We start from the raw sequence: 130,000 nt of genomic DNA, 5'->3' as shown, positions 1-130,000 counted from the left end.
GATGACTTAAGGGATAACATTATTGACTCACGGGGGACTTTAAGGTCGTCATGAGACAAAAACGATGTCCGTCTTCTCTGATGTGAAACGGCGTCTCAAAAGCAGAAATAAACTTGATTTTGTCAATCTAGAATTCATTGGATCGTAGAAAGTGTTGTCGAGCTGTCGAGTGCCAGGCTGCTGATTTACCCATCGGACAACTCATTGCCAATTTGTGCACATGATTTTTTTTTAATTATGTTCAGAAATGAATCATTTATAATAAACACTGCAACATACAAGTCAGGCGATGCATTTGCTGGTACCTGAGAGAGCCGTGAGGAACACCAGACCGCCTGTAACCTTGGCAAACCTCCTCAGAAGAAGCATCTGCCGGCTGTCAGGAATCTGCAGCGAACGAGAGCGGAGTGAGAGCAGAGTAAGATATATATGTAACATTATGCAACACCGTCAGCAGGGTTTGAAATTAACTTTTTCACTCACCAGGCAATTTGGCTCCTAAATTTTTTTCAGAACTTCTACTAGCCAAAAAAAAAGGGGGGATGGGACCACTACATCGCAGCTTTTATATATACAATAGTTATTTGGCAAGTTTACAGCCATTCAGAACTTCTACTAGCAAAAAAAAAAGAGAGAAATAAACCAGATTAACTACGTGACATATACTGTATATATGATCAAATTTAATTTGGGTTTCTTACAATTATTTCTTATTCAAACAAAATCCTCATCCAGCATCTCCTCTCTTACTCTTTCATCCTCATCACCACAAATGTGTTTTAGATGGACAGATCAATACAGGACAGAGAACATCCAAATATCTTTTCTGTTAAGCAAATGCTTTTTAATTTTCGCTATTGCTTCAATGCAATTGAACAAGCGTGCCGTTATTTGTTGTGTAGTGACGTGTAGTGTGTGTGTGTGTGTGTGTGTGTTCAAGTAAGCCAGATATGCGCAGATCTGTGCAGTACGCTGTATTTAATACATCATGAGAACTCAGTGTTTGTGCTAAATCTGCGCAGATTTCGAACTTCTGTTCAGCAAAGTGAGTAAACGACAAACTGGCTCGTGATTTGACAGCGTAACCCGCCAGCTGATCTTTATCCACATTTGGCGAGTGTTAATCTCAAACCCTGAGTGACGGCCCAACAGAAACAGCATCTGAAGGCTTTACCCTGTTGTTGGGCAGCATGAGAGTGAGGCCGGTCCAGAGACTGGCGCAGTACAGCAGCAGAGCCGAGCCCAGGTGAGCCGCCAGCCGGTACTGACTGACCCGGGGGACATCGAACGACTCCGGCTTCTCCTCCAGCCCGCTCTTCACCATATACCAGCCCAGAAGACCCTGGACATGTGACCCGGTCACTCAACAACACAATCTCAACTGGCTGACACAAGGAAGTGCTACAGCATCATACACATTTCAGTTTAAAATCATAATAAATATTTAATAACGTGCATATATGATATAATAAATAAAAAAATCTAATTTATAACACCTACCATGCAAGTTATAAATTTCAAAAGTCACAATTACCTGTCTATTTGTAATTCTGTGGTGGAATCGAGCTTGCATTGACATTTCATCGCATGACTGTTTACCTGGAAGACGACGAAGCCACAAAGACCCAGAACTCGCGGCTTCATGGAGCGGCTGAAGAATCCTCTTCTCCAGAAATACACCGCGGGGAGAAAGTATGCTAACCCCACCAGCCGGCCCCACATGCGGTGACCCCACTCCATGTAGAAGATGAACTTAAACTCCGTCAGGGTCATGTCGTGGTTCATGCTGTGGAAAACAGGCCAGCGTTGTGTAAAGGCAATCTGCATGTGATCAAACACTGTCATTTACAGGAGGAGTTCACTTCAGAATTACAATCTCCTGATGATTTACTCTCCCCCACGTCCTCCGAGATGTTCACGTCTTTCTCTCTTCAGTTGAAAAGAAATGAAGGTTTTTGAGGAACACACTCCAGGATGTTTCTCCATATAGTGTCTTCAATGGGGTCCAACGGGTCGAAGGTCCAGATGTGAGTTTCAGTGCAGCTTCAAAGTCTCGACACGATCCAGCCGAGGAATAAGAGTCTGATCTAGACAAACCAGCGGACATTTATAACAAAATAAACATTTATATACTTTTAACCACTAATGCTGGTCTTGCTCGAGCTGTGATGCGACACACATTACGTGATCACGTTGAAAGGTCAAGCGGGACGTAGGAGGAAGAACCAGGAACGTGCAAAGACTGAGTCAAACGCCATTTACAATAAAAATAAAAGGTAAAACAACGATGTCGGACAATTTTGAGTTGGAGGAGAAAATAATATGAATGAGTTTTTCGCTCTACTCTACATTTCTGAACCGGAACACGCTTGACCTTTCACCCTGATCACGTAATGTGTGTCGCATCACAGCTCGAGCAAGACCAGCATTAGTGGTTAAAAGTATATAAATGTGTATTTTGTTATAAATGTCCACTGGTTTGTCTAGATCAGACTCTTATTCCTCGGCTGGATCGTGTCGAGACTTTGAAGCTGCACTGAAACTCACATCTGGACCTTCGACCCGTTGGACCCCATTGAAGTCACTATATGGAGAAACCCTGGAGTGTGTTCCTCAAAAACCTTCATTTCTTCTCCACTGAAGAGAGAAACACATGAACATCTTGATGACGTGGAGGAGTAAATCATCAGGAGATTATCATTCTGAAGTGAACTCCTCCTGTAAGCTTCATGCCAGTGCAGTATCAGTGTAAATGTTCCTCTAGTGAGTGAGAAATACTCACATTTTGAACTCTGGGAACTGTTTGTACTTGGAGAACTCGTCTTCCCACTCGGCTGGAGTCTGTGGCGGCTTCATCTCTTTCACTAGATGCCAGTCAACCATCGACAGACCCGACTCCGTCAACCTGAGCGAGCAGAAACATGTTTCACACACACACACACACACACACACACACACACACACACACACACACACACGTTTCACACACACGTTACACACACACGTTACACACACACGTTTCACGCACGCATGTTTCACACACACACACACACACACACGTTTCACGCATGTTACCTTCAGAACTCTGTGCCATTAAACCTGTTATTACCTGTTGTCAGCCATGACAGTCATATTTAACCATGATCCTCTGCTATAGATGCTCTGTGTCGACACGTAATAATCGATCGCTTGCTCATGAAAATATGAGAGATTCCGATGTAACAAGCCCAAACACACTGCAATTATATAATATATATACAGTGAAGCCAAAAATTATTCAATATTAATAATAATATTGATAATATTAATTTTTTATATTTTTTCACTAGTGTGTGCAGGACACTATAGTTCATTTCTGTAAGTGAGGAGAGCAGAATAAAGAAAACTGTGACATATTATACCCAAATATTCTTCATACAGAGACTACCAGTGACATTTATACACATTTGGGAGCAATAATGATTCCTCCACTTTGAGCTGATCATGTTTTGCTGAAGTGTGTTTTAACTGCTAATGCTCTTTTTACACACAGACTGAACAACATGAAGCATTGCTTGGTCACTGGTTGAGCTAAACTGGTATTATCTAATTGTGTAGTTAAATTTAACAGCTGACAGATATTCAACATAATTCATGTGTGAGAGTCTAACAGAAGGACAGACAAAACCAGTCAAATATCCACTGGGTTCTGCTCATATTTCATTCCCATTTTCTAAACTATAGCGAATAACTGTGATAATGTGAGAAATGTTGAAGGTTTCTGAATAAAGAGCAGCACATGTTTACATATTCATCTAAATGTGGGCGGAGTCACGGTGTTCGCTACAGAAATGTGGGCGGAGTCACGGTGTTCGCTACAGAAATGTGGGCGGAGTCACGGTGTTCGCTAACAGTCTATCGCTGCAAAGGTGTTTCAAATACCTTTCAAAGAACGACAAAGAACTGCAGTGAGAATATCTGACCCTGTAATCTACTAAATATTAAACGACTGAATACAATCACCGATGGATTTTTATCTAGTCGTTGAGTTTATAAGGTATGGTTGGGATGAGATCAAATAAAGTAATTATTGTTTGTTCTGTTTTTTTACCTGGTAACGCCTCCCAGAACCACAGCGCCCAGAACCAGTCCACTGCATCCCAGCAGCCAGCGGCCAATCACACGATCCGACGCCGCGTTGGGGAGCGCCGCGCTTCTGACCAACACACTCTCTGTGGTCACGGTGGTCTGTCTTCTCTTCAGCAGCCATTGCCTCAAAGGGGTTCGCTATTGACAATAAACATACATTTCAATGAATGACTGACATACAGTGGTGCATAAAAGTATCCAATCGTCATGCTTAAGTAAAGTTAGATATCTTTAAAAGAGGACGTTTTATGCCCTTTTATAGCGTTTCAGGCTCTACTAGAACAGGTTTTCTGGCTCAAATGTTGATTATTCTCCTCATATTCTCCATTGTTGCGGCTCCTCTCTTCCCAGTTTGTCAGTAACGCTCTGTTTACTTCCTGTCTCAATGAAGCCCCTCCTTCTGAAAAGCCCACTGTGCTCTGATTGGTCGGCTGGAGCAGTGTGTTGTGATTGGTCGAGCGCTTCGAGTGTGTTTGGGAAATGTCCCGCCTCTTACTATAACCGCCAGTTTAACACACTACTAACTAACTCAACCAGGCCCCGCCCCTTTATTCTGCATATGAATTATTATAATGAGGAATATTGTGACGTGTTCGTTCCCGGAAGAAACTCAAGACTACAATGAAGGCGTTTCAGGAGTTCAGAAACACTGACACTGATATAGAGTAGTTTTGAGTAAATATCCACATTCAATACTTTTTTATTACATAACACTTTTTCATATATATATATACAATTTATTCATATTATTTTATTTTGAATAATTTTAGGATTAAAATTCGGGTCATTTTGTATGCTTCTATATTCTGTATAACGTTACTCATTTTCTAAATAATCGAGCAATGTGTGATATGTGCATACTGAGGGACATTTCTAAAATGTGTAACACACAGTCGTTTAAAAACCTTAAGTTAAATTGAGCTAGATCTCCATTCAGAGCATCGAGGTCATCATGATGATATGTAATTCATACATGCACCGCTGCTGTCATAATGATATCCATGTGTCTTACTTGTATCTGTTGCCAGTTCCTCCACGCAGTTTGACAGCGACACGACACGGCAAGCCTGAGCACTGGGAGCACCATGATCTCGAGCTCCGATAAACGCGTCTTCTTATGATTATTTACTATTACAAAACTAGTCACGTAACATATCGGTAACTCACTGCTCCCCCTCTTCTTCTTCTTCAGGTTTTGTCAGCCACTTCCTCCTCAAAGGAGTTAGCGCCCCCTGCTGTACAATATGGGAGAATCACGTGATCCACGCGCTTCTCCTCGTAGGAAATAAAGGGCGAGTCCAAACTGTGTGTGTGTGTGTGTGTGTGTGTGTGTGTGTGTGTGTGTGTGTGTGTGTGTGTGTGTGTGTGTGTGTGTGTGTGTGTGTGTGTGTGTGTGTGTGTGTGTGTGTGTGTGTGTGGCTGGGTGGGTTGTGGGTGTCAGTTCATGTTCATGTGTGTGTGTGTGTGTGTGTGTGTGAGAGAGAGAGAGAGAGAGAGAGAGAGAGAGAGAGAGAGAGAGAGAGAGAGAGAGAGAGAGAGAGAGAGAGAGAGAGAGAGAGAGAGAGAGAGAGAGAGTGTGTGTATGAGACTTTTTAACCCCCTTTTATTTAAAGCAATTTAGGGTTTAAGAAAAACATTTTATGCAAAATACATTAGTACAAACAACAGCCATTTTACCAATTACAAACTAAACTTCCATACTCACTCACATTCACCAATGCCTCTCTCACACCCCATCTCCATTCAAACATAGCAACATTATCAGTGTATTTGTAATATGTATACTCAATGGTCACCCGAGATTCTATTAAAGACCTAAACATAGCTTCCATATCAACTTCTTTTCCTGTATTTTTACACTGGTGGGATTTCAAAATGGCTAACTTAGCTTGGCCAATTAAAAAAATGGCAAGAACACATTGTTGTTGCCATGACTTTCTATATTGATACCCTAATATAAACAAGGTTTTATTATATAAAAACCCCAATTTTGTGATCAACTTTTCGAGTATTGCAAATAAAGGACCAAGCCTTGAACATTCAAAAAACATATGAAAAACAGTATCATGAGTATTACAGAAGGGACATGACAGAGCCATTAAACTTTGATACCAAACTATTTGAGGCTAGCACAATGGAGCACTCTCCACTGAAGATCTCCGCATCGCTTGGATATAGGAGGTTTATACAATACTCTCCATGATGGATGTACTTTGTCACAAATAGAGATCTTATCCCTCCATTTGGTATCTGTTTTTCCTTGCAAATGTCCAACATGCACAGATTTAACACAAATATTATAAAGATTTTTCTTTGCCACATTATGAAAAACAGAATCCCTATATCCCTTCAACAATGTAGTCTGGTTTAACCCTCTGGGGTCCTTCATTTCAGGGTCACACTCAGGGTCTTCGGGACCAAATGGTCCGGAAGGGTTTGATTCATATTTATTAAAAGAAAATCATATATATATATTTTTTACTTGTTTTTTATCATTTTTTTTCTTTTATTTTTTGGTGTTTTGAGAAAATTTTATGATTTATAATTAATATTTATGCAATAATTATGACCCATTTTTTCCCATTGAATATAATATAATTTTTTTATAAATATGTTTTTTTTTTTTTTTTTTTAAAGCTGTATTTCATTTTAGAGTCAAGCCTAGGCCTCATGAAAACAATTTTTGAAATGAGATGGATGCCATCTGCTGGACACACTGAGCATTTTTATCACGCAATAGCACATTTTTACCACTAGTGGATTTACAGCTCTCTGTAGAAAGGGTTCAGAATTCTTGTGAGTTTTGCACATCTTTGACAATTTTTTTCAGGTTGTTGATTTTAAAATATAATAACAGATTCTCAAAGACTATTTTTGTCTTGTTTTTTGTTTGTTTGTTTGGTTTAAATGGTAATTTGAAGTGCCAGTTTTACTTTATAATACAGATTATTATAAATATATAATACAGTGTGTGTGTGTGTGTGTGTGTGTATGTGTGTGTGTCTGTTTTGCACTCTTGATGTTTTAGAGATTCACCCCTTCACTGTTGAGTCCTTTTTTCTGCATCCTGGCTGATTTGTAGATTGTATGCAAAAAAAAAAAAACTCTGACAATTTCCCATTCATTTCCTATGGGGGTCATTTTTGACCAAAGAGCAGAAGTGTGACGACCACTTAGCATGCTTGGATCATGACCTCAATATTTTTTGTTTGTTCACATACCTAATACCATAAAAGTCACCTAGTTTCGTAACATTCCGATGAAGCTGTGATTTTTAAAAATTCAAAACATATTTATGTAATCTGAATTTATTAGTGTGTTTCTGTATAAAAGTGTGTGTGTGTGTGTGTGTGTGTGTGTGTGTGTGTGTGTGTGTGTGTGTGTGTGTGTGTGTGGATGTGTCTGTTTTGCACTTTTGATGTTTTATAGATTCACCCCTTCACTGTTGTGTGCTTTTTTTCTGGATCGTGGCTGATTTGTTGATTGTACGCACAAAACAACTCTGTATTGTCACATTTTTGTCAATTTCCCATTCATTTCCTATGGCGGGTCCATTTGGACCCGAAGACACTGAGTGTGACCATTTTTTTTACAACCACTTAGACTATTCAAATCCTGTCCCCAATTTTTTTGGGTGTTCATATACCAAGTACCAACAAAGTCACCAAATTTCGGACCATTCCGATGAAGCTATGATTTTACACATTTTTTTATTTAAATTCTTCGGGTCCATTTGGTCGGAAGAACCCCAGAGGGTTAAATTACCCCCAACTCCTCCATCTTTAGGGGTCACCTTCAGCTCAGGGAAGTTCTGCGGTGTAAAACCGTCTACCAGGGCTGAGTTTACACAGGACATTAATGTAGGAGGCAAAGCATCTCTAATACACTTAATTATCCTATCCACAGTTCTTAGAGATTTTAATTTAACCTGTGCAGTAAGTGACAAAACAGTTCGCCACTGACATTGTGTCAAATCAATTAAATCCATTACTTTACTAATTCCAGATTTAAAAAAGTGGGACAAAACAAGACACATTAGATGGTATCTTTATAAGGGGATTAAAAAACAACGGCTCTGAAATCCCATAATGCACATCTTCTGTTCTTGAAAAGTTTAAATACTTCCATGATTTAATTACTGACATGTAAAAATTAGGGAAGAAACAGTGTGCTTTTTCCTCAAAAGGCTTTTCCATTAAGAACAACTGTTTATCTAGGCCTATCCCACCTAAATCTGATAGTATAGATAGCCCAAATGTAACCCATCGTAAAGGACAGAACAATACAAATACAACTCTGTAATGTTTGTAATCTCATTGCTAGTATTTTTGACTCTATGTGTATTAGTCCTTGACCTCCCTCAGCCACAGGAAGATAAAGTATACAGGAATAAGCCAATGATAACCGTTCCAAAAAAAATCCACAAAAGCTTTTTGAATGGTAATAAGTAACTCTTTAGGAGGATTTAAAACAGTTACTCTGTGCCATAGCATTGAGGCAGCCAGATTATTGATAATCAAGCACCTCCCTCTGAAAGAGAGCTGTGGAAGAAGCCAACGCCACTTCTGCAATCTGCCGATCACCCGATTGGCTAATCCCTCCCAATTCTTTTCAGTATATTGGGCCGTCCCAAAAAAAGTACTTTAAATCCATCTTGAACCCATTTACACTGTTGTGGCAATTGAGGAGGTCCTAAATCCACCCAGTCTCCCAACAAGAAGGATGCACATTTATCCCAGTTAATACGAGCAGATGTAGCATTCTGGAACTTGTTCAAATAAGAAATAAGTTTAGTAACATCATTAGTGCTCTTGATTATTACTGTAACATCGTCCGCGTAAGCTGTGAGTTTCCCTGGGGCCTCTTCTGGGAAACCTGGGACACCAATACCACACAGCTGCTTCCTCAGCATAACCAGCAGAGGTTCAATGGAAATAGAGTACAGAAGACCAGACAGAGGACATCCTTGTCTTATTCCCCTAGTCACAGAGAAAGGTCTAGTTAAAGACCCATTAATACGCAACATACTGTAAATGTCACTGTACAGGAGCTGGACAAGAGAAATCAAATTTGCACCAAAACCAAAAGCTTCAAGGGTCTTGAACAAATAATGGTGGTCCACCCTGTCGAAAGCTTTTTCCTGATCCAAGGAGAGGAATCCAATGTCTAGTTTGTGCCTTTGTGCAACTGAAATAATATCTCTTACGAGAAAAAGATTATCAAAAATTGTACGTTTAGGGACACAAAATGACTGATCTTCATGGACTACCTCAGACATATATTTTTTAAGCCTATTAGTAAGTGTTTTAGATAAAATTTTAAAATCAACACAGATCAGTGACACTGGTCTCCAGTTTTTAAGGAACCCAAGATCTCCTGTTTTTGGGATCAATGTTATGATTGCCCTCCGACAACTTAATGGAAGTTTCCCACGGTTAAAGCTTTCCAGGAAGACTGCACACAAGTCCTCTCCAATCAAATTCCAGCAGCCACGATAGAATTCAGATGAAAGACCATCCAGACCAGGCGACTTCCCAGGGCTCAGCTCCTGGACGGCAAAAGAAAGTTCAGCAAAAGATATCGGGTTCTCAAGAATAAGTTGATCTTCCTCTGATAACTGTGGTAGATCACATAAAAGTTGTTCTGCTGCTGATCTGTCACATGGTTCAGCACAGTAGAGGTCCTCATTAAAGGAAAGTGCATGAGTGCGGATGTCCTGTTGGTCAGTTGTCACACCACCTTGTGGTAAATTCAGTTTATGGAAGTACTTATGTTCTCTTGGGTTTTTTTCCAGACCCAAGAAGAATGCAGAGGGAGTGTCCATTTCCTTTAATTGAGAATATCTGGTCCTTAAGAGGGCTGCTTTTCCTTGCTCCTCCAACAAAGTCTTTAGAAGGAACTTATTCCTCTCAATAGAATCAGCAGAGTCACCATGGTTACTTTGTCTCAGAATGTCTTCTTCAAGAGATCTAATTTTTTCTTTGAGAGTTCTAGTGTTATGAGCAGTATATTGTTGGCAAAACAACTTAATATGCACTTTGCCTATGTCCCACCACTGACTTAATAAAGGAAAACTACATCGCTCCTCTCTCCAAGATTGCCAAAAAAGGCCAAAAGAGTGATCCTGTAGTAATCTGTTGTTAAAGTGCCAGTGTGATTTGTGATTTTTAGAAGACAGGACAGAGACAGCCACGGAGATATAATGGTGGTCAGATAAAAAAGATGGTACTATTATACTATTATAAAACCTACCACTATTACTCTTGGCAACGTAAAACCGGTCAAGTCTCGCTCCAGACAAATGATTTGAGTTAACTTTTAACCAAGTATACTGCTTAACCCCAAAATGATCTCTCCATATATCAACAAGATCATGATAACCAATAACATTTTTTAAAACTTCTGCAGAACTTGAGTGAGGTTCTTCATGATTCCTATCTAAATCAGGGTTTAAAGTAGAGTTAAAATCACCTCCAACTACCACAACATTATCCTGTGGGCACTGTGACAAGGCATCTGATAACTTTTCAAAGAACAGCTTACGCTCTTGTCCAACATTTGGAGCATATACATTAAAAAAAGAAAACCCTATTTGTCCAACCATAATATCTGCTCTTAAAAGTCGACCAGGTATTATCTCAAACATAACTGGTTGATTTAAGACACATGAAGAAAAAAGTATGGCGACACCAGCACTAAGATTAGTTCCATGGCTCATTACAATATTTCCCTTCCAATCACACTTCCACTGTGTCTGATTCTGTAAATCAGAATGAGTCTCTTGAAGCATAATAATGTCTGCCTTTTTAAGTTGTAGATAATTAAACAAAGCAAGTCTCTTTGTTGTGTCCCGACATCCATTGATGTTAAAAGATCCAATATTTAGGGATGCCATGGAAAAGATAATGCTAGGGTATCCAAAAACCCCAAAAAATAAACTGACAATAATGACGCCTATAGTCTTTGAACCGAGCTTTTAATCTTTTTTTTAACAATGCTCAGGTATATTTTTTGAGCCTGTAGCGTTTAGGCTGATCAAGCTCCTCCAGTGTTGCCTTTCTCATTACCATCGTACATGAATCAACGAAGAGCTGTAAATCTGGGAAGTATTTCTCAAGTTTTGGTTTTCACTGGTTAAAGTCCCCATGAATTCAAAATTGACCATACTTACTTTGTTTGCCTAAATTGATCGTTTTGTGGTGAACAATTCATCCATGCAAGTCAATCCACAAAAAAAATTTTTTGGCTTCGTAATCTTTAATCAAAATCTGAAATTTCCCCTCCCCTCTGCATTGGAGGACCTTGCCTGATGACGTAGGTTTCACGGTTTGGGCGTCTTCTTAACATCCATAATCAGGCCCCTCCAACTGACAGTAGACAGGCTGAATGAAAACACCTACTTTTCTAGATCCAATCAGGGGCTAGTTGGGAAAAAAGCCACGCCCACCATTTTGCCTCATTAAGTATTCCGTTTCTCTCGGAAATACGTCACAACACTGGAGAAAAGTCGTTTGCAACTTCCGGTTCACGGGGACTTTAAAGGTATTGTCCAAAAAAGTATTAATTTGACTAACAGTGTAATAAGGATGCTTTAATTTAAAATTATAAGCATTCTCTGCAGGCCCTCCCTGAGAATTTGCAAAAGTAAGATGTTCTGCTATCTCAGAAGTGTCACTATCAGAATCCGTCTCACTTCCTTCTATTAACACACCAGCATCACCCTGAGACAGGCTAAATTCTGATGCCTGCGAATCGAGCAATTCTTCACCAGGCATCACGAACTCAGCCCTCTCTACTGGGCGCTCCGGTTCACCGATTTCACCGGCGGGATCTGCGTCAGCGCGCTCAACTTCAGCGGTATCACACTCACACTCTCAACGGTATCCACGGAAAAATGTATCAAATCATCAACATGATCGTTCGTTACAGGCTCATTTGCACCTTCTCTATCTACAGAGAGAGAAGGCGCTTCAACCTGATCAATTCTGTCACTGACACCTTCATTATTTACTGTAGCAGAAAGCAATTGTTCCGTAGAATGATTTCGGTCATTCACATTAGGGTTAGCCTCATCATTCATTGAACATACCAGTTTTGTATGACCGTACTTCCCACAAGTAAAACACCTCATTGATTCAGTACTGATATAAATGGTGTAATCTTTACCCAGCACCGTGGTTTTCGCTGACGTATTCAAGGATTTAAATTCCGAATTCAGGATCATGAAAGTCTGACGTCTAAATGACATCACATGTTTGAAGTCTGGATTTTTTATTCCTAAAGGAATCATTTTAATCGGCCCCACTAGTTTACCATAGCGTCCTAACAAACGCTCGAGTGAATCTTTAGAAATGAATGGGGGCACATTCGAAAGGATAACCTTTTTGGAAGGACTCGACAACGGCAAAACTGATAAAAAAGTATCTCTAACGGATAAACCAAATTCAACTAAATGCTGAACCAAAGAGACCTCTTTCAAAAAGACAACAACAGCCTTGTTCATCCTTGATGCGGACACAATATTACAAGCACCAATTTCGCTGCTGATCGCAACTAGACAATCCTCAACTGTTATGGACTCATCAGGTAGACATTTGCACCCGTGTTGAGCGGTTAAAGAAACACAACCATCTGAATTTGTCCCCATTTTCCACCCTTGGGTGAAAAACCCTGCGACAATTAAATGAACATAAACCAAAATTTCTAAACTAAATAAAGAGAAAAGGAAAAAAATAACAACTCACTCAAACACGCCGCACTCAGACGCTCACACACTCCTCAAACACGCCGCACTCAGACGCTCACACACTCCTCAAACACGCCGCACTCAGACGCTCACACACTCCTCAAACACGCCGCACTCAGACGCTCTCACACACTCCGCAAACACGCCGCACTCAGACGCTCACACACTCCTCAAACACGCCGCACTCAGACGCTCACACACTCCTCAAACACGCCGCACTCAGACGCTCACACACTCCTCAAACACGCCGCACTCAGACGCTCACACACTCCTCAAACACGCCGCACTCAGACGCTCTCACACACTCCGCAAACACGCCGCACTCAGACGCTCACACACTCCTCAAACACGCCGCACTCAGACGCTCACACACTCCTCAAACACGCCGCACTCAGACGCTCACACACTCCTCAAACACGCCGCACTCAGACGCTCACACACTCCTCAAACACGCCGCACTCAGACGCTCTCACACACTCCGCAAACACGCCGCACTCAGACGCTCACACACTCCTCAAACACGCCGCACTCAGATGCTCACACACTCCTCAAACACGCCGCACTCAGACGCTCTCACACACTCCGCAAACACGCCGCACTCAGACGCTCACACACTCCTCAAACACGCCGCACTCAGACGCTCACACACTCCTCAAACACGCCGCACTCAGACGCTTATGGCAAGCCAAAGTGTTCACAAACGCCTAGTCGGGCGTCTGATTGCACACTGACACGTCAAAAGCGTGCGTTCGACAGCCAAACGCGCGTCAGAAGCGTGCGTTTTTGCCATAAAAAGCGCGCGTTCTTGTGCACACGGAAAACGCGCGTCAGAAACGCGCGGTTTTTGCATCAAAGCGCGCGTCAGGAACGCGCGTTTGGCTGTCAAAACGCACGCTTTTGACGTGCGCTTTGGGGGTCACCGAAAACGCACGCTTTTGACGCGCGTTTATCGTAACAAAAATGGGCGTCGAAAACGTGTGTTTTGACTAGGACAAAACGCACGCTGTTGACGTGTAAACAGTTAAACCAAACAGGCAGTAAAAACGTGTGTGAAATTTCCAACCAGGCGAAAAGGACGCGTGAAATACGAGTTATAATCAGTTTGAACGGGTCAGTGTCATTGGCTGCTGAAGGCTTGGGTTTAACCATTTCTGTGGGCTTAGGGGGATTTAGCTAAGTTCATAGACTAGGGCTAGGCTACTACCACCATTTAACATGCCATAGATCAGGATATTCAGCCTATCTATTTTGTCCTTTTTTGTAGAACTTATAGAAATAATATATTTAAATTGCAGTTTTTATCAAAATTTAGATACAAATAAAATTGCTTTGTTTTTCTTCGCTTATGCCTTTTTGTAAATAAACACATTAGTGGTCATTCTAGCTCTAACATGAAATCATTAACATTTGTGTGGGAAAATCAGTTATGATGGAGGTAAGCAATCAATGCAGGTTAATCAATACAAACAAAGCACCCCAAATAAAGTAGTATTTTCGTATTTGAAGAGTAATTATCAAAAGAAATGACAGCAGTAGATAAATACCAATAGATTCTTCATTTGTGATGTGGAGGCAAACTACAGCTTTGAAAGAATCAAAGCTGTGATGCGGGCTTTGATTCTTTCAGTACATTTTATATGTGTTTTAGAGATTGAATTCAAATCAAATATTAACATTACTGCCCTAACTATTTCTGAATAGAATGTCTACTTCATACATATTTGGAATAGTATGGAAATATAAGATTCAGGGGCCTCATTTATAAACGTTGCGTACGCACAAAAGAAGGCCTACGCCGCTCTCTACGCAATAAGTGGTGGTAACGCTTTAGATTACAGCCCGGAAAGTACTGTGTAATTAAGAGGAATTTACAGAGTAACTTTCAGTAATTATAGTGTACCTATAAAGTACTTGCATGTAAGTATAAGGGAACAATATGTAAAGTTTGGGGAATAAAGGGGCAACAACCAGGAGAATTAAAAAAATATTTATACTGTAAATATTATAGAACTAAGGGGAACTTATTCTACTATTATGATACAACAATCTTACATTTGGGAGCAATTTAGCGAGAACATACACATTGCTTACCTTTTTGTAATAATTGTATACCAATACATACTGTATAGGCTTTTTTTAAAGGGTACATACATTTATACTTTTATTTATTTATTTTATGATAGTAAAAGTGCAGATGTTTAAGTTGGGCTAACATGTTTCAAGGCAAGAAAAGCTAAGACTATTGCAATTTTTTTAAATACTGGGAAATATATCTTGTTTCATGTGGTTACAGGGTAAGCGGTGCTTCTATAATAAATAAAGGTTTCTGAGTCAGTGATATAAGATTGTGTGTATGCATTTTTATTGTTACCCTGTAACTACATGGAACAAGGGGGTAAAAAGCACCACTTTAATTTACAGCCCGCAATGTCACACTTACCCTGTAACTACATCGAACAAGGGGGTAACAAGCTACATGAAACAAGAGTATCTTTCCACAATATTTAAGCAAAAGTTGCAATAGTTTTCGTTTTCAGTGCACTTTTGTTAAAAAGATTACATTTTAAAAATTACAGGGTACATCTATGCATTTATAAAGTATACAGTGTGTAGGCCTACTGGTTCACCATTATTTCAAAAAGGTACGCAGTATATGTTCTTGCTAAATTGATCCCAAATGTAAGATTGTTATATCATAATAGTAGAATAAGTTACCCTTAATACTTACAGTATAAATATTTTTTTTAATTCTCCTGGTTGTTACCCCTTTATTCCCCAAACTTAAAATATTGTTCTCTTATACTTATATTGTAAGTACAATATAGGTACACTATAATTACCGAAGGTTACGCTGTAAAATTGCTTTAATTACGCAGTACTTTCCGGGCTGTAATCTAAAGCGTTACCTAAGTGGTATTTATAAAAAGCAAACTTGACGGTAAAATGTGCGGTCCTTCACGCAAGCTCTGACCCAGGCGTACGCACAAAAACGGGTGAAATGAGAAATGGCGACCCCGTCGGCAGAAGAAACACGTGAAAGTGTGTGAAACTGTAGACCGTTGTGTAAAATAAATGGCAATACTGCCTCTCATAAATAACACGTTTGATCGATCTGCAACAGAAATGCAAATTAACACATATTTGCAAAAAGAAAAGTGAAATATGTTCTGCAATAATATTGGCATGTTGTACAATTCATCCTCATAAATAAGATGGTAAACAGAACGAAATAATGTACAAAACTGATATATTAGGACCACAATGTGTCCGTCAGGCGGAGCAGATATAGATGCAATTAGATACATAGATAATTAGGGAGATAGATAGATAGATAGATAGATAGATAGATAGATAGATAGATAGATAGATAGATAGATAGATAGATAGATAGATAGATAGATAGATAGATAGATAGATAGATAGATAGATAGATAGATAGATAGATCGATAGATAGATAGACAGACAGACAGATAGATAGATAGATAGATAGATAGATAGATAGATAGATAGATAGATAGATAGATAGATAGATAGATAGATAGATAGATAGATAGATAGATAGATAGATAGATAGATAATTTGTCCACTGGGGAAAGTTGTTTTCATAGTAAAAATGTCTTCATCAGCTACGGAATCATGGAATTCATGCATATGCCTTTAGTTTGTTTTATTTTTGATAAAATAACGTATGACGTAGACCTATGTCTCAATCATTCAGAAAGCTGCAAGAAATTACATTTGCACTGAACTATTTCCCATTTCCATGAAGATTATAACCGACATCTGTAGCTTGTCATTTCTTTTTTATTTCGGCCACAGTCCGAGGGTGTGAGGCTACAGCATTTACGGCGTCTGCAACCTTTTGCCACTCAAGTGCCTTTTTGGCATTAGTAATGCCCACACTGTGCCCTCCAAACAACATTTTTCTCCTCTTTTCCACCTCGCCAACGATAACTTCTACTTCACATTGAGTGAAGTTACGTTTCTTTGATTTCCTCTCTATGTTTGCCATGATTTCGCAATCGATGAATATGAATTTATGGGCGTTTCACGGACTATTTATGGGCAACTATGGGCGTGACATGAAGCCGCAAAAGCTGCGCTACATTTAGAATTGATTGTGTTTTATTAAGGGAAAATGCGTAGGATGTGCGTGCGCATGGTTTTATAAATCCGAATATTTCTGTGCATACGCACGTCCTATGTTTCATCCGTACGCCACTTCTGACGCAAATCCTACGCAAAGTTTTATAAATAAGGCCCCAGATAAAAGCCATACATGGAAGTCGAAGATCTCATCGGTGGTGTCTGGATGTCATCTAGTGGAAAATGTTGGTACTGCGCACAATGCAATCTTTCCTAATGCTCATTTATTGAGACATCAACCTAAAATCTGGCCCAGAACTTGTCCAGATATTTAACAGATTTTCTTGAAGTTTTAGGGTTGAAAATGTTTTGTAATATATATATATATATATATATATATATATATATATATATATATATAAACAACATTATGTATTGTATAGGCTACATTTAAAATGTTCATAAACTTAAAATACTTTAACAACTTTGTTTTACTTTACTAATCTGAGAAGTGTACCCTTTTAGTACCCTGTTAGTTCGCAGTGCATTAAGTAATGTTAACAACAACTTTTGATTTTTAATAAATATTAGTAAAGGTTGAAATTAACATGTAGAAGTGCAGTTCATTATTAATTCATGTGAACTAATGTACTTAAATAATGTATGAAACCTTTTTGTAAAATGTTACCAAAATTACAATTGGAAACTAACATTTTTAAAATTTGCCATCGATAATTCCATGCTGTTTTGCTTGGGTTTAATGATAAGACAAGAGACCTAAACCACATAGGGACAAAGGCATAAGCGAAGAAAACAAGGGAGTTTTATTTGTATCTAAATTTTGATAAAACTGCAATTTAAATATATTATTTCTATAAGTTCTACAAAAAAGCACAAAATAGATAGGCTGAATATCCTGATCTATGGCATGTTAAATGGTGGTAGTAGCCTAGCCCTAGTCTATGAATTTAGCTAAATCCCCCTAAGCCCACAGAAATGGTTAAACCCAAGCCTTCAGCAGCCAATGACACTGACCCGTTCAAACTGATTATAACTCGTATTTCACGCGTCCTTTTCGCCTGGTTGGAAATTTCACACACGTTTTTACTGCCTGTTTGGTTTAACTGTTTACACGTCAACAGCGTGCGTTTTGTCCTAGTCAAAACACACGTTTTCGACGCCCATTTTTGTTACGATAAACGCGCGTCAAAAGCGTGCGTTTTCGGTGACCCCCAAAGCGCACGTCAAAAGCGTGCGTTTTGACAGCCAAACGCGCGTTCCTGACGCGCGCTTTGATGCAAAAACCGCGCGTTTCTGACGCGCGTTTTCCGTGTGCACAAGAACGCGCGCTTTTTATGGCAAAAACGCACGCTTTTGACGCGCGATTGGCTGTCGAACGCACGCTTCTGACGCGCGTTTGGCTGTCGAACGCACGCTTTTGACGTGTCAGTGTGCAATCAGACGCCCGACCAGGCGTTTGTGAACACTTTGGCTTGCCATAGACGCTCACACACTCCGCAAACACGCCGCACTCAGACGCTCACACACTCCTCAAACACGCCGCACTCAGACGCTCACACACTCCTCAAACACGCCGCACTCAGACGCTCACACACTCCTCAAACACGCCGCATTTAGACGCTCACACACTCCTCAAACACGCCGCACTCAGACGTTCACACACTCCTCAGATGCCCGCACATGCGCACACACTCAGAGAGAGAGAGAGAGAGAGAGATAGAGGGTGTGTGTGTGTGTGTGTGTGTGTGTGTGTGTGTGAGAGAGAGAGAGAGAGAGTGTGTATGAGTGCGTGTGTGAGAGAGAGAGATAGTGTGTGTGTGAGTGTGTGTGTGTGTGTGACAGAGAGAGAGTGTGTGTGTGTGTGTGTGTGTGGGAGAGAGAGAGAGAGAGTGTGTGTATGAGTGCGTGTGTGAGAGAGATAGTGTGTGTGTGAGTGTGTGTGTGTGTGTGACAGAGAGAGAGTGTGTGTGTGTGTGTGTGTGTGTGCGTGTGTGTGTGTGTGACACAGAGAGAGTGTGTGTGTGTGTGAGAGAGAGAGAGAGAGAGTGTGTGTATGAGTGCGTGTGTGAGAGAGATAGTGTGTGTGTGAGTGTGTGTGTGTGTGTGACAGAGAGAGAGTGCGTGTGTGTGTGTGTGTGTGCGTGTGTGTGTGTGTGTGACACAGAGAGAGAGTGTGTGTGAGAGAGAGAGAGAGAGAGAGAGAGTGTGTGTGTGTGTGTGTGTGTGAGTGTGTGAGAGAGATAGAGAGTGTGTGTGTGTGTGTGTGTGTGTGTGTGTGTGTGATGGAGAAAGAAACATCCTCAATCATTCCACTGTTACTGTAAAGTTTAATTTGTAACATTCATAACATAAAAATGAATTAAAACTAAATCCATAAAATGATCCCATGATGGGAACCCTTAAAAGGATTTATATACACAGCTCCTAATCTGATACATGCACTCTCTTTTTATTTGAAAAGAGCAAAACTGACATGGGCTTTATATAAATGGTGTACACAAAATGCAAAATCTAATAAACTTTATTGCCAGAACACATCAGCAACAAAAACAACAGCATAACACCCAAACAGTATATAAATCTTTAACATTTTCAGAGGTCTGGTCCTCCTGGTCCTAGAAGAGAAATACAGACGTTGAACATCAGAACACACTTCAGATTCCAGCATCCTTCGCCATTGAATAGAAATTTCCCTGTTTGTGAAGCAAAGTACTGGGCGAATCAAACTCCACGATCTTCCCAGAATCCAGGACCATCACCCTAAACACAGACCAGAGGAGAGGTCAGGACCACCGACACAAGAACATGCGGCTTTAGTTTAGATTCCACATGCATGGAGTTCATTTTAAAATATTCAGATATAATCCATTATATACAATGAAACCAAAAAAAATTCAGACACCAGATTTAATTTTTTATATTTTTTTACTAGTGTGTGCAGGACACTATAGTTCATTTATGTAAGTGAGGAGAGCAAAATAAAGTAAACCGTGACATATTATACCCAAAATATTCTTCATATAGTGACTACCAGTGACATTTATACAAATTTGGGAGCAAAAATTGAATGCATCCGTCCCGAGACTGGTTTGCAGCGATCGACCTGAAGGACGCGTACTTTCATGTCTCGACTCTCCCTCGACACAGGCCGTTTCTGCACTTTGGGTTCGAGGGTCGAGCATATCAGTACAAGGTCCTTCCTTTCGGGCTGTCCCTGTCCCCCTGTGTCTTCACGAAAGTCGCGGAGGGGGCCCTTGTTCCCACGAGAGAACAGGGAGTTTGCATCCTCAACTATCTCGACGACTGGCTCATACTAGCACACTCTCGAGATTAGCTATGCGAACACGGGGACCTGGTGCTCAGGCACCTCAGCCAGCTGGGTCTTCAGGTCCACTGGGAAAAGAGCAAACTCTCCCCTGTGCAGAGGATCTCTATACCAATACCACTTCAAACATTACAATAATACAGTTAGGGGTACAGAATCAATTGGGTATAGTGCATGCATGGGTCTCCCAAAGAAGCTAAGAAAGCTTATAGGTGGGGGCCCATGATTTATTAAAGGGTAGTGGTACAGACAAGGTATACACAGTTACCATCTGTAACCAGATGATGAGTAAATACACGCAAAGTGCACCAAAACGTACATAAGAATACATACACATGCAATCATACACATACAACCCAGTAATCCATGAGTTAACAGTTTTATATTAGATATAGGCTAATATGAAACGTTTTTTTAGTTGTCTTTTGAAGTTGGAGATAGAGGGCAACACCTTCAGGCCATCATCAATCCCGTTCCAGATCTGCGGCCCCCTAAAGACAACAATCATACTGACGCGCACATTTTCCTAATATAAGTGGTTTGATTCTCATTTGGTATGTGTGCTGGGGGCTCACAATGCTCTTTTCTCGGTATGAAGTTTGATTCGGTCGCACAGACAGCACGCCTCACAGAGGAACGCGCTCGGTCGGTGCTGAACTGCCTGAATACGTTCAAATGCAGGACGGCGGTCCCACTGAAATTCTTTCAGAGGCTCCTGGGGAATATGGCAGCGGTAACCCCGCTCGGCCTGCTTCATATGAGACCGCTTCAGCACTGGCTTCACGGCCGAGTGCCGAGATCTCGGGACTCGGCCGTGAAGCCAGTGCTGAAGCGGTCTCATCACACAGGCGTGCCACCAGACGCTGCGGGCAGGAGTGCCCTTGGAACAAGTCTCCAGGCATGCTGTGGTGTTCACAGATGCCTCTGCCACCGGCTGGGATGCCACGTACAACGGGCATGCAGTGTCAGGGGTGTGGACGGGCCCCCAAATGCTTTGGCTGATCAACTGCCTCGAGTTGCTAGCAGTACGTCTAGCTCTGAGCCGCTTGAAAAGGCCGCTACAGGGCAGGGACGTGCTGGTCCATATGGACAACACTGCGACCGTTGCAAACACCAACCGACAAGGTGGTCTACACTCCCGTCGCATGTCGCAACTCGCCCGCCCTCTCCTCCTCTGGAGTCAGAAGCATCTGAGGTCGCTTCGAGCCATGTATGTCCCCGGCGTGCTCAACCGTGTGGCCGACGAGCTATCACGAGCTGGCTCCCGGGAGAATGGTGACTCCACCCCCAGGCGGTTCAGCTGATCTGGAGAGAGTTCGGGGAGGCTCAGGTAGACCCGTTTGCCTCCAACTGCCAGCTGATTTACTCCCTGACCGAGGGAACGCACGGACGCACTGGCACACAGCTGGCCCTGGGGCCTCCACAAATATGCGTTCCCCCCAGTGAGTCTTCTTGCACAGACCTTGTGCAAAGTCAGGGAGGACGAGGAAGTGGAACCTGTTCGTCGAGTGGTGTTCCTCTCACCGAGAAGACCCCGAAGATGTTCGATAGGGTCTGTGCTTTCCTTCTTGCAGCAAGGGTTAGAGCGAGGGCTGTCTCTCTCCACCCTCAAAGTACATGCTGACGCTATTTCAGCATATCACGACCACATAGATGGCAAAACAGTAGGAAAGCACGACCTGGTCGTCAGGTTCCTCAGGGGGGCGAGACGATTAAATCCTCCTCTACCCCCCTCCATACCCTCTTGGGACCTTTCCCTGGTGCTACGAGCACTCCAGGATGCTCCCTTTGAGCCTTTGCAATAAGCAGACTTAAAGCTTCTGTCCATGAAGACTTTGCTGCTGGTTGCACTGGCCTCCATCAATAGGGTCAGATGAATCGTGCCTAGAGTTCGGGCAGGGTGACAACCATGTTGTACTGAGACCCCGGCCTGGCTATGGGCCCAAGGTTCCTACCACTTCCTTCAGGGACTTTATCCGTTGAATCCTTGAGAACCGGGTCTAGGCTGGGTCCCATATGTGTGACCCTGAAGGGATCCCATATGTGTATTTTTCCACGGCTGATCCTAAACGGAAGCCGGTGTCTTTCCCTTGGGCTAAGTAACCCAGTATTTAATTTGCAGTACAACCTTCAGGCTAGTCTATATGTATATCTCCACATAACTCCTTCTGGGAAGAATGTGGGTTCCGCAGCGTTCTCCTTCCTAACAGAAAGGGCAAGCTTTCCCAGTTTTATCCAATAATCTCACTGTTTGGGTTATCATGGAACAACAGTGACAGACACACTCTGTGTAAGCCCTGTCCTATCGTCAGCAGCTGTGGCGCTTTGGTAGGGATTCCTATTCGTCGGTCACGATGTACGTCGAGGGTGACCGACTGATAGGGAATGTCTCGGTTACATATGGTAACCCTAGTTCCCTGAAGGAGGGAACGGATACGTACGTCCCATCGCCACAACTGCTGCGGCCCGCTGGGGGAGCCAGCTCACAGGCTCGGCTCCTCAGCAAAAAACTGAAGTGAATCTTTAAATAACTTGAATCTTCACTTGTTTCATTACTGGTTGAATCAGTGCTTTTGAACAAATCTCTTGAATGAATGATTCAATGACTCTATCTAAATAAAAAGGACTTGGCTCACCGTGAACTGTCCAGAATGGTGTTGAGCCGGTGTGCGATGGTGAGAACAGTACAGTGGGAAAACTCCCTGCGGATGGTGCTCTGGATGAGATCGTCCGTCTCCAGATCCACGGCTGCTGTGGCTTCATCCAGGATGAGTATACGGGATTTCCTGAGCAAGGCTCGGGCTAAACACAGCAGCTGTCTCTGACCAAGACTAGTGGAAACACATAAACATGTCAAGATCAGAAACTAGACTTACATGTTTTCCTGCTTGAATGTTGATTATTGTCCCTATATTCTCCATTGTTGCAGCTCCTCTCTTCCCAGTCTGTCAGTAACGCTCTGTTTACTTCCTGTCTCTATGAAGCCCCTCCTTCTGAAAAGCCCACTGTGCTCTGATTGGTCGGCTGGAGCAGTGTGTTGTGATTGGTCGAGCGCTTCGAGTGTGTTTGGGAAATGTCCCGCCCCTTTCCATAACCGCCAGTTTAACACACTACTAACTAACTCAACCAGGTCCCGCCCCTTTATTCTGCGTATGTATTATTATAATGAGGAATATTGTGACGTGTTCGTACCCGGAAGAAACTCAAGACTACAATGGAGGCGTTTCAGGAGTTCAGAAACACTGACACTGATGTAGAGAATAACTCATGCTGCAACATTACACACTAAAATGTGTCTATTATAGGATGCCCTGCTTCTAGTTCAAATGGCCTGACCAAAGAAGATACACTGAGAGGATTAGCTGTAGCTAACTTTCATTATTATTGTGCTATAACTCCTAAAATCTAAACAAACTGAAAAGTATCAGTATTACGATTAATCACCACAATTTTGAATTACCTCAAGATGCACTCATTTGAATTATGTAAACTCAAAGCACATGTGTTCAATGCATATGAACTTGTTCATGTTTATTCAGCTCACGAACCTTAAGTTCTCTCCCCCCTCCGAGACCTCGTGCTGAAGTCCTGTCGGCAAACCCCGCACATAATCTTTCAGATGAGCCAGCTCCAGAACGTTCCATATTTCCTCATCACTAAACTTCAGGAAAGGGTCCAGGTTCATCCGCAGAGTTCCAGAGAAGAGAACTGGGTCCTAGAATAAAGCGTTCGTTTATCAGCAACAATCTCAGATGCTGCTTTCCAAGAAATGTATTTGTTCATGATGCTTAGCATGTTTGTCACATATAAATGCGCACATCAATCTGATCGCTTTATTTAGCGTTCATGTCAACATTGCATTTGGATTCACCAATCGGAATGATTTCATTCTGATTGACACAAAAGGTGTGCATGTAAACGTAGCTACTAGTGCTGTGAATCTTTGAGTAGACAGCAAATCGATTCGATTCAACAATGATTTTGCAAATATAAGCCAAGATAAGATTTATGAACAACAGCAATGCTGATATTTTTGTAATGCTAATAAAGTACATTATGATAGATACTTTGATTGTTACATCTCCCTTCAATATTTCAGCTGTAAATTAATTATAAATGTTAGCTAGATTGTTTACTACCAGTTTATGCTGAAATATAAAAACAACTAGTGGTGGGCCGTTATCGGAGTTAACGTGAGACTCTTATCAGGCGATAAAAAAAATATCGCCGTTAATCTATTCTCAAAGTTGGGTTGGGAGCTGAGTCTATACTACGCAAGCTATGATGACTTTCACTGCTTTCACCTTGATATTTTAGCGCGGATGTATACCTAGCCGAATTGCACTGTAGGGGGCGAGAACGAGTCTTCGAACCTGTGTGTGTGTGTGTGTGTATGCCTACTGTGATAATACCACATCAAACGTGACGTGCTAACATGGATGCAGCTATGAAGCCGCCGGGTTTGTAAAATTTATTTTTAATAAGCTTCCCAATGGAAACCTTGACAAGACTAAGGTTGTTTGCACCTTGTGGAATGCAGAATTAGTTTACTGTAGGAGCTCTACTCATTACTAAGCTAATTACTGTTAGCATTTTTGGGAGGAGTAAAATTCACATATGTGGTTTCAACAACCAGATGCATTGTCCAGTTTTTCTTGTCCAGTTTCGTCTGGAATGCGGCCCTCCTGAAAGTGGTTTGAGCGATCGGATTCAAATCCGTCTCGAATGCGTTTCGGAGGGCATTTACACCTGGTCTTTTCACGATCGGATAGCTATCCCATCACAGAAAACCCATGGAGTGGTCAGGTGTAAACAGCCTGTAGTGGCAATTTTAATGATATTCATTGATCTTTAGTAAAATATAGATGATTCAAAGAATGTCACATGTGTGTCTCTCACTTGTAGTGAGAGAAGATTCTGTTTATGTACCTGGGGAGGCAGAAGAGGGAGACACTCCAGAGAACAGACGAACAAGGACCTCTGACCTAGATGTCAGAAGGCCATTTTGGTGCAGGGGAGCTTAGTGGGCCAACTAGTGACGTCTATGGAAAACTACTGGGAGGAAGGCTCTGGGGGGAAGAAGGCCTTGAAACTAAGATAAAAGCTAGTTCAGTCTGTCTGGGGGTGTGTCACTCTTCTGCACAGGGTAACAACTGTGTATTAGACTGCTCCTATTCTTGCAAGAATAAATACTTCTATTTTATATAATTTGACTCTGAGTGTCTCTTACGCAGTGATGTTTGTTTGAGATGAATTTTTGCCACAACAGTTTTGGTGTCAGAAGTGATATTCCTTGGACGTGCCTCCTGGACCTGAGATCGGACGGTGTTTGGCCACCTGGACTAAGTAAGTTCCAGCTCTACCTCGTAAACTTGAGAGAGAGGGGCCGACCGATATCAGGGCCGGGAGAATCGACCTCTGGAATCTAAAGAACCCGCAGGTGGCAACAGAAGCATCTCTGGTAAGAGACAGTTCAATTTATTTTCTTTTGGGTAAGTTAATTAAATTCAGTTTAATTGGGGAGAAGAGTGAAATTGAACCATATTGGCTGAAGGCTGTTTCTGTGGTACGTAATCTGAGATTAATTGAGATCTATATAGATCAAGAAATTTCAAACAGATACGAGGGAAAAATCTGAGATTAATTGAGGTCTGTAACAGAACAAGAAATTTCAAGCAGATAAATAATCTGGGATTAAGTGAGAACTGTGACAGATCAAGAGATTTCAAACAGATAGGTACCCTGAAAATTAGTTGTTCCACGACGGAGCAAATTGTTTTTAGGTACTGAGGCTAATTAGGGGGAACCAGAATTTTTTGGTAAACCATAATTAGGAGGGCACTAATAGTGCAACCCGACCGATTTGGGTTAAAAGAAAAGAGTCGGATTTGTTAGGGACGCCTAACAGATTAAAGAAAACGCGCGTTTAAGAGAAATCCACAGGGAACAGAAAACAGCCAGTATGGGAAAATCTCAGAGTAAGCATGGCAAATTTGATACACCGGTTTTCTGTAGAACTAGGAAAGTATGGGGGGAAATGTATGTTTTAGATATTGAAAAAACTGAGAAAATACCATGATTTCCCCAGGGAGGAAACACTGAGCACAAATAGACTAAGAGTGTGCGAGAATCAGTGGAACAGGGCAGCGGGACAAAAGGTTGTTGTGGCTGCGTTCAACATGTGTGTAAAAAATGTGAACAGATAATGGATTGTAAATGGATGCATGACATTAGATGTCTATAGAACTTAAATTTATATGACAAGGATTGAAGTAGCAAGAAGCAATAAGGCTGTCTGTGTGAAATAGAGGGAACTGTAAGTGAGACTTGGTGGAAGAGGGAAGTGAAAAAACAAAAAGGTTGGTGTGTGAGATATGTTTGTGTGGGGATTGTGCGAACAATCATGTACTGGTTAGATAATGAAGGAACTGGCATGTTTGGGAAAAGAAAGGAGAGGATAATGAAGGAACTGGCATGTAGGGAAAAGAAAGGAGAAATATAGTAGAAAACTATATGTGATGAAAATAGACATGGTCTGACAGAATTTATGGAAGTCAAATTAACTGTTTAAATGATATGAAAAGTTTTAGAATAAAATAAGGCATTGTATGATTGACAGGGATTAACATGATATGAAGAATGTTTTAAGCAGAATGGGGAACAATTCTAGATTTTGATAAAATAATGATTGAAATGATGGTATATCTGCTTTATTTTATTAATGTTAAGAAAATAAGGGTATTGAAGCAAGTAGCTATAATGGTTGTCTGTGTAATTTACGGACTGAGTAATATAATCTGTTTTGGAGAAACAGTAGAGATAAGACTGAGACAATAATGATAATATTAAGTTGAATCTGCAGACTAACCATGTGATGGAAGGAAAAAGGCTTCAAACCAGTTGTAATGAAAATAATGATGTACAAATTGTTACACTTTATGAAGAGTAACGGAACAGTCCGGGGAAAATAAATAAATAAATAAATAGTGAGACAGAAGAGAGCAAATGCTGTAAACAGCTCTGCTCTGAAGATCTCACTTTGAAGAGATTTGCAGATGATGTTTTGTAAAAGATAAGCTGGGATAACAGCAACAGTACTTGTAATTAGTGTTGTTGATGATAATACCAAATTAGTAGGGTAAAGACAGAAAACAAATTCGAATATTTTGAGCATTTTCTGTACTGCTCATGAAATTATGTTCTGCCAATAATAATGATGAAGAGTATGATTTGGCTATTGTGATTGAATCCGCCATTGGTGGATGGTCAAAGGAATACAGAGAACTGCTTATCAGTGGGTCTGTTTACATTCCTGAATGGGACACACACTGCTTCAAGGGTGTGCAGTTAAGTTGAAGCCCTTTGGAAGCTCACAGTGATCAAACTGCAAGGTGTCTGATGCTGTAGTTGAGGCTGACACACGAACCAACCAGATGACAGAGATTGTCTTGACTGTGGTCAGTAGGACCATTTAACACGTGACACATTTCTGATAATAATGTGGGGTTGAAAATAGATCAGTGTTTAAATGACGACAGTGACAATTTTTGGTCTGAGAAATAAGAGATAAAAAACAAGATCAAAAGATTGAAGTCTTAAAGTGAATCCTTTTGTGACTCCAACAAATGTGAGTTGCAAAATATGTAAAGGTAATATAGAGAGACAGATCTCAAAGATGATTTATAATAACTGCAAAAGAGGCAGAGTAGCCTTGTCAAAGTTAGTGTGAATCCTGATTGGAGACTGATAAACTCCTAGAAGAGAAAACTTTGAAGTCAGAGATTAAGCTATGGTAATTGAGATTGAGAAATGTGAAATGTTATTGAGAACTAGAATAATTACCATTATGTAAGAACAAATAAGCAGAAGCAGTAGGCTACTGAATTAACAGTTGCTAAATGTAAAATGTGTTGAAAGGCATCTGATTAAACAAACAGCTTGAAAAGATTGACCATGAAAGAACTAGAAGCTGATGTTTTGCTTTCAAAAGATAAGTTTGTTATGGGCTGTAATGAAACAGTTCGCTTATCTAAAATCTGATGTGTGCTGTGCCTGAAACTGCCAGTGCGACAGAGACTCAATCTGAGTGGAAATTTGTAATGTCTAAATTCCCTGAGGTGGGCAAAAGACAAATATAAATAATATGTTTATTTGAAACCGTATGTAATTTCTGGCAAAGATGCCTTAAGCTGGGATAGAGTTAAAAGATGATAGATAAAAATTTGATGTTAGAAGTATATGAGAGAGCAGTGTACCATCCAATAGAGTCTCAGAGTCTCTCTCATTCAATGAGTCAGCTAAAAGCTGGTATCTGTGATAATATGTAAAGCACAGTGTTTCAGTTGAAGGATCATAGACACAGAGATATTTTAAAAATAAAACTGAATGACTTTAAAGAAGTATTTAAAATAATAATACAGATAGAGATGGCATTTTGATTAGCTTATTTTAGGACCAGTAACTTCTTTGTCTCATTTAGTCTCCACCATTCAGGACCGATGGCTCCGGCTACAGATGAAGTACACTGAATGTACGGTTGTGATCTAAATTCACTGAGTATAATCCAAGTAGCTAGGTTGCTGCTTTTAAGATAGTTAATGGATTTAAGTGATTAAATACTGTTGTTATTGACCTGTCTCCCTGTGTGAACAATATTAGGCAATCCGAATGGCCCTGGTGACTCTTGAACGTGCCTTTCCTAAGCTCCAGAAAACAGCTGAGTTCTGTTGAAGAGAACTGATTGTGTGATTGGAAAGAGCGGTCACCAGTGGGCACGAGTGACCATCTCGATGACGGGTAAGACCTTCTTTGGCCAGACAGGGGGCAACCCAAGCCAGAGTGGATCACGTAAAGTCATTGGGCATCTCAAGATGGAGGTGTTTATGTGAGAAAGGTATGAGAGTGGAGCGGATGACTGTGAGGCCAGCAGCATCCTTTATCGTTAGGGCGGATGAGCTTTGAGGAGTTACAGGCAGTCTGACCCAGAAACGTGAGTGTTCCTCTATACCAATCACAAGAAACCGCATTAGTTGTATGGCTTGTTTTTTATTGTGACAAGCGTCTGCAAATATGCCAGGGGAAAAAAAACCCTGATGGAGATTATAGATAAAGGGCTAACAGGAGTGGGCTTTCAAGAGCCAGCTGAGGCCATGAAGTGATTCCCATTAGTTGTTGTGGAGACAGTAGCAAAACTTTTTATGTACTGGTTGCCTTATGGGCAAGGAAAATCATAGTGTTGATTTTGAACTAATAGGTCTATGACATAGTTTTAACTCTTGAAGGTCGTTAGACATGGTGGTGGCTAAAGATGAAAACAGCTTTTGATTTAAGGAAAGTCTGGATGACAAAGGTGAATGGTCAAAGGCTATTGTAATGAATACAAATTTTGTCTAAGTTACAGCCTTAGAAGGCTGTTGAAAAAGATTATTTATTTATAGTGAGAGAGACTGCTTGAGTGGAGGAAGGGATGGTGCTCTGTCTGTCTTTCCATTATTGGCCTGCTAGAGCAAGCTGAAGCAAAATAATGATAATGAAACAAAACAACCCAGCTGACCTTGTTAAATTCTAATGAATAATGAACAAGACATGCTTTGAAACTGGTTGGGAGACCATGTAAAATTAGGTAGAAGCTACCGGAAAATGGGAAGTTTAAAATCTTATTTAAAATTTAAATCTTTTAGCAATAATATAAAGAAAAGTGAACATTGAGAATGAGCAGTTAACATATGTGTGTCTAGTATGAGTGTGTGTGATGGTGACAGCACTTTATGTCTTGTATGTATTAGTTTGGGGCACTAATATTGCGCCTGTAATACTTTTGTCATACATAATGTAGATTTGAAGATCAGTTTAAGTAAATTGGAATTGTGTAGTTGTAGATCACCATCTGGCATGGGCTGAGATAAATGAAAATGTTGCAGATTTGAGGGAAACAACAAAGTGACATATTGGCTAAGTCAACATGAAATTATCAAGAGAGCCCCTCACATTTATGATTATTGTGAACAAAGGGGGAGAAACGATTGACTGACATTGACCAAGTCTGTACAGCACGACCTGACCTGATAGAAACAATTGATGACTTTGGAAATGTTTGTAGATGACTGACTTGAGAGACCAAACAGCAGGCCTGAAAAGCAGGATACGCTGTGAGACTGAGGGCCGTTGCCTTTCAAATACTTCGATAAGAAGATGAGATTGTGGCTTTAAGTGAAGAATGTAATATTTTTGTTTCAGAGGCAGAGAAAGATGTCTGAAGGACAACGTTTGGGTTAGTGTTGATGGCAAACTTTATAAAAAACACTATGTTAAATGTTATGTTAAATTGATGCTCGAGTTGTGTCGTGCATCAAGAGGGAGATGGTATAACAATTGCCAAATATGGTTTATTAAGGGGTTCACAGTTGCTGAATAAATGTGACCCGTCACGGAAACCAGGGACACAAGTCGGCAGCACAACTTGCGAGCAAAATGAGAAAGAAGCGTTTTTTTCCAAAATTGGTGATTTCCGCTTTTTTGCAGAATCTGTTAGTTGAGATCATGAAGAAGCCTCTACATGTTTGAGATAACAGTATTGGTATATTTAAAAGCGTACATTTTGAGGTTGAAATCGGCTTGTTTTTCGGAGATTCTAGCATGCAGTAGGGGCGTGTCATTGTCTGTGTGTATTTCCATACTGAATAGCCGCCGGCGCTTTTGCCCCCGCCCCCCAACAGCGTGGCTACTTAATATGCAGCGCTCTGGCCGGCTCTATCTGATATCAAAATTCAATGAAGATGGACGCCGCAAAGATTGTCGCAGACGAGCTGAAGCGTGGCAGTTACACCGAAAATGTTTTCGCCGCACTTTGTGGGCTCGGGAAACTGAACCGGAGGTATGGGCGCGGCGCGCGCGCCCTCGGTGCTTGAATACGGCGGCTCGGCTCGCTGACAGCGGTGGCTAACTGTTTCATATGTGATGTCCCGATTGCTTTGAATGGGGAACGTTTTGTGAACAGGGAACAGACTTAATGGACTGGCAACAATCTCCATAGAACATGAACTGGCACAGAGAATCGAAATAGAGGATGCAGTTAAGACCTTTGCTGCGATGAAGGCCTGCCGTGCGCGTTTCTGAAACGTAAGTTAAGCTTCATTTGCTCTCTAGTCGTTATTTAAGATGCTGAACCTGCTGATGATATAATGTGCTTGCGGACATTTCATTTGTGTGTGTATACGCACATAAGAAAGTGGTGTAAAGAGATTTGCAACAGTAATCTGAGGAGGAAATATGATTATTTGGAAAATTCCTGTCATGACTGCTTAAAGAAAAATGCCAGCAGGCATTTACCTCCTGCATAAACTTTAATATTGTTGACATTTTGGGCACACGCGCGTTGCGCACTATTTGCGTTATATGTAGGCCTATGGCTTATTGGTCTTTGTGTGTTGTTGCTGGTTTTGCGTTATATGTATATGGCATATTGGTCTTTGTGTGTTGTTGCTGGTAAACGTTGCAAATAGAGGGGCAGCACAATTGTTTTTCGCCTAGAGCGGCAGAAGTGCATTCGCCGGTCCTGGGGGTGAGTTTGCATTAAGCATTAAAGTTTGTCGTTTTGTTTTAATTCTAAGAACACGTACATGTTATCTCATGTTTAGTCTGTTTAGACCTTCCCATACCTACCTATTGTTATTAGCTAGCTCAGGAAAGAAAAAAAAGCTGTAAAGCACAGGGGGAGCTTTACAGGGGGTATGGCTTATCTAAATGAGATGTAAATGAGCCCTATTGTCACTCCCAGCAGGAGAGAGAGGTGAGAATGCACAATCTTTTGAGGCCGTTTTCACCCATTTTACCTTTTTTGAGTTCCTACCTTCAAATGGCCACAACTTCTCCAAATATTATCAGATTTCCACGTGTTACACATCGTTGGAAAGCTTGGAGACTACACTTTCAGAATCTATGAATAACTCAAAATGCCGAAGAACCGACTTGTGTCCCTAGTTTCCGTGATCGGTCACAAATGTTGGGAGAACACTAGGGGTAATTTGATAAAAATGCCCTGAAAGAAGCCATTTTTTCTGCCTAACAAAATTGATGTCTGTGAGTGTGCACACACCAATAACAAAGATTGTTTCAACAGGAAACGCCAGGGCATCGAAGGACACGGGAGAACAGTAGACAAAAGAAACTGCGTACTTTACTATCTGACAATAACCTCGAAATTTGTTTCTCTTTACAGAGAGCATGCAGGATTGGGAGACAGGGCAAAATGTGCCAATAAAATAATGGTTATGGATGAATTTGGCTAACTATCCTGGCCTGGGTTATTATTGTGGCAGAAAGGTGCTACACCTGCGCAGCGCATAACTTAAAATTTTCCTTTTACAGAATGTCAGGATGGATTGGATCAAACAGAACTAATTCTGTTCCAAATGTATAAATATTGTGTGGACATGAGCAAAGTGGGTTGAGTGTTTTTCAGGGTAAAAGGACCCCGAGTGCTATTAAGTGAGCAAGAAATTATCCGGAGATAATGTTTCAGGTTGTTGATTCCACAGGTCACACCAAAGGGGACGAGCTGCTAGACAAGCGGTCACTAACAAAATACTTAAGGTCTCCATTCACAGGTGACAGTTCACTCCAGTGGGGGTGCGGTCGTGATATAAGGGAAAACCTTATAAGGATCAGAAAATGGTTGGAGAGTGTGACACCTGGGTCCAAGCCTCTCACCTACACCAACAGGCCACAACCATCCCATAGTCCATGGGGCGAACGAGATGATCAACACGCCTGGAGGAGGATGTGAACCAACTAATGGTTTAAGAATGTGGTTTTGTGATTATTTTGAGGATTTGATTTGATTAAATCAAAATAGGGCTTAGTATTGATATACAGTAGATCAAAAGATTTGATTGGTTACTTATTCATTAGGAAATATTTAAGGAAAATGTTTTTGGGAAGAGAAGATCTATTAATTAATGTAAATTGTAGGGATAATTGTTGAAGCTTATTAAGTAGAACCACAGCATGTTTTGGATTAAAAGTTAAAGGTAAAAGAACACGGAACGTCCGTGGGGCGAACGAGATGATCAACACAACTGATGGTTTAAGTTTAACAGAAGAATCTGTTTTTGTGATGATTTTGTTTGATTGAATCAAACTAGGTATTGATTTGATTGTAAATGTAGAAAATATATTGATTGTGTCCGTAATGGAAATATTAGAGTTAATATTGAACAACTGCATTGGTTAGAAGAATGGATAAAATTATAAGACTTCTCTGGTTAGAGTTTGTTAAATATGGCATTAAATAGAGCTTACTAAATTGAATTAGAAGTGAACAAAATATGGTTAGGAAAACCGAGGTGAAATATGGAGATGGGCGTAGAATAATGGAAAAGGCTTAATGATAGGAGTTAGGATTGTTATTCTAATAATTTTGTTATTCATGGGGGAATACGATTACAGTGAGAGGTGAAACATGCTGTCTGTTCAATTGGTGAAAATGACAGTCTATCCCAAGGATGAACAAAATTATGTGACGATACAGGTAGCGGGAGCTACAGTGAGATATGTGTTAAATTTATGTTCTGTTTGTTTTTCTTCTATTTGTTTATTTTCTGAGAAAGATTAAGGGCAAAAGATTTAAAGAAGGTTACAAGCAGCGGTCATCCGTGTTACGAGATGGCGTACAAAGATAGGGTTTGAAACTGAGTGATTTTTATTATACTTTATCTGTTTGTTTCCTTACTATGTTATAACTACCTTTTTCCTTACTGGCGTGACTGAGGGTCTGTTTACAGGAGCGCAGGAACAGTGATTTCTCGCTTAGCCCGGCGTCGTAAAAATGTTTACTTGCTAGCTAAAATATTACGGGGCCTTTCCCCCACAAAAACAGCCTTATGCTTCTTCATTCTAAACTTTTCTTCACAGGTTCAAGGAGAGTGATAATTTATGCAAAAAATCAGAGATGAAGAGTATAAGTGTGATGATATGACTTAAAATTTGTTTTATTGTTTATTATTGTGATTATGGGTAATCAGAATGATAAAAAGTGAGGAGTTGTAGTGGCAATTTTAATGATATTCATTGATCTTTAGTAAAATATAGATGATTCAAAGAATGTCACATGTGTGTCTCTCACTTGTAGTGAGAGAAGATTCTGTTTATGTACCTGGGGAGGCAGAAGAGGGAGACACTCCAGAGAACAGACGAACAAGGACCTCTGACCTAGATGTCAGAAGGCCATTTTGGTGCAGGGGAGCTTAGTGGGCCAACTAGTGACGTCTATGGAAAACTACTGGGAGGAAGGCTCTGGGGGGAAGAAGGCCTTGAAACTAAGATAAAAGCTAGTTCAGTCTGTCTGGGGGTGTGTCACTCTTCTGCACAGGGTAACAACTGTGTATTAGACTGCTCCTATTCTTGCAAGAATAAATACTTCTATTTTATATAATTTGACTCTGAGTGTCTCTTACGCAGTGATGTTTGTTTGAGATGAATTTTTGCCACAACAAGCCATTGACTGAAATTTGGTGAGATAATGTAATAGTATTGGATGTCTGTTATGGCACGTTCATTTGTGGATGCAGTGAACATAGCCATAGTTACAGCACAGTAACGTTAACTACCCGCAAATTAAAACCCGCAAACGTTAGCCCAGTGCATAACAACAATCTTGATTGCTGAACAGAAATCGTGTCAGATGGAGTGTCAGTAGCCTGTAAGGTTGAGGATGGCCTTATGCATTACACTGCTCTATTCCAGTAAATAAATGTATATGTCTTGGCAATTAAATACTTTTAATACAATTAAATACTTTTCAATTAATATAGGCTATTTATCAGGCAGGAGCAGGGCCGTAGCTAGACAATCCGGGGCCCCCTGAAAAAATATTGATGTGGGCCCCCCCACCACCCTACACCAATATATTGTATGCATACTCATATATTGTTTGCGTACTGTACAATATATGAGCATGGAGGCCCACATGTAATTATAGGGTTTTCTTACAGAGTAACATAGCAGATAACAAATAAATGTAAATAAAGGTTTTTAATGACCATCAGCAAAAGCAAAATACACGAATATAACATTAAATATAAAAGCAAATAAATAGCAAACACTAAAACAAAATTTCCTTCAGTAATAAACATTGAAAGAAACTCCGAAAATTATACGATTCATTATTATATGTATATCGGTTTGCTTGATTTTTAACCTTTGATGACCTTACACGTCACTTCACCTAGGATAAACCAAAATCCCATTGTCTGACCTTTTTGTTGGCAAAGTCACTGATTATGTCCCTGAAGTCCAGCTGTCTGCTTAGCTGGCTTTCAATTGAAAGTCTGGCAAGGCTATTTAACCTCTCTTGAGTTTGGGTAGACCTGAGATAGTTTTTGACAAGTTTGAACTTGCTGAAAGCCCTTTCTGCCCCAGAAACAGAGACAGGTAGAGTGCAGAAGATGCGCACTGCAACGCACACTTCTCCAAAAATGCTCTGGAGCTGCATTCTGTAGACTGAATTCAGCAGGTCGAGAGGAGACTGACAGTCTGCAAACGTGGCATTATACACAGACTTAAGATGCCTCACTTCATTCTCAAAGCCTGCGGTAAGATCCTCTGTATATTTGCTCACTAATGAGTGGCAAGCTGGGTGAATCTGATCTTCTTCTAAGTCTTTTAACTTTAAGATTGCAGAAAACTCTTCATATATCTTTGCAGTGGTTTGGAAGCGGGTATCCAAGGCAGAGATTATATTATCCAATGCGACAAGGAACACATTGTTCCGAAACCAAATTTCTTCTGTCTCCGGTTGGTTTGCATCCTCTGAACTCTGACTCTCATCTGCAAACTTCTTTCTCCTTCTCTTGTGGCGGACTGGAAACCCCCTGGGCACATCCATAGCTTCTGCAATGAGGGAGGCTTCTGCCAAAAGATTATCCCACGAGTTTCGAAAAACTCCCATCTCTTCTTTCAGTGCCTGTATGTTGTCTATTTCAACTTCCATAGAAATTTTCCCTGATTGCAGAATTAGGTTTCGGTCTTCAATAGACTGCAGGATTTTCTTCCATACAGTGAGAAGAACCATGGCTTTGAAGGACATGAAGTACTGTTTTAGACCACTGGCCTCTGACCTAGCTTCATTTGTTAAACTGCACTTAGCACAGATGGTGTCCAGAGCTTCTATAACTGATGGCAAGTGGTTTGCAACAGGTTTAACTGCAGCTATGCGTGCACTCCACCTGGTCTCTGACAAGCGTTGAAGGGAGCAACCAGTCTGACTTTTAAGAATTGCCCACCGCTCTGGACTTGCACTGAAGAGATTGTATAAGCGGTTCAAACAGCCAAAAAATGTGGACACCTCAAGACATGACTCTGCTGCTTGTACACCAACAAGATTCAGAGAGTGTGTGGCACATGGGGAATATGTAGCAAGAGGGTTTATCTTCTTTATTTCACCCCTTTCACTTTGCCAGACATATTTGCCCCATTGTCAAATCCTTGTCCCCTGCAATCTGAAATATCAATGCAATGCTCCTCCAAAGTCTTCAATATCATTTCTGATATTTTGCGTCCAGTCTTTCCATTGAAAGCCTTGAAGTGTAAAAAACGCTCAATTATCTCCCACTGATCGTTCTCTTTCTTTGCTACATATCTTAACAGAATCACATTCTGCTCCATATGAGAAATGTCAGGAGTTGCATCACAGATCACAGAATAATAAATTGCATGCTCCCTTTCCTTCAATATTTATTTCAATACCTTTTCTCCACAGATCTCAATAAATTCATTTTGTGATTCTGGACTAAGGTAATGTGTCATTCTTGCACCTGTCTTCCTATCTGACACTTTTTGCAAATGCTCACTGAGCAGAGGATCATAACGAGCCAACAGCTCTAATGTGCCAAGGAAGTTACCATTGTGAACATCACCTAAATTGTCTGTGGTCCCTCTGAATGGCAAGTTTCTTGATGCCAAAAAAAGTGTGACATCTAATATTCTTTCAAGAATTGCTTTGTTTTTTTTCAACTTCCAGTTGCATTTGTTTTTGCAAGCTGCTATCTATTCCTTTTGCCTCTATCATAGAATATTTACAATTTTTCCATTTGAGGTAGCATGCTTTGTGTGCCTTACTTGCTTCATGGTCAGGGAATTTGTTGTACATTCTCCGCCATTTTAGATCTACTGTTTTGTACCCTTCTTTAGTGTTTAGCGCACTAGATGTTTTTCTGAGGTTATCCTGTGAAAAGAGCATGCATGGCACACAATACAATGAATCCATGCTTGGACTGTACGTCAACCAGTCTCTCTTCTGTTTTTCTCGCCCATTTGCTGACTTACTAAACTGGAGATACTCTGGAAATGTCTTGCCTTCTGAATCCTTGGGCATAATAGTTTTCAGGTCTGTCTGACTGGTAGTGGCTAGCTTTCTAACGATCACCTCACGCTCACGATCTGTTAACCTCTCTGGCCATAATCCTGGATCAGTTTTCAAAAAATCTCCTTCACTCTCTCCTTCATTTCTCTCTGCGCTTGATGTGTCCTGACTGGTGCTACTTTCAGCTTCTTCACTTTGACCTTCACTAACTGATGTTGGCCTACTGTCATGCATTTGCTGGGTTGAGGAACCTGTCTCTGTAGACAACAAATACCATAACTTAGATAGTCCAATTCAGTTCAGTTAAAATAGATGTGACTTGTAAATATATTAAATATAAATAATAAAGTGATTCCTGACAAGTTAATATACCCAATGAGTATCTTAAAATTCTATAAGATTACAACTAATAAAAATGAACAAAAAACTAAAAAAAAATTAAATAATAATAAAACAAATTAAAAAAAAGGAACAGAAAAATAATGTTTTTTTCCCAATCAGTCTGTTATAATTAATAATCAAAAAGTAAACATTTAGAAATTGACAAGAATGTAGTCAAATTTCTTATTATGTATTTTAATAAAGATAATATGGAACTGCTAATATAATATTAAAATAAAGCTCATACATTTCATTCAAGTGCAGTATGTTGTATTTCGTGTTTCTTGATGAAATACGTACATCATCAGCTGGCAGGTCATAGATATGCATAATGCAATGCTTCATGACTCGTGTACAATTTTGAACTATTTACAGTAAAAAATACAGGGATTTTGACCGCGTAATCATTCAGTCGATTGTTGTGCGCACTGCACACCGATAATGAAAAGTGACAGAACCCGGCAGGCTGTAGTGTAGACGGTAGTTTACTTATTCCCAGCGAAATAACAATACACTAACCTGTCTTAAAGAACGTCTTTATCGACTGGGATCCAACAACTCTCCTGGCCTCCCTGTCCGTCTTTTCATGGCGTTTCTGATAACCTGACTTATATTTTCGTTTTCCCGACAAATTTCAGTCAGTCAGTTCCACCAGTTTAACGTCTTCAGGCAATGCCGCCTCAACTCTGATTGGTTCTCTTCATGAGCTGGGGTGGGACTTACAATTTTATTGGGTCCATCTGATGTTTGTCACTGACTGAATAATTAATAAATAGATCGGAGTCATCGGACTAAACCATTTTAAGGGAGGTAAGAGAAGCAGATATTTGGAAAAATTAATTAACCAAATTGCATGTTTTTGTGGTTTTTATTTCAAATCTCAGGCATACAACTAATATAAATATTAAAAGTATTCATGCAACAGTGGCCTATAGTATAACTGCTGGCATTTGTGGGGCCCCCTGGGTAGCGGGGGCCCCTATAATTGTCACCACCTTTCACCCCACTAGCGACGGCCCTGGGCAGGAGCCTGTGCACTGTCAGTGTCAGAGTCTTCTGGGTTCAAATTGAATTACAGGTTGTTGTTGAATTATCTCATATTTTGTTCAAACCTTGTCTATATCAAGAATGTGTCCCAAAACCAACGCCTGTAAAATATTTCTGTTCAAATCCTGTCTTCATATTTTCAGCCCTTAAAATGTCTTCAGTTTTACAGCCTGAAAATAATATTATCTGGGAAGCAATATTTGGACATTAATATAATGAAAAGTATTATTCATAGGCATTACTTAGACAGTGATACATTTTGAAAAAGTAAAACTTGTGATTTGCCTAAATATCTGATCCTTCTGATCCTCCTTTTGCCTGTTTATAGCATTATCTCTTTTAATGTCATAAAAACACTAAATAATAAGTTTGATTATGTATTGGTATGTAATTTACAGTGGTGTAAGGTGCTGGAAAAGGCTTTAAAATGGACCTTGAAAGTGCTTGAAAAGCGCTTGAATTTGACCTTGGAAAAGGTGTACGAACCCTGCCCCATCTTACAAACTACCTGCGAGGCGAACTATTATGAGGAGAATACATGACCCGTTCTCAAAGACTTACTTTTAGTCATTATTTGGGTAGCACACATATTCTGAATGCCTTCGGCAGAATTCAAATGAGCCATTTTAATATAGATTAATTCCAAGATTACAGTGTAATTAATCTAGATTAAAAAATATAATCTATGCCCACCACTAAAAATAACGTTTAGTTTATTTCACGTGTCATGATGTCACACAATATTTGTTTCACGAGTTAATTTGTTTTAACTCGACACCGTGCCCCATTCACAAACATCTTGTGTACTCAACGCACCTGTGGAATGATGGTAAGTCTACTCCTGAGGTCATGAAGCCCCAGGGTGGAGATGTCAATACCGTCGATGATGATTCGACCTTCACTAGCTTCAATGATGCGAAACAAACAGTTCGTCAGACTGGATTTCCCTGCACCAGTTCGACCAACAATGCCGATCTGGGAAAGTAGGGAAACAGGAAAAAAATACTATGGTTACCAACATTCTTTAAAATATCTTCTTTTGTGTTTAACAGAAGAAAGAATATCATAGAGGTTTGGAACAACTTGAGGGTGAGTAAATTATGACAGAAACCTCTTTGCTTTTTTCACAAAGCATTATTTTGCTTCACTTCAGCTACGATAAAGAGACACCCTTTGGGGCTGGAGCAATGAAGGGAGGGGCGTGTTTGTTTAGGTTGATTTCAAAAATCAAAAGTGTTTCTCAGAAATCGCTTACTTCACCTTTAACTTTGCATTTGAGTCATCACTTCTTCCAAAAACCCAACTGTGTCAAACACAACCAAGGTAGATACAGAACTAGAGCCCTTTAAGTCTTGTATAATAATGGTCAGTGTATAATACCATTCATCACTCCACATTGGCATTTTTAATATAAAATATATTAAGAATCTGATGTGTCTCCTCACCTTCTCTGTGGTTTCAATGTCACATGTGATTCCATGGAGAATGAGTTCCAATTCAGGCCGGTATCGAACTTTGTAGTTTTCAAAGCGAATATTCCCGGCGGAGGGCCAGTCGTCAGGAGGACGATTACTGGTGATCCACGGAGCCTGGAGACACAAATATTGTAGTTGTAGTATGTCGTTTTTGGCCTGTCTATAGTTCATAATGTTTGGGAGATTAAAAAAAACAATATTAGGACATTAATCCACAAACTGACACAATGATTTAATTCTATACCTCATTTTTTATCTCTGTGTATTCGCTCACTCTTTCCACAGCGACGATGTTGGTCTCCAATTCTGATGTCAATCTCACAAGCCAGTTCAAAGTTTGCGTCACCTAATAAGAAGCAGTGTTACTTAATGACAATGTTGTTTGACTCACAAGCAGCTCAAAATCAAAGAAAAAAATTACATTTAAGGCGTATGAGATGGACAGTCCAACCAATCCACTATTCAAAGAGTCTCGAGAGATTACAGCAAATAACGCAGAGAAAAACACCACCAGATTCCCCAGAGACTCCAACCGCATGGCCAACCACCTGAAATCCAACAAGCAACATTAGATGCTTAAGGAGCAAACACAGATTTATCTCTTGACGAAAAGCTCAGTATATACTACCAATTCTGACCTATTAGAAACAATCGAAGGATAGACGCTTTTGAGATTCTGATCAATGGTGTCCTCATTTTGCTTTAGGAAACGCTGCTGATGCCCATACGCCCTTATCACAGAGAGGCCTGATACCGTTTCTCCAAAGTGAGAGTAAATGGGAGATCGAGACACAGAGTCCAGTCGTCTGAGTTGCCTGGATGTAGCAACATAGAACCTCTGAAATACAGGAAGCGGGTTTAGACAATTTTTTAAATTATTTTACTTATGTGAGAAAAACATGTTGCCAAGTTTTTAAAAACCCAGTGTACAGTTTATTTGTTTTAGCATTACTGTAAGCTGTCTTACCTGCACAAAGTAGTAGATAACAGCCATTGGTACAACAACTGCAGTGAAGATTGGAGTAGCCAGACAGATGACAAACAAGGTCCCTAGAACTCCGAGAAGACAGATAATCCAGGATCTGAAGGACATCGGGATCATCTCATCCACAGTAAAGATATCCTAAATATAAGCCAAATCGAAAAACGAAATTTCAGTTTAAAAAAAGGCAAAGTACAGCAATCATAGGGGGAAAAAGTCTATTTTTTTATATTTGGGTTTTTTATTAGATTTCGTAATTTTCATAGTCTTGGGATGCAATTACGTTCCAATTACATTGCTATATTTATATGAATCTGTAAAATACTTTTTGATCATAGAAAATGAAATTTACAACTTAAACTGTCCTAAATCTTGAATGCTTTGGAACACAGTTTGGTCTCTTTTTAAAGATGACACTTGTCAGATTATTGCTGAAGTAAAGTAAGTTCATTGTCATGAAAAATGCACAAAAATACTTTTTTAAATTTTATATTGTGGCGAGCGGGGCGTGGTTTAGCGACCGCTGCAACAGGAGAGAGAGCTGGGAGGCGAGCGGCACGTAAGTGGGTTAATTGAGGAATGATAAACACCTGATCTCGTTTGCAGTAATTGCCGTGGGGAGGAATAAAAGCCACCTCGAAGCGGGAAGCAGAGAGAGAGACTGCGGGCGAACGTGTTGTGTGTGTCAACTGCGTTGAATGAGAAACTGCTGAGCAGAGTATTTGAGTGAACTGAGAGCGTGGAGCGCAGACCATGAGGCGATACTGGAGTTGAGGAACGATCAAGAACGACGTTTCCATGCCCTCCTCCAGGCGCAACAAGAGGACCACAAGATGTTCCAGAGCTTGCTAAGCCGGGAGGTTCGGACAGCAGCCTCCCCCTCCAGCCCAGCCACCGGTCACTCACATGACCCTCAACCAGGCATGTGAGTGGCCCGAGTCCACCTGGCCAGTGCGCCTGATACCACTGCTTTCGGGGGAGGCTCAACTTCCGGTCCAGAACCTTCTGGCCTACGATCACCTCAAGAAGGCCATCCTCCAAAGGGTCGGCCTGAGCCCAGGGGAACATCGCCAGCGTTTTCGCTCAATCCGCATGGAGGAATGTGGCCGGCCCTTTGTGATGGCCCAGCAGCTCCGGGACGCCTGTCGTAAATGGCTATTGGCCGGGGAAAGCGACATCGAGGCTGTCATAGAGAAGGTGGTGCTGGAGCAGTTCATCTCGCGTCTACCCAAGAGAACTGCCCAGTGGGTCCAGTGCCACCGGCCGGCGTCGCTGGACCTGGCCATCCAACTGGCGGAGGACCAGATGGTGGCGTGCTCCGGGGTCGGCAAATCCCTGCCAGCTGTCTCTCTCTCTCTCCCTTCTGTTGATCCCCCTTCTTTCTCTCTCTCCAAACCTGTCCCTATGCCCAGGTCCCGCTCCAGCTTGCCACCACGAGCTCCACCCAAAGGCAGGACCGGACCAGGACAGGGCCCCGTGGCTGGCCCTGCAGCCCAGGACATCACCACAGCTCCCGCTTCCCCTTCCTCCTCACGGCAGTCCTTTGACCCACTTCCGGCCACTAGGGTGGCAGGGAGGCCTGGGCTGGGCTGTTGGCGTTGCAGGGACCCGGGTCACTTTGTGGACAGGTGTCCAGTGATGGAGGTGGGAATAGTGGTCTGGGTCCCGGACACCCCGCAGGCCGCCCCCGATCAAGCCGGGTTGTACCAAATACCGGTGAGTATAAAGGGGGGTATTTATCAGGCTCTGGTGGATTCAGGTTGTAACCAGACCTCCATCCACCAGAGCCTGATACAATCAGGGGCATTGGATAAGAACCGCACGGTTAAGGTGAGATGTGTACACGGGGATATAGTAGAATATCCTTTATGGGCCATATCTATTCTATTTCGGGGACAAAAGCATAGAGTGAAGGTGGCAGTTAGCCCGCACCTCAGACATCTGCTAATTTTGGGAACCAATTAGTCTGCCTTTAAGCAATTATTGGGGCATTTGTCAGCGGATGTCTCTTGGGGGAAAACAGCACCGGGAGGGCGAGTGAGCGCTCAGGTCGGGGAGACTGTTCCGGGACCCGTGGCCACTGTTTCAGGGGAACCGAGCACGCTCGAGAGGCTAAACCTCTCCAGCTGTGATGACTTTCCTCTGGAACAGTCCCACAATGAAACACTAAAACACGCGTTTGATCAGGTCTGCACTATCGACGGACAGCCTCTCCACCCTGAGCGAACTCTCGCCTATCCTCATTTTGCGCTAATAAATGATATGTTGTATCGAGTAACCCAAGACACTCAGACAAAAGAAAATACTACCCAGTTATTAGTACCAAAAAGCTGTTGGGAAATGTTTTTCCAGGCGGCTCATTGTAATTCTATGGCTGGACATTTAGGAGTGGGAGCCACATTAAATCGCCTATAGGCCCGATTCTTTTGGCCGGGCATTCACGGGAATGTACGCAGGTGGTGCGCGTCATGTCGTGAATGTCAGTTGGTTAATCCACTGGCCGCCCCAAAAGCGCCTTTGCGCCCCCTTCCATTAATGCAGGTCCCCTTCGAAGGAATTGGTATGGACCTCATCGGGCCATTAGAGCGTTCTGCACGGGGATATCGCTTTGCAGTAGTCGTAGTAGACTATTCAACACGATATCCCGAAGCAGTGGCGCTCCGCAACATCTCGGCTAAGAGTGTGGCGGACGCTCTGTTTCGTTTAATCTCCCGAGTGGGAATTCCGAAAGAAATTCTCACTGACCAAGGCACAGCGTTTATGTCATGTACATTACGCGAGCTATACGAATTATTGGGCATTAAATCGGTTCGTACTAGCGTCTATCACCCACAAACAGACGGTCTAGTCGAACGGTTTAATAGCACGTTGAAGACAATGATTCGTAAGTTTGTTCATGAAGACGCTAAAAATTAGGATAGATGGTTGGAACCCCTCTTGTTTGCTGTGCGTGAGGTCCCGCAAGCCGCCACGGGGTTTTCCCCTTTTGAGCTTCTCTACGGACGTCAGCCCCGTGGCATTTTAAACGTTCTAAGAGAAGCTTGGGAGGACGGACCCTCTCAGAGTAAAAACGAAATTCAGGATGTTCTGGACCTGCGAGCAAAACTCCATACACTGGGGCGGCTCTCTATGGAGAACTTGCTGCAGGCTCAGAACAAACAAATCCAGCAATACAACAGGGGAACTAAACTGCGTAAATTTACACCGGGAGAGAAAGTGCGTGTATTACTCCCAACGTCCAGCTCAAAATTATTAGCAAAGTGGCAAAGACCCTTTGAGGTCACATGGCAAATCGGAGATCTCAATTATGAAGTGATTCGGTCAGATAGGGACGGGGCACGTCAGGTATACCACCTCAGCCTCCTCAAAAAATGGAGTGAAGAGGAATCAGCAATGCTTGTGACGGTAGTGAGTGGAGAGGAGGATCTTGGGCCAGAGGTGAACCAAAAAGGACAATCTCTCGCCCTGGCCCCGGGAGGAGATCACCTCTCACCGTCACAGCTCGCTGATTTAGCTAAATTAAAGGCAGATTTTGCCGACGTGTTTTCGCCCCCTACCTGGTCAAACCAATTTGATTCAGCACCATATTGAGACAGAGCCGGGGGTGACAGTGCGCACCCGGCCATATTGCTTGCCTGAACACAAAAAAAAGGTCGTGGAGACAGAATTAGAAGCTATGCTAAATTTGGGAGTAATAGAGGAGTCATACAGCGACTGGGCGAGCCCGATAGTTTTAGTTCCTAAAACAGATGGCTCTGTGTGTTTCTGTGTTGACTACCGCAAGGTGAATGCTGTGTCAAAGTTTGACGCATATCCAATGCCTCGGATTGACGAGTTGCTAGATCGGCTCGGTGCGGCTCATTTTTATTCGACATTGGACTTAACTAAAGGATATTGGCAGATCCCCTTAACTCCAATGTCCAAAGAAAAAACAGCCTTCACCACGCCGTTTGGATTGCACCAATTTGTCACACTTCCTTTCGGGTTGTTCGGGGTGGGCGTTTAACAATGAAGTCTCACAGCCAATCAAAGCAGTGGGTGTTTACACTGAAGTCTCACAGCCAATCACAGCAGTGAGCGTGTACACTGAAGTCTCACAGCCAATCACAGCAGTGGGCGTTTACACTGAAGTCTCACAGCCAATCACAAAAGTGGGCGTTTACACTGAAGTCTCACAGCCAATCACAGCAGTGGGTGTTTACACTGAAGTCTCACAGCCAATCACAGCAGTGGGCGTTTACAATGAAATCTCACAGCCAATCACAGCAGTGGGCGTTTACACTGAAGTCTCACAGCCAATCACAGCAGCGGGTGTTTACACTGAAGTCTCACAGCCAATCACAGCAGTGGGCGTTTAGCCTAAAGTCTCACAGCCAATCACAGCAGTGGGCGTTTAAACTGAAGTCTCACAGCCAATCACAGCAGTGGGCGTTTAAACTGAAGTCTCACAGCCAATCAAAGCAGTGGGCGTTTACACTGAAGTCTCACAGCCAATCACAGCAGTGGGCGTTTACACTAAAGTCTCACAGCCAATCACAGCAGTGGGCGTTTACACTGAAGTCTCACAGCCAATCACAGCAGTGGGCGTTTACACTGAAGTCTCACAGCCAATCACAGCAGTGGGCATTTACACTGAAGTCTCACAGCCAATCACAGCCGTAGGTGTTTACACTGAAGTCTCACAGCCAATCACAGCAGTGGGCGTTTAGCCTGAAGTCTCACAAAGACAAGCCCCTTCAAACAGAGCATTCAAATCAGAGGCTAAAATCAGGCTTGGAAAAATGCCTTTTATTTTTAAATTATGACCATTTTTGATGTAAAAAACGTACTAACATTATAAGGGCGCTCCAGGAAACATGATAAAATGATAAAATAATCCAGTTCATGACCCCTTTAAGAACTAATCACTGAAAGGTTCTTTGTGGAACCAAAAATGCTTCTTCTTTGGCATCACTGTTTAAACCCTTTTGGAACCCTTATTTTGTATAGAATGTTAATGAGCTTGTCTCTGGCCTTCATACAGACCCACTAATTATAAAACTCAATGCAATTTGTAGATCTTTGTTTTGGCTTTAAAGCAAATATCAACAAAATTGTGTTCAGTGTAAAAAGTGGGCCCGTATATATACCTTAGCGAAACGATTGACTACTCGTCCTGAAGGTGTGGTATCAAAGAACACCATGGGTACTTTCAGAATATTAGACAGCAGATTTGTGTGTAGAGTCCTGGACGCACAAATGGATCCATCAACTAGGAGTATAGTGCCTACAAACACCAGAAATCCTGGCAGAGAAAAAAAGAACATCAGGTCATAAAGGCTCATTCACGTACTTCTTCCACCGTTTTTTTCTCTGGGAAACAAAAGACTTAAACTCTCCATGTCATCACTTGGAGCTAAAACTCTCCAAATTTCACAAGACCTATTTTCCTACATCAGATCACTCTCTATGGTCTAAACTGAGAATAGCTTTGATGATGATGCCAATGTGACTTGCCTTCACTTATCATGTTCTACACCATGGCTGTGACCAACAATTTTATTATTGTGGTTAAATGTGGGCAAAAGTGCTGGGGTTAGTTTTACCTACAGCCACCAAACTCTGTACACAAATTGTTCTCATCGAGCCAGACAACTTTTTAAATTACAATCATTTGCTCCGAGCAACAGGAAGTCAGCCATTTTGGATTTAATGTGAATTTTTTCGTTCATGGGGATTCATGCGATTCCCACACACATTGGAGATGCTAATTGCGAACAGATTTTTGATATCTCAAACATTGTTGTCAAAATGTAAACAGGAAAAAGTTTTTTCTAAGTTCATATCTGATTTAGATCAAACTGGGGATGTGTGTTTGGCCATAGAGGCTGATCACATGGATATGACTATTGTGGTCCATGCACCACATGCAACCACCATGCAAAGGTGCAAAGCTCATAGTCTTGTACAAAGGGATTCATTCTATCAAACAGAGAACCAGAGAACACTGATCTAGGCCAATCACAACGCACTAGGTCAGCTGGCCAATCAGAGCACTCTCTGCATTTCAGAAGGCGGGGCTTTGTAGAAATCAGACTGGGAATAGAGGTCTCCAATTATGTACAGTATGTAAAACAATTATGTGTTTTTTGCACAAAAACATGTTAACCTATTCTAGTACACCCAAAATAATGAACTAGCCTCTTTAAATCACAAAAATATGATGTCCTCGATTTCATTCTGTTTGTAAAAGTACTCTGCTCATACCTTGTGCAATTCCAAGGGCTCCAAAGACACCTATTCTCATGTCTCTAATATGATTCGGGTAGGTTGTGTTGAAATAATCTACGGCATCATTAGTCCAGTCACTGAGCCACACATTTTGACCAATGATGGCCACATTCTGGATGAAGTAGATGAGGAAACTCCAGGTGACGTAACACCATCCCATCGCCCTCAGATACTGAAGATACACTGAGAACTTCACCTGTACATGGATCAAATAATAATTTACACAATTACTGAGGGGATGACAAAAAAAAAATAGATGACAAAACATTGAGAATCAAAATAGGTATTAGTTCCTATTATGTACCCTTCCAGTCTCCATTGTCTCTTTCTCAATCAATCGCTGTCCTTTCTTATCGCCGGAGTCTTTTTTACTTTGAAGAGAGCTGTTCTTCCTTACTCTCACACTAAAGACAAAAAATATTAATATAAATCTTGGTGAATACAAAACTGCACTCTTGCAATGAAGTCTGTTATCGCATTTCAGTTGAATTTGTGAAGATCATGATGACTATAGAGTGCAATAGTGCGTTGGCAAAGACTTGCAATCTATGCTTGCTCAAGTGGGGCAACATTCAGTTTATCTGTGTAAAATATGTAAAATAGTGCATGTCTGGAATAAAATCTTTTGTTGTTCTGACATGTTTCTCATTTAGTCATTTAGCAGACGCTTTTATCCAAAGCGACTTACATTTGAGTATTAAACCAAGCGAGTCATCGTGGAGAGGCAAAAACAACGTGAGAAGTGCTCAGAATACAAAGTTCAAACATTGCTCGGAGTAGCATAAACCAGACAAGTGAAGATTTCAAGAAAAAGTTTTTTTTTTTTTTCTATGTTAAGTGCTCACGGAAGAGATGAGTTTTCAGTTGTCTTTTGAATACTGTCAGGGATTCTGCATTCCGGACGAGGGTGGGCAGATCATTCCACCAGCATGGAACCGTGAATGAGAAAGTTCTGGAGAGTGATTCTGTGCCTCGCTGTGATGGTACCACGAGCCGTCGCTCACTGACCGATTGTAGGCTTCTGGTAGGGATGTAGACCCGTAGGAGCGAGTGGTCAATCTGTAAGCAAGTGTCAGCGCCTTGAACTTGATGCGAGCAGCGAGTGGTAGCCAATGCAGGGAGATGAACAGAGGAGTGACGTGGGCCCTTTTGGGCTAGTTAAAGACTAGACGAGCAGCAGCATTCTGGATCATTTGTAAGGGTTTAGTTGCACATGATGGAAGTCCAGCTAGAAGAGCATTGCAGTAATCAAGCCTAGAAATAACCAGGGCAAGAAGTTGTGTTGCATGCTCAGTTAGGAAAGGCCTGATCTTCCTGATGTTGTGCATTGCAAACCTGCATGATCGAGCTGTCTTTGTAATGTGGTCTGGGAAGGTTAGCTGGTCATCAAAGATTACTCCAAGATTTCTGACCAACCTTGATGGAGTGATTGAGGAAGAATCTAGCTGGATACTGAAGTCGTGCTGTAGAGACGGATTGGCAGGGAGGATGAGAAGCTCAGTCTTTGCCAGGTTGAGCTGCAGGTGATGTTCCTTCATCCATGCCGAGATGTCCGCCAGACAGCTTGAGATTCGTGCTGCTACTGTGGGATCATCTGGTTGAAATGAGAGGTAGAGCTGGGTGTCATCAGCATAGCAATGGTAAGAGAAACCATGTGCCTGTATGATGGGTTCCCGTGATGTGTTGTAAATGGAGATGAGGAGAGGTCCAAGCACTGAACCCTGGGGAACCCCTGTGGTCAGTTAATGTGCTTTGGATACCTTACCTCTCCATGCGACCCTGAAGGACCTACCTGTGAGATAGCACTCAAACCAGTGGAGGGAAATTCCTGTGATGCCCAGTGATGAGAGGGTGGACAGAAGGATCTGATGATTCACAGTGTTGAAGGCAGCAGACAGGTCTAGGAGAATGAGAACTGATGATTTGGAGGCAGCTTTGCGATCTGCAGGGCTTCTGTGACTGACAGTAATGCGGTCAGTCACAGAGGAGAGAGGAGAGAGTTGAATGTCTTGAAAAGTGTTCGTGTGTTAGGGGCGGTGTTGATCTTGTTGTGGAAATATGAAGATTTTGCGGCGTGAACATCAGCAGGAAAGGAAGAGAGCAGAGATTGATACATACTCAGGTCAGATGTATCTTTAGATTTGCGCCATTTCCTCTCCATTGCCCTGAGTTTGGTCCGGTGTTCACGAAGAACCTCAGATAACCAGGGGTTAGAGGAAATAGCGCGTGCTGGCCTGGAGGAGAGAGGGCAGATAATGTCTAAAGAAGAAGTTAAAGTGGAGCATAAAGTGTCCGTTGCGGTATTCACATCCAAAGATGAGAATTGTGAGGGTGAGGGAAGAGAAGATGACACAGCAGAGGAAAGACGGGAGGGAGAAAGTGAGCGCAGGTTTCGTCTGAAAGTAACTGGTAGGGGAGTTGGTGGAGTGTGGATAGTGAGTTGTAGATTGAAAGTAATGAGGAAATGATCTGAAACGTGGAGAGGACGACAGTCATGCAGTTGCGTGTGTAAACCAGGTCCAGTTGGTTGCCTGACTTGTGAGTACCTGTGGTGATGAGCCGTTTGAGATCAAATGAGGCTAGGAGAGAGATAAAATCTGTAGCATACGGCTTCTCTAGATGAATGTTGAAATCGCCAAAGACTACAAGTGGAGTGCCTGGGGGGCGATAAATGACTACAATCTGGATCTTAATGGGAGTGGTAAGTGTAATAGCATGATATTCAAATGAGTTGTTATTGCATAGAGAAGAGAGAGTTGAGTATTTCCAGTTGTTAGAAATGAGAATACCAGTGCCCCTCCCCGACTGGCGTGGGGTGTGAGAGAAAGATAAGTTGTTAGAGAGAGCAGCAGGGGTTGCTGAGTCTTCTGGACGGATCCAAGTCTCAGTCAAGCCCAGGATATTAAGAGTTGAAAGAGATGCAAAGGCAGGAATGAAGTCAGCTTTATTGACTGCTGATTGACAATTCTATAGACCCATAGAAAGAGAGAGAGGTGTGTATGTGGATGAGAGAACGGGACGCAGATTAGCAGTATTGCGCTGCCTTATGTGCGTGACGAGTGCACGTTGTAGAGAGACAACAGGAATGTATTGAAAGCACATGTTGATTAAGGGAAATAGGATACAAGTAGGAAAGGAAAGGAAGAAAAAGATACTTATTCTCGATGGTGTGTTTGGTTTACCTTCCGTTCCGTTGAGAGTGACGGAGGCTGTTTTCTCTCCTCAGTGTGTTTGAGACGATGTCCTCTGGAGAACCGTCGGCCTGAGGCTCCAAACCCTCCGGCAGGGTGTCGATCTCTTCATAGTCGGACCCCTGAGCTGCTGCTGTTTGACCACACAATTACAATCAATCACATCGTTTATGTGCATAAAGAATTGTGCATGTGTTTTGATGCAAGTAGTGCAAAAACATACTGCATTTCAAGTGTACTTGTTTCTAAGTAATGCTTTAGAGATTACTTATTGTTCATGCATCCCAAATCTATGAACATAGACAACCTTTCAAAAATATATATTTTTAAAGAATTTAATACTTTTATTTTGCAAGGATGCATTAAATTGATCAAATATCTGGCAGTAAATACATTTATAATGTTACAAAAGATTATATTTCAAATAAATAATTTTCTCTCAATTTTCTATTCATCAAAGAATCCTGAAAAATAAGATGTGTCACGGTTTCCACAAAAATATGAAGCAGCACAACTGTGTTCAACATTGAAAATTCAGCCTTGGTGAGCAGAAGAGACTTCTTTCAAAAGCATTTAAAAATCATAATTCTTCCAAAATTTTGAATGTTAGTGCACGCTATTGGATATTAAAACTCTGGTCTTCTGTTTCCAGTGAATTTCCATAGTGTTGTAAGTCCGTCTAATTTGATCCAATGGCGGCATTCAAATTAGCGGTGAAGGTCTCACGCGCGTTCCGTCTCTTCCAATGGCAAAGGGATTTTTAATTAAATGCAATACACTTTATCTTATGTATTAACTCGTTTCATCTGACTCCATAAAATGAAAAAGTTTTTCAATGATATCTGAGCATCATTAAATATACGTTAATGTTTGACTATTCCTTTTAACTCCAATGGAAATGAAGTCAAAATCTGTTAGAATAATCAAATATAACAATTTATGTCAGGTAAAAGTATTATGCCAATTTCATAATCAGTTCAAAGATCATCAATACAGAACATCAAATGCTTTAGGATAAGAGAAATAGATGCAAACCCAACATTTAAGAACTACATGAGCTAATCCTCACGGTCTATCTGAAATACAGAAAGAGCCCTGAGCTCTCGTTGCATTATCCTTATATAGCCAGACCTTATTTGATATGTAAAACTAGAGTTTAGTGGAAATTTACTGTATTCCCCCACCATTACTGGGGGTAGAAGTTTGACCATCTGCTAAGAACAGTGGAAATTAGCATTCATGAATTTACACCTTTGGGAGTGCCTAGAGACCACATTCTTTTGTGTGCCAGTTATTCCTAAACTCTTAAAAACCTTATTTCCTTTTGTTTTACTTATTTGGAATGAGACATCTGAACCAGCCACCCTGATACCTTTAAAATGATACTAAACACAATAATCATTCACATTAAACCATATATATATTCTTATGTGAGTTTTAGCTGTTACTGGGTGAGAGAATGAAATTTAAATCAGGTGAGACTGCGTGAGGGGGAGGTCGAATGTTAATTTTTTAGCAAGTTCCTTTGTTTCAATAGACCATGTAGTCAGGACAATTCCTCCAACCAGTTTTACAGTCTTACAGTGTGGATCCCTGCATGCTTTTTGGCTAATATTGAAGAAATGGAGTAGAAAATTTCCACACTGCTTTATCTGCTCCCATTAAACTTTAATATATTGCAACACTCGGCCACACGTGGTCTTCAGTTTGACTAATACTGTCCATAACCCGTCACATTGGATAAAGGATTATATACACTGCTCAAAAAAGTTACACTTGGGTTCTGTATAGAACCCTCGGGTTCTTGACTCAATTTTAAAGAACACTTTATGACAAAAAGGTTCCAATATCTGTATATAATATAATATCTGTATCTCCAATAATTTAGGACAATATCTGAAGCTCAGCAGAAAATGCAAATGTTCGATGGTAGACAAACCTTTATTGCCATTAGCTTTGCTTTCCTCTTTGCTGTAAGTTTCCATGAATTCATTGAAAGTGCCTTTACTGGCTCGAAGAGCGTCGTATGATCCCACCTCGGACACAACCCCATTCACCAACACCACAATCTCATCTACAAACGGCAAGAAGCTAATCCCGTGTGTCACCAGGATACGAGTCTACAAGAAAAGAGAAGGGGAAAAAAATATGAAATTTAAGTCAAGCAGAAAATGTGCTTTTGACATGTATAATAATATAGTGTGTATGCTAGCTATTTGTCAACGTTCCCATTAAGTTATTTCAGAATGTTTTTTTAACACTCAAAATGTTTCCCTTGGTTAAATGAACGTTGAGGGAACATTCCGTTTCATCATTCTTCAAACATTTTGTGAATGTTACTTTTGAATGTTCTCTGAAATCTCTGAAACAAGTAGTAACATATAAAATTTTTTACAATGTTTCTGAAATAAAACGTTATAAATAACTTTTTGTGTTAATGTTTGAGACCAGATAACTTTGAACAAAAGTTTGTTACGGTTGTGACGTAATGCAGCTATGTTGTTTCTGCTGTTGTTGCTGCGGTCTCCTTCTCCTTTAGGATTGGTCCTGGATCTAATGCAACGCTATGGGTGGTTGGATCAGAGAAGAGGCCTGGACTATAAATTCCCCGGAATTCCTGTAGAGGGTGCTCTCTGCCTCTTTGATTGCCCCGGTGTTGTACTGTGTGTTTGTTAGCCGGTGAAAATGAAGCCCAATCGTGTGATTTATGTGCTCTTAGCTTGTGTTAGCAGAGTATTGTGTAACTACTTTGATACTGTGTGATTTGTACCCAGCACGCCAGTGCCCGTGATCGTATCTGTATGTTTCTGATTAATTTGAGAAGCCGTAGGGGGTGAGTGCCTTGTTTTCTTTGTAGGCCGAAAGGCCGTTATTTTTCTCCTGGTTATTGTGCTAGTTAATGAGATAGGGTATTTCATTGTATGTTTTGTTTCTTTTATTTGATTCACAGGAAAGGTAGTTTTCGTAGGAAAGTTAGTTCTGTTTGGTTTATTGTTTTGGCATTAGCTCACCCCTGAAGATCTTGCTTCTACTTTTCCCCTGTTTGTTTGATTCTTTGATTCTGTATTTTCAAGATATTGTTTTATGAATGTCAACACAATGCGGCCCTGAAAACAACTCAGAGGGCAAGAAAATAGCAATAAACTCAAGCTAACTAAAGGAATTGGTTTTGTTGTTTATGTTACACCCTGACCTAGACCAGGGATCGTAACAAGTTCTAATAAAGGATTAGGTCTCTTCAGAATTAAAATTTCCTGATAATTTACACATACCCACATCATCCAAGATGTTCATGTCTTTCTTTCATACTTTTTGGTCTAATAAGTATATATTATATATTTTTTATAAAATGTCCACTGGTTTGTCTAGATCAGACTCTTATTCCTCGGCTGGATCGTGTCGGGACTTTGAAGCTGCACTGAAACTCACATCTGGACCTTCAACCCGTTGGACCCCATTGAAGTCACTATATGGAGAAAATCCTGGAGTGTTTTCCTCAAAAACCTTAATTTCTTGACATGAACATCTTGGATGACATGCGGGAGAGTAAATTATCAAGAAATATTAATTCTGAAGTAAACTAATCATTTAATGTTATTGGAAGAACGTTTGTTCATAATTTTCTCAGAACTAAAGTTCTAGCCAAAAAAAAATCCGACAGAAAATAAAAACAGTGAAATTAGCCTATAATTTGTAAGCTTTTTAGCATTAGCTAAAAGGATTAGCATTGACTTTGACATTAGTCTCCTACCTTATTTCTGAGCAGTCCTTTGGGTCCGATCACCCGTTCAAACAGATGTTTTCCCACATGTGAGTCGACAGCAGACAGCGGGTCATCCAGAAGGAACACGTCAGCGGAGCTGTAAACCGCCCGGGCCAAACTCACCCGCTGTTTCTGTCCGCCGCTCAGATTGATGCCCTGCGGCACAGCAGATCAAACATCACACATTCAAAGTCAATGTTTCCCAACCCCGTTCCCGTTCCACACATGTGTGAACTCTTCCTGGGCGAGAGAATAAGCCGTGGAAATGCCTAAATACAGTGAATATGCACTATTGCAGTTGCATTGTCAGGACCCACAGCCAGTGGTGTAAAGTATTGGAGTGGTGTTATTGGTAACTGTATTTAAAGTCCCCCTGTGGTGGAAATCCAGCTTTTAATATTGTTTATATGTCTATCGCCGCGTTTCCACCACAGGAAGTAGGGACTTTGGGCTGGTACTCGGTGTGTTTCCACCGCAGGGTCTACATGAAGTTCTGGGTAAATAGTTCCATCTCAGAAAGTCCCTGTTTGCGAGGTAGTACTTTATCAAAGTTCAGGAACTTTCAGAGGGGGGACTTGGGCACTGAACATCCTGATTGGTCGAGTGGTTGACTCCACGCAGCATTTTATTTCAACCACCCTCTGTTCTGGTGCGTGCAATAAAAGTTGTTTGCTATTCGAATCAACAATGGAGTTTAAAAAATTCGGCCGATGGACGACAAGGTTCAGGCTCTATTAAGCTTAAATTCAGAGGATGAAATCCAGCGGGAACTGTAAAGTAGTGCGCGTCAGCGTACTAATTTGCCTAATCTTCACAATACATTAGACCGCGGTGGAAACGCAGACAGCAACAGGTCTGGGGGAAAAGAAGTCCCTGGGACAAATTGTTCTGGGTAATTTAGTTGGAAACGCAACTAAAGTGGTGTTTTTAATATGCTTTAAGACAAACCATGTGTAAATTATTAAGTCAACACCATTGCTGAGAATTTTCTCCTTAAAACTGTAGTGAACCAAAGACAGTGTCATGGGGTGGTGATGGCGCAGTGGATAAGACACATGCCTTTGGTGTGAGAGACCCGGGTTCGAATCCACTGTGAGACACCAATGTGTCCCTGAGCAAGACACTTAACCCCTAGTTGCTCCAGAGCGTGCGACCTCTGACATATATAGCAATTGTAAGTCGCTTTGGATAAAAGCGTTAGCTAAATGTAAATGTCATGATTCTGCCTTCATGTGCTCATATTCTCTAGTATTGTGGCAGGATCATGACAGACCCATGTTTTATGTACAATCGCATGGTCTGTTGTTTGGGCCATGTGCTTGTGTTGTCTCATCTTGTAACCCCGCCCCCTTGTTATCCTTGTTTAGTCATGATTGCCTTGTAGCGTCACCTGTTCCCCTCGTTAGTTTCTTGGTATGTAATCCCCTTGTGTTTGCTGTCTTGTGTCGGTTCATTGCCTAATTTATGCTGAATGTTGTTGAATCTGTCTATGTTGCTATACCTTGCCATTTCTTACCTGTGAGTACTTAGTGTAGAGTCTTGTCTTTGTGAACGTTTATTTGAAGAATTGTTAGTTTATTGTACAGTCACTGTCTAGACTAGTCTGCCATCCATTCCTTGTCCTAGTTGTGTTTTGCCCCCTCGTGGGTTTTGTTTTCCTGTTTTGTTCCAATAAACCCCCTGTTTGTTGCACTCTGTCTGTTTTGGGTTCATCTCCTTTCATCCACGTAACAGAATGAACCGACCACAACAGAACCCTGCAGACAGTATTCCTGACGATCTTGTACATTGGTGGCAGGAGGCGATTTCCGATTCCAGGAATGGAAAGCTTCCGTTTCCTTCCCAGGGTGAGTGGACCTTGAGACAATATGCCTGGGTCGCGGAGGAGAGGCGGTTCTTCTTGCCTGAGATTCTAGTAAATCGCTACCTCATCGCGGGCCTAAATGTTCTGCCTCCCCTGGCTGAACGGGAGAGTCTGGTTCGCCGCCCGTTCCCGGATATGGTGGCCTGCTTGTCGAGGAAGGATTCGCAGGCTCCCACTATATCGTCTTCACCCGGCACGCTGCCAGTGATCCTGGAGGGTCGCGTATTAGCGGTGGTCACGAAAGAGAACCAGGCTCACCTCGTTTCGACTCCAGAGGCGTCTTCCACACCCGCTGACCTCCGTGGTAAACGACGGGTTTCTTGGGATTCCCCCTCGGAGTCATCGTCATCTGAGCTCACCCAACCAGAAGTGGTCTTCCCTGTTCCCGTTTCGTCTTCCGTTGAGCCCGGCCAGCCGATTGCGAGCCCTGCTGTGACCATTGCCCCGCGGCCAAAGAAAAAGAGGAGAAAGAAGGGAGCTTCCTGTTCCCCATCGCCGTCTTCTCCTGAGTCTGCTGCCGCGAGTGCTGTTAATGAAGCTGCAACAGTATGTGCTGTTCCTGTATCTGCAGCCGCCACCGCTGTTCCGGAAGCTGCAGCTCTAGGCGCTGTTCCGAAGTCTGCAGCTGTGACCACTTTTTTTGAGGCGGCATCTGTGAGCGCTTGTCCTGTATCTGCTGCTGGAAGCGCCATTCCTGAGCCCGCGGTTGAGAGGGTGAGGTCTGATCCAGTGAAGCCAGGGTCTGAACAGCCCAAGCCTCCAGTGAAGCATGCCGGTGAACACCCCAAGCCTCCAGTGAAGCCTGCCGTGAGAGCCGCGGCCGATCGAGCGGCTGATGCAGTTTTGCAGTCTGTTTCGTCTCAACATGAAATGCCTGTCATCATAGCTGCCAGGACCCTGTCTGATTATTTGTTGTGTCTAGCCAAGATCCTCGAAGTCCCTGTCCGTCCTGTCTTGCCCTCAGTCCCCGCACCTGCCGCCGAGAGCGCTTCACCCGAGCCTGCCGCCGAGAGCGCTGCACCCGAGCCTGCCGCCGAGAATGCCGCACCCATGCCTGCCGCTGAGGGTGCAGTTTCAGAGCCTATGGCGGTCACCGAATCGGAGTTCTGGAGCGTTGATTCTGGGTCTACCTCTGGGAGCTCTGTTCCTGTTCCCGCCCCCCTACCGCCTGATAATCCCCTTGTCTCCGTTCCACTACCTGCTGCTGCAGTCCCCGCTGTCTCCGGTCATCCGTTTGTTTCCCCTGTCTCTTCTGTCATGTCTCATCCCTGGACTGTTTCCCCATTCGTCCCTGTCGCCACTAGCCCCCGGACTGTTCCCCCCGTCACCACGAAACCCTGGACTGTTTTGCCCAAGTCTCGTCCTCGTGTGTCTCCCAAGCCAGCTCGGATTCTTCGTTCCCCGCCCTCATCCCGTGGACCTAAGATTCCCAGCACACCCATCCACCCTGGACCACCCCCCATGAACTTTGTTATTCCTCCACCTCCCCTGCCATGTTTGATGTTTTTATTGTTCCATCCAACCCTGTTATTGTTTATTCATGTATGCCGTTATTAGTGTTTTCCATGTTTTGTTGGTTTTTGTCTGTCTCGTTCCATCTTGTCTTGTGCTCAGTGTCCCTATGAGCGTCTGGAAGCCGCTCCTTAAGCGGGGGGTTCTGTCATGATTCCTGCCATGTCCTCGTATTCTCTAGTATTGTGGCAGGATCATGACAGACCCATGTTTTATGTACAAGCGCATGGTCTGTTGTTTGGGGCATGTGCTTGTGTTGTCTCGTCTTGTAACCCCGCGCCCTTGTTATCCTTGTTTAGTCATGATTGCCTTGTAGCGTCACCTGTTCCCCTCGTTAGTTTCTTGGTATTTAATCCCCTTGTGTTTGCTGTCTTGTGTCGATTCATTGCCTAATTTATGCTGAATGTTGTCGAATCTATGTTGCTATACCTTGCCATTTCTTACCCGTGAGTACTTAGTGTAGAGTCTTGTCTTTGTGAACGTTTATTTGAAGAATTGTAAGTTTATTGTACAGTCACTGTCTAGTCTAGTCTGCCATCCATTCCTTGTCCTAGTCGTGTTTTGCCCCCTCGTGGGTTTTGTTCCAATAAACCCCCTGTTCGTTGCACTCTGTCTGTTTTGGGTTCATCTCCTTTCATCCACGTAACAGACAGTCTCTGTTGATTTGGCTTTCCATATAAATGAGTGATTTCTCCTGAAATCACCATGAATTGAACGACAACCTTCAAAATTTGTAAATACCATAAGGAGTCTTTTGTCAATCTACAGTCTAATATAAAGTTCAATGCAAATGACATTCATCATAATAGCTGTACTTGACTACTTAGATCAATCTTCAGAAACAGGTGCAGCCCAGCAAACATATAACGTTCTCCCAATGTTCCCATATGGTTCCCGTTTGGTTATTTTTTGGGGGAACCAAATAAGAACATTCTGGGAAATGTTCTCTCTTGGTTCTTATTGTAAAAAAAAGTTAACATTCCCAGAACATTCACAGACTTACACAGAACATTCCCTGCCGGTTTTATTTTTATAACCTTATAATCATGCCTACATCCACCACTGAATATGCCAACTGTGACTTTGGGCCCTATTTGAAGGATCTAAGTTCATGGTCTAAAGTGCACGTAGCTCGGTCCGAATCCACTTTTGCTAGTTTAACGTCAGGAAAAAATGGTCGGCACGCAGCGCATGGTCTAAAAGTGTTATTCCTATTCTCTTAATGAGTAATGGGTGAGTTTTGGGCTTTATGAATGAAATGAAAAGAAAACTGCGTCAGGCTGAAAGTGAAACTAGCAAAATACACTTGCGTCGCACCTGGCGCTGCATTGCACCGGGTGTATGATACGGCCCTAAATGTTTGCCAGTCTCAGTTTTCTGATATGTAAAGACTCAAGGACTGACGGGGGGGAAGCAGTGCTCTTCACCTTCTCTCCGATCTCGGTCTGATCTCTCCCGGGCAGCAGGTCCAGGTCAGGCCCGAGAGCACAGGCCTCCACCGTGGACCGGTACCGTTCTTCATCCAGCTCAGAGCCAAAGAGGACGTTATCCTTCAGTGAGGCGTTCTGGATCCAGGCCTGCTGAGGGACATACGCCACCGACCCCTGAGACACACACACACAAAACTAATGTCAAGTGGCAGAGAAACACACACCACTAACGTCCAGTCGGCAGAGAAGAGTTACAGTAATCTTTCGTAATAAGATGCGTTTGATTACGTTTATATTAATGTGTCCCTTGAGGCAGTGCAGTTCTCCCAGCAGAGCCGATATCAGTGAAGTCTTCCCCGATCCCACAGCTCCCACCACTGCCACCAGACGACCCGGGGTAATGTCCAGAGACACACTGAACAACACACACATCCGTTAAGATTCAGAGTGAAAACCGCTAGACAGAACACACACTCACACACACACACACGCACACACACACACACACACACAAACACGCAAACACGCAAACACATTTTAACTATTTATGTAAGTCCACTTAAAAGAAATGATTTACAGCGACATAATTACTATAGATGCATTCAAATGCATGTACATAATCATGGCCGAGTGGCATACAACGGATTTTCACAATATTAAGCATCACTCAGTTGTTATGGATACAAGTAGCATCGCCAGATATGACGGCTGCCTATAATAGCAGACAGAGCGCAGTACTTTGCTAACCCTTTAGCCCTCTTTTTGGGCATCCCAAGTTGTTGAAGCCCTCTTACAAACAGCCTATGTGTGTGTCCTAAGCTGCCAAATATGAACACAAGTAGTCGGCACTGATAACCTAATTCTGAGATAATGTTTAGGAGCGGTTGATATTTAATAATCTTAGTCATAAAGGCTTCTTCCATACTAGAATCAAAGGTACATGAAATCCACCACAACAACTACAGTTGGTCCAAAACGCAGCCGCTCGAGTTCTTACCAGAACCAGGAAGTATGACCATATTAGCCCGGTTCTGTCAACACTGCATTGGCTGCCTATTAAACATCGTATAAATTTTTAAATATTGCTGATTACTTACAAAGCACTAAATGGTTTAGCTCCGCAGTACTTGAGCGAGCTCTTAAAGCATTATAGTCCTTCACGTCTATTGCGATCTCAAAATTCCGGCCAGTTGATAATACCTAGAATATCAAAATCGACTGCTGGCGGGAGATCCTTTTCCTATTTAGCACCAAAACTCTGGAATAGTCTTCCTAACATTGTCCTGGAAGCAGACACAGTCTGTCAGTTCAAAGCTAGACTAAAACACATATCCGTAACCTGGCATACACATAGAACACTATACATTCCTATTATTCAAATCAGTTAAATGATTATTAGGCTGCATAAATTAGGTCAGCCGGAACCGGGAACACTTCCTATAACACCTGATGTACTCGCTACATCATAAGAAGAATGGCATCTACACTAATGTTAGTCTTTCTGTTTATTCCGAGGTTAACTGTAATCAGCCGGATCCAGGCCGTATCCAGATCAGATGGAGGACCTGCACCTAGACACGACCACAAGTCACGATGTAATCAGCCGGATCCGGGCCGTATCCAGACCAGATGGATGACCTGCACCTAGACATGACCACAAAGTGTCAGCAGAGACTGTGTAAACTAGATTCTCCCTGTGAAGGCCTCATCGACACGACAGCCATCGGCACTGATCATTAACAAACTCATCTCCATACCGGTGTAATGACTCCGGTCTTCAACCAGAGCGAACAGGATAATATTCTGAATGTTCCAATCCAATCTTCTTCCTTAACTTCTGACCTAACAATAGTGCCTGAATCATAATAATACACTTTTTTTTTCTCCATTCTGTCACTGATGGAGTTTTGGTTCCTCGCAACTGTCGCCTTTTTTCGCCTTTGTCCCCATTGTCTTTTGGCTTGTTTTGTTGGGGACATTTAATTTAATATTCAACAATATTATTGATCTGCCTGCATTGACACCATTATATGAGAACTAAACTGAGCTGGACGATAACACACACACACATACATGCAAATACATACACACATGTAACCACACGCATACACATACTCATGCAAACACACACACACACACACACACACACACACACACACACATACACACGCACACACACAGACACACACCAGAGTAATCCTAAATCACAATTGAATCATCATTGCAGTTTTATACTGTAATAGTGTAAAGATATAGTGAGTGAAAGGGCAAAACTCACTGTTTCAGCACTGGTTCTGTTTCTCTTTCCCAGGCAAACGTGCCGTCAGTCATGTTCACCGCAGCTTCTATTGTTCACATCAGCACAAAAACATTATCTATACATCAGTCAGGAAGCATTTTTTCTGAATTTATTAGTTGGATCACAGATAACAAAAATATGTTCTAATCATGTTCTGATAACTGTCACAGTGTCTGGTTTGTGTTCCCTGCGTTTTCACTAGAGGTTTCTTTCCCTGATCGTCACCTTCTCTCGTGAACTACATTTCCCATCATCCTGTTCTGTCACTCATCTCTGATCATCGCACGCAGCTGTTTACACAGTCACGCTCCCCATTAATACATTCTTTGGGGGGGGACAGTAGGCCCTCGCCGTGGGTGCCCAAGGGCCCATGGTCACCCGAGGGATCTTCTCCACCGTGGTCGCCCAGGTTCCTTGCTCTGCCGGCGCCACCCAAGCGGCTCGCCCTGACGGCGCAACCCAGACGTCTTGCCTTGCCAGCGCCGCCCAAGCACGTCACATTTGCGGAGCCGGTGTCTGTTCCGGTGTCTGTTCCTGAGCCTGCGCCGGTGTCTGTTCCTGAGCCTGAGCCTGAGCCTGAGCCGGTGCCTGATCCTGTGTCTGTGCCGGTGTCTGTTCCTGTGTCTGTTCCTGGGCCTGTGCCGGTGTCTGTTCCTGAGCCTGTGCCGGTGTCTGTTCCTGAGCCTGTGCCGGTGTCTGTTCCTGAGCCTGAGCCGGTGTCTGTTCCTGAGCCTGAGCCGGTGTCTGTTCCTGAGCCTGTGCCGGTGTCTGTTCCTGAGCCTGTGCCGGTGTCTGTTCCTGAGCCTGAGCCGGTGTCTGTTCCTGAGCCTGAGCCGGTGTCTGTTCCTGAGCCTGTGCCGGTGTCTGTTCCTGAGCCTGTGCCGGTGTCTGTTCCTGAGCCTGTGCCGGTGTCTGTTCCTGAGCCTGTGCCGGTGTCTGTTCCTGAGCCGGTGTCTGTTCCTGTTCCACCGCCCTGGCCGCCCGAAGGTTCTTCACCGCCCTGGCCGCCCTGTTCCCCTTCATGGACCTGGCCCCCCATCCCTCCCCCTGGTCCTCCACCGTTCCACCTCCCTCCTGGACTCTTGTTTTGTTTTTAGTGGTGTCTTGGAGCATCTGGTAGCCGCTACATAGAGGGGCTGTTATGTCACAGTGTCTGGTTTGTGTTCCGTGGGTTTTCACTAGAGGTTTCTTTCCCTGATCGTCACCTTCTATCATGAACTACATTTCCCAGCATCCTGTTCTGTCACTCATCTCTGATCATCGCACGCAGCTGTTTCCACTCACCCTGTTAGTATCTGTGTATTTATACCCTGTCTGTTCAGTCATTGTCACGGAGTCCTTGTTTTATGTCACCACACTTCCAGAGTCTGCATCTGCCCGGTTCTTGTCTGTGTCTTGTATTTTGGATTGCCTTGTTGGATCTATCGTTTCTCGTGTGTGTATCGTGACAATAACATTCTCATTAAGTTATGAAAACATTATTTCTGAATGTTCTCTGAACTTTCAAAATGTACAGTTTAAAAAAAAAATTAAAAATGTTTTTTCTTGGTTATACAAACATTAAGGAAACAATCTTCAAACATCATGTAAATGTTACTTTTTAATGTTAACTTTTTAAACGTTACTTTTTAATGTCTTTTTAAGTGGTAGCATTAAAAACATGTTAGACGAACTTCCATAAACGCTCCATTAACGATGTATGAATAATGTTTTTGTGCTAATGATCTGAGAACATTATTAAAAACCAGACAACTTTAAAAAACGATCTATTAACGTTCCTGGAAGAATGTTTGTTCATGATTTGAGAGAATGTCAGACAAAGTTCTGAGAACCTGACTCTTGTTTGTCTAAAGTTCTTTTTTAAATGTTACTACTCATTTTAGAACGTTCAGAAAACATTTAAAAGTAGCATTCCCATAATGTTTGAAGAATGATCCAATGGAATGTTCCCCAAAAGTCCCCCTGTGGTGAAAATCCAGCTTTTAATGTTGTTTATATGTCTATGTGGTGTTTTTAATATGCTTTAAGACAAACCATGTGTCGTTCATAAGTCGACAGCATTGCTGAGTATTTTCTCCTTAAATCTGCAGTGAACCAAAGACAGTCTCAAAAACACGGTTTGAAATCGCTGGTGTTTCTGACGTCACAAACTACCCTGTAACCAATCAGATCAACGTGTGATCGTCAACGAGTGGATCTCTGAGGGAGTGAGTGAGTGACTGGAGGCGGGGCTCATTAGCAAATTCATAGAACCGCTAATACTAAATGAGGCAAGGGTGTCAAGTTACATTCAAGATATTTTAAGACATGAAGACATTTTTTCAAGGGAATTTTTTTAAATATGTCATTTTGGTGATTAAAGATGAGTTTTAAGGGCTGAAATTATTGACTACAGGGGACTTTAACTTTGGCATAATTAAGAAAAAAAATTAGAGAACATTCAGAAATAACATTTTCATAACCATGTGAACGTTAGCAAAACATTCTTAGAATGTAATATGCTGGCAGGGAACTTGGACTTGAACTATTCCAGAACATATTATTACTGCATTAATGAGTCAGCTTTTCTAAAACCATCAGAAATCAGTTTGTCTAAGAATACTAAAAAGAGTTCTTGACTCACTGTTGCTGTCGTCATGCTTTATTACCGTCATGTCCAGATCACTGCCACTCAGAAACTTCTCAAGTCTTTTTTTAGATACAGCGGCCTGAAAAAGTATAGAGTTAGATTTCAAAGTCGAAGATTTTGAAAAGATTTCAAACCTCAAAGGTCAAAAATACTTTTATAACTGCAAACAAAGCTTATTGAAAGGTAGCAATAAAATGCTTCGGTAACACTTTACAATAAGGTTCATTAGCTAACATTAATTAATGTATTAACTAACACAAACTAACAATGAGCATAACATTTGTTATTTTATTAATCTTTGTTAATTTTATTGTAAAGTGTTACCAATGCTTCCGTATAGATAACAATATAAATATACATACACTGTAAAAATTATATGATCAATAAATAATGACAACATATATTTTTACATTGTTTTAACTCATCAAATGTTATACAAGATTAAACTAATTTTTTTAAGTCAGTCTAATGTATTTTAAGTTGAAATTACTTAAACATTCAAGTTGATTGTACTTAAAAATTTACGGCAGCAGCTTTTTACTGTAAAAAGTGTTCAGTTTACTTTAAAAAAAATTAGTAAACACGTTGCCTTAAATTATTAAGTAGATAAGCTTAATGCTTAATTGAAAAATTAAGTTATGTGAACTTGACAATTCCACATTACTTAATTTTTTTGATTAAGCATGAAGTTATTTACTTAATAATTTTAAGGCAACGTGTTTACTAAAAAATGTTAAGCTAAGACAACTGATCACGTGCAGTACCTGTCACGAACACACACACGAAAAGACAGATCCAGTTGCAGTATGTTTATTAGGGTAATCCATACTCACAATCCAGTCCAAGCAAGGTTCAAAATCCAAAAAGGCAGTCCAAAACATAAAACATAAAACACAAACAAGCCTCAGGCAAAGGCAGGGCACAGAAGTGTGAGGACAGAAAACAACGACTTTATGACAAACACTAAAACAGACAGGTATATATACACACAGAACTAACAAGGTGATGGGAAACAGCTGAGTGCAATGAACTGATGAGTGACAGACAGAATGCTGGGAAATGAAGTCAAACGTGAAAGACACCGTGAGAACGAGGACCTCTAGTGACAACCCAGGGAACACAAACCAGACACTGTGACATAACCCCCCCCCCCCCCCCCCCCCCTCTACGGAGCGGTTACCAGACGCTCCAAGACCCACAAAAAACAAACAAAACAAAAGTCCAGGGGGGAGGTGGAACGGTGGAGGATCAGGGGGAGGGATGGGGGGCCAGGTCCATGGAAGGGAACAGAAACAGGGGGTGATGGTTTAGCCGGCGGCCAGGGCGAAACAGAAAGTCCATCAGGTGGCCAGGGCGAAGCAGACAGTTCATCGGGCGACCAGGGCGAAACAAAGTCCATCGGGCGGCCAGGGCGAAGCAGACGACCCATCGAGCGGCCATGGCTCAGGCACAGGAACAGGCACCGGCTCAGGCACAGGAACAGGCACCGGCTCAGGCACAGGAACAGCAGACACCGGCTCAGGCACAGGAACAGGCACCGGCTCAGGTACAGGAACAGACACCGGCTCAGGAACAGCAGACACCGGCTCAGGAACAGCAGACACCGGCTCAGGAACAGCAGACACCGGCTCAGGAATAGCAGACACCGGCTCAGGAACAGCAGACACCGGCTCAGGAACAGCAGACACCGGCTCAGGAACAGCAGACACCGGCTCAGGAACAGCAGACACCGGCTCAGGAACAGCAGACACCGGCTCAGGAACAGCAGACACCGGCTCAGGAACAGCAGACACCGGCTCAGGAACAGCAGACACCGGCTCAGGAACAGCAGACACCGGCTCAGGAACAGCAGACACCGGCTCAGGAACAGCAGACACCGGCTCAGGAACAGCAGACACCGGCTCAGGAACAGCAGACACCGGCTCAGGAACAGCAGACACCGGCTCAGGAACAGCAGACACCGGCTCAGGAACAGCAGACACCGGCTCAGGAACAACAGACACCGGCTCAGGAACAACAGACACCGGCTCAGGAACAGCAGACACCGGCTCAGGAACAACAGACACCGGCTCAGGAACAACAGACACCGGCTCAGGAACAGCAGACACCGGCTCAGGAACAACAGACACCGGCTCAGGAACAACAGACACCGGCTCAGGAACAGCAGACACCGGCTCAGGAACAACAGACACCGGCTCAGGAACAACAGACACCGGCTCAGGAACAGCAGACACCGGCTCAGGAACAGCAGACACCGGCTCAGGAACAACAGACACCGGCTCAGGAACAGCAGACACCGGCTCAGGAACAGCAGACACCAGCTCAGGAACAACAGACACCGGCTCAGGAACAACAGACACCGGCTCAGGAACAGCAGACACAGGCTCGGGAACAGGAACAGACAGGCCATCTTGTCTGGGGACACTGGCTCTGCCTCAGGAACAGACACTGGCTCCGGCTCAGGAATAGACACTGGCTCTGCCTCAGGAACAGACACCGGCTCCGGCTCAGGAACAGACACCGGCTCGGCGGCGGCCATCTTGTCCGGAGACACAGCCTCGGCGGCGGCCGGCAGGGGGATGGCCTCCCGGACGACAGCGGGCTGTTCGGGGACGACCTCCGGGACGATAGTCCGGCAGAACGAGACTCTGGCCTGGCGGCCTGGGGAATTGATACCCGCTGAGACCCGTGAAATTCCCAGGCTATCGGCTGTTCGGACAGATGACAGCGGCTGATCGGCCAGCTTGGACACCAGTCCACTCCACCCTCGGACGTGTCCAAAGGAGGCAGCTGTGCTGGCTGATGGTGCGGTCTGCGGAGGGTCTCGCTTTGCAGGCGACGGAGACACTGGCTCGACGGTGGCCATCCTCTCCAGAGACACAGGTGCAGGGTCCGCCCTCCCGTCAGGAAACGCCGATGTGGACTCAGTCATCCTGTCAGAAAAAACAAACCCGTCTGACGTAATCCTCCGGCTACGTCTCTGCAGATAATTAGTGAACTCCCAGAAAGTCCAGAGTCTCCAGCCCCATCATCTCACATCGAGGTAATGGGTTATCAAGGCAATTATTAAAAAGGTCTTTTAGTGCCACCTCATTGTAACCCATACCTCTTGAGAGAGTCCAAAAGAATTGAGCTAGTCCACCCACCGACTGTCCCTGTTGGCGTAAAGCAATTAAATTACTGAGTCGTCCCCTCCTCTCTTCCTTGGTGGTAGGGGGACGGATTCGGAAACCCGTACTGCTGGATCCTTGCATGACGGAGTCGTTCTGTCCCGAACACACACAGGAAAAGACAGATCCAGTTGCAGTATGTTTATTAGGGTAATCCGTACTCACAATCCAGTCCAGGCAAGGTTCAAAATCCAAAAAGGCAGTCCAAAACATAAAACACAAACAAGCCTCAGGCAAAGGCAGGGCACAGAAGTGTGAGGACATAAAACAACGACTCCGTGACAAACACTTCTTCTTCTTCTTCTCTAGGATTAATGGCGGGTCGCAACCAGCTTTGTTCAGGTGCATACCACCACCTACTGTACCGGAGTGTGTAATTTCAAGGTTTTAGTACTTGGTATTTAATTCATCATATTTGCTACACTTCATGATGACATGCTCGACATTTTCAGGTACATTACAAACCTCACATTTATCAGACAGACATTTTGCCATTAAAAACAGCGTTGATTTTAACCCAGTATGCCCAAACCTTAATCTTGAAAATAACACTTCATCTCTTCTACATTTATCTTTGAAACCCTTCACCTTAATTGATTTTTGAATGCTGTAATAATGTCTCCCTTTAGTGCCTGTGTCCCACTTCTTCTGCCATACATCACTCACTGCTTTCCTAATTAATGATTTGGCCTCTCCTTTTCCAAACGGAACTTTCATTATTTCATCATCTTTTAATTTCAACGCTGACTTTGCAATCTCATCTGCTTTCTCATTTCCCTCAACACCAACATGTCCAGGCACCCAAACAAATTGCACATCAATTCCAACTCTTTGTATTCTCAGCATTATTGTACATATTTCCATCAATAAATCATCTCTTAATGTATTTTTGGAATTCAAACTATGTAGGACGGCAGTGGAGTCTGAACAAATGACAACTCTCTCCGGTCTCACCTCTTCTGTCCATTGTAACCCTAAAATAATTGCAACCATTTCTGCTGTATATACAGATAATTTATCATTAATTCTTTTACATATAACTACATCAAACTCAGGTATATATACTCCTGATCCTACATGTTCAGTCTCTGGATCTTTTGATCCGTCAGTAAATATTAACATATAATTATAATAATTTATCTTCACATAATCTCGAACCAAATATACAATATTATCTACATTACTTTCACTCCATTCTTTCTTCTTCTCAATAAGGTTCAAGTCCACTTTGAGCACAGGATAAATCCACGGAGGAACATTACCCCATACAGTAGTTGGGCCATATTCTATGCTATTTAATCCATATTCTTCTGCTACTACATTAATATTCCAGCCAAATCCTTTACCTTTCATTTGTCGTGTATATTCCCAACAGTCACACAGAACCTTTGTTGTAGGTTGTTCCTCTCCAGATCCTTTAAACTTTATCCAATATGCTAAAGACAACTTAGAACGTCTTAAATATAACGGCAGTTCATCCGCTTCCACCAGCAGTGCATTAGTAGGGGTTGTTTTCACTGAGTCTTAGAGCTCTGAACTGTATTCTGTCTAGTTTTACTAAAATACTCTTGGCTGCTGCTCCATATACCATGCATCCATAATCAATACACGATCTTATTAATGCCCTATAAATATCTAGTAATGATTGTTTATCTGCTCCCCATTGATAACCAGAAACTGATCTCATGATATTCAGTATCTTTTTACATTTTGTTTCAACCTGTTTAACATGATTCCTCCATACACATTTCTCATCAAACCACAATCCTAGATACTTGAACTCTTTCACTCTTTCCATATTTTGTCCATATAATTTAATCTGTACATTATTAATCCTTCTCTTTCTTGTAAAGAACATATAGCATGACTTTTCTACTGACATCTTAAAACCCCAATTATATGACCATCTTTCCACTTTTAATATAGCACTCTGAATACTATTAATCACATGTTTGATGTTTTTCCCTCTTTTCCATATAGCCCCATCATCTGCATAAAGTGATGACCCAATATCTTTACCAACATTTATAAAAATATCATTTATCATGATGTTAAACAGAATAGGGCTTATAGCGCTCCCTTGAGGAATACCATTTACAATATCGAAATACTCCGACACAGCGTCTCCAACCTTTACACGGAATTTTCGGTTAGTCATGAAGTCTAAAACCCAGTTGTATAGCCTTCCGCCAATACCCATTTCATACATTTTAATCAATAGTCCTTCTCTCCACATTGAATCATAAGCTTTTTCAATATCAAAATATACTATGACCTCTTTCATACTTATCGCCTTTTCTGCCTCATTGCTAACTTTTACCAAAGCGTCTATCGTAGATCTTCCTTTACGAAATCCACTTTGGTATTTGTTTAGCAATCCTCTTTGCTCTAAATAATATGACAATCTGCAGACAATTATCTTTTCCATCCATTTACACAAGTGTGATGTTAAAGCTATAGGTCTATAGTTTCCTGCATTAGTTGTATCTTTCCCAGGTTTACCAAACGGAAGTATCAATGCACTTTTCCAACTATCAGGCATTACACATTCTCTCCATATCTTATTAAAGAGTTTTAGTATAATTTCCAAAGCTTCTATTGGTAATTGTCTAAACATAGCATAGCATAGTTGATCTTGTCCTGGAGCTGTATATCCACTTCCCTCAAGTCCCATTTTTAACTCATGTAAAGAAAAGTCCATGTCAAGTGCAGATTCATCACTATCTTTTTTCTTAGTTACATGACTATTTATTCTTAAAATATCATTTTTTCGTTGTTTATGTATTTCATCTAAATGATTCCCACTATGTACACTTGCAAACTTCTTACCTATTAGCTCAGCTTTCTCCTTGTTTGTAGTTGCCAGATGCTCTCCATCCACTAGCACTGGGATTTTAACAGATTTCCTTTTCCCACTCATCTTTTTGATCATTGCCCAAATGTCACCCAATTTAACTTCTCTACCAATGGAGGAGCAGAATTGCCTCCATGCATTCTTCTAGGATGACTTAATTATTTTCCGTGCCATAGCTCTCTTTCTTTGATAGTCGATCAGATTATCTTGACTCAAATTCTTTTTAAAATTCTGAAATTCTGAATGAGTTCTGAAGTTTTTTATAGCATTTTTACATTCATCATTCCACCATGGAACTATTTTCTTTTTCTCATTCACTGTACTCTTAGGAATGCAGGTTGTTGCAGCACTAATAATCATGGAAGTCACTGCTACTGCGCAACTATTTATATCGCCCTCCATCGATATTTTGTCCGAATACTCAATACAAAGTTCTCTGAATTTTTCCCAGTTAGCTTTAGGAAAGCACCATCTCTCTATTACATAACCCTCCTGCACATACATATCAAAGTTCATAGAACATAATATTGGAAAGTGATCACTCCCTATGTTGGTATCATTTTTTACATGCCATTCACATAAATTACTCATATTTACAGAGACTAAAGTAAGGTCTATACAAGAAACTGTATTTCTTGTAACATTAACCCTAGTACCTCTTCCATCATTAAGGCAAGAAAGTGATCTCTCCTCAATTAGTTCTTCAACTACTTCTCCATTAGTGTCTGTATGGTCACTTCCCCACAGAGTATTGTGAGCATTAAAGTCTCCACACCATATTTCTCTTCTATCAACACTTTCTGAGATCTCATGAAATGTTTGCATTGATCATTTTTTGCACGGATTATAAAAGTTGACTACTTTGATGTTTCTTCTGGGACTACACATTTCTATTACAACACATTCATACTCATTTGGGACATTTACCCTTCTATATGCTAAAGTATCTTTAATAAATGTTATACATCCTCCACCTTGTTTTCCAATTCTGTCACATCTAATCGAGCTGTATCCTGATATAACAAATTCCAATTGAGGTTTTAGCCAAGTTTCTTGTATACACATAACATCTGGTCTAACTTCCAGATCATCTACAACCTTCTTGAACTCTTGTCCATTTGCAATTGAACTTCTGGCATTCCAGTGGAGGATATAAAATACCATAATAATGCTAATCACCTTGAGACACTCCATCATAATTATTCGGGTTCAACATGTCATGAATCAGTTCAGCTGTAACTTCCGTAATCCCCAGTATCTCTATGGCTGCCTCTACTATTGTCTTGATTCTATCACTTTTTTTCTTTTGCTGAATTGCCACATTTACAGTCTTACAGATGAAAGCAACAAAATTGGTTTTACCCACAATCAGCGTATCTTCATTAATATCCTTTATCCATGGATTTATTTCTGTTTGCCTCTTACTTGATGCTGGAGATGAAATCTCAATTATTCGTCTGTTCTCAGATTATTTTGCTCTATTTACTACTTGTGTACCACTAGTTTTGTTTATTTCACTTTCCTTCACTTTTTTTGCTGCATCAGCATACGATACCTGATTAGTTACTTTGTGTTTCTGTACCTCTCTAGCTTGCCTTTGAACAGGGCATCCTCCAAAAGCAGCGCTATGTTCACCGCCGCAATTACAGCATTTTATTTTTGTATCCTGACCACATTTCCCATTTTCATGTTCACCTCCACATCTAGCACATCTTTGTTTTCCTTTACCTGACCCGCAGTGTGTCCCATTCTTTGACACTTGAAACATCGGAGTGGTGCTGGGATAAACTCTCTTACATCATAACTCAGATATCCCAATCTTACTCTCTTTGGCATAACTTTTCCACACTCAAGAACTACTGATAGGCTATCAGTTTTCACCCCTTTTCTTTGTGTTTGCAGTCTTGTGGCTTTCACCACTTTTCCTCCTTTTACTTCCTGAATTATCTCCTCCATTGTCATTGTCAAAGGAACATCATAAATAACACCTCTAAGCTTTGCTCCATTCCCAGGGATATGAGCACTGATCCTCCTATTACTCAAATATTTGGCAAACTTGATCTTACCCATTTCTTTCTCAATTGCTTTTGTTAGTTTTAGTGGATGAAAATGCCCCCCTTCTTTTTCGAATGTTATCATCACTTTCCATTCAGTTTGTTCATCCTCCTTTCTCAATTTATCATAGCAGGCTTCACTTTTTTGGACATGTCGCCCACTTCCACATCATAGGTTGAACTTCCAGTACTATCGCACCTCCCTTTCCTCTTTTTATTTACATCCTGCCATGACATACTATCACTATCACCATCCGTACTTTTACCCATGATAATTACATTCACGGTACAGTTGTTGCTAACTTGCCCATACTAACGGTCGTTCTCAATAGCACGCTCAAATCCTCGTCAGGTCCCGTGACAAACACTAAAACAGACAGGTATATATACACACAGAACTAACAAGGTGATGGGAAACAGCTGAGTGCAATGAACTGATGAGTGACAGACAGAATGCTGGGAAATGAAGTCAAACGTGAAAGACACCGTGAGAACGAGGACCTCTAGTGACAACCCAGGGAACACAAACCAGACACTGTGACAGTACCTGAACCATGGAAGAGATCAGCTGTGGGAGCATGGCGAGTGGGAAGCGCAGTATATTGAAGAGTGAGATCGAGGTGAAAGCTTTCTCTGCATCCAAGATGTTATCCGGACTCACAGACACGAACACAGCGAAGGTGGCGAGAGAAACCTGAAGATGACCCCACATGACCTCAGTGTCAGGGGGTGCTCGCTTTCTGACATTCATTCATTCAGGATTTCAAAAGATTTTTAACTTTGCTGTCAATCCACTGTTGACTGAGGGGTAACACTTTATAACACTGTTCCTTCATTAATGAATAACAACACAGGAACAAATGAGTAACGCAATATTAACACTCTAGTAACTGCTATAAACTAACAAGAATCCCTGATTAATGAATTAGTAAGTAATAGCGCTAAGTTAAATGTAGTAGTTCACTATTAGCTAATCAATAACTACTTTTTTTACACACTATTAATGACTCAAGTGTGTTACGTCCAAGGACGTATTCATTTTTATTTATTATTATGATAATTATTTGCTGCTGATCTTCTTTGATTTATTTTATTTCTGAAAGTGGGCGTGGTTGTGTGCCCTGTGTTTTTGTTTGCTTGCTGTCTCTCTCTTTTTCTCTCTCTACTCACTCTCAGGCCTAATCATCGGCACCTGTAACTCGTTGGTGAGTGTGCCTGAGCCGGAGAGTATAAGGGTGCAGTCCAGTGTTTGCAGAGTGAGACGCATTTCTCCCCTGCTCCAGATTGAATGCTGTTCTGATACATGTTTACTTGCTGACAATCAGAGACAGTAATTGTAAGTTAGCGGTGGCTAACTGAGCTTAGCAGTGGCTGTTCAGTGATCTTGTTCTCACTACAACTAAAAGTTAAGCTGAAGGGTGTGGTTTTAGTGACCTGTTTAGTAGCTACTGTTGTGAGGGAAGCTGTGGGGGTGAGTGCCTTTTTCTTTTAATACTGTTTTTCCCTGTTTTTTGTACAGCAAGGGAGTTGAGGGAAGTTTTTGTGTTGCTTGTTTCTTTTTGTTTAACCTTTCCTAGGTTAGTTAGGACTCTTCCCAAAATTAGTTAGTTGGCTGTTTTGTTTGTTATTTTAGGCCTTGCTCTCCCCTGAGCCATTGCTCCCTAGTAATCTATGTTCTGTCTTTTTCTTTTGGTATCTTGTAAATAAAATACTTTCTCTGATATTTATATATATTTTTTTTCTGGTGTTGTCTTCACTCTGGGGTAGAGGATTGAAGTGTGCTCTCGCCGTTCTTTTCTTTGTTACCTCCCCTCCCGACCACTAGACGGTTAGGGGAACGTAACAAGTGTTACTACATCCTTCTAAAGGAGCTACTAATAATTTGGATCAGTATCTAAAGTGAAAAACAAGATAACTAATAACTAACTAATATTGACTCATTGTAAGCTTTTGAGATTTTTGTAAGATTTTGAATAGTAATTCCTTCTGATGGATTTAGTAACACTTCAGTCATTACTAGTTTGTTCCCACGATCTTCACTTCAGAATAATGATCCAAATAATGAGTAGTTCCTTTAGAAAGATGTAGTAACACTTAAGTCACTACTAATGGGCTACCATTACCTTATAGTATACATTATGCATTATTAATATTAATTATGAACCTGTATATAGTAATTCTTAGTCTTTAGTGAGGTAGGAAAAATAGTAGTTATTGATTAGCTAATAGTGAACTACAACATTCATCTGAACGCTATTACTTACTAATTCATTCATCAGAGTTTCTTGTTAGTTAATAGCAGTTACTAGAGTGTTAATAGTGCGTTAACAGTATTATAAAGTGTTACCGACTGAGGGGTGCCTTGAAATAGAAAATCATACTGTATATAAAACATTATTATACTCACAAGAGCTGGAGCGCATGAAAATATGAATGTGGAGACAGAAGAGAGGTAGGCAAACTTCCTCATCACCTTCAGCTCCTTCTCTCGAATCCCCTGAACCTGAGACTCAAAAGAGGATTCCCAGGCGTAATACTTGAGGATCTGCCACACAGATGACAAAGAAATGAGAAGATACACGTCAAAACAACATATTTTCATGTGTCCTGTATGATAGAGGAGTGTAGGAAACCACTTACTTTGATCCCATTCAATATGTCATTCACAATTTTTAAGCGTGAGTCTTTAAATTTCATGATTTCCACCTGAAAAGAAGCATGTGGCGTTTAGTGGATAATGATGCAGTACATTATATTTCTATTGTGTTTTCAGTAACACTTTCTATAAATGTCACTGTAACTATAATATAATAGCATTATAACAATGCAGGCTGCATCTTTACAATACATTCATGGAACCGTACGACTGACTAATTAATACTTATAAATCAGTGTATAATGGATTATGAGCATGTGCATTGAAAAAGCAAATGCATGACTTAGAAGTAATTATAAAAAATATATATAAATGTAACTATAACTGTTCTTATAATGCAGTATAGGTCTTATTGAGTCTTTATAAATATATTTATAATATGGTAATACTTATAAATAACTATAAATGGAGCTATAATTCATTATAAGCATGGGCTATATAGAAAGTGTTACTGTGTTTTCTTTTGTCTTTCATAACATAAGAGTGATGGTTTATGAAGCGTGATCACCTGGAAGGCCCCGGATTTGGTGGCCAGCCAGCCGTTAATGGGAACCATCAGCACCATCACCAACAAGCCCGCTAACACCGACGGGCCCAGCTCGATCCAGAGGAAGGCGATGGACAGGGCGATCTGCAGCGGACACGACCACAGCAGATGAATGAAGTTTGTGACGTCGTTGAACCTTTGAGCATCCGCTGACATCAGGTTCACGATCTCCCCAGCGGTCGACTCTTTCCTAGAGTCGTTAGACACAACTAATGCCTGAGGGGAATCACAAAATCATCCACTGGTTATGATGCAACTAAATGATTAGACTGCTAAAATGCCAACACATTCTCATCCTTTGGTGTCATATAGGTGACGCCATATGACATTTCGTCGAAATCTTACGCACATGGCATCCTTTAGCGTCAATATAACACGCACTGTTATGGGTAGGTTTAGGTCTGGGGTAGGGTACGGTTATGACGCCTTGGGTTCTGTGTCTCATATTGATGCTAAAGGATGCCATTTGCGTAAGATTTCAACGAAATGTCCAAAGGGTCACATGTATGATGCCTTGGGATGAGAACGGGCTGAAAATGCCCCTTGTATGCTATTCTAATGTTGTTTCAGAGTCTCCTACAACAAGTTTACATTCATCTAATGTCAAAAACACTTGAATTTTCTTATAATGTCCATTTTGCATCAGCTCTTTTCTCTCAGTGTCTGAAACAGTTCGTTCGAAGATTCAGTCTCTAAGAGCTCTGAGAGCTGCTCTGCTGTGATTGGTCAGAAAGCAAACACTCATTATCATATCTGAATCTCAGCTCTTGACACACAGTGATACGAACAGTAACTATGGTGTGGGTTTTACCGTATCAATCTCATCAAAGTGGAAAACAGCGTCTTCTCAACACGAACAACACAAACCAAACTCTTCCAGTCTCAGACAAACTACAGTGTTTGAGGGCGGAGCAAAGAGACGCTGTTCAGCCAATCAGGACCAGAGGCTGGCATTATGCAAATTAGTTACAAACCTACATTGTTATATTATGGAAGTGAGACTGAATTACTGACGACTTGTTTAAGAGACAAAAACTCCATTTATCTGCATTTTTAACTTTAAAACTTTGCAGATCTTTTACACTAAAAAACATCTGCTATATTAACACTACATGAAAGAGAATATCAGAAAAAGCACAGTAGTGGCACTTTAAAATAACACCTGATATCTAAAACCACAAATACAGAATATTGCAAAGAAGATTATAAACTGGTGCGAAACAGAGATCTAACAGCGTACCTTCTTGTAAACAGCGGCCATGATGGCTGTGCGTACTTTCATGCCCAGGATAAAGCATCGCTGGAAATACTGTTGCAGAATAACGGACTGTACAAGCGCCACGAGCAGAAGCAGCACGGCGTACAGGTATCCGGTCCACGCGTGGCTCGATCTGTCCTGAACGAAGGCTATCATTAACCTGTGATAAAACACATCATATTTCTCCACCAGATTCAGAAAGAATTAATAACTGGTAAAAACTGCCCAGCTAACAAAAATATGTTATAAGAACGTTTTGCTAATGTTCCCATTAAGTTATAAAAACTTTGTTCTCTGATCATTAAAAATGTCTAGTTTTTTAAATGTTTTTCTTGCTTAGGCGAATGTTAAGGAACATTTCATTGAATCATTCTTCAAACATTATTGGAATGTCACTTTTAAATGTTCTCTGAACGTTCTGAAACAAGCAGTTACATTTTTAAAAATGTTAGACGAACCCCCAACTAAACTTTTCAGAAAGAAAAAGCACGATGTTTAAACGATGTATAATTAATGTTTTGTGCAAACGTTTCAAGAACATTATTAAAGGCCAGAAAAATTAAAGCAACATTCTCTTAGGGACTGTTCTTTTTTTATTTAAGGGGCCACCGGAGGAGTTTTGAGATCTGTAGTCAAAAAAGACTTGACCCTCCTTCGCCAGTAATACATATTTCTATGACCCTCCAAAATGATTGTGAAAAAAGGCATGACCCTCCCCTGGAAAAAGGCATGACATCTTTGCGCTTGGCAAAGATGTTCAGATAGCCATTGTTTTTTTTTACAACCATGACAAACGACTAAACTCCTGCTTTCTCATTTTACTAAGGCTGTAACGATAGACCAAACCTACGGTTCGGTTCGTATCATGATTTCTTATTTTAGATTAAAAAAAAAAAGAAAAATCATGTTTTCGGTGCTGATGCAGTGGTGACGCGTTCATGTAACAGTTGGGGTGGCGCTCCCAATAAAGTATCTTAAAGCTGCCACAAAGAACCGGCAAAAGTAATGATTATGAATATGTCAAATATAGCAAGGAGAGATTTGAATTGTTTATTAATAAACAAGGTTTTTCTGTGTCAGTGTGTCGGCTTCAAGATGAAGTTGACTCTTGCTGACTCGCGATCTTCACAGTAACGCGACAGAGAGAAATGCAGATTTCATTCGGATTACATAAGCAGAGAGCAGTCTGTTTTTCGTTTTTAAATGTTCTGTTTAAAAGTGGACATCAAGCTTTCTATATATTTCTCAAGTCTGTGAGCAAGTACATTATACGCTGAGTTTCGGTTCATTTATGAGACGAGAGTCCAGTTCACGCGCCGGCGACTCCGTGTCATGATGATCAATTTTCTACTATATTTACTTCTTATTTATTAAATCCAGGCAATTGGTTGATGAAACATTAATTAAAATTAAGATACAATTAATAAAAAACGAAATTTACTTTAAAGAAAGGCTTTGTGCTTTCTGAAGTCGCTTTCAGAGCGGTCATGTCCGTAACGGAGAACTGTCACGTCCGTAAAATGTTAAAATAATATTTTATGTTCTGTGGAGGCTGACCCTTCTTCATCCGGTTATTAGCCTACTTTTGTTTTGCGCAGTGTAGCCTAATTCGTACAATTAATAAAAAATATTTTGCCACCTAAAAGTTAAAGATTTGTTGTGTCACGTCACATGTGTATTTCGCTCATATTAAATATAAAACGTGTATAAATGTGTAGACTGATATTTTTCTAATGTCTTGACTCCTTTATTAAGGGGGTATGGATATATAAACAGACGTTTCAGTATTAAATGCATTTTCTAATAATTTATATTTCAAGTTTTGACTGCAAATGTCACGTCCATAACGCTGGAATTGCCCAATTTTAAAGAATTTATCCTCAACTATTTTTTTGGTGTAGGTCTGCGTATTTTATTATGTTAACTTCAAATAATTGTAATAGTAATTTAAAAATGTGGTAGCCCTACGTCCAACACATCACATTCCATTATACGTTATGGTGGCAATTTCAGTAGATTTAATCACTAACATTGTTGTGGAAACCCAATAAGAACGGAAACTAAAATATGGTAGTATCGTACAGCGCACATCAGCTGCAGTTCTGGCGCCTCTGTCCCAATACAGGGCTCTCAAGTTTCACTCATTTCGGTCTTTTGTCACGCTCTCCCGCCACACATTGTATTTCTCACGCTGAAAAACTATTTGTAATATATATGTATGCCGCAGCGCCCAAAACTCTGGCCACAGTGTCTGGTTTGTGTTCCCTGGGTTGTCACTAGAGGTCCTCGTTCTCACGGTGTCTTTCACGTTTTACTTCATTTCCCAGCATTCTGTCTGTCACTCATCAGTTCATTGCACTCAGCTGTTTCCCATCACCTTGTTAGTTCTGTGTGTATATATTCCCTGTCTGTTTTAGTGTTTGTCACGGAGTCGTTGTTTTATGTCCTCACACTTCTGTGCCCTGCCTTTGCCTGAGACTTGTTTGTGTTTTATTTTTTGGACTGCCTTTTTGGATTTTGAACCTTGCCTGGACTGGATTGTGAGTACGGATTACCCCAATAAATTACTGCTTTTGGATCTCTCTCTCCTGTGTGTGTGATCGTGACAGAAGCGCACAAAACGCTCTGTGGAACCGGCAGGAATCAAGCGCGTCTCCTCTGGTGTTGTTCGTCGAGCTACACAATAGCCAATCAGAAATAGCACTATTGTATCTGGGTAAGATTTAACGCAACAACCAATGACAACCCCCCCCCCCCCCCCCCCCCCCCCCCCAATTTTCCTCCAGTGGCCCTTTCCATAAATACCGAACGGTCCCTTACTGGAAGAACACTTGTTCATAACTTTGAGAGAACTTTTCATGTTTGCAGACCATAAAGCCCAAGTCTAAAGTCTTGTGGTACAAGAAAAGATTGAGAAATTCAGAGCACGCACTTGAGAAGTTGTGGACTAGCAAACGCCAGCAGGTCCTGTATGAGCTTGAAGAACGCTGACTCTAGAAGAACACCTTTGAAGGACTTCACGATGGTGGGAATCAGCCAGGACTGAGGATAGTCGGATTCAGAATCCTTCTTCGCTTTCTTTTTGTCTTTCTTTTTTCCCGTCTCCTCCTATTAAGAAACATTGTGAGTGTGTCAGTTAGTCTTTAGATTATCTTTGTTTTGACAGATCATGGTACGGTTATGATGGATTAGCCCATCGAATTGCAGCATACATTCATTAAATCAAACAAAAGAAACTAAATCAAAAGGTAGAAAGAGAATGAAGGTGAACGAAACAGTGTGTAAACCACAATCAACACAACAATGAATAGAGTGAAATGAAGCTCTTAAATACACAAGATAATCAACTCAATACAAAACAGGTAATCACAAAACACTAATCAATCAAACAATTAAATACTATGACATAAAGAAGAAAATAAGACAGAATTTCGATTAAATAGAATTTTCTCTTCACAGTTTTTTCACTTTCTGCTGCAATTATTGTGGATTTTCTTCATATTTCTTTTGTTGTTAGTACTAAACAGAAAACATGACGCATATTTTAAAAAGATATCACAACAAACATTTAGGTATTTTGAAATTTGTCTTTAGTTATATTAATTAAACTAAATATTTTCTCCTAATTAAAAATTATTTTATCGTAGCTGCTTTTGTTTATATTTGTATATCTATATTTGTAGATATTTCATCAAAATGAAAGGTTTCGTTTAGTTTTATTTATTTAAAAGCAATTTTACACAACTGACCATTGAAAAAAGTGCTGTACAAAATCCATAACACATAAAGACAACCATAAAAAACACAACAATAAAACTACAGTTAAATAACAGCGAAATAAACCCCTCAGTTTTAATAGCCTACACGAACAACTATACCCCATTAAATGCTAATGCGAGGAGGAATTTCTTGGCATAAGCCTATGTTTAAAAACACTATTTGAACCCAAACCACAATGAGAAAAACTAATAAATTTGGCTGTAATAAATTAGAGGGGTTTTTTTTAAGTCGGTCTAAAGTTTGAAGTTTTTTTCAGTCTGTGCAGTGTAAACCAACACTAATAATTAGCAGTGAATACAATTCTTTCTAAAACTTACCATAACTAGGACATCGTGACTGACTCCTTTGGCCAAGCCGTTGTGACCATCATCACGAGCCAGTCGTTTGTTTCGTTTCTTCTGTAAGACGCTGCGAGCCTTTCTCAGCTCTTTCTTCATAACGTCCTCAAACTGCTGACAGATGGAGTGAGTGGACTCTTCCTCGTTCAGATCCCACATGTCCTCCTGAACAAGAGGCCTCTTATAACCTGTGATGACCATGCTAAGGGGAAAAAACACACACACACACACACACACACACATATACAGTCAAACCAAAATGTATTCACACACCTTGCTTTCCTCACTTGCATAAATTAACTATAGTGTCCTGCACTCACTAGTAAAAACATATCACAAATTATATATGGTGTCTGAATAATTTTTGGTTTGACTGGTTGTGAGTATATATATGTAATATACACCTAATTTGTGTGTCATACAGACACAACAGCGACTTGCAAAATGTAAAAAAACTAGAAAAAGCAAGATAAGGAACACAATAAACTCAGATCCACCTGTTAAACCAGTTAAAGGTGATCCTGCTGAGAAACGTTGCTTTTGCTTCGGGATTCTGTGAAGAATTAGAGAAAGTACATTAGAGAAATATACTTTATTACAAGTGACATCACAAGTGGCATTTCTCGCATGCTTTCTGTACCGTTTGTGAAAGTTTTTTAACTTCAGGTGAAAGGTCAGCGATGGCTGATAGAACCAGAGCGATGATCTGCAGTCCATAACCGATGTAGAACAGGGAAAACCGTGGGACATCCGGCACTTTTTCCTGAGGAAAAACATTTCAGGAAGTCTTTACAGTAATGATCAGTTTGTTGACATGCGTTGATGCTTTAGTCACACTGTGTCATGCATTTTTAATGAGCAACAATGCTTTACAGCATTTGTCAATATAACCGTCTTTATAACAGTACAGCAGATACTTGCATAAAATGCATATAAATATCATGCCAATAATGTCTTAGTAAGATGATATTTAAATGCTTAGTTTAATGATCAAAGCTCTGTAGTTTTAAAACATAATGGAACTGGACTCACTGTAAACCCTAACGCTCAAAAATAATTAATTGGTTTGAGTAGAGCCAACTTAAATTATTCAAATTAGTTCCATCAAATTAACTTTTATAAGTATTTAGAACTTTCTATTGTTTTTGAGTTTTGAGTTTGACCAATTTTCAGTGAGTTGAATTGTTTCATTGTGTTGAGTTCTATGAACTTATTTCTTTTAATTTAGACAAACTTAAATTTAGCTCATCATGTGACGAGTGGAGCGTGAGCTCGGTTTGAGAACAGTGTATGTTAAATATTTATTGCTGTACTCATTCATCGAGTGCTATGCTATGCTAATGCTATCAAAGCATTATGTCCCCAATTAGCAAGGTAGCATTTTTTGAATTAGCTGGTTAAAGCTTGTTTCCACTTCTAAAAATATTTAAGTTGAGATTACATGAAAATTCTAAGTTGTGTATGAATTGGCTTACTTGTATTGACTTAAAAAATTGGATGTAATTGATAACCTCAAATTATTTGAGTTTTTCCAACTTATTCGGGTGTATAGTTTATTGTTATGCACCTTAAAACCTATTTCTGTTACGGTATACTATTCCTTGGTTCCTTCTCGTCTTGTGTTTATGTTGTTGTACGAGTGCACGTGTGTAGTGGGCGTGATTGCATGTCATTACCTGATCCGCTCCAGCTGTTCATCATATCATCACCAGCTGCAGCTCATCTCATCACCCTATATATACTCACCGTTGTTCTACCCTCTTTGTCAGATCGTTGTTTGATGTCTCCTTGTCGGCGTTCCAGTCCTGTCTTCCTGCTTTCCAGTCTTCGTGTTTTCTGTGGATTCGTCGTGTTTGCGTGTGGATTATTCGTCATCTTTGTTCACCCCTTCACTGTTCATGTCTTCACCATCTGACCAAGGAACGGAATCTGAAAGAACGATCTGACCAAGGAATGGAAGCAGAGAGTGGTTCATCGACGACGTTGGAGGAATTCATTCATCACAGCATACAAAGAATGGACTCCCAAGAGAGGAATTTGAATGACACGGGTCGTGCAGTACAATCTTTGCAAAAGATGTCCGAGGTGGCGCAGGTGTCCAAGCTTACCCAGCAAATCCAACTTCTGCGAGCTCCCACTGCACCGCCCACACCAGCCGTTTCCCCCACACCAGAAGAAGACCATCCCCAGTCAGAGCCTCGCCTACCAGTGCTGGAAGCCTATGCTGGTGAGTCCGCTTTTTGTCGGGCATTCTTGACACAATGCTCTATGCATTTCGCTCTGCAACCGAGAACTTTTAGCACTGAAGAAGCCAAAGTGGCCTTTGTGTTAACATTGCTGACTGGGAGAGCAGCGCTATGGGGAACGGCGGTGTGGGAGAACCAAGACCCGTGCTGCGCCTCGTTCCAGACACTCTCCGCCAAGATAAAGCGGGTATTCGATCGTGCTGTGGCGGGGAGAGAAGCTGCCAGGGTGTTGGCCGACCTACAGCAGGGAGAGAGGTCGGTCTCGGACTTTTCCATCGAGTTTCGGACCCTGGCGGCTGAATGTCAATGGAACGAGGAGGCGCAGTGGGACATGTTCCTGCATGGGTTGGCTGATCACGTCCAGAGAGAGATCTACGCCCTGGACATCCCCACATCGTTAAACGCACTCATTGAGTTGGCCCTACGGGTGGACGCTCGACTTTCACGAGCTGAGCGACGAGTTCCGTCCACCCGTACACTGGGAGGAGCCGAGGGTCCACGGTCCAGCGGCAGGGACGTGGTCAGCCCCATCTACGATCATGAACCCATGCAGGTGGGACGAGCTCGGCTTTCCCAGGAGGAGAGGGAGAGGCGGAGATCCCCGGGCCTTTGTCTGTACTGTTGAGGAACGGGACATTATGCTTACAACTGCCCGGTAAAAGGTCAAGCCCGATAGTAAGTATGAGGCTACTATCGGGTGGGATCTCCACCGAGAAGACCTCATCCACATCTACACTCCTCCCGGTAAGACTAAGATGGTCAGTCCACCAGCACAACTGTAAAGCACTTTTGGACTCCGGGGCAGAAGGTATGGGCCACTCTTTTGCACACATGTTTCAGATTCCCCTCAAACCCCTCACACACAAGATTGCAGTACACGCACTGAACGGTCAAGAACTCTCCACAATTTTATTCACCACTGAAGACATCACCCTCATCACGTCAGGCAATCACTCCGAGACCATTTTTTTTTTTACATACTGGATTCACCCCTTGCACCCATCGTTCTTGGACACCCCTGGCTCATCCGTCACAACCCTCGAGTGGACTGGCACCAAATATCTGTGTTGGAGTGGAGCAAGGAATGTCATAAGTCTTGTCTTGTGTCTGCTTGTCTGTCTGTGCCTGTTTCTGTGTTTCAGGAGGAAGCAGGGGATTTGTCTAACGTGCCCGCAGAGTACCTTGACCTGAAGGAGGTGTTTAGTAAGTCTCGTGCTGCTTCTCTCCCTCCGCATCGTCCCTATGACTGTGCCATAGATTTACTGCCAGTTAAGTCTCCGCCTAAAGGCAAGTTATACTCGCTTTCTGTTCCAGAGAGGGAGGCTATGGAGAAATATATTTCTGATTCTCTAGCAACTAAGTTCATTCGCCCTTCCTCTTCTCCAGCGGGGGCGTGGTTCTTTTTTGTAGGGAAGAAGGACGGTTCTCTGCGACCTTGTATCGATTACCGGGGGTTGAACAGCATCACGGTAAAGAATACTTATCCTTTGCCGTTGATGTCTTCAGCTTTTGAGAGGTTGCAGGGAGCGTCCGTCTTCATGAATTGGACTTACGTAACGCATATCATTTGGTTCGCATTAGGGAGAGGGATGAGTGGAAGACTGCTTTTAACAACCCCAGGGGGCACTTTGAATACTTGGTCATGCCGTTCGGGCTGTCCAACTCCCCAGCGATCTTCCATGCACTCGTCAATGATGTGTTGCGAGACATGATAGATCAGTTCATATATGTCTACCTGGATGACATATTGATTTTTTCGTCTTCTCTCCAGGAACCTGTGCAACACGTCCGACGAGTGCTTCAGAGGTTTCTAGAGAATGGGCTTTTTGTCAAGGTGGAGAAATGCGATTTTAATGCACAGTCTGTTCCTTTTCTAGGGTACATCATTTTGGCTGAAGGAGTGCGTATGGACCCTGAGAAGGTTAAGGCTGTGGTGGAGTGGCCAAGCCCAGATTCCTGTAAGGCCCTACAGAGGTTTCTGGGGTTCGCTAACTTCTACCGGCGGTTAATTCGCACCTTTAGCCAACTAGCCGCGCCTCTGACTGCCTTGACCTCCCCCAGAACTGCGTTCAGGTGATCAGACACAGCGGAAGCTGTGTTTGCTAAACTGAAAGGCTGCTTTGTTTCAGCCCTTGCCCCTGATCCTTCACGTCAGTTCGTGGTGGAGGTCGATGCATCAGAGGTGGGGGTAGGTGCAGTGCTGTCCAAACGCTCTTCTGCAGACGACAAGATGCATCCCTGCGCGTTTTTGTCTCATCATTTATCCTCAGCCGAACGTAATTACGACATTGGTAACAGGGAGTTGTTGGCAGTCAAGTTAGAGTTGGAGGAATGACGTCACTGGTTAGAGGGGTCGGGGTACCTTTTATCATCTGGACTGATCACAAGAACTTAGAGTACATCAGAACTGCCAAAAGATTGAACTCCAGGCAGGCTCGGTGGGCATTTTTTTTCGGTCGTTTTGATTTTGTTCTCTCGTACTGCCCGGGTTCCAAGAACATCAAACCCAATTCATTATCTCACATTTTGGATCGTTCCGAACGCCCGTCTACTCCCGAGTGTATTTTACCCGAAACACTATTTGTTTCCACACTCACATGGGAGGTCGAATCGAAGGTCAAGACTGCCTTAGAAGAGGTAACGCCTCTGCCCGGCTGCCCACCGAATCGTTTGTTTTTGCCGGAGGGATTACGGTCCGACGTCATTCAGTGGGGTCATTGCTCCAATGTGGCTTGTCATCCAGGAGTTAACCGCACCAGCTTCTTAGTTAAGCAACGATTCTGGTGGCCACGTATGGCCCGTTACATTCACAGTTGTTTTGGCTTGCTCGGTTTGTGCCACTGGTAAGACTTCCAATCGACCCCCAAATGGGTTACTCCAACCGCTGCCTGTCCCTTCAAGACCCTGGTCCCATATCGCTCTAGATTTTATCACCGCCCTCCCACCCTCCCAGGGTAACACATTTGTTTTGACCGTGGTGGACCGGTTCTCGAAGGCGGCTCACTTTATTCCCTTGCCCAAATTACTTTCAGCTAAGGAGACAGCGTTGACAGTCATAGATCACGTCTTTCGCTTACATGGCCTCCTGATGGACGTGACCCCAGTTTGTGTCCAAATTTTGGCGAGAATTTTGGAAATTACTGGGCGCGACGGTTAGTCTGTCCTCAGGGTTTCATCCCCAGAGCAATGGCCAAACCGAGAGAGCCAACCAAGATCTGGAGAGAGTGTTACGGTGTTTGGTTTCCAAGAATCCTTCCTCATGGAGCCAACGACTCTCCATGGAGGAGTACGCCCACAACACGTTACCAGTGTCGGCCACGGGCCTTTCTCCGTTTGAGTGTAGTTTAGGGTACCAGCCACCAATTTTTCCCTGTCTGGAATCCGAGGTTGCGGTCCCCTCCGCTCACGCCCTTGTAGTAATAATCAGATAGGTAATCGAGCCAGCTCTGGTATGTGGAGTAAATGAACTAGATTCTAATTTACTTAAGTTCCCCTCCATTCTTCCCTTCGTGAAACCAGAAGGAATAGCGTTTTGAATTGATTAGATCATTGACTCTGATTCACACATGCAGCGTTTTCCTCTAATGAATAAAGAAAGGAATGCCCTGTTTACGACTTGTGACCAAAAGGACATGTGACTCGAGATGACATCCCACGAGTCCGGCCGAAGACCACGCGACCCCTTAGGGTTTCCTCTGATTTAATCACCTCACACACAGAGCATTGTGTAATAACGTGATCACCACCACTCAAATGATTAAACTCATCAACTCAAAGGAGTACGCACACACACGAAACTCCCCGGAGGGGGAGTGAGCGAGAGTCCACCACTCCGGCAAATCTAACTGAACTCTGCTACACACACACACGCAGAAACACTCATTCATGAACTTTTAAATGCCTACCTCTTTAAACGTATGAAGTGTTTCTCTTGTTGTGTTTTACAATCCCCATGTGACCAAATTGATGCAACTAAAAGCTTTTATGGTATGTAATCAGTTTGGCATTCGTTTAATCACGAAAAATCATGTATCTGCATTTTACTAGCCCTAGGAATGTCGCGCTTGGTATGATTGGAATCAGAGAAATCGAATAAGATCGAATCACTGACCCAAAGTGCAACATGAGGCATACTTTTATTAATACCAGTTTAGAAGTGTATTTTTACTAAATGTTATCTTCCATGCACATGACCCGGAGGGCGTGTATTTTCGCAAACACAGAAGTTTGACAACACGCCTCCTCCCAAACGATTGGATCAGACACGCAGGAAAGGCGTGCCTCTAGCTCCTTCAAAACTCGAACGCCACAATCTGTTCGAGGCAGTTTCTACGCCAGACGAGAGCTTTCTTTCCTGTGAGAGGTTTCTGGATCCATGGCTCCTTAGGGAGCTTTCTCCGTTTTCTTTAATCTTTCTTTATTTTCGTCTTCGGACTTTCTTACGTTTAGTTTCAGTGAAATGAACTCGTGATTGGTGGAAGGGGAGATCACTTATTCGGTCAACCACATTCTGGACTCAAGGCGGAGGGGACACGGATTCCAGCACCTAGTGGATTGGGAAGGTTACGGTCCGGAGGAGAGAAGTTGGGTACCTGCTAGAGATATCCTGGATCACTCCCTTATCGATGATTACAATCGACAGGTAAGGGAGTCTGACAACACCAGGAGGCGTTCTTAGGAGGAGGGGTACTGTCACGGTATACTATTCCTTGGTTCCTTCTCGTCTCGTGTTTATGTTGTTGTACGAGTGCACGTGTGTAGTGGGCGTGATTGTACGTCATTACCTGATCCGCTCCAGCTGTTCATCATATCATCACCAGCTGCAGCTCATCTCATCACCCTATATATACTCACCGTTGTTCTACCCTCTTTGTCAGATCGTTGTTTGATGTCTCCTTGTCGGCGTTCCAGTCCTATCTTCCTGCTTTCCAGTCTTCGTGTTTCCTGTGGATTTGTTGTGTTTGCGTGTGGATTATTCGTCATCTTTGTTCACCTCTTCACTGTTCCTGTCTTCACCATCTGACCATCGAAGTCCCTGCGCCAGCCATCCATGCCCGTGTATTCAAATATATTGTGTTTACAATAAATCAGAGTTACTTGCAATTTGCTTCCTGTCTTTCGTTCACCAGCATGACAATTTCAAGGTTTACATTCTCAAGCCACCAAACACTGTTGTTGTGTAAATGAGTTTTCTGTTCGGTGTCGTGTTAGCGGCCCCTAAGTTAATAACTAATGATCTTCGCAACGGAAGGGAATCAATCAAAACTAACTTTAGCTGGACAATAACTTTATTCTAGATCTGCTGTAAAGCCAAAACAATCTCTGTTACTGTAATTTCCTATTATCACTGTAAAGCTGCTTTGAACCAGTCCATATTGTTAAAAGAGCTATATAAATGAAGGAGACTTGACTTGACTACAGTGTAGCCATATTTTGCCATGCATTCTCCTGTACAGTATCTTGGTTCTCTGTGAGTGTTTTGTGTACCTGTGCCAGCGCTTCCCTCAGTAACGTCTGGAACTGGAAAACTGCACACAGCACCTGAAGGAGCCAGAAGAGGAACAGGCTCCCGGAGTCCACAGACTTCACCCTGCGCCGCATCGACTCCTGGCACAACATCACCACTATCTGCACACACACACACACACACACCAAACACACACACACACACACAACCTCTGAGCATTCATCCAGTGTCTTCAGCTCTGTGTGTTTTTGCTTGCCCACAGGATTGATGAACGTACCCATGAAACTGCGAAGAGCACAGGGTTGGTGTAAAACACGGCTGGGTGTTTCTGTGCGGCGGATTCACTCGACGGCCCATAATCCTCTCCCAGAGTGAGCGTTAACTCCGCTACCGCTGTCAGGAACAGCAGCCCACACACAATCTGATGGACCAAAATAAAAATTAGTTCGAGTGAACAATGTGACGAACAGCGTGGCGTTCAAACACAAGTCATCCAGGGGCACCAATCCAAACATTCAACTGGGAAAACTAGGATCTGCATGTGAAAATGTGCACAAAAGCTCAGAGAAATGATATTCCATCGAGGCATCTCAAAAGTATGAATGAGTAATAGTCCTTGAATGTCAAATGAAATGTTTTTATGGCTTGATATATAAACTGATTCACTATTATTTTAAAAGGTCATAAAAGATAAGATGTATAATAATTAATATGTCATTATAATAAGAATGTAAGATAATAGATTGCAAAGATGCACTTAAACATATAACATAATGTCCTTTGTAGGAACATTTGTTGTATTTGTATGTATACATTAGTAGGATTACGGTAATGTCCTGGCACTTGAAAGGATGTTAGGATGTTGCCGTTCTGATTATCGAACAGGTTTCCACGCCAGTGGACACGTACTGTAAAGGCCTATTCACATTAAGAACAACTATAACGATAACTAGCTAACATCAACATCAGCACACAATATTGTTCTGTTTATTATAAGCACGCTGTCTCTTTAAATGCTCAAGCTCGTTAAAGTAGGATGGATTCTGATTGGCTGTCAGTGTTCCAGCTGGAACAAAAACGTTCTGAAATTGAATCCAGCGATATTGTTCCTACAAAACTGAGAACATGTAACAAAAGGAAGAAGTTTCCACTTAACATTTATTTGACTGTGTTTAAAAGATTGTTGTGGGTTACACTTTATTTTAAGGTGTCATTGTTACAGTGCAATTATATATTTAAGTACTGAGTAATATTAAACATCTACATGTACTTTTATATAGTTTGGGTAGGACTACGATTTGGTTGAGGGTTAGTTGCGTGTAATTATGCATGATTTACTGTTATTACTATGGTAAGTAAATGTAACATACAAGGACACAGTAAAATAAAGTGCTACCTTGTGAAATGAATGATATCGGATCTGATTTCACCTGTTTGCAGATGTAGAGTCTTGATGCCGGAGCTTTGGCAGATTTCTTGCAGAAATTCGTGAAGTGCCACGGAGCGCAGAGCCAGAGGAAGAGCACGGGGAACCAGACCAGAACCGTCCTCTCCACACACACCAGCAGGTCCAGGTCCGCGCGCTGCAGATCATTAAATCTGTTATTGTAGTTACACTCAGAAAACACTGTGTGACTCATGTGCTTTTATTACTATCATATACAATGTCATGATCTAACATAGAATGTTTTTTTGTTTTTTTTCATAAATTACCTTTTACCTATATGGGCCATTCCACCGAATGGGTGATATTTGCTTGTTGTAACTCTTCAAAATTAAACTTTATTTTTTTATCTTTTTTCAACACTGAATCTAATACTATGGGGGGCACTTTCTGCTCAGCTACTGTTCGGACGCTCTCGCTTACTGCTCCGCACTTTGCTCTATCGCTTTTATATTTTTATATTTTATCTCCTTTTATCACCTAATTTTAACTTCAGCAATTCAGCACAGTGCTCAAACACTTGGGTTACTACAAAAAAAGCAGAATTCTTTTATTCGACCAGCCTCCCACTGAAAGCTTACATTCCGGGGAAGAGAAAACACAACTGCCTACATTCATAAGGATAAGAAAATGCCTCCTCTGGAATCTACTTGGTGCTCTAACTGCCACAGACTTTTACAAAGGATTGCAGTTCTTGAAACAAAGTAAATTGCGGGACCACCAAACCAGACAGAACACACAACAGAGCTTTGTCATGGACGCCCTCAGCATACAGCCGGTGAGTCCCATGAATCTAGTGCTCCTCGACAGGCTATACTGAGTGTAGAGAAACAAGCCGATCGACTTACAAATCGATGGCACAAACAGAGAGCGAGACCCAAAGGCACTCGAGACATCAGATTGTCACGAGCATCACATATTGCCGCAGTAGCATCCTCTACCCCAGATACGGCTTTGACAAGGATTACAAACACTGGTCTCCTACCACCACCTATACATCTTGAGAACAGATTTGAAGTATTAATGAATGAGGAATCCCCAAATTTGATGAATGTGATTGAACACAGACTGAATCAGCCTGTAGCTAACACTGATGCTAACTGGGGCTCAAGGTCGAGCAGACAGCGGCACTCAGCTCAGAGCGCAGCCGGGCCCAGGACTCTGATAGTGGGTGACTCCATAATCAGAAACTTTAGTGGCAGGGATACAACTACGTGCTGCCTTCCACAAGCAACAACTTCTGATGTAAACAGAGAACTTCAGAACATTCTGATGAAACATAAGACTGCAAATCGACTCATCATTCATGTGGGGAAGAATGATATTCATAAAGAGCAGTCAGAACTCCTTAAGAAGGATTTCAATTAACTTTTTGAAACGCTTAAAAGACTGAAAGTTCAAACATTCATCAGTGGACCACTCCCAGCAAGAGGAACAAACAGGTTTTCACGGTTGCTTGGGCTTAATACATGGCTGCAAAAAAACCTGCAATATAAAAGGAGTGAACTTCATTGACAACTTCAATCTTTTCTGGAGTCAGAGGCAACTGTTTCAACAGGATGGCCACCACCCAAACAAACTTGGTTCAAGAGTGCTAAAGGACAATATCTACCTTTCCCTCCGTCATCCTTCTGCAATGTGTGCCAATCCACTCAACCTGAATGACACACGCACACCTGGATACAGTATGAATGACCACAGGATTTCACTTCAGCACCTGAATGGACATTCAGTTGACACATCACACAAGGACAATGATAACACCACTCAGCCACAACATCCTCTGCTCACGGACACAATCTCAGCTGAGCCCTGTCCACAGAGCTCCTCCAGCGGCTCGAGGTGAACCAAAAACAACTGATACCAGCTATCAGTGATATGTGTCGGGTCCCCGCTATGATAACAAGAACTTTCTCAAATGTTTACAGAACAAGAACTTTCTCTATTGCTGTTCAATTACATGATAGAAAGTCTAAGGCCTTCAAAAGCCATACAGCAAACCCATCTAATCTGGTGCCTATTACACGCCAAACTAAGATTGATGTGGGGATAAAAGTAAGACTGTTAAGTTAACACTTTTAAACATCCGCTCACTTAAAAACAAATCACTTCTAGTCAACGACTTAATAACCACATACAACCTGGATTTGATGTTGCTAAATGAAACTTGGCTAGAAGAAAGCTGCAGTGCAACAGTCCTCAATGAAACAGCCCCTCCTAACTTTACTTTTATGAGTGTCTGCAGAGCTGTTAAATGAGGTGGAGGTTTACCTGGTTTTTTTTTTAAAGATGTCTATCAATGTAAGCAAACATCATTTGGGAATTACCCGTCTTTCGAATATCTGGGTATTGTGTTAAAAGGTGCTCCACACATTTTACTTATCATTGTTTACAGGCCTCCAAGGTCTTTACAGAACTGTTATCAACAATTTACTCAGAGTTTGACTGCTTTGCCATTGCTGGAGATTTTAACATTCACATAGATAATGCAAAAACCAATATGGCAAAATAAATCAAAACTGTTTTAAAAACTTTTGATCTGACTCAGCATGTACATGGACCCACACATAATCGTGGACACTCTAGATTTACTTATCAGTAAGGATCTAAACATTTCATCGATTGTTATTTGTCAGGTTGTTGCAGGATACCGAAGACGAGGACACGGGCACTGCAGTATAGTTGCTTTAATAACAAACTTAACAGAAACAAATGAAAACTCCAGGAACTCAGATCACACAACCATACAAAGACGACGATCAACAAACACTGAGGGAAAACACAGGGCTTAAAAGAACTGGGGCTTAACGGGATAATTAACTAGACACTGGTGAAGAAACTGAATACAAACAAGGAGCGGGAAAAACTAACAGGACTAAACCAAAATCACAATAGACAGGGGGAAACAAGATCACAGAACATAACAGAACACATCAAAACGTGACAGTTATTAAGGACGTAGCACTGTCTGATCATTTTTGTATTTTCTTTGATATATTGATCTTTCCTGCCATTGAAGCTAGATCTGTGTCTGTCAAGAAGAGATGCTTAAATGAGAACACTAGTGTACTATTTATGAAGGCTATATCTTTAACACCAAGCATATCTGCTGACTCTGTTGATTTTCTCATTGATTCTTTTAACTCAAAAGTTAAGAGTGTAATTGATGATATTGCTCCTGTGAAAGTCAGGAAGAAGAATGGCAGACAAAAAGCACCTTGGAGAAACTCAACAGCAGTGCAAAATATGAAAAGACAATGCAGAAAAGCAGAGCGCATGTTGCGGAAGACAAAACTTGTAGTCCATTATAACATCTACAAAGACAGCATCCATGCTTTCAATAAGGAACTAGGCAAAGCTACTTTCTTCTCGAATATTATAAACAGAAATATAAACAACATACGCACTATTTTTGCTACCAAAAACCCCAAGCCAGATTCCCAGTGAAATGCTCTCAGACAGCAAGTGCAGTGAGTTTGCTTCTTTCTTCTCTGAGAAAATCAATAATATCAGAAAGGTGATCAGCTCATCCTTGAGTTGCGCTGGGGTCAGACAGATCAGACAACAGCCTGAGAAAGTAGTCACTATGTCTGATTTAGAAGAAATTGATGGCAAATTTTTGGAAGAAACCGTACAGGACCTTTGACGCACTTCCCACATCTTTTTAAAAAAATGTGTTACACAGCTTAAAAGCAGATCTCCTAGAAGTGGTAAATGCCTCACTTATCTCTGGGAGTTTTCCGAACTCCCTGAAAACTGCAGTTGTCAAGCCCCTCCTGAAAAAGAGCAATCTGGATAAGACCATATTAAACAACTATAGACCGATCTCAAATATTCCTTTCATAGGCAAGATCATTGAAAAAGTTGTCTTCAATCAGCTGAACAAATTCTTAAGCTCGAATGGATACTTTGACAATTTTTAATCTGGTTTCCGACCGCATCCCAGCACAGAGACAGCGCTCATAAAAATAATAAACGATATTCGCTTAAATACTGATACAGGGAAATTATCAGTGCTGGTACTACTCGACCTCAGTGTTGCATTTGACACTGTCGATCACAACATACTTCTTGACAGGCTGCAAAACTGGGTCAGGTTTTCTGGGATAGTCCTAAAATGGTTCAGGTCATACTTAGAAGGGGGAGAATACAGAGTCCCTCAAGGCTCAATTCTTGCACCACTCCTGTTCAACCTGTATATGCTCCCAATGAGCCAAATAATGAGAAAGAACCGAATCTCTTCCCACAGCTATGCAGACGACACACAGCTCTACTTAGCCCTATCGCCTAACGACTACAGCCCCATTGACTCCCTTTGCCAATGCATTGATGAAGTAAACGGTTGGATGTGCCAAAATTTCTTCAGTTAAACAAAGACAAAACTGAAGTCATTGGGTTTGGAAACAAAGATGAAGTTCTCAAGGTGAATGCATACCTTCACTCTAGGGGTCTAACAACTAAAAATTAAGTCAGGAATCTGGGTGTGTCTCTAGAGTCAGACCTTAGTTTCAGTAGTCATGTCAAAGCAATAACTAAATCAGCATACTATCATCTGAAGAATATTGCAAGAATTAGATGCTTTGTTTCCAGTCAAGACTTAGAGAAACTTGTGCATGCTTTCATCACCAGCAGGGTGGTTATTGTAATGGACTCCTCACTGGCCTTCCCAAAAAGACCATAAGACAGTTGCAGCTCACACAGAACGCTGAGCAGAACCAGAACATATGAACACATCACACCAGTCCTCAGGTCTTACACTGGCTGCCAGTTACATATATAATTGATTATAAAGTATTATTACTGGTATATAAATCATTCAATGGCCTAGGACCTCAATACATTGCAGATATGCTCACTGAATATAAACCTAACAGATCACTCAGATCATTAGGATCACATCAGCTAGAAATACCAAGGGTTCACTCTAAGCACGGAGAGTCTGCTTTAGGTACTATGCCAGCCGCAGCTGGAACCAGCTTCCAGAGGAGATCAGATGTGCTCCTACAGTAGTCACATTCAAATCCAGACTCAAAACACATCTGTTTAGCTATGCATTTACTGAATGAGCACTGTGCCACTGTTCGTCCGACTGTTTTTACTGTACTTTATTTTATGTTTTGATTGTTCTGATTTCATTTGATTATTTCTGTATTTTATCTTTTACTCTAAACTGTTTTTATTATTCTGATTTCTTTTGATTATTTTAATTTCTTCTATGTAAAGCACTTTGAATTACCATTGTGTATGAAATGTGTTATATAAATAAACTTGCCTTGCCTTGCCTAATACTACACATATTTCCCTTTTTTTTTTTAAAAATATATTTTATTGATTTTACACAAACAATAAACAAACAAGCCCAGCTATTACCAACATACATAACAGGGGAAAAATCTTTTCACACACAAATTGCACATCACATGTTACATCACATAATCTACATTATTGTTTACAACAAAACACATACATAAAAAAAAAATTAAAAAAAAAAATTCTGGAAACCGATGGAAATTTCTAAAGAATTTATGACTTATTGGTGAAGATAAAATGTGGTCTCCCATTCTGCAGCAAACCAGCAAGATCACCAGGAAGGTAGTCAAGAAAAGGTTGCCAAACATTATAAAACAAATTGGCCTTGCCCCTTAATATGGCACTGAGGCGTTCCAGAGGAAAAACCTTAAATATTTCTCTGTACCACTGTGTGACCGAGGGAGGTTTTTCCTCAATCTACTGGAACAAAACACAACACCTTGCTAGAAGTAAGAGTTTACCCATTAACAACAGTTGCCCTGCAGATAGAGAGAGCTGCTCTAAATGTAGATTCAGAAGGAACAAGAGTGGTTCTGATTTAACTGTTTTGTGAAAAATTTAACTTAGCTCCTGAGAAATATTCCTCCAATACCTGAGTATTAAGGGACATTGCCAAAACAATGATAGTAGGTCCCTACTTCCTTCTTACACTTCCTACAGAGGCGAGAGACTTGAGGGTTGATCTTGTTTAGAAAATGAGGAGTGCGCTGCAATCTATGCAATATCCTGTACTTACACATAAACAGTTTCTTAACAGATTCAAATGCATCTGACCACATATCAATATCAAGATCAATCTCCAAATCCTTTTCCCATGACTCCCTGCTTTTGATAACATTGGCACAATTAAGAGAGTACAGTTTTCCATAAAAGAGTGAGATAAATTTTCTGTTATTGGAAGCAATTGAATTAAAAGTAAGGAGGAAGCCATCAATTGGACTCTCTATTGATTGGTCTGTTGAGAGTACAAGATTGGACTGTACAAAATGTCTAACCTGAAGAAAACCAAAAAAGTGGTTGTGTGGTATTTGGTATTTATTTTGAAGTTGTGAAAATGACATAAAATGACTGTTTTCAAATAAATTACCCACGAATCGTAGCCCCTTTGAGTACCACAAATTAAAATACTTTTCCCCACACCAGGAGGAAAAGCTTTATTTTGGGTTATAGGTTGTAATGCTAATGAAAAGCCTCTCCGACCAACATGTTTAGTGATATCACGCGAAAGTCTTTAGAGTGTTAAGCATTATGGGATTATTTTTAACCTCTGCCATGATTTCACCTTTGTTAATTGAAATAAGACTGATGGGGGGAAAAGGGGCACAGCACCAGGCATCCACCAGGGTTCCCTCCTGGTGGAGAAAATGATTGAGCCAGCATGATATTGTGCGTGCATGACAGGCCCAGTTATAATACAAAAAATTGGGAAGGGCTTGACCCCCTCTGTTAATGGGTAATTGTAAAGTTTTCATCTTTAATCTACGTCTCTTTCCGTGCCAAATGAAATTTGATATTTCTATACCTAAAGATGCCCTTCTAGTGATCCTAAGTGGTAGCATTTGCATTGGATATAATATTCTGGTAAGCACGTTTATCTTTATCAGGCTGATCCTGCCCATCCATGACAGAGGGAGATCGAACCATCTTTCGAGATCACATTTAACTGCTGTCAAAGTTGGTTTAAAATTCAATTTATACAATTCTTCATCTTTAGCTGATACTCTGACGCCCAGGTAAACAAAGCCAGCACTCAACCATCTAAATGGAAAATTAACAAGGGTTGCACGATCTCCAAAGTCACCCAGTGGCAGGGCCTCTGATTTGTCATAGTTAATTTTGTACCCTGAGATTTGACCAAATTGACCTATAATTGCTACCAAAACGGGTATAGAATTCTCTAGTTTGGTGATAAACAGTAATATGTCATCAGCATAAAGTGATATTTTGTGTTCAATGTCTCTGCCGCGGTGATGCGTTTGGACTGGCTCTCCAAAGTTGAGGAGATTTTTTCTAGAGTCTCTGAGAATTTAGAGAGCTTTTCGTCCATGGCATTAGTAAAACTTTGGGTTACCTCGCGGATCAGAGTCGTGGTGTCCACAATAGGCAGAGGCCCATCGTCTTGTAATGGAGAGTCGCTAGCTGAGCTAGCATTAGCAGCTGAAATATTTGTCAGCTTCCATGACTGAATTTTTGTCTATTTCGACATGGTTAATCACCAGCAAAGTTCACTTGTTTGTTGCCACTTATGTAGTTGCTATTTTAAGCTAAGAGGGGTGTAGTAAGTTGCTGGAAGTCTAGTTAATGTTGTGTGGGAGCGGGAGCTCAGCGAAAACACGTCCTCAGCCAGTCATAGTCACGTGCCCCCCGTGTATTGGTCAATCTCAAGTAACTTTATTTAATAATCTTAATTCTGAGCAGAAGATGGACACATGTTTTCTCAGTCCTGTTACCGAAACTCATGTGGCATTTACTGTTTTTTTATTTTTATTGCTAAACGACAGTGAGCACAACCGGAGCTACATGTGCAAAACGTCTCAGGTTACGACTGTAACCATAGTTCCCTGAGAAAGGGAATGAGACGATGCGTCAACGGCGCTTTGGAAATGCGTCTGAATTCGTGAATGCGTCTGAGCATCAATGTCAACTAGTCCAATGGAAAGAATGAGCGTCACTGGACACAAGAGGTTCAGCCTTTCCTGGTCCGCAGATGTAAAAAGAGGAGGACAGAAAGCCTGCAGCACAATAGGCCTCGGAATCAAGGTCGGCACCTTAGGGACGTATCCCTGTTTTGGATATAAGAATGCCTTGACCATCCCCGGTGCAAACTCAAGGCAAGTGGGGGAAACCGAAAGGGCCTGAAGATCCCCAACTCTCTTAAGGGACGAAATAGCTAGCGGAAAGATAGTCTTAAGGGTAAGAAATTTCTCTGAAACTGAATCTAACGGCTCGAATGGAGCCCTAGACAGGCCTTCTAGTACTATAGCAAGATCCCAAGCTGGCACCCTAGTGCGAGTTGCAGGCCTCAGCCTCAATGTGCCATGAAGGAAACGTGTAATCAGGGGGTCTCGACCCAACGATGTACCCCCCACCAGGGCGTGGTAAGCCGCAATGGCCACCACGTAGACCTTAAGCGTGGAAGGACATAGACCTGACGTAAAGCGCTCCTGCAGGAACTCGAGTAAGTGAGAACCAAAGTGGACAGTGCGTCGTATGCTGAGACGCAAACAGATCCACCTCTGCTTGGCCGTAAAACTCCCAAATTTTCTCCACCGCCTCGGGGTGGAGTCTCCAGTCCCCTGGCCTCAGCTCCTGCCTCGACAGGATGTCTGCTCCAATATTCTGGTCCCCAGAAATATACACTGCCCTCAGGGAGAGTACCTTCCCCAGAGACCACAGGAGGATCTGGTGCGCCAGCTTGCAAAGCGGACGTGAACGCAGACCCCCCTGGCGGTTCAGATAAGAGACCACCGATGTGTTGTCTGAACGGACGAGCACATGATGGCCCCTCAGGTCTGGGAGGAATTGCCTCAACGCATTGAAGACAGCCATCATCTCCAGGCAATTTATGTGCCAAGAAAGATGATGACTCCTCCACAGACCCTGAACCGAGCGGCCTTCCATTACCGCTCCCCAGCCGATGAGGGAAGCATCTGTCGAGATCGCAACTCGATGGCAAAGAGCTCCCAACACCGGACCCTGGGTTAAGAACCAGTGTTTCCTCCATATAACCAAGGCGCGGAGGCACCACCGCGTGATCTTGATTATACGAAGTGGGTTTCCCCTCGGGGAGAACCCTCTGGTCCTGAGCCACCACTGTAAAGGTCTCATGTACAGCAGGCCAAAAGGTATCACGTTGGACGCTGCTGCCAAGAGACCCAACAGTCTCTCAAACTGTTTTACAGTGCGTGACTGGCCTAGCCTCAGCTCTTCTGTGGCTGTCAGGATAGCAGCTACACGAACGGGCGATAGAGTGGCCCGCATCGTCACTGAATCCCATACCACACCAAGGAAAGTGATTCTCTGTACTGGAGAAAGCACACTCTTCTTGGGATTGAGCCTCAACCCCAACATCTGCATATGAGCGAGAACGACACCTCAGTGCCGAACCGCCAACTGCTCTGATTCCGCTAGAATCAGTCGTCTGAGTTCAGAATACGTATGCCCTGCAGCCTGAGCGGGGCTAGAGCTGCATCTACGCATTTCTTGAACGTGTGGGGTGATTGAGCTAGACCGAAAGGAAGTACCCGATACTGGTATTCTTTGCCCCCGAAAGAAAACCTTAGGAACTTCCTGTGCTGAGGGAGAATGGAGACATGAAAGTAAGCGTCCTTCAGATCTATCGTGACAAACCAGTCCTTGGATCTGATTTGAGTCACGATCATCTTGAACTTGAGTTTCTGTACTGAACGATTTAACAGACGAAGATCTAAAATGGTAAGCAACCCTCCATCCTTTTTCGGAACAATGAAATAACGGCTGTAAAAACCCGACTCCCTGTCGGGTGAGTACACCTGTTCTATAGCTTCCTTTGCTAACAGGGCCTTTACTTCTTGCTCCATTACCAGAGCCTGCTCGGGATGCACTACTGTGAGCAACACCCCGTTGTAGCGAGGAGGACGAGAACCGAACTGGATTCTGTATCCTTCCTCTACAATCCGCAGAACCCAACGAGAAATATTTGGCAGTAGCTTCCACGCTGCCAGAAAATCTACTAAGGGAACCAGCCTCTCGAGGCTGGTCTCTGGTGTTAACGAGACAGCCAGTTCTGGAGCCTGAAACATAATGGCAGGAACTACCTAAACTGGCTGCTCTAAAACCCCCCTCAGAGGGCGCGAAACCGATGCAGTGCCGCAGCATAGCATCAGCGACTCGCTGGAAACCGCTGCGCCCCGAAGCACCATGGGTGGCGGGGTTGGCAGAACGGTCCCGTGAGGACCCCGAAGTGGAACGGGCACCGTATTCTGAGTAGACGTCAGGACCTCTTTTTTTGAGCCGAAGCCTTCTTCGCCTGAAGAACGGTCCTCAGATCCGGCTTCGACTTAGAAGACTTCGGCTGAGAGTGTTGTGCCTGTTTCCAGTGTTTTTGTGGTGGTGCACGAGACACAACACTCTCTTTTTGTTGAGCACGATAGGAGGAGCTCGACGGCTGGGGCTGCTCACGCCCAGCAGCCCCAGGGGGTAAGACACGGCGAGGGAGAAATTTCTCAAATGCCTCAGCCTGTTTTTTAGCCTCCTGGAATCTGTCGACGACCTCGTTAACAGCGTCGCCGAAGAGACCAGAAGGATCGACTGGGGCATCTAATAAAAAAGAACGATCTTTTTCTTTGATCTCAGCGAGATTCAACCAAAGATGCCTCTCAGTAGCTACCAATGCTGCCATAGACCGCCCAATTGCTCTGGCGGTCTCTTTGGTAGCCCTGAGAGACAAATCAGTGGCCCGACGAAGTTCTCGAACTTCATCGGGTCCAACTCCCTCACTCCTGTCTAAATCCCCCAGCAGATCAGCCTGATACGCCTGAAGCACCGCCATAGTGTGAAGGCATGCTCCAGCCTGACCTGCTACCATATATGCTTTGCCCACTAAATTAGATGTTGCTTTTAATGGCTTAGTGGGCAAAGCTGAGGCCTTCAGAGACGATGCTGCACCAGGTGACAGATAACTCGCGAGCGTCTGTTCAGCCCGGGGCATCGACTCATAACCATACTCTTTCAGCCCCCATATACCTGAATAAGTATGCACTTGGGGACTGAAAACACGTGCAGAGTATGGCTTATTCCACGATCTGGACAGCTCACAGCTCACTGAAAAAAGGGAAGGCCTCGTGATGAAAGTGATATATTAGATGGTAAAAAGCGCTCGTCTAACTTGCTTTTAGGACAAGCACCCTTTTTCTCGGCTGGCCATTCAATATGTAATTTATGTACAGCCCGAGTAATCACATCCACCAGCTCCTCATATGTGGGGGAAATAGTTGGCGAATCTCTTTCCCCCATGTGTGTGCTTGCTTCACTTTCGACGTCCAGCACATCTACCTCCTCAGAGCTAGAGCACTGAAGCATCGGGCTCTCTTCCCGGGCAGAAGGAACCGCAGCACGGGCTTCTGACACCAGAGGGAGAGCACAGGATCCTCCAGAAAAGAAAGCCGATAAGGTCCGGGGACCCGTCTCCAACCCCTCTGAAAGATCCTTTTGCGATCCCCAGGAATGCATTCTCCGCGCTGCCTCGGCAGCAGCGGGTCCTGCACCCTGAGGATCGAGAGCCTGACCACTCTCGTCAAAGAGTGACAGGCGAGAGCGGAGCATGCGGAGCGGAAGCATCTCGCAATGCTGGCAATCAGCCCTCTCAAAGGCTGACACCGCATGCTCCACTCCCAAACAAACTACACAAAGCTCGTGTGTGTCCCCAACCATTAAATAACGCGGGCAGGGAGAAGCACAGAGTTTGTAAAGTTGTTTTGCCATAACTCTTCCCAATAATATCAAACAGACAACAATAAATAGACAGAGACAGAGTAACACAGATCGCTTGCTGAGGCACAGAAGCTAATGCCGGTTTGCACCGGATGTGCTTTTATCCCTTCCTGGTCATGACGTCACCCGCCCGTGACGCTCATTCTTTCCATTGGACTAGTTGACATTGAGGCTCAGACGCATTCACGCTGGGGGCGTTCCCAAAGCGCTGTTGACGCATCGCGAGTTCCCTCGAAAGGGAACTCTAACTCCAGTCTGCACAGCAGCAGTTCATGTGGACCAAACTCTAGTTCGTTTTTCATTGCTTGAACACAGTTTTCAAAACTCTACACACTTACCCCATGACTTTAACCACAACCTGCACAACACTGTTGATTTACAGCACTTTGTTCAAATGCTAACACACTGCTGTCAAAACTGTGAACCACACATTCAAAACAGAATAGATTTCAGCCGTGTGCCTTTCAAACACTGCTGAGTGCAATTTCAGCTGAAAGGCTGAGCAGTTTTTTGTTTGTTATTTGTTCGAATTACAGGATGTACTTTTCTCGCCCAGGACAACTGGAAGCTGCTAGGGACTGGAAGATGCTGGCTGATCTTGACCAACGGCTTATTTTTCCACCTGAGATTGCCACCACTAACCTACGACCAGATATTGTTTTGTGGTCTGGATCAGCACGCATTGTTCAACTGATAGAGTTAACAGTGCCATGGGAGGATGCGGTAGATGAGGCATATGAGAGGAAGAAACTGCGGTATGCTCATCTGGCCACTGAAGCAGAACAGCGAGGATGGAGAGTCCATGTTTATCCAGTGGAAGTGGGTTGTCGAGGTTTTGTGGCACACTCTACAACCCGGTTCCTCAGAGACATCGGATTCAGTGGCCAAGAGTTGCGTCGCACAGTAAAGAACTTATCTGAAGCAGCAGAAAGGAGCAGCAACTGGCTGTGGTTGAGACGGAAAGATTCTAGCTGGCTGTGTACAGGCCGCCACGCTACGGTTTCGTAGAATTCTTGAAAACTTGAAGAGTCTGTTGGTTTGTTTGTATACGTTCCTGTGGATATTGCGTGAATGACGGGTGGTTGGGCAGATATTGTGTTTTGGGGTAGGTGGTATGCCATACGGAACCGTTGTCCACTGAAACTGCATATTAACGCACCAGTGGGGCTCGACAGCCTTAGTCAAACGGGTTGGCGCGTATGGTCGGGTTGCGGAGAGATTGTGAGATTGTGGTTAGGTCTCAGCAGCAGGAGGGATGTAGAGGTCAGTAAGCTGGGCTGAGTTGAGTGGGGGACGGAGGGGGGTGACTCTGGGATGCCAGAGTCACTGTCGAGCCCTCTTGAGGTGTCGTGGGCTAGTCGACGAAACACTGAGGACGGAAGGTGCCCACTTGAAGACCCTAGAGATGTCCCCTACTCGGTTCAATCCAGACGGTTGTCGTGCTGGTCCTGTAGTTGCAGCCGTCTCATGCGCTAACGCGCCAAGTACACTCCTGCCGTTAACGCCAGACAGAAGGGGAGTCACACCACCTTATGGAAAGAAGCGTAAATGGATGGAGAAGCATAGTTTACTGTAAAGCTACGTCTTAGTTTTGCTTATCTTGGCGAAAGCCGAGTACAAATCAGCATGAAGTTTTAACATCTACTCTCGTGTAATGGAAATCATGAAGATCTGGATACATCCAGTGACTGCGGTGAATAGTGCTGCTGGCAACCAGGGAAAGACCTTGTGACAGCCTGGAGAGACAGCTGACAGGAGGAAAGAGACCCCAATGGGGCTGGTAAGGGTTAGCTACCCTTGTCGGTAGTATCCAGCTCCGTGTTTACAGGATGCTGGAGACACCCGCCCAAGGCTTCTGAGAAATTAAAGAGAAAAATACCCCTAGAGTCTGCAAGAGCGGGGGCGGAAGATGACTCAATGTTGGACAACATGGTTAACGACTTAGGAATGGAAACGGATATTAGTATGGAGAGTAAGACAAGTTCAAGATCTGCAGTAAGCAAAGTCATTGAACTCCAAGTTTGTGTCTGTGGCTGGAGCAAGGCGACAACGGTCAGGGGTTTGAAGGTTCATCAAGGGAAAATGAAATGCTTGAGGGAGAAGGGACAAGGGCCTCGCATTGATCAGTACTTCTTACGAAGTCAGTCAAGTCAGTCGAATGAAATCCAGCGACAGGAAGCAAACCACAGCTCGCAGGATATCAGCACCCCTGTCATTGACGAAAGGAGGGCTTGCACAGTTAGTGATGAACATATTCATACTTGTGAACCCGGTCAGGCTAACCAGCATAAGAGAGAAAAGAACCTCAATGGGCATAGGCCTGGAGTTAGATGGCCAAGAGCTTGTGAGAAAACTGCATGGGACACGGTAAACACAGATCTATGCTTTGCATTGGAAAGATTAACTGGTACAGTTGAAAAGAAGCTGGATAAATTTGGGGACATCATTTACGCATATGGAAGTGAGAGGTTTGGTGTGGAAAAAAGGAAGGAAAAAGTACAAACTAGTCCTGGAATGTCTAGACGGCAGCAGAAAATTGAAGGGTTAGTTAGAGAAAGGAGACAGCTGAGGAAGCAATGGAAAAGAGCAGAACAAAGTCAGAAGGAGGGACTCAATCTCTTACAAAGGGCCATAAAAGATAAGCTGGCAACATTATGCAGAGCTGAGCGCCTACGGAAACGCTACAAAAAGAAGGAACGTGCGAGGGTTAATTTCTATAAAGACCCATTCAAATTCGTAAAGAAGTTATTCACCAGTGAGAAGAATGGCACTTTAAAAACATCTAGGATTGAGCTAGAGAGATATTTGGAGGACACGCATACAGATGCAAAAAGGCATGAGCCTATGTCAATTCCATCAGACATACCACCTATCAACCCACCAGAATACCAAATGGAGGTCTGTGCACCTAAGTGGAAAGAGGTAGAGCAGGCTGTGAGAAAGGCAAGGGCTTCATCATCTCCAGGGCCTAATGGAGTTCCGTACAGAGTGTACAAGAGTGCTTCAGGAGTTCTGCGAATTCTGTGGAAATTGATAAAAGTGGCATGGGAAAAACAGGTTGTACCTAGAGCATGGCGCAGAGCAGGTGGAGTCTTTATACCTAAAGAAAAAGATGCTACAAGCATCAGTCAGTTTCGTCCTATTTCACTATTAAACGTTGGGGGTAAGATTTTCTTCAGCATTATTGCCCAGAGATTGTCCACCTACCTGTTAAAGAATGGCTTCATTGACACCTCAGTTCAAAAAGCGGGCATTCCAGGGTTCTCAGGATGCTTAGAACACATCAATGTTATCTGGCAACGAATTCAGTCAGCTAAAAAAAGGAGAGGAAGGAGCTCCATGTGACATTCCTGGATTTGGCTAATGCATATGGTTCAGTGCCACATGAGCTTCTTTGGGCAGCATTTGATTTTTTCAGAGTACCAATGTCAATAACACATTTAGTGAAAGCCTATTTTGGAGATTTGCAATTCAGTTTCTCAACTCCAAAATTCAGCACTGCATGGCAATGCCTAGAGGTTGGAATAATGGCAGGATGCACCATTTCTCCACTGGCTTTTACCATGGCGATGGAAGTAATCATGAGGGCATCAAGATGGGTAGTAGGAGGAGAGCGCTTGGCTTCTGGGATGCGACTACCACCAATCAGAGCATACATGGATGACATGACAACCATGACTACAACAGTAGCCTGCACTAATCGGTTATTGGGGAAGTTAACAGATAATATTGAATGGGCACGAATGAAATTTAAGCCCTCTAAATCAAGGAGCATCTCGATAGTTAAAGGAAAGGTAGTAGATAAAACATTCTTCATTAATGGTGAGGCAATACCAACAGTTTCTGAGAAGCCAGTGAAGAGTCTTGGGAGATGGTACGATGGGGATCTAAAGGACACAGTTCGGGTGGGAGAAGTTAGACGACAAGCAATGAAAGGGTTGAAGGGCATAAACAGCTGTGCTCTACCTGGTAAACTAAAACTCTGGTGCTTTCAGTTTGGTCTACTGCCGAGGTTGCTGTGGCCACTGACTGTGTACGACGTTTCTTTGACAACAGTGGATAAGCTGGAAGCGTTGACAAGTTCATACATCAGGAAATGGTTGGGAGTTCCACGCTGCCTCAGCAGAGTAGGACTTTATAGGACTTTATAGGACTTTATTTTACCGCCTGATTTATGAAGCTGTGCGTACCTTTGAAATCCAGGTGTACGCAATACCTGCCCTTGATAAATCCCGCGGCTAAAAACGATCGTCATTAGAATAGCACGCCCCTATATATTCAAGACTCCGCTTCCCCCACACCCTCATTTTACGCCATGGACACACGGAAGACGGCAAAGAAGAGAAACGTCTCAGGTTACGTATGTAACCCTGGTTCCCTGAGAGGGAACGAGACGCTGCGTTTGAGACGCGGTGGGAACGCTCTGCGTGATTGCGTCATGAAGCACGTGTAAAATCAGTCCAATAGAAGCCCGATACGTCATGGGTGACGTCATAGACCAGGAAACTATAAAGCACCCTTGAAAACAGACCGCGAAAGCTTCTGAAAAAGTCTGAAGCAAGTCGATCAGGGCATGCAGGAAGTATGGCAGGCAAACGCAGCGTCTCGTTCCCTCTCAGGGAACCAGGGTTACATACGTAACCTGAGACGTTCCCTTTCAAGGGAACTTCGAGCTGCGTTTGAGACGCGGTGGGAACCCCATACCCACTACGCCATAGTGACAAATGCCCGTTCTGTGTGAAGTCCTTGCGCACACTAAGAAGCAAGCAACCTCGCCCCAGGAGTGGAGAGGTCAAGGTCATAAAGCCTGACAAATGTATGTGGAGAGGACCAACCTGCCGCATTACAAATGTCAAGAAGGGAAACACCCGAAATTAAGGCCGTAGAGGCCGCCATACTCCTTGTAGAATGGGCCCGTACAGCCATAGGTGAAGGCTGACCGGCCGCTTCATAAGCCAATGATATAGCCTCGACTATCCATTTGCTCATAACCTGTTTAGATGCAGGGCACCCTCTTCTGAGTGACCCAAAACATACAAATAACTGCTCTGACTTACGCCACAGGGCAGCTCTGTGAACGTAGGCATCCAATGCCCGAACTGGACATAACAGGTTCAGTTGTTCCTGATCTGGGGTATTAAAAGGTGGAGGATAAAAGGCCTGCAACACTATTGGGCCCCCAACATTAACTGGGACCTTAGGAATATAACCCGGTCTAGGGTATAGAAATGCTTTCACCATACCAGGTGCAAATTCCAGACATGACGGAGCAACCGACAGGGCATGCAAATCTCCAATTCTCTTGATAGATGAAATAGCAAGGAGAAATAAAGCTTTCAAAGTGAGGAATTTTTCTGAAACCTCTTCAATAGGCTCAAAGGGAGCCAGAGCCAGACCCTCAAGTACAATGGCTAAATCCCAAGCCGGTGCTCTAGAGTGCAGTGCAGGTCTCAACCTCAATGTACCACGGAGAAAACGAGTAATCAGAGGATCTCTCCCAAAAGAAGTACCCCCAGAGGGGTATGATAGGCCGAAATAGCCGCCACATAAACTTTTAAGGTGGAAGGAGATAATCCAGCAGAGAAACGGTCTTGCAGAAAATCGAGAACTGAACCAACAGGGCAGTTAACAGGATCTAACTGACGCTCACCACACCAGGTGGAGAAAAATTTCCATTTCAGTGCATACAGTCTTCTCGTGGAAGGAGCTCTGGAATGGAGAATGTCTCAACGACCTCAGTCGAGAGACTGGATTCTATGAGCCTGGCCCCCTCAGAGGCCAGGCCCACAGTTTCCACAACTCCGGTCGAGGGTGAAATATCGTGCCCCCTGCCTGGGACAGCAGGTCCCTCCTGAACGGAATCTCCATGGGAGAGCCGTCCAGAAGAGACAAAGTCCGAGAACCAAACTCGAGTCGGCCAGTATGGGGCTACTAGTAGCAGATGAGCCCCTTCCCGGCGAACCCTCTCCAGAACCTCCGGGAGCATAGATATCGGGGGAAATGCGTACAGGTGCAGCCTCGGCCACACCTGCACCATCGCATCCAGTCCGAGAAGAGCTGGCTGCGTGAGGGGGAACCATATAGAGCAATGCGTTGTACAAACGATGTGAAAGGTCGACTTGACTTTAGTTAGACCAAAGTTCTCCCTTAGAAGCTCCACCACCTCGGGGTGAAGTCTCCAATCCCCTGGGCCTCAGCCCCTGCCTCAACAGGATATCTGCTCTGATATACGAGACCATCAGTGTGTTGTCCGCCATTCGCCGAGCAACCACTCATGATCGCCCCCACTTGTGAGGGAAGCATCCGTCGATAGCAATATGCGTCGACAAGAAGCCCCCAACACTGGGCCTGGGCGAGGAACCAAGGTTCTTCCACATGACCGAAGCACGAAGGCATAGCCGCGTGACCTTGATCATGCGAAAACGTATTTCCCCTCGGAGAAAACCCCTTGGTCCTGAGCCACCACTGCAGGGGTCTCATGAACAGAAGGCCAAAAGTAATACGTTGGACGCAACTGCCATGAGACCCACCCGTCTGAAACTGTTTCACAGTGAGTGACTGGCCTAGATATACCCCATTACGGCTGTAAGAATTGCTACACCTAGAAAAGTGGTCCTCAGAGCACACTCTTCTTGGCGTTGAGAGGCAACCCCAACATCCTCGATGCCGAACTGCCATAAACTCAGATTGAGCTAGGAGCAACCAATCATTGATGTAGTATAATACGCGAATGCCCTGGAGTCTCAGAAGAGCCAGAGCTGCATCCACGCATACTGTAAAGGTGTGGGGTAACAAACCTAGGCCGAATGGAAGAACCCGATAATGGAATGCTTTGCCCCCGAAAGCAAACCTCGGGAACCTCCCTCATCCTCTTTCGGAAACAATGAAGTAATGGCTGTCTGCTGGGAGGAGGAACCCCTTCTACAGCTCCTTTTGCAGAAGTGACAGTACTTCCTGCTCCATAACCAAAGCCTGCTCGGGGTCCACCAATGAGAGGAGGACCCCTAGAAATCTGGGCGAACGAGAACCGAACTGAATTCTGAAACCCTTTTCTATAGTGTGCAGGACCCACTTAGAAATATGTGGCAGTAGTCTCTCAAGACTGGCCTCTGGATTTGTTTGAACAGTCACTACGGCGCCCTGAAGCGGCGAACCGGCAGGGAACAACCGAACTGACCATTCTACGACCCTCCTCGGAGGATCGTATGGGGATGCTGACACCTCGGTGCCCTGAACGGCGAACCGGCAGGGAACAACCGAACTGGCAGCGCTGCAACCTTCCTCAAAGAGTTGCACCCCAGAGGAAAAACGATTTCTCAAAACCGTCCCTTGGTTGAACAGTCACTACGGTGCCCTGAAGCAGCGAACCGGCAGGGAACAACCGAACTGACCGCTCTACGATCCTCCTCGGAGGATCGTATGGGGACGCTGACACCTCGGTGCCCTGAACGGCGAACCGGCAGGGAACAACCGAACTGGCAGCGCTGCGACCCTCCTCAGAGAGTCGCACCCCAGAGGTCGCCGAGGAGAAACGATTTCTCAAAACCGCCCCTGCCCCGGAGGAGCCCTCAGAAGCCTGATAGCCTCGTTTTCTTGCGACAGGACTTCTTGTCTAAGCTTTATTAGAGATGATGACAGTCCTCAGATCTTGCCTACCTCTAACTAGCTTAGTTCCTACGACCCTCCTCGGAGGATCGTTGAAAAAAGCAGGCACTTCGGCGCCCTGAAACGGCGAACCGGCAGGGAAACCGAACTGACTGCTCTTCTTTTTTCTTATTTGAAGGCTCGTTTGGGGACACTGACACCTTGGTGCCCTGAAACGGCGAACCGGCAGGGAAACCGAACTGGCAGTACTGCGACCCTCCTCAGAGAGTCGCACCCCAAAGGGCGCTGAGGAGAAACGATTTCTCAAAACCGTCCCTACCCCAGAGGGGACCACCCTTAGAAGCCTGATCGCCTCGGCGTCAGGGCTTCTTCTTTGTCAAAGCTATTTTAGAGATAAAACAGATCTTGCATGTCTCTAACTGGCTAGACTGCGACCGCCACCCAGGTACCCCTCAATTGCGGAGGAGCCCGAATGGCGACGCTCTGTTTTGCACTTTGTGCTGAGAGGAGCATAATATTTTTTGGCCGTCTCAGGAACATTAGATTGGTGAGGAAGAAACCTCTGGAACGCCGCTGAATGGTTTATTTCTTAGTTTTCTTGAAAGCGGAGCGTCCAGAAGAACAGACATAATTATATCTTTATTTTCCTTTATCTTTATATCAGAAAAAACTTATATATATATATATATACATATATATCACTCTGCGGCCACCAGCAGGAAACAACCGAACTGGCAGCGCTGCGACCCTCCTCAGAGAGTCGCCCCTCACATTATCCATGTCCTTATATACTCTACCCACCAGCGCTGCCTAATAAAAATGTATTCATTATTAAGATGGCTGGTGGGTAACGTCGGGGTTAATAACGATAACGCCGACTCGGGAGAGAGAAAGCTCGCAAGCGTCTCTTTAACCCGAGGCAATGTCATACTATGATACTTAATACCCAAACATTACTATAGTCAGACATCTGGGGATTAAACACATAAAATACAAGCCGGTTTATTCCACGATCTCGACACCTCAGTGTGGAGACAAGGAAAAACCACAGTCCCCGACGAGGAGGCTGAGATACAGAGTTTTCCTGTTTTAAGATACAGTTCATCTAACAAACTCTTCTTTATTTTCAATCTCATAATGTTCAACTGGCCAGTAAATATTAAACTGGCAACAGCACTAGATAAAACCTCCTTTTTTTCTTTAAAAAAGCTCCTCTTTATTCAACAGAGTTATGAGCTGGAAAATTTATTCATTGAAAACTCAAACATCTGCCTTTTTATAAAGATTTGTATTTGTTTTGTTCTCTTTCTTTTTAAACAAAACACTAACGATACCAATTCCTCGGAACTGGAAATCGCAGCACACTAGATCTGGCATGTGAAAGCTGAGAAAGGGCGGAGCCCGTCCCAACCCCCGCTGTCAGATCCGTTTTCGAACCCTGAAATACGAGCCGTCTCCGTGCCTCGGCAACAGAGAGACCCGCTCGGGGAACGCGAACCGAAACGTCCTCCTCGAAGAACGCCCGGCGGGAGCGGAGCGTCCTCACGGACAGCTTCTCGCAATGCACAGTCAGATCCCTCGAGAAATGACTGTTGCATGCTCCACTCCCAAACAGCAACAAAAAGCTGATGTGTGTCCCCACCCGTGATGTAACGAGGGCAGGGAACAACACAACGTCTATAATATTGCTTTGCTCGCCATAATGATAGATAGTGATATATATATTGGGCTTGACAAACAACAATAAATAGACAAGGACAGAATCAAAGAGAGCGCTTGCTGAAGACAACAGAAGCTTTCGCGGTCTGTTTTCAAGGGTGCTTTATAGTTTCCTGGTCTATGACGTCACCCATGACGTATCGGGCTTCCATTGGACTGATTTTACACGTGCTTCATGACGCAATCACGCAGAGCGTTCCCACCGCGTCTCAAACGCAGCTCGAAGTTCCCTTGAAAGGGAACTTCTCGGTAACACTTTATAATAACTGCATGCTATTGATCATTTGTAAACAGTTAATTAATCATTTATAAAGCATTAATAGACATTAATAAGCAGTTTATAAATACAGCTATAAACGCTTTTTTTCTTGATTTATAAGCATATCTATAATGCGTTTAATAATTGTATATTCATACTTTGTTAATGATCAATTAAGAATTTCTAAATGAAGTATAGCATTATTTACAAACAAGAGTTGTCAGTCATTCATAAGATCACTTAGAAAGTGTAAGTAAATGTAGTAAATACAGGTAGTTATAAAGCATTTAGTAGTGGTCAGTTAACTATTTTGTGAGCTAATCTAAAGTGAGGACTACTCATGCCTTGTAAAGCATTTATAAAGGAGATTTGAAGGCGCATCAATCTTCTAAACAGTAAAATGTAACAAACACAACACAGTGATACAGAACATAGAAATATTTAACAGCCTTTAAATCTCCTTTATAAATGCTTTACAAGGCATGAATAGTCCTCACTTTAGATGAGCTCACAAACATAGTTAACTGACCACTACTAAATGCTTTATAACTACCCGAACTAACCCTGAATTACAGCATAAATACATGTTAATAAAGCATTTATTAACACACTAAGTAACCATCACTTTATGTCTGAATAATAAGATGTATAAATGTACATTTAAATAGTTTATTAATCATTTTGTCACAGGTCGGGAGAGTCGACTGGGTCTACCCCCCTCCCTTTAGAATGTACCACTGAGGAGCAAACCAGAAACCAGGCGGACAAGGAAAGTAAAATGTAACAGGCTTTATTGATTAAAAGAATTTGTATATCCTAATTAAAACTCCTCCTTCCTCCCCAGCATCCAGTGGCCGCCGGGACGTCGGCTGGACAACAGGCGGGGACTCGGTCCACTCAACCCCTCAGACTCTTCGGGTGCCGAGGCTCTCGGCTATGGAGGGGACGCGGATTTGACCAGCAGGTAAGTACTCTAAGCACGGCTTATCCTTCTCGGGCTCTGAGCGGACTGTACTCTTCTCGACCTCCCAAGTACAGAAGTTTACAGCGGTGAAGAGGGGCGTCGACTAGACAGCAGGTGGGTACTTCGAGTACGGTTGGTTCTTCCCTATACAGGGGATGCAGAAAGCTTACGGCTGTGAAAGGGGCGTCGACTAGACAGCAGGTGGGTACTTCGAGTACGGTTGGTTCTTCCCTATACAGGGGATGCAGAAAGCCTACGGCTGTGAAAGGGGCGTCGACTAGACAGCAGGTGGGTACTTCGAGTACGGTTGGTTCTTCCCTATACAGGGGATGCAGGAAGCTTACGGCTGTGAAAGGGGCGTCGACTAGACAGCAGGTGGGTACTTCGAGTACGGTTGGTTCTTCCCTATACAGGGGATGCAGAAAGCTTACGGCTGTGAAAGGGGCGTCGACTAGACAGCAGGTGGGTACTTCGAGTACGGTTGGTTCTTCCCTATACAGGGGATGCAGAAAGCTTACGGCTGTGAAAGGGGCGTCGACTAGACAGCAGGTGGGTACTTCGAGTACGGTTGGTTCTTCCCTATACAGGGGATACGGAAAGCCCACGGCAGTGTTGATGACACAGAATGCAAGCGGCTTTAGATGGAGGACACTCAGAACAGCAGATAACTGGATTTCCTCCGTTCTCCAGGACAGCGTCAATGACGAATCAGAACACAGCAGGCTTGGAATGTACAACACTCAGAACAACAGATACCTGGGTTTTCTCCGCTCTCCACGACAGTGAGGATGGAACAGTATGCAAGCGGCTTTAGCTGGGGGACACTCAGAACAGCAAATAACTGGTTTTCCTCCGTTCTCCAAGACAGCATCAATGATGAATCAGTACACAGCCGGCTTGGAATGTACGACACTTAGAACAACAGATGACTGGATTTCCTCCGTTCTCCAGGACAGCATCAATGATGAATCAGAACACAGCAAGCTTAGAATGTACAACACTCCGAACAACAGATAACTGGAATTTCTCCGCTCTCCACGACAGTGAGGATGGATCAGTATGCAAGCGGCTTTAGCTGGGGGACACTCAGAACAGCAGATAACTGGATTTCCTCCGTTCTCCAGGACAGCATCAATGATGAATCAGAACACAGCAGGCTTGGAATGTACAACACTCCGAACAACAGATAACTGGAATTTCTCCGCTCTCCACGACAGTGAGGATGGGACAGTATACAAGCGGCTTTAGCTGGGGGACACTCAGAACAGCAGATAACTGGTTTTCCTCCGTTCTCCAAGACAGCATCAATGATGAATCAGAACACAGCAAGCTTTAAATTCCACCGTCACTTAATCTCTTCTTCAGCAGCTCCAAACTGCAACACAGGGCAAGGCCGATAGGCACGTGACAGAATTCGGTATAGTAAGCATGCAGTAACTTCACTTCAAACACACACGGTGGGGCACAGCATCAACTCACGTCACTCTCAACCACTCTGTGAAATATAAGGCCACAGCCCACCTCCTTGTTCTGAACAGCAGGGACAGTAAGACGGAAGAATATATAGCGACCTCAATCATGCATCACAACAGCTGTCTTCTCATTACGGTGTCTAGACTCCTGTTCCTAGATCGCTTCTCTTCATATACAGTATCTTGGTGTATAAATCACATACCAGACGGCCAGTAAAAGGTTTGCACTTATCTCTACCCAAGAAGGGGACTTGATATCTCCAAGGCGACTTCTCCTCTGCTTCTCTGTTCCACACCACCCAATCTTTCGTAGCGGACTCCCTTCCGCGGGTCGATCTCACCAGTCAATTTGTCCCACAGAAACTCTCAGCCCTCCTCGACGGAACAAAGTCAGGACACAGCACCCGAACACCGAACACAGAACACTGCACTGAACTACCCCTTGGTCTCCCAAAGCTTGGTTTTTATCTGTTTCAAGACGCTGTGTGTCCCAATCACCAAACAGCCCCTTGATGCGCCGCACCTGCTGTCACTCTGTCATCAGCGGCTGCTGTTGCCATGGCAGCGACGCATACCAGGCTGGCTGGGTGTTGCGTCGAAAGCGCTCCGGGCGGAAACATTCCTCCGTGGAATATATAGTTCCGCTGCTGGTTCGTCACCTTGTGACAATTTACTTACACGTTCTAAGTAATCTTATGAACCACTGAAAAATCTTAAATAACTGGTTTATAAAAAATGCAATTATTCATTTAGAAATAATAAATTGATCATTAATAAAGGATGAAAAAATACAATTATTAAATAAATTATGGATATGCTTGTAAATCAAGAAGAAAGCATTTATAGCTGTATTTATAAACTGCTTATTAATGTCTATTAATGCTTTATGAATGATGAATTAACTGTTTACTCATGCTTAACTAATGATTATTAGCGTGTAGTTATTATAAAGTGTTACCAACTTCTCTGACGTGGAGCCGAAATGACCTATAGCAATGCAATATTTTACAGCACGTCTTTTGAATTAGCATTCAATTTCGAATCACGTTACATGTATTGGTGTGTACAATAGTGATGATGATGATGTGATGTGGAGTAGGCATTCATTCACATTAATAATTGCATGACAATTTGTAATATGGGGACAGTGTGTTTTATCTCAGTGAGGGTTGTGTAGTGTTTGGCTTATCTGCACTGAGCCTGTGTTGAGCGTGTGTTAAGAGTTGTGTTGCTTGGAATGAGTTTTGCAGGTGATATGAACCAGAGTTTGGTCCACATGAACTGCTGCTGTGCAGACTGGAGTTAGAGTTTTGCACATATAGCTCCAGTTGTGCTCACTCTCGTTTAGCAATCGAAAAAAACTGTAAAAGCATGTCGATTAATTCCTTTGTTTTCCCCACAAGAAAGTGTTTATTTGAAAGAAATTGTTGGTTATATGTTCAGATAATTGATATTCGTGACAAAAATCACTATATTAAGGCAAGGTGTATTTTAATTAAAAAAAACACAAAGCCATTTTTTCATTTTAAAGAAGTTTATACATTTTTTTATAATTAAATTTATTAAACAATTGTATAAATGATGGACCAAACAAAACTGATAAAAACAGTATTTTTTTTTAGAAAAAGAAAAAAAATAGTAACTGGAATGAACGCTTGGTAACAGGAATGAACATTGGGTAACATGAACGAGTGTCTGTGTGTGCACGTGCTGTGTGTATGAGAGAGAGTCTGAGTCACACATGACTGTGTGTTCATAAGATTTCTGTGTTGAAGTGATGTACTATGTGCTAGTAGTACTTCACAGCGAAGGAGGTGGAAAGAGAAAGAAGGAGAGAGAGAAGAAGAGAAGGAGGGAGAAAGAGGGAAGTTAAGACAAAAAAGAGGGAAAAGAGAGGGTTTGCGTGTGTGTTTCGCTCCTTCCATTGCAATATCCCATAGGTGTGTGTTTCTGGCACCAGCATGGGTTTCTCCAACTTCTTCCAAATATAAGAAAGACAAAGAAAACGTTTACGTCACCTCGTGGTGGACTGGCTTCCTGGAAGTATGATGTTCACATTATACAACTAATGCTAATGTTCAACTAATATTTACAGTATTAAATCAACAAAACAGAGGACTCTACTCACGCCTGTTACTTTAACTCACTCCTGTTATTTTTCATATTAGGGACTGTTCGTTTTTTATTTAAGGGGCTACCGGATGAGTTTTGAGATCTCAAAATAGACTTGACCCTCCTTCGCCAGCAATACATTTTTCTCCGACCCTCCAAAATTATTGTGAAAAAAGGCATGACCGATAATTTATTCATTAGGCCTACTTCTGTAGTACTGGTTTGCCCTTGGCAAATATGTTCAGATACCTCTATGCGTATAGACCTACACCAAACGGTCATTAAAAAGGGTCCTGTACAGGGTTGTACAGTGTGACATCTACGAAAAGTGTACCACTGTATGAATATGAATAAATCTACCACTGTAGCACGTGTGCGATACAGTTTTGTAAACTCCATTACTTGTGTTTGTTTTCAGACATGATAACAGTCATTTTATACTTGTGCTTTGTGTGATTTCACGATTTTTGATTGTGGATGATTTAAAGTCTCCACGATTTGCTTTTGAAGAAATATGGTAGCATCGCTACAGCGCACATTATCAGCTGCAGTTCTGGCGCCTCGAGCTTGTTTACTCGCCGCGTCCGCGCGAAGGTGAAGGGCCTATTTTGTTTGGCGCGTGCACGGCAGATTTTGTAACTGCGCGCGCGGCTCCGCATCCGAAGATGGACGACTTCGAGCCGAATCTGGCCGAGCATATACGTCTCATCACACCGGCACAGTTTGTGAGTCTAGTAGTTGCTTAAATTTACCAAATGAGCCTACAATACCAGACATAAGCCATTTTAATTATGGTCCATGTTTTATAAAAAAAATAGTCGAAACTAAATGAAAATGTTTTTCTGAAATTAGAAAATATGTAGGCTAAGTTATCGTTAATTTAGTTGTAGGCTATCATCCCCATTATTATATAAAATATCTCCGTTCCATCTTTTTCTTATTTCAGTCATAAATCCTATAGGCTATGTTCTCAGATTAATTTATTTTGTTCTAATGTAACAAGTAGCCTAATAATCTCAAAGTGTACTGCTTTACACGATCCTTTTGTAGTGTGGTTTTAGTGAAGTGAAAAATAAATATTCACCTGTGTAGGCTAATTCTTCTCACCACATCATATGTTAATGCAGCGGTAGAGTTACAGTTATTTGCTCGTACTTTAAAGTTTTGCCGGGTAAACATTTACCAGGGGCGAAGTGGGACCTAATTTGGTAACACTTTATTTTACGACCCGCAAACAACTGCGTAAGTAAACCGAAACTACGGTGTACGTTTCTGTAATTATAGTGTAATTCCGTGTAGGTATACGGGAACAATATGTTAAGTTTTGGGTAAAAAAGGGGTAACAAGCAGATACACAACCTGCAAAGAACTTCATAAGTAAACCGAAATTACGGTGTACGTTTCTCTGTAATTATAGTGTACCTCCGTGTAGGTAAGGGAACCATGTTAAGTTTTGGGTAATAAAGGGGTAACAAGCAGATATACAAGCAAATTATTTATAATGTAATTATTTTAAAACTAACAGGTACCTATTCTGTTAATATATTCCAGGCAAAATTTGTACGTCTGTTGTATATAAAAGTTATCATTACATTTCTGGCTAAATATGTTCTTGTGCAATTTTATTGTGTTCTTGTTAAAATTTCATTTTGGCATGGGTTGACTTAAATTAAGTAATAAATTCCAATAAATTCATTTTTTATCATACTGTGCTTACACACAGCCATATATATATATATATATATATATATATATATATATATATATATATAGGCTACACGTTTAATTTTCAACCCACAGATGTCAAAATCATGCACAAGAACATATTTTGCCAGAAATGTGATGATAACTTTTATATACAACATAATTAAATTATAAATTATTTGCTTGTATATCTACTTGTTACCCCTTTATTACCCAAAACTTAACATGGTTCCCTTACCTACACGGAGGTACACTATAATTACAGAAACGTACACCGTAATTTCGGTTTACTTACGCAGTTGTTTGCGGGTCGTAAAATAAAGTGTTACCCCTATTTTTTTTTTTTTTTTGCAAAATTATTTTAAATAGATTCAGAAAGCCACCACTACTGGTCACATATGGTTAGATTGATTTGTTTAGATCCAGTGAAGTCATTTCCCACCACCTTTTCTCAAGTGGTCTAATACAAATAAATAAAACATTAACTAGCAGAGCATTCATTTAGTTAGCTATTAAATAAGAGATCTAGCGCTAAAATGTGTTGTTTTTGAACTCAAGCTCGAGCGCTCGTCGCCGCTGCGATCAGTGTCATGGATACAGCGTTCTCTGTGGCGCGCGCAGTCTTCACTCGGACGCGCGCTTCAATCTATCGCCGTTGCGGAGACTATTCATTCCGGTAAAATCACAAAATAAAACAGGACTGAGTGAAAACCCTGGGACAAGACTAAAATGTGTATTTTATCTAAAATATTAGATAAAATATTTTTTTCTCATGAAAGAAAAAAGATATTCTGAAGGATTTTAATCATCATATCATGGTAAAGTTTAGAGATAGAGAGTGGGGACATGCAGAACATGCTATTTTTTAGTGTTCTATGTAGTTTTTATTAATGTTTTTAATTATACATTTTAAATTTGTAGTTAGCTTAATGTGCCGGACATTTTGCTTACAGTAATAATAAAATGTATTTTAGAGTTACTAATTTTCATGCAATTTTATACATATAATGTCCTGGGGACAGAAATGTCACCCTTTCGGTGGAATGGCTCATAAACTGCAGCTTAGGACATTAGGCTTCAGACCGTCCGTTTATTCGTTTGTCTGTCACCCACGTTTTCTAACCTTTATCTTTTGAACATGAAGTAGCCATACTAATGTTTTAAGTATAGGCTACTGGGTAAACATCTGGACATACTGAGAATTGCATGTCAAATATATAGGCTATATAAACTAATAACTCCATAACTGTCTCTGTCTGTCTTTCGTTCATGATTAACACTTTCCATTATTTGATTCTTTATTTACGTCATTATTCTTTCTTTGTTTTTCTCATGGATCATATATATATATATATATGATTAATTCAAAATCTTTTGTGTGTCTGCTAAATTAATAAATGGAAATGTAATTCTAGCTATTAGTCTTTTAAATTTGTATTTAAAAATAACATAAAATCCCTTTTATTAAAACAACTTTAATTTACAATAATTATGCATTCGACCAGTCGAAACACGAACGCACCCCAGAGAACGGTCGACTCAGAATCCTTGTGTTATTAACCCCTAGATTCATTTTGGGCCGGAATTGTACTTTAATTAATTTGACATTTTCTTGAAATAACTTGCATTAAATCCACATACTGATCAGAACCAGTGTTTATTTACATTTTATTAATAGGCTAAAGAATTAGCTTTTATTTTATATTTTTAATTTTCATATTAATTCTAGTTTAAAGTTTAGTCATTTTGTTATGTGCTTTTGTCAATGTATTAGTTATATATAGTAGCATGTATTAGTATTTTTTTAATATTGCTATTTAGGTTTAATTTATTTTTATTTAAACTTTATTTTTATTTATTTCTAGTTAATATTTTGAGTCCTTCAACTTCAACTTATTTCAGTTTATTTCCAAGGCAACATTTCAAATTTTCGTTTAGTTTATAAGTTTTTCAAATAATGATTATATTTTATTTTATTTCCGCTTTATTTCAAGAAGTGAACTGAAATGTTTTGAATCGTTTTAGTTAACAATAATAATCCTCCTCAGAACCAATGTCAGTTGTCTTTAGCCAAGCATTCACATAATGCTTACCTTTTATACCACTGTTGAATCAGATCGAATGCATTAATATTATGAACAGCAGCTATGCTAATTATTTCCCATCTGCTTTTCTGCTGTTATCTCGGGACGCTAGTCGAGGTAAATAGCGTTCGTCAGCTCCAGCTTGTATCCAGCCTCTCACGGAGACTTCAGATGCCCCAACACCTGCGATGAGACGACTCGACGCCGGCGATATGTTATGCCCTAAATTAATACATGATTAACTAACTGTATTTTTTCAATGTACATTTCTGAAATGCACTTTCTGTAAAGCTGCTTTGAAACAATGTCTATTGTGAAAAGCGCTAAATAAATTTGAATTGAATTGAAATGAATTGTCATGGAAAACAAAATAATCTTTTACAAAATAATCATAAATTAAAAACGTTTAATTTGTACCATTTAGGGCTGTATTTTGTGTAGAACGCATAAAGCAAGGTCATATTCTGATGCATCCCAGCAACATAATTTGACTCTTGATAAAAATAATAATTTGGTCTCTGTTTTCATGAATTTCCCACGACTTTAGCCTGTTGTGTTGTGTAATCTGACTGTATTATCATTCAGAACTTAGTTTTAGTTTTACTTAGAACTTAGTGAAGATTAGAGACACAAAACTCACCCAGAAAACAGAGCCGCAGTATTTCTCTAAAGCAGCAGACATGTTTCTTGCATCCCTCTGACCAGCAGCAAACACAGAAGATGCTTTTCTTCTACTAAACACACTGACTCTCTCAGCGCTGGAGTTATTACTCTTGTGGACACGTCACATAAACCTCGAGGTGATCTGTGCGGTTCTTCCTAACCTGAACTCTTCTGAGAGATGTCCCCCACATCGGCTCCTCTAACTGAGTGACAGTGTCGTCTTAGAGCTCCTGTCCCTGTGACAGAACAAATGCACACACATGTAACCTTTCCCCACTTATTGAAAAAGAAACAGCCCAGAGATTACTATTTAGTTTTCATTACTCACCAGTCTAGATGCCAGATGCACCATGGTTATGCAGCCTACTTGTGAGGAAGGCGAGGGATGGACACTCACGCCCCTCTGTTTAGGGCCTCGCCCACTAATCTGGTTACTCCTATTACTGTCCTGCAGAGACCTATATTTGGAGGCGAAGCAGCACTAATAAAGACTGTTTTAAAACTTTCACAGAGACCTCAAACAGAAGACACAAAGCCTTTCTTTAAATTGAATTTCGATTTGTACTAATTGTATCTTAATTTTAATCAATGTTTCATCAACCAATTGCCTGGATTTAATAAATAAGAAGTAAATATAGCAGACAATACATAGGCTAATCACGACACGGAGGCGCCTGCGCGTGAACTGGAGCATACGTACCAGACAGCAAGCCAACATTGAATAAACATTGTTTTTCCATCTGAATCATCATTATGGTTGATATCGAAATTTCAATGCAAAATTAATGTTGAATCACCATTACCCTGTCGATGAAAACCTGATGTTATTAATGTTGATGGCAACGATATTGGAATAACATTGATCTATAGTTATCTTTATGATTGATTAAGCATTGATATTTGGTTTACCGGGCGATCGCTGAATGTGTTGAAAAGTCATTGATTTATAGTTGACCGGGAAACGACGCTGTTGTTGAAAAGTTATCGACATATAGTTGAGGGGGACATATGATTGAAAATGCATTGATATGTAGTTGACCGGGAAATATGATTGAAAATCAATAGATTTTTGGTTGACCGGGAGATCAACGGGTGTTATACCAACGTTACTGCACCGGACACAGCTCATTTCTGGACCTGGCACAAGCGTAAAGGTAAGTTTGCTTATTGTTTGATATGAATGAATTGTACTAAATACTGTTAGGCTGATCGTTAACAAGATGGTTATAGTGTAACGTTAGTAACCGACGCAGTGCTGCAGTCACTGAAATAGATTTTTGTTTTACCACTGTGTAAAAATCTGCCAAAAGTAGGCTAGGCCTACTTTGTAGTTCTCTTCTAGGTTATAAAATTAGCAAAACCTCCGAGTCCAGTCTATTTTTGTGATATTTAGCTCAAAATACATGTCTGTAGCCTACCCATTGCTTGTGTCGTGAAATCTATTAACACAGCACTATTTCTTCTCACTGCCGGAGAACACCGGCGGAACCAACGCTAGCCACAGAAGTGACCGCAGCGGGCCAGAATTACACAGAAGACATGACTTACCGGTACTTTACTTTATCCAATGCAGAACTGTCTCGAGTTGTAACTGGGAATGCTGATTAGACCATCTTGTCGTAATACAAATCCAAAATATGAATGTACTAGTGCTTATGCGATATCACGATTTTTGCGCGCCTGACAGTCAGGATTGGCGTCAAGGGGGGAGGGCTTAGCCCCACGTTACATACTTCATCTCGCGGCACGAATGTACCAATACAAATAAATAATATAGCTGCGAGCAGCGGTTGCGGGCCCAAGCCGGTGGCACCGCAACCCCGGAGCCTTTAGTTACCTAAAGGCACCGGAGTGGCGGTACCGCCGGCTTTGGCCCTTCATCGCTGCTCGCAGCTATATTTATATATATATATATATATATATATATATATATATATATATATATATATATATATATATATATATATATAAACAAGCCGGTGCCTTTAGGGTTACTGTGCACGACGTGCAAAAACGTAACCCCGCTTTCACTGTCGCCCTACGGTCTCATGGATTTAACGGACACATGAAATAAGTACACAAGACCGAAAATTCATATGAAGTGTACCATTTTGGACAGGGCCTATGATCGTGAATCACAATAGCCACATATATGAGATAATTTCAATTTAGAATCATTTTTAATGTCATAGGATGTCATAGGTCAATCTGTTTTGCAGCACTTAAATGTGTAAATCCAGAAGCCCAGTATTTATCTGGAGGTCTTTGCCCTTTGCCTGTCAACCTGGTTTGTCTCTGCCTTTTCTGTTCTGCCCTGTTCGCCATTTCCTAATAAAAAGCTGCAAATGGATCCCCCTGGCCTGACCCTGCCTCGTTACAACACATATGCTGCATCTGCTCGCTATCCGCCGAATGGCTCTGGTAGTTCCGCTTCAGCACTGATGATGTTGTAGGAATAGTGCGCTCTGGTTGGTCTGGATTATTCGGGATTTTTTATTTTTTACAGAAATAAGTTATTTATAATTTAGATGAGAATAAAGTTAGTGTTGATTAAAATGAAGGAAAACAAATATATTGATCTGAAATATAGCACATAAATTTCAAATTAATTTAGGTTCAATTACCAAACATGCAATCTTAATTTAATTTAAAGCAAACAATACATTTAAATACATTTAAATTATGACTAGTCAGAATGGCATTGTAGATATCTCAAACTGGAGTTAGGGATAGTCATAAACAGGGCCCGTTTCTGAAACTTTGCACATGTCTACTGGCTAATAAATGTAATGTGTCTGTCGAGTTTTATGCAATTTCAAGCATGCTAAGAGTCTCAAAAGCATCAAACAAGAATATTAAAGTTTGATGCGTTGCCACGGCAACAGTATCTAAGATATCAATAATATTTTCACAGGTCTACATCTGCCGTGTGTTTACATTATACACATAAAGTTTGAAGCAAATCGGGTAAAAATAAGAGGGTTATTTCAAAGCATTTTGAAAGTAACACACTTCCTGCTGCCAGTTGGTGGCGCTATAACTTTGACTCGCAATAGTCACATCCATGTGATCGGCCTCTTACAATGAACACACTGCTGAAGTTTCACCAAGATCAGTTAATGTATAAAGAAGTTATAACACACTTCCTGTTTCTCTTTTCGCGCCATAATTTCGTTTCCTCGCCAAGCATGGCCAAACCGTTCGAGATATCAAAAATCCACTGGCAATTTTTCATCCTCAATGTCTTGACTTCATGTTGACCGAGTTTCGTGCCGTGTGTTTGAATTCTCTAGGAGGAGTATTTCAAATTCCATTGCATGCGTTTTCCAAACAACCCTAAATAGCCGACTTCCTGTTGGGCTGGGGTAAAAAGTAAGAGTATGAAGGATATATGAACCGATGAGATCTATATGTGTACTGAGTTTCATATTATTACATGCAAACGTGTTTGATTTATGGACCAAGTTTTCGGACCCCGTTCCAGGGGCCGCTGTCGAGCCCCCCTGCCACGCCCGGGTACCAGCTTCAGCCCGGCCCTGATGGCCGCAGGTTCTGACCCGTGTGCAAAGTTTCAAGAGTTTTTGAGCATGTTAAGGGCCCCAAAAGTGCCTGAATAGTCGTTAGAATTTTTTTTTTAAATGTATCCTAAGGAAAACAATAGGGCCTTCGCCCTTTCAGGGCTTGGGCCCTAATAATCTCCTGTTTAACTTAGGCCTAAATGCTAATTTTTTGTATTGTGATTTTATTTTCGGTTTTAGGTGCTCTACTCAGATGGGGACAGCCACCGTCACCCAATTCACATGTGCCAGACCGGGCAAGAGGCACTGGACGACACAATATTCAGGCGTCAGAGGACATTGAAGTGTAAATAAAGAGTACAAATAAATAAAAAGGCTAATAAATTTGTGTGGTGTGTTCAGTGTTAATACAAGATTTGAAATGTTCCATTACTTTTTAACAACCTGGCTGTAGATAAAGCAGGCTATTTAATTTATGGCATTTAAAATTAACATTTAAAAACGATTGAAATTCCATTGAAATCACGTTGATCCTTAGTTCAGTTGAAATTTCAACATTGTTTCAATATTGCTGATAATTGAAATACCATTGAAATTCCGTTGATCTATGGACAGGATTTCAATGTTGTTTCAATATTAAAACAGGGTGCAAAATGATGTAGAATCAACATCAGAGTTCGATGTTGATTCAATGACTTAATGTTGACAACGGAATGTTGATTTAACATAGTTTCAATGACTGTTTGCTATCTGGGCTCATAAATGAACCGAAACTCAGCGTATAAGGTAGCCTACTTCACAGACCTGAAATATATATATATATATTGAAATGTCTACTTGTAAACTGAACAATTCAAAACGAAAGAAAACGGACTGCTCTCTGCTTATGAAATGTGCATTTCTCTCTGGCGAAGATCGCGAGTCAGCAACGTCAACTTCTTCTTTATTAATAAACAATTAAAAAGTCTCCTTGCTATATTTGACATATTCATAATCATTCATTGCTTTTGCCGGTTCTCTCATGTGCACCCGCTCCTCCGATTCAATCTCTCGAGCCCGCACCGCGCGGCGACCAGAGCCCGGAGTCCATTCTACCCTTAGCTGCACATATAAAAGCATGGGAAAACATCCCAGGGGTATCGAAGTGGGTGCTAATGTGAAATAATAATGTAGCCCGACTACGCCACCCAATTGAAGAGCTGGGACTCTATTAAATAAAATAAATCTTGCAAGTTCTTTTAGTTTGGTGGGAGCAACACAACAGAATTACCCAAACAACAATTTCAGTATAAAAGTTTATACAATCTCTGATTAAGATGATAAAAAGAAAGGGCGCGCCATGCACTCACGCACTCTCTCACTCAATTTAAAAACTGGACATTGGAATAAACACATTCACAAATCCACTGGAAGTCCACAGTCCGTAAGCGGTTCCGCCAACACAAGTCCGTCTCGCACCGAACAGCGGCGTCTACACCGCAAGCCACCTGTCACTCACTCGTGTGCATCAGCACAACACTCACACAAACAGAGAAAGAGAAAGAGCCGCCAGTATCTCCACAGGAGATAAACACAGCATAAACAACACCACACTAGAAAAGCTATTAATCGTGCCCAGAGATGTATAGTAACGAAGTAGAACTACTTCACTACTGTACTTAAGTACTAAAAGGCTGTATCTGTACCTACTCTACTAGAGTATTATTTTTTTCTCCTACTTCCACTTTTACTTCGGTACATATTTTCGATGAGTTTAATACTTCTACTCCGATACATTTTTTATGTGCTGCATCGTTACTCGTTACAATTATAAAAATGTTACGAATCACTCCAAACCCACATAATCACTGCCAGAGCGGTAGATGGCTCTGTCACCAGGTTTGATGAAGCTGGCTCATCATTGAGGGAATCAAGCGATCAAGAAGACCGCGCGTGCTCCCGTTCTGCCTCTCGCTCTGCTGCCTGCCTCCAGTGAGAACACTTGAGATTTGTTAGTTTGTTTCGAGATGGAAGAACCAGAAACATCATTCAACTTCGAGTGATCGAGGCGGTGTTTTCATTTGTTGGAGTGAAAGATAATTCATATAGAATGTGCGAGGACGCCGACGCACTGAATCGTTCTTTGTTTTTAATAGTTCAAAGTTACTATTAAATTTAATGTTAATACCTTGACAAACATCATTAAAAAGATATAAGACTCAAGGTTTAGTATTTGACCACTATTTTATTCTGAGAAACTTATAGTGACAGTTATTTCTTAATTTGTGTCAGGAGTTATGTAATGAAAAAATGAGTCGATACCTTTAATATGAATTATGAGCGTCAGCTGCTCCCATTAAAAAAAAAAACTCCCGTGTAGTCGTCATGAAAGCGCTTGACCAAACAATGTCCTTCACGGCTTTTAGCTTGTGCAGTTAAATATTGATAGATTTTCATAGATTTACGTCAGATGTCTTTAGAGAGGAATAATATTTAATGAATTTATACCCAAAATGGGCCGATGTAATTATTATGAGCTTTGGATACTCTGATATACTGTATTTTCAATCCATACTGGCAGTCTGAGGGCGCCCTGTGCACATTAGTCCATATATGGAACACATGAAGAAGAGCCATATCATGTGACATTCCAGGAACTCCCTGAAATAAAGCTTTCAGATATTGCTGTAACATGCAGATAAATACCCAATAAGCTGTGGAGAAAAAAGGCACAAGCAGGGAGAAGGGTGAGATGCTTTACTACATAATACAATACTTGTACTTTCAGTACTTGAGTAGTAAAAAACTTTTTAAACTACTTGCAATACTTAAGTAAACATGTTTGAATACTTTAGTACTTCCACTTAAGTATGGTGCTTAAAGAGCACTTCAACTTCTACTCAAGTCACTTTTTTGATAGAGCACTTGTACTTTTACTCAAGTCTGTGTCTCTAGTACTTTATACATCTCTGATCGTGCCACACTCAATTAGATCACTGGAATTCGTGAATATGCATAAGCGATAAAGACAATAGTATGACTACAGTATACAGACTAGAACTCTCTAATTTAGGTGAGACGTAGATCTTAACTTCGGAAGCGATCGATCTCTATTGTAAATGATCAAGCAAACTCACAGTAGGGCGACAGTTTGTGTGAATGATTGTTCTCTTTCATAGGTTCACTCAACGCTGCGTAGCTTAAGACGCAGTGGGAACGCCCTCTGGGTGTGCCGATTGTCTGAAGCCCTTATAGAATCACGCCAATACATTGGCTGATGGCGCGGGCGCCGCCCCGACGCTCTTGCGTTGTCATATTATATCAGCGTGCGCGCGCCATCTGCTCCTCAGATTTCTCTGCCTTCACGAAGCGGCCATGTTAAGCCCTTTGGTCTCGGTTTTTCTGGCCCAAAATAATTCGGATTTATCATCAGCATTCTTCATCTGCACTTCAGCGACTGCGAATAGTGGAACTCTGTTCTCCTTGCGGTGAAGTGCCATGGAGTTTCGTCGTTGCCCGCCGCCATGCGTTCGCTTTATTGCGAACGACGACCCTCACAGTAAGTGTGTTAAATGAATGGGTTTTTCGCATGCGCGCGAGGCTGTTTTAGGCTTGTCTAAATGCAAGTTTTGTGACAACCTGCTTCTCAAAACCCTCCGCTCTCGGCTCGCGGTTTTTGAGAAGGAGTCATTCGTTCCCCCCCGTCGCGCTCCCGAGGCTGCCGAGGCCTCGTTGGAATCTGCGACCTGGGGTTCGGATGTAGAGCTCGAGGATATAGAGTACGAGCAGACGGGCCAGGCCCTTTCTCTCCCTCCCTCTCCCGAGCACGCACGCGGTGTTCGGCCAGTCGAGTTTTCGCATGATTATTTATGCCCCAGCCCGAGAGCGCGCGAGGCGGTTTCTTTCGGGCTGGAAGATATTATTTACACTACAGCGTCCGACTCTGAGGATTTCGGGCCTGCTTTAGCTACTGACGGTCTCCCGCCTAGCGGCCAGGAGGCGCGGCCTACTGCGGCCTACACGGAGCTTATCGACGTGCTTTCGCGCGCTACAGAGAAGCTCTCTATCAACTGGCCCGACGAGCCCCGTGAGTCACAATCGTCTAAACTTGACGAGAGATTTTTAAGTGGCCCTAATTCAAGGCCTGAGCAGAGAAAGCTGCCCTTTTTCAGTGATCTGCATCACGAGATCTCCAGATCCTGGAAGCAGCCTTTTCCCGCGCGACTAACAAACGCGGCAGCCGCTGACTTCACCAACCTCGTTGGTTCTGTGGAGCAGGGCTATTCCGCCATTCCAGCGGTTGAGGACACGTTGACTACTCACCTTTCTCCGTCTTCTGCCCGTCGTGGAAATCTCGCCCCCACCTTCCCTCTAAACCGTGCAGGACTACTTCCGCCCTTATCGGAAAGTCCTACATGGCAGCTGGTCAGGCAGGCATGGCCCTACATACTATGGCCATCCTCCAAGCCTACCAGGTGGACGTCTTGAAGGAGATGGACGAGGGAACAGGAATTACGCCAGAAGCTGTCAAAGAGCTTCGTAAGGCCACGGATCTGGCCTTAAGAGCCACCAAGCACACCGCACGTGCTATAGGTCGTTCTATGGCGGGGGCGATTGCTGCAGAGCGCCACCTATGGCTCAATCTCACGGAGATCCATGACAAAGAGAAGGTTTTCCTCTTGGACGCCCCAGTTTCTCAATCTGGACTGTTTGGGGAGGCGGTCAACACTGTGGTTGACAAGTTTCGGGCCGCAAAATCCCAGTCAGCTGCCCTCAGGCAGTTTATGCCCAGGAGGGCTAGGGAATGCTCTAACCCCTCCCCGGCTCAACCCAGAGAACGTTCGTCTCATAGGCCGGATTTTGCTGCTAGGAGAAGTGACTCGGTTCATCCCCCACCTGCTACGGTTTGGGGAGCCCGCGGTCGCCCGTTTCCCCGCCAGCGACCTCATAAGCGTCTGGAGCTGAAGCGGTCTAACAAACCCTTCGCTCCAGCCTCTTCGAATCGTTCCTGACCCGCAGGTCAGAAAAAGGAGAGCTTCCCCCGATTTACGAGGTTGGGACAGACCGCGAAAGCGTTTCTGCCCACCTCTCACTTGCTCTCCTTCTCTAAACCTGTCACTTTCGCCACCCAGCGTGTTTCGAAGTGCAGTTACTACTCGACCTCGTTCAAACCGTCTGGCGCAGGAGGATGGAGACGCGTTCAGCTTTCTCCCCTTGCCCCCGACGCGTTTGATACCTGCCGCTCGCATCCTCGGGGACACTTTCGGTTTTCCTCAGGAACAGGCAGACCCTATGATCTTGATCAAACAGGCAGTGGTACCTCCCACTATGTGTCAGGACGTCAAGTGCCCTCCTTCACGTTGGACCACGCCACCCCACAGGAGTCAGCGCGTCACCCTAACACAGGTATGTCCGCCACATTGCAACACTCCTCTTCCTCTATCTCATTTCTTTCAAGAATGGAGGCGTCTGCCAGGGGTATCGCCTTGGATTCTCCGCACGGTTCGGCTCGGCTACACACTTCAGTTCTGTCGCCCGCCCCCTTGCTTCAACGGAGTCTTTCCAACTGTAGTCAACAGCGCCTCAGAGGCTTCTGTACTACAGCAGGAGATTTCGTCCCTTCTCCTCAAGGGAGCAATAGAAGAGGTTCATCCGAAGGAAGTCGAGCAAGGCTTCTTCAGTCGTTACTTCTTGGTCCCGAAAAAGGGCGGAGGTCTGCGACCAATACTAGACCTCCGCCGGCTAAATTTCTCCCTTTACAAAGGGAAGTTCAAGATGTTGACGCTGAAAGCCATCATATCTCAAATTCGAGCAGGG

General features: G+C 42.4%; 2 protein-coding genes across 2 annotated transcripts in view; both read right to left on the bottom strand.

Moving 5' to 3' along the window:
* The window catches only part of LOC130103853 (cytochrome c oxidase assembly protein COX15 homolog), an 8,903-nt gene extending 3,564 nt beyond the window's left edge, over positions 1-5,339 (bottom strand). Inside the window, exons 1-6 of the mRNA XM_056270192.1 lie at positions 5,141-5,339; positions 4,091-4,266; positions 2,783-2,905; positions 1,600-1,786; positions 1,175-1,342; positions 306-387 (exon numbers count right to left, since the gene is read on the bottom strand). Of these exons, the coding sequence (XP_056126167.1) occupies positions 306-387; positions 1,175-1,342; positions 1,600-1,786; positions 2,783-2,905; positions 4,091-4,266; positions 5,141-5,215 (811 nt within the window). The 5' untranslated portion in view covers positions 5,216-5,339. The remainder of the gene's footprint in view (positions 1-305; positions 388-1,174; positions 1,343-1,599; positions 1,787-2,782; positions 2,906-4,090; positions 4,267-5,140) is intronic.
* A 14,297-nt stretch (positions 5,340-19,636) lies between these two features.
* Positions 19,637-90,519, bottom strand: LOC130103814 (ATP-binding cassette sub-family C member 2-like). Its single transcript, XM_056270144.1, has 32 exons — positions 90,310-90,519; positions 89,157-89,300; positions 88,900-89,040; positions 86,347-86,350; positions 81,807-81,922; positions 81,664-81,719; positions 81,146-81,368; positions 79,981-80,156; positions 77,031-77,208; positions 75,752-76,006; positions 75,228-75,293; positions 74,995-75,132; positions 73,135-73,281; positions 64,504-64,588; positions 61,860-61,926; positions 59,870-59,996; positions 59,579-59,755; positions 54,764-54,931; positions 52,952-53,132; positions 51,004-51,145; positions 48,126-48,225; positions 47,798-48,017; positions 46,681-46,835; positions 41,537-41,692; positions 41,208-41,407; positions 40,991-41,117; positions 40,814-40,915; positions 40,540-40,683; positions 39,911-40,069; positions 23,856-24,022; positions 22,944-23,138; positions 19,637-19,742 (listed from the first exon to the last, which is right to left on the bottom strand). Exons 1-32 carry the CDS (start codon positions 90,517-90,519, stop codon positions 19,637-19,639), a joined length of 4,632 nt encoding a protein of 1,543 aa, XP_056126119.1.
* Between the last annotated feature and the right edge of the window lie 39,481 nt (positions 90,520-130,000).

Source organism: Rhinichthys klamathensis, unplaced genomic scaffold, assembly GCF_029890125.1.
Source record: "Rhinichthys klamathensis goyatoka isolate OS25496 unplaced genomic scaffold, OSU_Roscu_1.1 h1tg000298l_1, whole genome shotgun sequence".
In the NCBI taxonomy this organism is placed as follows: domain Eukaryota; kingdom Metazoa; phylum Chordata; class Actinopteri; order Cypriniformes; family Leuciscidae; genus Rhinichthys; species Rhinichthys klamathensis.
Note: the sequence above shows the minus strand (reverse complement) of the source record. Positions and strands in the feature narration are given on the sequence as shown.

Excerpts from the sequence above, each read along its gene's own strand:
- LOC130103814 (XM_056270144.1), bottom strand. The coding sequence starts at position 90,519 with ATGAGTCACACAGTGTTTTCTGAGTGTAACTACAATAACAGATTTAAT. Across the intron at positions 53,133-54,763 it reads AAGGACTGCTCAGAAATAAG|ACTCGTATCCTGGTGACACA; the intron begins GTAGGAGACTAA and ends CTTTTCTTGTAG. Across the intron at positions 51,146-52,951 it reads CAAAGCTAATGGCAATAAAG|CAGCAGCTCAGGGGTCCGAC; the intron begins GTTTGTCTACCA and ends GTGGTCAAACAG.